Source organism: Martes martes (genome assembly GCF_963455335.1).
Source record: "Martes martes genome assembly, chromosome: 13".
NCBI classification, from domain to species: Eukaryota; Metazoa; Chordata; class Mammalia; order Carnivora; family Mustelidae; genus Martes; species Martes martes.
In genome coordinates, this window is record NC_137901.1 from 62647281 (window position 1) to 62789285 (window position 142005).

General features: G+C 46.9%; 6 protein-coding genes across 14 annotated transcripts in view; 4 read left to right on the forward strand and 2 right to left on the reverse strand.

Moving 5' to 3' along the window:
• The first annotated feature begins 54794 nt into the window (after window positions 1–54794).
• CLDN5 (claudin 5) lies at window positions 54795–56738 on the forward strand. The gene has a single exon (XM_080821938.1). It carries the CDS (start codon window positions 55438–55440, stop codon window positions 56092–56094), a length of 657 nt encoding a protein of 218 aa, XP_080678064.1. The 5' UTR covers window positions 54795–55437; the 3' UTR covers window positions 56095–56738.
• A 2436-nt stretch (window positions 56739–59174) lies between these two features.
• On the reverse strand, window positions 59175–91868 carry CDC45 (cell division cycle 45). The gene is made up of 19 exons (XM_080822192.1): window positions 91393–91868; window positions 91210–91269; window positions 90347–90439; window positions 89104–89241; window positions 87987–88133; window positions 81577–81632; window positions 80157–80205; window positions 78763–78824; window positions 76845–76895; window positions 75355–75474; window positions 74360–74491; window positions 74010–74108; window positions 73250–73411; window positions 67336–67474; window positions 67169–67252; window positions 65701–65819; window positions 63157–63233; window positions 60895–60961; window positions 59175–59301 (listed from the first exon to the last, which is right to left on the reverse strand). The coding sequence occupies exons 1-18, from the start codon at window positions 91441–91443 to the stop codon at window positions 60897–60899; spliced, it is 1704 nt and encodes a 567-aa protein (XP_080678318.1). The 5' UTR covers window positions 91444–91868; the 3' UTR covers window positions 59175–59301; window positions 60895–60896.
• Window positions 91869–92193: 325 nt separating this feature from the next.
• On the forward strand, window positions 92194–119028 carry UFD1 (ubiquitin recognition factor in ER associated degradation 1). 2 transcript variants are annotated; one of them, XM_080821469.1, is made up of 12 exons: window positions 92194–92324; window positions 96201–96333; window positions 96707–96739; window positions 99627–99748; window positions 103075–103205; window positions 105553–105625; window positions 110611–110679; window positions 111500–111565; window positions 111806–111853; window positions 112621–112709; window positions 113824–113905; window positions 118031–119028. In XM_080821469.1, exons 1-12 carry the CDS (start codon window positions 92322–92324, stop codon window positions 118103–118105), a joined length of 924 nt encoding a protein of 307 aa, XP_080677595.1. In that variant the 5' UTR covers window positions 92194–92321; the 3' UTR covers window positions 118106–119028. The 2 variants fall into 2 exon arrangements, with proteins under 2 accessions (XP_080677595.1, XP_080677596.1); XM_080821470.1 differs by having other exon boundaries at window positions 92209–92324; window positions 96201–96307.
• Window positions 119029–120773: 1745 nt separating this feature from the next.
• On the forward strand, window positions 120774–125304 carry LOC308354536 (synaptic plasticity regulator PANTS). 6 transcript variants are annotated; one of them, XM_080822031.1, is made up of 3 exons: window positions 120774–120819; window positions 120968–121135; window positions 124458–125304. In XM_080822031.1, exons 1-3 carry the CDS (start codon window positions 120796–120798, stop codon window positions 124584–124586), a joined length of 321 nt encoding a protein of 106 aa, XP_080678157.1. In that variant the 5' UTR covers window positions 120774–120795; the 3' UTR covers window positions 124587–125304. The 6 variants fall into 6 exon arrangements, 5 of the variants coding, with proteins under 5 accessions (XP_080678157.1, XP_080678156.1, XP_080678155.1 ...); XM_080822030.1 differs by lacking the exon at window positions 124458–125304 and having other exon boundaries at window positions 120968–122399; XR_013967872.1 differs by lacking the exon at window positions 120774–120819 and having other exon boundaries at window positions 120884–121520; window positions 124458–124523.
• A 3658-nt stretch (window positions 125305–128962) lies between these two features.
• On the reverse strand, window positions 128963–133244 carry MRPL40 (mitochondrial ribosomal protein L40). Its single transcript, XM_080822034.1, has 4 exons — window positions 132367–133244; window positions 131933–132016; window positions 130241–130399; window positions 128963–129411 (listed from the first exon to the last, which is right to left on the reverse strand). Exons 1-4 carry the CDS (start codon window positions 132417–132419, stop codon window positions 129087–129089), a joined length of 621 nt encoding a protein of 206 aa, XP_080678160.1. The 5' UTR covers window positions 132420–133244; the 3' UTR covers window positions 128963–129086.
• A 206-nt stretch (window positions 133245–133450) lies between these two features.
• Window positions 133451–142005, forward strand: part of HIRA (histone cell cycle regulator) — an 82227-nt gene continuing 73672 nt past the window's right edge. For all 3 annotated transcript variants that reach the window (XM_080822036.1, XM_080822035.1, XM_080822037.1), the window contains exon 1: window positions 133451–133589. In XM_080822036.1, coding sequence (XP_080678162.1) covers window positions 133553–133589 — 37 coding nt within the window. In that variant the 5' untranslated portion in view covers window positions 133451–133552. The remainder of the gene's footprint in view (window positions 133590–142005) is intronic.

Consider the following 142005-nt stretch of genomic DNA (forward strand, 5'->3'; position numbering starts at 1 on the left):
TCCCACAAATCACAACTGAGTTCCTGCACTCCCGTCTCCGATCTTCAAGGCAGCTAAGCCACCAGACACTACATACTGAGGTCCTGGTTTCCCAAGCTGTGGTCCATGAAGTAGCCCCAGGGAGAAATCCAGGGCAATGTTAGCACTTACCTTTGTTTTCTTTTCTCAGGGATCACAGCTCTGTCCTACCTGCTGTTAAATGTCTGAAAATATCTGATTCATGAATTTTGTCAAGGTTTCCAGTTGCTTTGGGTGGCAGAATACATGTACTGCAGTTACTCCCTCCTGTTGACTTGACTTCAGTATGGCCCCCAACAAGACAGCCCAGTCATTCACCTGTGCTTGATCAGTTTCATGCCAGACACTGCCCCAGAAAGCCATGTGTCCAGCCCTGAGAGTGGCTCTCACTAAAAGGGTGCTGTCTTTCCAAAATGCTGCTCCATTGGGGAGGCATCCTTTGCTGATGGCTCTCTAAAAGTCTGATATAAGAGGGATGAAGGAGGGTGGCAACGCCCAGGCTCAAATTCTGTGACCTGACCTACTCAAAAAAGTTCCAGGGGCGCCTGGGTGGCTCAGTTGGTTGGGAGTCCAACTCTTGATCTCAGCTCACTCAGGTTTTGATTCCAGGATCACGAGTTCAAGCCCCACCTTGGGTTCCATGCTGGGCATGGAACCTGCTTTAAAAATAAATAAATAAAAATTAAAAATAAAAGCTCCAAAGAATAAATTATGAAGAATGGTTTTCACTATTCAAAATAGATGTCAATAGAATCATGTCAGTCATTTGAATGCAATTGAGTCTGGGGGCTCATTTTATTATAGTTTTAACAATTTAAATCTTAAGCCTAACTTTTTTACACACTGTATAAAACCAAGGATAGGTAAATAAAATAAAATTTGTTATCATGGAAGATTGGGGGAACTGAATGCCAATTGTAGAGGAATGTCTAAATAAATGATATATTAACCCAACAGATTATCATACAGCTATTAAAAATAAATAAAGTGACATTAAAACATTTGTTTATGAGCAAAGCAGAGCAGAGAGCACCTAAATTTTCCACGTATGGTGATTACAACAATTAAAATATGGGTCAATAAGAGAAAAGACTAGAAGAAAGTCTGGAGAGATGAAGGTAGCTATTTTGCTATGATGGGGGGAATATGAGTGACATAACCTTTTTTCATTCTTTTCAGGTGCTGTAATAAACTTTATTAAAAAGGTTTTAGAAAAACTACCTAATGTCTAGTCATCAGCCCTATTCAAACTTAACAATCATAATAGGAAAGAACCAGGAAGTGACCCACCGTTCTTCACAAGGGTAAGAGCAAAGCCCTTCTTGGCAGACTTCCTGTGTACCCAGCGGGGCAAAGCCTGTGTTGCCCACGGCTTCAGGGGGAGCTGGAATGCACAGCAGATGCATTAGGAGTGAAGAGTTGTAAAAGTATTGGTCAGACCCCCCACAACATAACACACATATTTTCTCCTTGTAAATGCCAATTTTTTTAAAAGTGAAAATTTACACTGCTGTGGAGTTGGAAGTTTGCCATTTGAAGGCTACAGATCTTTACTGTGGACAAGCCTGTGGGAATAGCAGTTAACAGTTGGGTGATGTCACCAAGTCACATAGAGCATTCACGCTGGGCCACTCTCTTGTTCAAGAGATCTTGAGAGAATATGCCTATATTGTGACCACAGTCACCAAATTGCTGAAAAGAATCCTGAGGAAAACCAGGTATGTGAACACCATGCTTGGGTCATGGTCAGGGATACCTGCAGCATCATCTTGGGCTTGCTCTTGCTATTGAGGTGATTCCATCAGGCTCTTTGCACACACCTGACATGCATGAGAAGCAATGCACTTTACTTTCTGCTCTGCTTCCTAAAGCATGTGTGAAAAGAGAAGGGCAGGAGCCAGGACCACTCAGCCTCTGTGAGCCTCCCCTTCCTGCTGCATGAAAGGAAGGGATGTGCTGCCACTCCCCTGCGCTACGTGGCCCCTTCCATGAGGTCTGTTCATCGTGCACATCTCCAGGGGTTCGTCTGACTCAACCCCAGCTTCCGGCCCCTGGCCCACTGTGCTGCCCTAGGAGACCCAGGGAAGGGGCGTGGATTGCAAAGTTTGCAGATTTCAGGCAGTCTGATCCTCACTAGTAGTGACAGTGGTGATGATACCAGCTAGCGTTTATTATAGCACTCATCTTTGCAAGACCTAAGTCATTTACATACATTTGTTTGTTTAAATTTCACAACCACAGTAGAATGATATCATTTTCTGCATTTTAGAATTGGGGAAACTGATGCACAGAGTGCTTAAGTTTACTGAAATTGTTTTTCACCCAATCAGAAATTTTGGAGAGATTGGAACCCTCCTGGACTACTGGTGGGAATGTAAAATATTTCAACTGCTGTGGAAAATAGCTTGGTGGTTCCTCAAAAAGTCAAACACAGAATTTACCACATGACCCAGCAATTCTGCTCCTAGGTGTACATGCAAAAGAACTGAAAGTAAGGACTCAAACAAATGCTTGTACCCCAATATTCATAGCAGCATTATTTGCAATAACCAAAAGGTGGAAATAACTAAAGTGTCCATCAGTAGATACATGGATTAACAAAATAGATCTCAAAGATAAATCTAATGCCCAGTGTCACAAATTTGATCACAAGTGTTCGGCTGGGGCTGTGAATGTGGAGGCTGAGGGGCACTGGGAAACTTTTTAAGGTAATGGGAATGTTGCAGATTTTGATGGTGTTGGTGGTTACAATGACCAGTTCATTGAAAACAAATGCATTTTATTGTATGTGAATTGTACTTCAATAAATCTGATCTGAAATTGTTTTAAAAATCAGAAATTTAGGTAAATGTATTCTTTTCCTTTGGAGCAGGGATTATCCTAGAGAAGGTCATGGACTTGAACTAGTCACAAAGCTTTACAGTCACATGCATTTCTACTTCCTGAACCTATTACTTGATGAGTTTAAGGTTTAAAAAACACATATATGTGGTTCTAAATCTGTGAGCTTTGTCTTACATCCCATTCACTAAAATAAGTTCAATCATATTCTTGAAGTTACCAAAATTTCATTTCTTGGATAATGGTTATTTTAGATTTTACCAAGTGACCATACATTGGGATTATTGCATTGTAGCCAGCAATGTAAGGGGACAAATGCAGCATCTTGCTTTAGGATGCACACAGCCTCTGCTTATACGAACACTCTTATGTTTAACACTCATCTTCAAACACATTGAAATTTTGCTCTGACTTGGGTGTGTTTCAGAAAGTGTGGATGGGAGCCACAAAGCATTGGCTAGGGCCACAGAGCCTGTTGGTGGCAGTGCCAGGATACACACTGCCCCTGGCTCTCAGGGGGCACAGGAGGCCACTCCTGCGAAGACTCCCCTTCATCACTCAGACTAGAAGTCTAGGACTGCACTACCCAGCCCTTTGGTTTTCTTAATACTATTTCCAGGTCATTTATTTGCCATTCCCAGTCTGAATGGCACCTTTTTTAGTGTAATCAATTATAGATTGATCACAAGTTTTGGTTTCTGTTAAGAAGCAGATGCACATCATGAAAAATTCAAGTGTCTCTCCTACTCCACCTATCCCCCATCACCAGGGGCAACTGCGGGTCTTTACAAGATTGTGTGCACTGGCTGACATTGACAAGTGCATAGATAAATAGATCCTTTAAAAACAGTAGCAATCCTTATGTACCATTCTGCGACTCCATTCTTTTTTTTATATAAACTGTGGTTATTTTAGAAACTTCAGGGTGGGGGGGCACCTGGGTGACTCAGTCAGTTATATGTCTGCCTTTGGCTCAGGTCATGAGCAGAGAGCCCAATGCGGGGCTTGATCCCAGTACCCTGGGATCATGACCTGAGCCGAAGGCAGAGGTCTTAACCCACTGAGCCACCCAGGCTCCCCCATGTTTTTGTACAAAGAAAGATGGAATGCAGGAAACAGTTAGGAATTCATCTTTAACACTGTGTTACAGGAAAAGTTCTCTAACTAGTTAGGCCATAGATCCTTTTCCTCTACTCTGCCTCAAAGAGCCCTTTAGAAAAAGGAGGTCTGTTCCTACTGCAGGTATGTGAACCACTGTATTCCTCAGCCTGAAGAGTCTAGTGCTGGAAAGAAGTAGGGAGCCAATACCATGCTGGTGGTTTTGTGTAGGTATACTACCATATTTCATCAACTCTGTGGCGCATCTCTACAGAAGGAAACATGGTGCCCATTACCCCAGTCACACCTTTCACCAAAGCACATTGTGATCTCAGAAATGTTCACATGGATGTCTAGTGCTACATCATTATGATTTTAATTTGCATTTCTCTTATAACTAGAGATATTAAACATCTTTTCATGTGCTCATTAGCCACTGGTGTATCTTCTGTAAAACATCTGCTCAAATCTTTTAATTCATAATGAAGTTCCATTTGTCTTCTGACTTTTGTGTTGCAAGTTCCTTACATAATCTGCCTAAAAGCCTTTTGTCAAATATACAGTTTTTGGCCCACCTTTTCCTTAGGAGTGCTTTTAAAAGAAGTTTTTCATTTTGATAAAGTTCAACTAATCATTTGTTTTTCCCTTATGGTTTACGTTTTTTCATTTCCTAAGAAATCTGCCAAGGTGGCAAATATCTTCTTCCATGTGTTGTTCTTCAAGTTTTTCAATGTGAACTTTGGCATTTAGGTTTACAATCCATTTCAGGTTAATTTTTGTATTTTATCAGAAAAGGATCAAGGTTCATTTCTTCCCATGTGGATACCCAACAGTTCCAGCACAAATTGTTGGGAAAAAACTATCCTTTCCCCCACTGAATTCCTTTGGCAACTTTGTCAAAATCAATTGACTATATATCTGTGCATTTATTTCTGGACTCTCTTCTGTTTCACTGATGTATATGTCTACCTTTATGCTGTACCAAATGTCTTGATGAGAAGTGAGTTTTGAAGTAAGATAGTGTAAGTTGTACAACTTTGTTTTTCATCTTCAAAATTATTTCTATTTTAAAAATTTGGCTTCAGTTCTTTGCATTTCCATATACATTTTAAGATTTTATTTATTTATTTGACAGACAGAGATCATAAATAGGCAGAGAGGCAGGCGGGGGCGGGGGGAAGCAGGCTCCCTGCTGAGCAGAGAGCCCGATGTGGGGCTTGATCTCAGGACCCTGCGATCTGACCTGAGCCGAAGGCAGAAGATTTAACCCACTGAGCCACCCAGGTGCCTCCATACACATTTTAGAATGAACTTAACATTTTTTACATAAAAGCTGCTGGGATTTTTATTTTGGATTGCATTGAATCTATATATTAATAGGAAGGATTTGGAAATTTAGCAATATTAAGTCTTCTGATTCATGAACTTGTCATATATTCCCATTTATTTATGTATTTTTAAATTTCTCTCAGGAATGTTTTATAATTTGTAGTTTACCTCTCTTATATACATTGTTATATTTCTCCCTTAATGTTTTGTGGGTTTTGATGGTATTGTAAATGGTATTTCTTAAAATTTCAAACTTCAATTGCTTATTGCCAGCATTTGAAGAAACTTACTGATTCTTAGATGTTAATTCTGTATCCTGTGATTACGCTATATTTACTTATTAGTTCTAGTAGATTTTTTGGTAGAGTCCCTAGAGTTTTCATGGTACCCGATCATGTCCTATTTAAGATGGACATGTTGTCATGTGAATAAATATATTTTCACTTCTTTCCAGTTTATATGATTTTCTTTTTCTTGCCTTATTTAGCTGGCTAGGATTGCCACTAAAATGTTGAATAAAAGAGCAAGAAAAGACATCCTTGTCTTGTTACTGACTTCAGGAGGAAGTGCTCCTTCTGTCCTATGATATTAGGTCTAGGTTTTTAGCATTTGCCCTGTATAAGGTTATGGAAATTCTCTTCACGTCTTAGTTTGCTGAGACATTTTGTTTTGTTTTGAATTATGAACAGGCTTTGGGTTCTGTCAATGCCCTTTCTTTTCTTTTTTTTTTTTTTTGCCAACTATTGAGATGATGACTTTTTTTTTGTCTGTTAATATAGTAAATTATATTGATTTTTAAATGTTAAGTCAGTCTTGCATTACTGGGATAAACTCTACTTGTCCATGGTTTATTGTCTCTTTTATGTGTTGCTGGATTCAATTGGCTTCTTATATTTGAAAGAATTTTAATGCCTATTTACTGAGAGATACCAGTCTGTAGATTTCTTCCAATATCTTTACCAGTTTTTGGCATTAGGGTGATGCTGGCTTCATAGAATGAGTTGAGAAATATTCCCTCCTCCTTTGTTCTCTCAAAGATTTTGTGTAAGATTGGCACCATTTCTTCCATAAATGTTGGGTAAAACTTACTATTGAAGCCACAAGGGTTTGGAGTTTTCTTTGTGGGAAGGTTTTTTTAATACAAATTTAATTTCCTTAGTTCATGTAGGACTACTCAGATTATCTCTTTCCTCTTGAGTCTATTTTGGTAATTGGAGTATTTAAGGTAGTTTATTTTATCCAAGTTTTTGTATAGGTTGTTTATAATGTTCTCCTATTTCCCTTTTAATGTTTGTGGCATCTTTTTTTCCTGTGTCATTGCCTATACTGGTAACTTGTGTTTCTTTTTTCTTAATCAATCTAACTAGAGCTTTATCAGTCGTATTGCTCTTTTAAAGAACCAGCTATTGATTTCCTTGATTTTTACCTAGTTTGTTTTGTTTCATTGATTTTGGTTCTTTACTATTTTCTTCTATTTTGGGTTTAATTTGCTCTTCTCTTTCTCTCTCTTTTTAAGCTTCTTAAAATGTGAGGCTTAGATCATGGTTCCTAAGAGCTTTCTTTCTGTGGTGCCTGGGTGGCTCAGTGGGTTAAAGCCTCTGCCTTCAGCTAAGGTCATATTGGGCTCTCTGCTCAGTGGGGAGCCTGCTTCCCCCTCTCTCTCTGCCTGCCTCTCTGCCTACTTGTGATGTCTGTCAAATAAATAAATAAAATCTTTTTAAAAAAGACCTTTCTTTCTACCCAATACAAAAGTTTAAAGATAAGTTTCCCTCTAAATACTGCTTTAGCTGCACAAATTTTATGTTTTCATCATCATTGAACTCAAAATATCTTCTAATTTACTTTGTGACTTCTTTAACTTATGGGTTATTTGAAAATATATTAATTCATAGATATTTAGGGTTTGATGTCCTTCTGTTATTGATCTCTAATTTTTGTTGTGGTCAGAGAACATACTATGCCAATTAGGTCAAACTATTTGATATGGTTGCTCAGGTATTCTGTATTCTGTATCCTTAAACTGGTTTTCTCCCTACCTGTTCTTTCATTTACTGAAAGTGTTGAAATCTAACCACAAGTGTGCATTTATCTACTCATCCTTTTAGTTTTGTCAGTTTTTGCTTCATGTATTTTGAAGCTCTGTACTGGGTATATATAGAATAATTATGTCTTCTTGGTGAGTTGATCCCTTTATCAGTATGAAATCTCTCTCTTCTCTAGAAAGGGTCCTTGATCTGAAATTTACTTTGTCAGATATTAATATAGCCACTCCAGTATTCCTATAATTCACATCTGCATGATCTTACTCCATCACTTTACCTTTTTCAGTATTTTTTAAAGTGTAAACTCCAGTGGCATTAAGTATATATATATTCAGGCTGTTGGACAACTGTCACCACCGTCCATATCCAGAAGTTTTTCATCTTCCCAAACTGAAACTCTGTACCCTTTAAACAATAAATCCCCATCCCTTCTTCCCCCAGCCCCTGTCAACCACCATTCCACTTCTCTCTCTATGAATTTGATTACTCTAGTTCACTTAGCATAATGCCTTCAAGGTTCATCCATGTTGCAGCATGTGTCAGAATTTCCTTCCTTTTTTATGGCTGAATTCCATCATATGTATAAACCACATTTTGTTCATCCATTCATCTGCTGATGGATATTTGGGTTGTTTCCACCTTTTGGCTATTGTAAGTGATGCTGCTATTAATGTGTGTATGAGTATCTATTTGAGTCCCGCTTTCAATTCTTTTTAGTACGTACCTAAGCGTGGAATGGTTTGGTCATATGGTAATCCTATGTCTGAATTTTCAAGGAACTGCAAACTGTTTTCCACTGCTGCACCGCGTTACATTTCCACCAGCAATGCACAAGGGTTCCAATTTCTCCACATCTTCTGACCACTTGTTATTCTTGGTTACGATAGTAGCCATTCTAAAGGGGTGTGAGGTGATACCTCATCATAGTTTTGATTTGCATTTCCCTAGTGACTAGTGATGTTGAGCATTTTTCCATGTGCTTATTGGTGACTTGTATGTCTTCTTCGGAGGGATGCCTATCCAAGTACTTTATCTATTTTTCAATTGGGCTGCTTGTTTTTTTGTTGTTGAGTAACTTTTTTTTTCTAACATTTTATCTAGGTTTTGCTGACTGAGAGATGTTTTATTTTGAGCATCAGAAGCTGAAAGAAAAAAATGATGTCATATTTAAAGCCACATTTTTTTCTTCCATTCAGCACAATTTTGAACAATTATTGACATTCCACTGAAGTGACTCAATGTGTAGAAATACGAGTTACATTCCACTCCATCATTCATGTAAGAATCCAGATCTAGCAATGTGGCAGAATACAACTTGTGCACAACCTAAAAACAAAGTCTGTTTCTTCCTATCCTACTAGAACATTAGCATTCCTCAAATTAATGATATTCATGACTTAGACCACACTTTCTTATAAATATGTGGCACCAACTCTCATAGTAAATGAACAGTTATAAGATCAAGCTACCGCTCTTCCTCTCTGTTTCAAAACCATGAAAGGAAATGGAAAAGAGGAAAACCCCTCAGAGTTTCTGAGCTCATGATGGTGTCCCAGACCAGCACAGGAAGGAAATGACCATGGGGACACCTGTGCAGTGGCTAGAGCCAGGCTTGACTTTTTTGGATGTCATACAAACAGCACACACACCCACTTAGGGTGTGTGTCACACAGCAAGCTGGGCACCATCTCACTGGGCCTGCAGAATATGGGAATTAGCAGTTCATCTTTCCCTTAGGCTTTCCTTCTAGAAGCCTCATTTTGGATACAAACTGAAATACTTAAGGATGGCATATCTGTGGTTTGCTTCTGATTAATCCAGGGGTAAAGACAGGAGGCTGGATGACACAGGATGGGTATGAATTGGGACCTGTTAGGGCTGGGGCTGGGTCATGGACAGTCAATATGCTATTCTGCCTGTGGATACATTTACATTTTTCTGTAACAAAGTTTTTTTTTTTAAAGATTTTATTTATTTATTTGACAGAGAGAGATCACAGTAGACAGAGAGGCAGGCAGAGAGAGAGGGAGAGAGGGAAGCAGGCTCCCAGCTGAGCAGAGAGCCCGATGAGGGACTCGATCCCAGGACCCTGAGATCATGACCTGAGCCGAAGGCAGCAGCTTAACCCACTGAGCCACCCAGGTGCCCCACAAAGTTGTTTTTAAAAGAAGCTTCCTCTCTTTTACCCTCCTTGGAGGAAATATCAAAATATTTCTAAATATCCGGAAGTTAATAATGCTCTCTAGATAAAAACTAAAGAGTGATCATCTCAGCAGAAATGACCCAACCCTAATCTAGCTTAACTCAGCCAGATGTCTTACAAATGAACTCTATATATTTGTTCACTTGATGTGCATTTCTTGGGAAACTACACTGTACCAGGTCCTCTTCTGTCACTGAAGAGCAGCGGGGAGCAGGTGTCCTATGGGTGGTGGGTAGTGGGGAGCACAAAATGTAGGCAGAGCTGAAAGCAGGACTGAGTGAGGGTGGTCCCTGGTGCCTAGGTGTTCTGTGAGGCCACAGTGTGGCCGGGCCAGGCTGGGCTGGGTGGGTGAACTTGCAGGCCCTGGACAGACTGTGGCTTGCATCTAAGAGACATGGACATCTGCCTTTACACAGGCCTGACTAATCACTAACTACATCGTAACCACAGTTTATTATTTTCCCAAGGGATAAAGAGGGACCCCACCCAACTGGGACCTTGGAGCTCTAGGTAGAAGACAGGACAAATCTAGCTCTGGCCCTCTCCATATAGCCTGGTAGCCAATAGATGCCAAGCAACCAACCCAAGGAAGGCAATGACACAGGCCATCCTTGGGGTACTCCTACACAGGTTCATAGCCTCTGAGAAGCCCCATGGGGCAGAGGCTGATTCTCAGGGCCCCCTTTCTCCTGGACTCCAGTAACGTCAGAACAGCTAAATGCATGAAGGAGCCAAACAGTCCTCTTAGTGACAGAAACCTGAGGCCCAGTGAGACCAGGGACTCTTCCAATGGGGCCCTGACTTTCCACACTCATTCTAGAGCTGTTCACTTCTTCCACTAGATGCTTACTATGTACCTACTGATCACCAGGCCCTGTGCTAGAAACTCAGAAAGGAGCAGTGAGTGGGGGACAAGGCCCATTCCAGATAGCAGGGAGAGTCCATGCAAAGGCCCTGAGGCAGGAATACACTAGTTTTCTGGAGATAAAGGAGGCCAGTAGGTGTGGAGGAGCGGCAGGTCACATAGGCTATGGTCACTATCACTGAGGAGGCCACAGAAGGTGGTGTGTGCAGAGGCAGCAAGATCTGTACAGTTATGTCTTTATATGTTTTATCTTGAATACAACTGGAAAGCAAGTCCTTTGACAACAGATCTGTCTGACCCTGCTAATATTTCCAACAGGGCTTCCCAAACACCGCACCTGACATGTCAGGGAATCAGGGTTCTCAGTACATTCTGAAGCCAATTACCAAAACTAAGGTGCCTGGGAACTTCCAAGCACATTAAACAGGTTTCTTCAAGGTGTTAAGGAGAAAGTGCCTGAAATAAGATAATTCACCCTAAGATGTGAGTGAATGAAAATGAATGTCAAAACCTCCAGAAAAGCTTAAGAGAGCAAACACAATCAAAAAAATCTCTTGAATCCTGGTCTCCCTTCTGTGGAACCAACAAACACAACACCCCACACTAAGAAGCTTCTAGCAACAACTCACACCCTCCTGAAATCATACTACACAACCTGCATCTGATCAGAATGAATTGACCAGGGGCCCACAGCACCAAGCCCTGGGGGCATTCCTGAGAACCGCGTTCTAAATTTTCAAACTGAATACCTTTATGACATGTGAATAGTCACTCTTTTCCCCACTGGTCACCTGGAAAACTCAACCAACAGCACAAGCAGGGGTGAAGCTTGTGACAGCAATGCAGAAGGGTCCTGAGATGCTCACCCACGAGGGTGAAGTTAGGTGAAGTCTGACCTGGGAGGCCTTCTGGGCCCAATACCCACCATCCCATCATCCAAAAGCTACTGTAGAAGCAGAGACCAGGGCTCTATCCTTGGCATGAGCCCCTGAGCAGGTTGCTTTATCCCATGGTTACACTGCAGGGGATGCTCTGTAGTGTGTCCCCAAATTTAAGGGACCAAGAACAGAGTTGTCCATGAAGCTTCAGAGGAGAGCAAGCAGGGCCTGTGACAGCTGACCCAGGGTGCTGGGGGTGACACAGAAGAAGGGGAATTTCTCAGACTGCTGTTAAGTTAGGTGCATCCTTAGACTCGAACTGTTAAGAATTAATATCGGTATCACATAAGATAAAGAACTGTTACAGCTCACTAAAAAAAGGAGAGTAATCCCAAAGAAAAATAGGCAAAAGATATTTTTCTAATAAAAATTGACTGCAGCCAGTGAACATTTTGAAAGATGCTTAAATAGATGGAATGTAAATGAAAGTATCAATAAAATGAGCTTTTTCACCCAACAGATTAGGAAAAAACTCAGAAAGGTAAAATCCAACGCTGATTAAAGTACATGTGTGTTGGGGCGGGGAGGGGAACAGGCCTGCTGGGGCGATCAGGCAACATCTGTTAAAACTCTGTAATGTGCATCCTCTTTGACCCAGTGATTCTACCTGGAGGATTCCGGCCTACCAAAATACTCCCAAATACACACAAATGAATACATGCCCTCAAAGACCTTCACTGCAGCACTGTTTTTAATAGCAGGAAATCTATAGACAACCTAAGTGTCCTTCAACAGAGGAATAATTAAGTAAATAATGATGCATCTGTATAATAAGATACCACACAGACATAAGAGAAAAAGTGGAAGGAATATGTTAACAGCAATGCCTTCTAGAAGACAGGGTTTTAGAAGGAGACTATAATACAGAAAAATCAGGGAAAAAAAACTTCGAAGCAAACAAGCTGCTGATGGGTAAATAGGTAAAATAAAGGTAAAATAGGAAGCCATGTGTGCCCAGACATATGTACGATGTATAACTGTACAGGGTCTGTAAGGGTATGTATCTGGAGGCCCTTCCTGTGGTTTAACATTTTCATGACAAGGAAGGGAAAATACCCAAGCTGGGCTAGAGTTGGCCACTCCTGTCCTGTCCTGGTTTCCTGCCACTGGGGCCTCTTCCCAAGCAGCTTTGGCTCCCAGGACCACGCACACAGAGTCACCAGCTTCTTCCCTCTGCCACATCTGGGCCCTGAATTCCAACTCCATGTGACCAACTGCCTTAGCAATATCTCCTTCCACCTACACCAGACCAAATGCAGGACTTCTCCTCACGTCAGGTCTTCTCTTCTAGTGTCCCATCTCAGCATATGACAGCCTGCCACCATCACACTGACCCTCCCCCTCCCTGACCCGCATCAGCTTAGACTCTAGCTGGTAGGACACCCTTTGTCCCTACCTCCACCCCCACCATAGACAGCCTCAGTGTCTCACCTGCGCGTCAGATCCTGCCTTCCACTCACCCTCTGTGTTGCAGCCAAAATGGCGTCTGAGAAGGGGAGGTGGAGCCACAGCTGTGGAGCTTCGGCTCTTCACTGGCTATCCGTCACTCCCAGGACCAAGGGCAATTCCTTAAGCAGGCCAAGCAACATGCCCCGGCCCACCTCCCAGCCACAACTCCCTCCCTCTGGGCTCCATCACCCTGACTTGCCTCACATCCCCGTCCAGTCCCGTCTTCTAGAACTTTCTTCTTTCTCCTTGGCATTTGATTGGTTCCTAGTCATGCCTCAGACCTCGGTTTGGTCGATCCTTCTGTGAAGGAATCCTCCCTCCCCTTAGCGGTTTCCACTATTCAAGGTTTTCCTAATACCCCCATCTCTGTGCTTCAAAGAATGCCTTTCTGTTTGCTATTCAGTATTTGTGTGCTGTTAGATTCACATCTGTCCCCCATCGGCTTTGAGCACCACAAAAGCAAAGAATTCTCACTGTACCCAAACATCTAGCACAGCATTTGCACCAAAACCAGGGTGCAATGAGTACTGTATGGACCAAACATCTACACAAGTGTCCGCATACTGCACATATTTTTCAACTTTTTAGCTTGGAACTTTCAAATACCTACAAAAGCAGAGAGAAGAATATAGGAATCGCCATGTGGCCACCATCCAGCTTCGCTAACCATCAACGTGCTGCGACTTCCCTCTCCACTCCTCACACCTTTTTGCTTCTTTGCTCCTTCTTCTTGTCCTACTCATAAAACATCGACACTTTTACCCATGCTCCCGCACGTAGAGCAGCCCCATGAACCTGCTCGGGGCACACATGGTGAGCGGCCACCACGAGGTACAATGGGAGCACCACGCAGGGCTGTTTGCTTCCCACACGCTCAGTTTCTCAAGCAGCAGATGCCGGACCCCTCGGAAGGGCCGCCTCGTACCTCAGGTGGAAAAGTTATTTGGCTGTGAGCCGAGTATCTCCCAGTGCGCTGTCACACCCCTTCCCGGCCCGAACAAACACAAAGAGACGCGTCCCATCGAGTCACCTACTTGGCTGAACTGTGCACCTGGTCGCCCTCGGAGAAGCTTCCTTCACGGGTATTTTTCTTCCCCACACAAAGCATGCCTACGAAGTAAACTGAGAATGACAAAAACAGGAAAGTCCGATCTCACCGAGAATGAGGAGCCAAGGCCTGCCTGATAATGGGGCCCAAACTCCTAACGCAGATCCCAAAGAAAACAAACGATGCCATGGTTTCTGTGTCCACTTCCAAGCTAAGAAATACACTGGGGAGAATAAATCACGGTTTGACAGATAGGAACTGCTAGCACTTACTGATCATATAATGAACAGGGACAAATATGTTTATCCTCAACGGTCACAAATAATTTCACAGCTGTTAGTTTTGGCAGCTGTCACTTCGGAGGCAGTACGGGCTCATGGCACACACCTTCATCATCATCAGCTCAGGCGAAAATCCCATATGCCAAAGGCATGCCATTGTCTGAAAGAAAAAGAGGCCTAAATAACAAAAATTTTTAAAAAAGATTTTATTTATTTGAGAGAGATCATGAGTGGGAGAGGGGCAGAGGGGCAGAGAGATGCAGACTCTCCACTGGGCGGGGCCTGCCACTAGGCTCCATCCCACGACCACAGGATCATGATCTGAGCTGAAGGCAGGAGCTTAACCGACTGAGCCACCCAGGTGCTGCAGTAACAAGATTTTTTTAATAGTCAATATTTAAAAGCACGTGAAAGTGGTTTTAAGTGTTTTTTTAAGTCCAATAATAAATTCAGAGTTGTGGGCTGCCTGGGTGGCTCAGTCGGTTAAGCATCTGCCTTCAGCTTGGGTCATGATCTCAGGATCCTGGAAGCGAGTCCCACATGGGCTCCCTACTCAGTGGGGAGCTTGCTTCTCCCTCTCCCTCTGCCTGCTGCTCCCCCTGCTAGTGCTCTCTATCTGCGTCAAATAAATAAACAAAATCTTTTTAAAAAAATAAAAATAAGGGGTGCCTGGGTGGCTCAGTTGGTTAAGGGTCTGCCTTCAGCTCAGGTCATGATCTTGGAGTCCCAGAATCGAGTCCCACATCAGGCTCCCTGCTTGCCGGGGAGTCTGTTTCTCCCTCTGACTTTCCCCCTCTAATCTCTTTCTCTCTCTCGCTCATTCTCTCCCTCTCAAATAAAGTCTTCAAGAAAATAAAAAAATAAAAAAAAATTAATTCAGAGATGTATTAGCACCAACACTTTATCCACTTACCAATCCAGACTACATGGCTGCATCCCACTGAATCCGTTGGCCAGATGTATTGAGCAGGACACTACCCAGAACACCGCAAAGAAGCCCAGTTTAACAGCGTCTGTGCCCTGCCACCACCTCCCACCCCCACTATGCCCGTCCCAGCTGACCTCCAACCCTTCCACTCCCTCAACACCCTGCTCTGTCTAAGTGTTGCCCCAGACCCCACGTGCCCAGCTGCCCCTGGGCTCCATCTCTGCCACCATTATACTTTAGAGTCTGGAAGGCCAGACACTGGGGCAAGTGACAGCCACATGATCAGAGAGGATAATGAAGGCAGGTGGCCCTCAGGCTTCCCAGATTAAGCCGGTAGCTGAGAAACTCAGAGGTGTTCAAGTCACGGGATCTTGTTTTTCAGAAAAAAAATAAAAAAACAAAACGGAATTTCAGAAAGTTATCTTCTATGCATATACCAAATGTTTGTTAGTTTTCACACTAACACCATTCTTTGAACCGACCACGAGGCCCACCTTGAGATGCCAGTTCCACTGTGTTTCCCTCCCATGGGCAGAGGCCAATGCTACTTACTGCCTCAGTTTCAGCAAACCCAAAGCTGCACAATTTGTGCACACCCTCAAGTCCTCCAGCAAACTCTCATTTGAGTTGAGGAAAAAAGCTGCCCTTATTTAGCTTGAACAACAAAGATGGGTAAGAAGGTGTACAAAGATCTTGCAAAAAAACCCAAAACAATATTGGCTATTGAATTACCACTGTTTCTAATAAGATCTCAAAGACAAATCACATCAGGAGAGATATGCCTAGTGGTCAAGAGCTGAGGTTCTAGGCCCAACATCCTGAGTTCAATAGTTCTCACTGACCAAATGCCTTGGATAAGTTACCCCACCTCCTTCCACCTCACTCTATTACTCTATCTTACTTCGACCTTATTCTACCATACTCCAACTGTACTCCGCCTCACTCTATCTCATTCCAACCTTATTGTAACCTTTCTCCACTTCACTCCAGCCTTGCTCCATCTCGCTCTGACTTACTCTACCCTACTCCAACCTTATTCTGCCTTACTCCGCTTTACTCTCTAACCCTATTGTATACCCTACTCCACCTTACTCTAACCCTACTGTATACCCTACTCCACCTTACTCTAACCTTACTGTATATCCTACTCCACCTTACTCTAACTTTACTGTATACTCTACTCCACCTTGCTCCAACCTGACTCTACCTCATTTCAACATTACTATACCTCACTCCGTCCTCATTCCACTTCCTACCAACCCCACTCCAAACTTACTCCACCTCACTCCAGCCTTACTCCACTTTACTCCACCTCAACCCCAACTTTAATCCACCTTGCTCCAACCTTCCTCCACCTCAACTCCAACATTACTCCATCTTAATCCAACCTTATTCCACCTCTCTCCACCTTACTTCAACCTTATTCCACTTCACTCCAACCTTAAGAACCTCACTCCAACCTTATTCCAACTTACTCCACCTTACTCTGCCTCACTCTAACCTTACTGTAACCTTGCTCCTCCTGTTCCAACCTTACTCTGACCTTACTCCACCTCACTCCAATCTTACTGTAAGCTTACTCCAACTTTACTCCACCTCACTCCAACCTTACTCCAACTTTACTGTCAGTAAAAATGGTGGTAATGATCACCACTAGCTCATGAGGACATTGTGAAGATTACATGAGAAAATACATATGAAGCATCCATGTCCATATGACCCCGGGACAACCCAAGTTTGAACTGCATAGGTCCATTTACACACAGATTTTTTCAATAAATGTAGGAAAGTACTGTAAATGTATTTTCTCTTTCTTATGCTTTTTAAAAAATGTTTATTTATTTGAGAGAGAGAGAGAGAGCGAGAATGAGCAGCGGGGGCAGGGGAAGAGGGAGAAGCAGATTCCCTGGTGAGCAGGGAGCTTGATGTGGGGCTCGATCCTTAGACTCCGGGATCATGACCTGCACTGAAGGCAGACCCTTAACCCAGGTACCCCTTCCTTATGCTTTTCTTAACATTTTCATTTTGCTAGCTTATTTTAAAAATACAGTATATAATACATATGACATACAAAACATGTGTTAATTATTCATGTTGTCAGTATGGCTTCCAGTCAACAGTAGGCTATTAGTGGTTACGTTTTGGGAGAGTCTGAAGTTATACGCAGATCTTCAACTATGGGGGAGTTGGTGTCCCTACCCCCTGCATTGTTAAAGGGTCAACTGCACTATGTTTATAAGCACTCAGTAAATACTAACCACTATTTCATTAGCCTTTGAAGATTTTAAACTTGGTTTAAAATTATAAATAAAAACTCCAACTTTAATTATAAATTAACATAGGAAAAATTATTATTGCTACTCCATTTTCAACATCACATTGATGTGTACTTACACTGACGTGACCAGAGGTTTGAAATACTTCTGGGACACACCTCAGATAGTCAAGGAAAAGGAAAAGTCCTTCAGATAACTGTGTAGTCTCTAACAGGGTACCTAATCTCTTTATGCCTTTATTTTCTCAACTATAAAGCAGAACAACAATTAGCCTACTTTGAAGAGTGGTGATAAAAGTCAATAGTCTCCTCCTAGGCACCTAGCAAATACATGATCCTTGGAAAACACTCAATATATTTTGAGAGGAAGGCAGGCCCCTGGAAGAGCTCCACAGGCCCAGAGTCCTCCCAGTAGACCTCTACGATCTTAGTTCCACGTAGCTAAACTCAAAGTCAGCTCCTCCACACTACAAAAATGGAGGCACACAGGTGATCACCAGCAGTTATGACACAAGGCAAGAGCTTAAAGATCACCCAGTCCCAAACCATCCTTTTAAAGGTGGCCTTGCCAATACCATTCAGATATAGACCAGCACTCAGTTTCTCCTGGGGGCCAGCCTCCATCTTGCCCTGCAACTGGGGGGAATCTTGTTCACTCTGGGCTCATCTGCCTCTTTTCTGGGAGCTAAATGTGGATCATAGCCAAAACTGCACCTCTAGGTGTGCCCTCTCTTTTGAACTTAGTCTGTATGTATTTCCTGTGTATTTTACACTGTAGCAGGCCAGCTGTTTCCTGGGCACCTAGAACACTGGAAACTGCTAACTACATATCTGTCAAGTGAATCACCCCAATATCATGAGGTGGGTACTAACATCCCCATGTGGTATATGAGAAGACAAGCTTAGCGAGGTTAACTGAACTGCCATTCCACTAAGCTAGTAAACTGCCATTAGGTATCTCTAGTCCTCCTTCCCTGGGCTTCATGTGCCACCCCCAACCTCCAGTTCCCACTCCACTGGCCCCATACCAGTCTTCTCCCCCTGCATGCCCCACCATGCCCAGCTTCAGCCCCCACTCTAACTCACCAGCACTTCCTGCAACAGCCCCTCCCCACAAGCTTCTCCCTTTACAGCTGTTCTCCACAATGCACCCAGGGCAAGCCATCCCAAGAGAATCTGAACAAGCCCTCCTCGGCATGAGGCCATGTGATGGCTTGCCAGTCTACAGAGAATAAAACTCAAGCTTTACCTCCCATCTCACATTCCAGCACCTAGATAAACTATTTTATCTAGTTTTATGTTCCAGCATCTGCGTAAAGTGCTCTAAGCATATCACAGATGGCCCGGCCTTTCCACCCATGCATCTTCTGTACCTTGGATGTCCACACTGCTTAGGAACTCCTGTTTCCCTGAACTGCAGGCCTCCCTCCTTGAAGAAGCCCTCCCTGCCCTCACCCCCACCCCAGGCTCTGGTAGGGACACTTGTAATGCTCTACACCACAAGGATAAAGATATAGTCAGCTAGTTATACGTCCATCTTCTCAACTACGAGCACCTAGAAGGCAGAGACTAGTTTTTTGTTTTTCAGGTTTTTAAAAATCTTGGATGCTGAGTGCCTGGCAAAAGGTCTGCACTTGGTAGAAACTCAGATATCTTAATGACTCATTCCTCCCTGGTTTTCCAAACCGTGGAGTTATCCTACAGTAGGCTGTAACAGGGAGCCACTGAAGCCTGTCAATTACTATCTTCAAAATCTCCCTGATATCCTGCTTCTGTCTCCATCCCCACTGCGCTCCCAGGCTCAGGCCCTCATTACTCCCAGGACTATGAGATTAACTTCCTTCCTCCAACATCCCCTTTGTATAATTACAATTCCTGTCTAGTTCCTGCCAGAATTACTTTACTGAAACACACATCTGATGTCAGTTCCATGCGCAAAGACATTCTGTAGTCCTCCACCTCCCCAGGCCTGCAGAGGCTTTAAAGGCCCTCCACAAGTTTTCCCCACTTCTCCCCTTGCAGCCCACCTACTGACTCCCCACCAACTCAGCACTTACCTTACAGCTATCCCAGAACTCTCTAGACACATCGACAGCCTGCCTATGCAGGCTGTCAGGCATCCCCCCCTACACCAGGAGCACCCCACTCGTCCTTCAAGGCTCAGTTCAGAGGTAACCTCCTGGGTGAAACCTGCTCTAGCTCTTCCCCTCCCACGCTTAACTCACACGAGGCCTCCACCCTGTCTTCTACTGCATTTTCAACATTACTCATGTCACCACAAATTCCGGGTTATTCCATCCCTCACGGGATCTCTGCAGGTGAGCCAGGCCAGGTTTGACATCCAAAGCAAGCGCGTGCATGAGTCAGTCAAGTGGCCGTCCCGTTTCCTTCAATTTAATAACTTGCGATGTTGAAGAGCGGCGCACCCTCCTCATTTTAACAATGGGAATAAAGAGCTCAGGAATATGACGTGCCTGGCCCAAAGCCACGGTGCCGGTGTCGGGAAGAGCTGGGCCCTAGACCCTCTGATCACAAGTCTTATTTACCAACAGTTAAACGACGGAGGGCGGTGAGAAACCGCGGACTGCTTAGGAGCGGTCCCTAGCTGTTCCGCACGGAGGCCACTGGCGCTCGTGGAGACTCAAGTCCGCCCATTTGCGGCTCCCTCGCCGCGGAGCCCGGTGTTCCGTTCTGACACTCGACTGCCTGGAACTAGTCTCTGCCAGAACTTGGGGGAAAACTGCCGTCTACTGTCCCGCACCCACAAGGACAAACCCCTGCAGAGCTCACCGCGCGACAACACCCCATCTGGGGATACCTCCAGTCCCTGGCCGCGCCCCGCGCGCATGCGCTGCTCGCAGCCACCCGCCGCGCGTCCGTGCACGCGCCGCCACGCACGCCTTGCGCATGCGCAACGGCCGCTCTGGCACGAGCCCTGGGCTCTGCGGCGGCGGCCTCTTGGCTTGTTCGACCGACGTCGTCGGGAAGTGACCCCTGGTTCGGGAAATACCGGGGTTCCAGGAAGCGGGAGAGGCCGGCGCGGTCGCTGTGCCCTCCTCCTCTACCCGGCAGGGGAAGGCTGTGGATCTGCGGGGGTGGGGCAGGGGAGGGCGCCCTAAGCGCCCGCCGGATTGGGGTACTGGACAGAGGGCGGGAGGTGAGCGTGCTGCGGAGCGGGAAGTGGGCCGAGCTCCTGGGGGTCACGGTGCTCGGGGCTCCTCCTCCATCGCCGCCGCCAAAGCAGAGACAAGCTGAGATTTGTACCTTCTGGCGGAAACTTCGGCTTTGCCTCTACCACGTGGAAGGCAGCACAGGTGGCGCCTGGCATGGTGCACTTGAGCCAGACTCCCTGACTCTGATTGCAGCTCTGTGGCTCACTAGCCCTGAGAGCTTGGCCCGTCTACCTTATCTCTTCTGTGCCTCAGTTTCCTCAGCTGAGAAAAGGGGATAGGGATCGAATTCACAGGGTAGGTTATTGTAAAGATCAAGTGAATTCGTAAAAGAGAAAGAGTGGTGCCTAGCAAGCACTATATGAGCGTGTGGGTGTTATTATTACTGTTTTTTATTAGAGTTGTGTGTAACAGGATGTTTAATGGACCTTTTCCTGTTACCCTAGAATTTATGAGTCAGGGCACAAAGATGACCCAGAGGTGTTTAGCATCCCACACAGTAAAGACAATACCGGACATATAAGCAGAATTTATTAAAGGGCTGTAGAACCAGACCTACCAGAAGAGAGTATAGGGGAGTTTGGGGAAAGTGATGGGAATATTCTGTATCTTGATTGTCGTGGTAGATTTTGTAGAAATGTAAACCTAAAAAGGGTGAGTGTTACTTATGCAAATTAAACATCAATAAACCTGAAGAAAATTAATTTTTTGAAAGACCCATTTAGAAAACGAAAGGCAAGCTACAGACTCAGAAGAAATCAAAACAAAAATCAATGGATTCTATACAGAAGACATGAAGAACTCACTCAACCCTGTAATAAAACTACAAATAGAACAGATATGCCAACAAAGAATTTGTACAGATGGAAAACACATGAAGGATCATTAGGGAAACACAAAGGCACAGTGAGACACCACTCACTAAATCTCTACACATCTATTCAAATGCCCACAATTTAAAAAGACTGGGAACACCAAGTGTTGCTGAGGTTTTTGAGCAACAAGAATTCTAGTACATTGTTGGTAAGAGTGCAAAATGTTACAATCAATTTGGAAACATTTTAGTGGTTTCTTATAAAGTTGCCATACATTTAACCATTCAAACCAGCAAAAATCCTACCCCTCCTTTACCCAATAGAGATGAAAACATCCACGCTAGACTTGTACTAAGCTCTTCACAGAAGCAATATTATTACTGAAAAGCTAGAAACAACCTAAATGTTATCAATTAGTGAATACGTAAGCAAATTGTGAGAGATCCACACAATGGGATATTCTTCAAAAACATGACTACTGATACATGCAAGAACATGGATGAGTCTGAAATTTGATAGGCTAGGTGGAAGATGCCAGACACCAAAAGGCTACATACCTTCATTATCAATGAAGTTCCAAAGACAAAACTATAGTGACAGAAAGCAGAGCAGCTATTAGGTGTTGTGAACCGGGAGAGAATTCTCTACAAAGGAATGCAAGGTGAACTCTGCGGGTGATGGGAATGTTCTATATCATAATTGTGGTGGATACAGGACTTCTTTCCTCAAAACTCGTTGAATTATATTCTTAAAATGGGTGGACTTTGTTACAAAGTATACCTGAATTTTTTAAAAAGCCAGTTAGTGTTGGCCAGAGAGGAAACTACAACCAGTGGGCCCTTTAGGTAGAGAGATCTTTACTCTTTTCCCTACTTCATTCTCCATGACCCAATATCAGAGAAGCAAGATCCTAAGGAGAGGGGGGGAGATGGGTAATCAAGAGATAACCACATCCCACCCTTCCTCTTAAGGTCCTAAAGTCATAAACCCAGCTGGCAATGAGGGTGGGCAAAGGTTTAACTTGTATTTGAGATTGAACTGGCTGGACTTTGAATAATTGCTAGGCATTGGGAAGTTATACTTTCTGCCCAAAATATGATTAAGAGGCAATGTGGGAAATTTGACAAGGATTGATTGAAGGCAACAACTAAAGAAAGCAATTTTATATACCTCCTGTGATGGGATAGTTCAACCATTTGATTGCACATGTTGTTAATAAACCTACAGAACATATAATGTGTGACTCATGTTAACGGTATTGTTAAACCAGATTCACCGGAGTAGATTTTAAAGGTCTAATTGGCTTTATTAAATGATTCATTAATTGAGCAGCATCTCATCGAACAAGTAGAGGGACTCCAAAGGGCCACAGAAAGGGAAAGGTTTTTAAAGTCAGGACAAGGAAGTCATAAACAGAAAAAAGGATTATTTTGAGTGAGGTCACCTTCCTTTAGGGAAAATAGGGTCTTAGTTGGATAACCTCATCTTCCTTTGGGGAATGCATAGAGTCCAAGGGACTGGTTTCCTTATTGGTACTGACCAGAAAATTCCTGATAGACTAGTTAAGACTAAGACTAGTCCTCTTTGGGGGGAAGTTGAAACTGCAATTAGATTAGGTATTTAAGTCTGGGTTTGGTGACATGGTCTAGCATAAGTGACTCTATTTTAGGCCTGTAGTTCTCTTTTTAATGGTATTTTTCAAGTGTATGTAGCTGCTATTGCTGTTAATAAAATACAAAATCACTTAAAATATTACTGAACTCATATCTTTGTCATTATGTATTTTCTTTTTTGTTTTGTTTTATGTATTTTGTTTTGTTTTGTTTTTAAGATTTTATTTATTCACTTGACAGAGAGAGACACAGGGAGAGAGGGAACACAAGCAGGGGGAGTGGGAGAGAGAGAAGCAGGCTCCCCACTGAGCAGGGAGCCTGATGGAGGGCTTGATCCCAGGACTCTGGGACCACGACCCGAGCCGAAGGCAGAGGCTCAAGGACTGAGCCACCCAATTGCCCCGTCATTATGTATTTTCTTGATCAGCAGGTACTGAAAGTGTAACTGCTATAACAGGGAGCACCCTCCCAAATGTTGTCTGTAAAAAAGAGTTCTTGTCTTTGGGAGCACTGGTACATGAGAACCATCATAGTCTTTTGGGAACAAGAATGGGAATGGATCCTGCAGGGGATTGGAGATGTCAAGCTGGAGAGAAGAACCAGGAGAGTGCCATGTTCTGGACATTACAAGTGAAGAGCTTTTCAAGAAATCAGGAGTTTGGGAGTCTGATTCTGAGCGCAGTCTGACCTGCTGTGCTACCTGTGGGCCCTAGACAGGCTGACCAGTCACTGTGGCTGTCCGGCTGTATTCCCTGTACCTAGAACACTGGAACGTTCTTAGTAAATATTTCCAAGTAAATAAACCCTTAAAGGTCATGAGGTGGGTACTGCCATCCCCATTTCATGAGTGAGGAGACAAGCTCACTAGGGTTAAGAGATTGTACTTAATGAGTAAATAGTAGACTTGGGGGTGGAGTTGAACCTAGGCCTCTTGAACACAAGAGCCCAAGTTCATAACTACGGTGCTAGAGGCCTCTGAAACATGCAAGGTAACCAAGATGAGAGGCACACAGGAGTGTGGCTGATGCTGTGGTGTTGAACGAGGATATGATTAATGCAGAAATGGTAGGGGCCCAGGGCAGTGGGAGGGTGCCCTTAGAGGCAGACTCCTAGTGGGAAGCCATGTGGCCAGGAGACAGAAAAGGGCCATCACCTGGGCCACACACAAGCTTGGAGAGGTATGCACCTATCAGTGTTCCTGGGCCAACCAGCAGCAGCAGGCCGGGCCCTACAAGAACTCTAAAGGTACATCAAGGCTGTATACCCATCCATCAAACACAGAAGCTTGATCCTTCTGTACACCCAAAGGCCCACTTTCCAGCCAGTCTTTGGCCTCCCTGAAGTCCATGTGGCTAGGTTTCCTACTTGGAGGCCACTGTGAGACCCCACAGATGAGCACACACCCCACTTCTCTAATGCAGTGAAAAAGTTGGCCATGACTTTGGGTGTGCTTACCCATAACGGTTTGCAGAACGTTTACTCTAAATGTCCCAGGGATGCTCTTTGAGTAATACAGGTGACCTTTGAGCAACACAGGTTTCAACTGCGTGGGTCCATTTAAACATTTTTTACAGTGCGGTGCAGTAAATGTATTTTCTCTTCCTTAGCAATTTCTTCATAACATTTCTTTTGTCTCACTTTACTGTAAGAATGCAGTATATGATACGTATAACATACACAATATGTGTCTATCAACTGTGTTCTCAGGAAGACTTCCAGTCAACAGTAAGCTGTTAGTAGTTAAGTTTTGGGGGGAGTCAAAATTATATGTGGATTTTCAACTGCATGGGGGTCAGTACCCCTAACCCCAGCCTTGTTCAGAGTTCACTGCATTTAAGAAGCAAAAATAAGCAATTATAAAAATATGTTTTTGCATCCACTTCCTTTGCTAATTCCCCAGAACATGGGCCACCAAAATGGATTTATTTTCTGAAATTTAAAACTTTTAAAATGAAGCCTTCAAAATCGAATACAGTGAAGACTAAAAACCTTGAATCTGAGGGCACCCCTTTTTTGCCTTCAATTTTCTATGGCTTCCCCATTCCTCTTTGTCTTGGATGCTCTTCTGCTCCCTCCACCTTCAGAAGGCAGCCCTTCAGGCGTGTTTCTCCTCTCTTACTGCTCAGATGAAGCTCCCTCTGTCTTAGTGAAGGCAGTGATGTTGGAAGCTGCAGCCAGGCCCCGCCGCCACACTTCCAGATCACCCACCACTCGGAATACCCTGCTCTTTCCCATCATTAGGAAAGACTCATGCCAGACTCATTGTTAGAAAAGACCTTGTGGCCAGCGCTGGGCTTCTCTTTTGGGTGGGCAGCAGCAAGTTTGGTGCTGAGAGCTCTCTCTGCATTAGTTAGTTTCAATCACTCTTTTGTGTGGTCTTTGGGTTCAGTTTCCCAAAGACCTAACATGGCAGGCAGAAGCTCAGAAGTCAGACCCCCAAGCTTCCCTTCCCTGAGGTGTACAATCAAACAGTACTCCCGGTACTACTGTGAAGGGCCTCAGCAATGGAATGAAGGTTATAATCAGCTGACCTTAAATGAGAGTGCTCATCCTGGATGGTTTAGGGCGCAATGGAATCACAAGAACCCCTAGAAGCAGCAGCAGGGGGCAGAAGTTTGAGTGTTGAAGGGGGACAGAATATGCCATCCCAAAATGGGTCACTTTGGTGTGTGGATTCTTTTGAGCTGAAGTCAGTCAAGACCTAGTAGACTCAAAAAAAACTGTGACCTCGCTCTTAATTACTTAAAAGAACTTAGATGGGAGCCTGGCCCAGAAAGAGAGCTATTACCAGAGATAACTTTTTATCTGAAAGATTGATTTGCTTGGCAGGGCACACATCTAATTACCAAATGTCTGCTCTTTGTACAGTGCTGCAAATTACCCTCCTCTGTTTCGCAGCCAGGCCCCTATCCCATTCTTTAGCTCACGGTGGCAAATAAGCCTCAACCATGCAACTTGCCCTTGAGTCTCATGCTTTTGGAGGCCTGTATGTATGAAATTAAGTTGGTTTTTGTTCTGTGAATCTGTCTTATATCCTCTTAATTAGTAGACCAGCCAATGAACCTAGAACGGAAAAAGGGAAAAATTTCCCAGCTCTACAGAGTACACACTGTTTGCAAATGTCCTACATCTTTATGCAACCTTCCACTTATGATATGAAGGTTGTAGCTGGTCACCTGGATTCCAGAACTTGTCACCATTTGTTTTATTGTGGCTCCGGAGGATATGTTGATACCCTTCTGTTAATTTTACTTACATCCCTTGCCATTGTAGTAACAGTCTATTTTATGTAGGTTTGTGGAAACTCATTTCCACTCTTTAGTTTAGCAAACACTGGGTTAAGCGTGTGGTGTTTTGTGGGGCCTCGTGGCTATAGAGATGAGCAGTCATATTCTCATGGACTCACGGAGGGGCAGAATAGCAAGTGGCCAAGAGTGATGGCCTGGTTAGATCCCTCCTGTGCCAGTCCCTGGCCCAGTGATGTGCCACTGTGTCTTCCTCTCAGTGGGTGTACTGATGGCTGCACGCAAGGGTTAGAGTCTGTGATATTGAGTTATACAGGTGACCTTTGACACAGGTTTGAACTGCATGGGTCCATTTAAACATTTTTTACAGTGCAAAATTTTTTACAGACCAAATATTTATTTGGTCTTTGTCCTGCTCCTGGTACAGAGCTCCTAAGGCTGTTGGAATTTCATAAATGAGAAGAGTACTAAAGGTGTCTTTTCTTATGTTATTGAGTTGACTTTTGGAAGCACTAGGGTTGGGAGCTGGTTGCCAGGGGAACCAAGCTTGTAATTAGAGGTTTGGAAATTTCAGCTCTATGCCCCTGACCTCTGGGTAGGGGACTGGGGCTAGAGACTGAGTTCAGTCACCAATAGGCAATAATTTCATCATTTATGTCTACGAAATAAAGCTACCACAAAACCCCTGAAAGACAGGATTCAATAAGCTTTGGGGTTGGTGAACAAAAGGAGATTTGGGGAACATGGTGTGTTCAGAGCGCATGGAAACTCCACACCCTTCCCCTAGACCTTGTTCTGTGCATCTCTTCCATCTAGCTGTTCCTGATTTATATCCTTTTATATTAAACTGGTAATCTAGTAAGTATAATGTTTCTTTGAGTTCAGCGAGCCTCTCCAGTGAAATTATCAAACCTCAGGAGGGGGTCATGGGAAGTTCTGATTTATAGCCAGTGGGTCAAGAAGCACAGGTGACAACCTGGACTTGGGATTGGCATCTAAGGCGGGGGCAGTCTTACAGGACTGAGCCCCCAGCCTGTGGAATCTGATGCTATCCCCAGGTAGATAGTGTCAGAATTGAGTTAAATTGTAGGACACCCAGGAGAATTGCTTAGTGGTGGGGAAAGTCCTACATGTCAAAATTGGGAGCAGAATCAGAGAATCATATAGATCCATCACTTGGAACAGTGCCTGGCACACAGCAGTGCAAGGTGAGTATGCTGGTGGCTATTGTCATCAGTAAGTCACTAGCCAGTCAGCTCAGATGGGTTTTGGCATTGTGCTGATGACACCCTGGACACACCTGTAGGTCCATATGGCAGGTAGGTAAAGAAGTAGAAGGTAGAAGATGCCAACCACAACTGGCCAAGAACTGAGGAAGAGTCAGAGCTGGTTCTCACCATCCTCAAAGCCAAGGCTGAGAGCAGAAAAAATAACACCAACATAAACATGAATTCTTTTCAAAAAGCAGCCGGCTGGCTCAGTCAGCAGAGCCTATGACTCTTGATCTCAGAGTCATGCATTCAAGATCCACACTGGGCGCGTAGCCTACCTTAAACACACACACACACACACACACACACACACACACACACACACACTGTGGAGGGGTGGTGTAGTGCCTGGCTGGCTCAGTTAGAAGAGCATGCAACTCTTGACCTCAGGATCTTGAGAGTTCAAGCCCCATGTTGGGTGTAGAAATTACTTAAATAAACTATAATTTTTTAACAAGATTTTATTTATTTATTTGAGAGAGAGAGAGTGTGTGTGAGAGAGAGCATGAGTGGGGGGCAGGTGCAGAGGGAGAGGGAGAAGCTGACTCCCTGCTGAGCAGGGAGCCCAATGTGGGACTTGATCCCAGGACCCTGGGACCATGACCTGAGCTGAAGGCACTGAACTGACTGAGCCACCCAAGTCCCTAAATAAATAAAAAAAATTTTTTTAGAGTTTAATTCTTTAAAAAGAAAAAAAAAGATAGTGTTTGCCTTGGGGACTGGAAGGTGTCAGGGACTTCTAGGTGGGGTCATATATGATGATGCCTGTAGGGTTCCCCCAGCTTCCCTGAGCTCATTTCAGGAGGCCTGTAAAGCAAGAGTCAATCTTGGTCTGAGTGGGAAGCCACGTTATGTCACTGCACCTTCCTGCCCCTTAAAGTAGGAATGCTCCTCTGCCTTCCTTCATCTAGAGCTTGCCTGGCTGCTAGGCTCAGCTCACGTTCTGTTTCTTCTCTGCTACAGGGATTCTGCCTGACTTCTCATGGCACTGTGGGAAACCCCAAATACTCAATCCTCAAGTCTGTTGCTTACCTCCTCAGAGCATAGCATCATCCCGGCTGAGGGGTTTCAGAAGGCTCTGGGCCCAGTCGCATCTTCCATCAATCCCTCCCTCCCCATCTCTGCTCCTGAGTAGACCGCTGACTCCATCAAAAAGAGAAGCTTTTTGACGTTTCTGTTTGGAGGTGTTTCCCACGCTAGCACAGGATGTTTGGGAAGGGAGAAATACCTCCACCGTGGAAAGGACAGCGAGTCTCTGGCATTTGCTTTGGACCGGAGGGCTTTGGGCTGGACAGTCTAGATAACCTTCACCCTGAAAACAGCCCTGCAGAGCAAGGGCACTGGGGGAACCACATCCCTCCACTGTGCAGGGGAACGGCTGTCATCGCCCATCCCTTCCCCAGAAGCAGCCATCCCTGCTTGGCTCCCCAGCATATCCTGTCAGGTGGCCCCCTGCCCAGGCCTCTCAAACAGTTGGCTGGTGAATCCATGGTGTAAGCTAAGCCAACTGCCCATGACAGCTTCCAGGCGAAGTTTGTTTTTGATTTCATGCTTGTGTTTTTAAGCCCCAAAAGACTACTCTTTCTGGGAAGGATTGGGTCACAGTGTGACCTTGGGTTGGCCCTTTGCAGCATCCGTGACTCCAGGTCGTAACTCAGGCTTCCTTGGATTACAGCCTTCTCCTCAACTTGTTGGTGCACTGTTGCCAGCACCTTCTTCTCTGGAGGGATGCAGTGAGGGCATGGTCCACGCTAAAGGAGAGGAGCCCTACTTTGGGGCACTCTGCTCCAGGTGCCAGGCTGCACAGTGTAGCCACAGCTACTGGCCAAGAGGTGGTGGGAAGGACTGGGCAGCTGGGGTACCAAGAAGCCAAGCCCGGGTTGTTGGCCAGTAGCCCCCTCCTACTGATTTCCCTGTTGCTTTTGTTTTCATCTGTTTTATTATAAAGATCACAGTTGCATTTGAAAAAGAAAGTTCAAACTATAAAGAAAAAAGTCAAACTTGCTCTGTCTCACTCCAGTCCCTCCCTGAAGTCCACCTCCCTTCAGCATTTCTGTTTCCAGTTCTTACTATGGTTACCTCCCTAACTCTACCATGTACACCCATGTCTTCATTTCTCAACTGTAGACAGTTTCTCTTGGCCGCGATCTATGAAAAAAAATGTGAAATGAACACATTTACATGACCTCTGCTTATTATTACTTTTCATTCTTCAAATCCAGTGCTGCCAAAGGGTCCACTGAGTACCTGCCAAAAATGCAAACTCCCAGGCCCCTGGAGAAAATTATTTGAGTGTGTGATGGGACCTAGGAATGTGCATTTTTATCGTCATCATCTCTACTTAATTCTTCTGTACATTACAGCTTGAGAACCATCATTCTAATGCTACCTCTATAACTAAAAACATCTCGCCAATTGGGATGCTTTTGTCTATCAGATACCCAACTAAGGAGTGACATCTGCAAAAATGGAGAAGCAAGGAACTCTCCACTCCACTCCATTGTAAAACAATGAAAACATGGGCAGAAAATTTCAGAATCAACTTTTTTTTTTACTTCAGAACATTAACCAAAGGCTTGCAGCAACCTGGGAAAAACTTATTCCAGAAAAATGACTGATGGGATGAATAAGTCACAGGGATGAAAGGTACAGCATAGGGAATACAGTCAATGGTGTTGTAATAGTGCTGTTTGGTGACAGATGGTCACTACACTTGTGATCACAGCATAACATACAGAGAAGTTGAATCACTATGTTGTGCCCCTGGGACTAATGTAACACTGTGTGTTAACTATACTTCAATGAGGGGCACCTGGGTGGCTCAGTCGGTTAGACATCTGTCTTTGGCTCAGTTCATGATTCCAGGTTCCCGGGATTAGAGCCCCACATTGGATTCCCTGCTCAACAGAAAGCAGGGAGCCTGCTTCTCCCTCTGCCCCTCCCCCTGCTTGTGTTCTCTCTCGCATTCACGTTCTCTCAAAATCTTTAAAAAATTAAAAAAAATTCTTCTGTGAAAAAAACCTTAAATTAGAAATGTAAAGTGTTATATATCAAAAAGAAAAAAGGCTGATTCTGCTAAAAAATCAAGACTGAACTCTTCCCAAATTTGATGAATTTTAGTTAGTAATCAAGAAATGTCTAACAGAGAAAAGCCCAGGGTCAGATGATTCCTCTAATGAATTCTATCAAATGTTTAAAGAAAAATTAACATCAATCCAAAAAATAGAAGAGGGAACACTTCCTAACTCATTCTATGAAGTTGTGTTATCCTGACACCAAAGACAAAGACACCACAAGAAAAATACAGATTGGTACTTCTTATGAACGTAGATGCAAAAATCCTCAACAAAATACTAGCAAACTGAATCCAACAGCATATTAAAATGGATTACACACCACAAACAAGTGGGATTCATCCCAGCAATTCAAATTTGGTTTAACATACAAAAACCAGTCAATACAATATACCAAGGGGGGGAAACACAGGATCATCTCAATAGACTCAGAGAAAACATTTACAAAGCCAAATACCCTTCCATGACAAAAACATGTAACAAACCAGGACAAGAAGGGAAACTTCTCAATCTGATAAGGGGTATCTATGAAAAACCCAGAGCTAACATTATATTTAATAGTGAAAGACTAAACACTTTTCCCCTAAGATCAGGAGTAAGACAAGGATGTCCACTCTCCTACTTCTGTTTATATTTTCAGATGACATTATCTTGTATATAGAACATCCTAAGAAGCTTAAAAATTTTTTTTTTCTGTAAAGTTGTGGGATACAAGATCAATATACAAAATCAGTTACACTTTAATACACTAGCAATGAGCAATCTGAAAGTGAAATTAAGAAAACAATTTCACACTGTTGGTGGGAATGCAAGCTGGTGCAGCCACTCTGGAAAATAGCATGGAGGTTCCTCAAAAAGTTGAAAGTTGAAAATAGAGCTACCCTATGACCCAGCAATTGCTCTACTGGGTATTTACCCTAAAGATACAAATGTAGTGATCTGAAGGGGCACGTGCACCTGAATGTTCATAGTAGCAATGTCCACAATAGCCAAAGTGTGGAAAGAACCTAGATATCCATCAACAGGTGAATGGATAAAGAAGATGTGGTGTGTGTATATATATATATATATATATATATATATATATATATATAGTGCAGCCATCAAAAGAAATGAAATCTTGCCATTTGTGACAATGTAGATGGAACAAGAGGGTATTATGCTTAGCAAAATAAGTCAATTGGAGAAGGACAATTATCATATGATCTCCCTGATATGAGGAAGTTGAGAGGCAACATGGGAGTGTGGGGGGGGTAGGAAAAGAATAAATGAAACAAGATGGGATTGGGAGGGACACAAACCATAAGAGACTCTTAATCTCACAAAACAAACTGAGGGTTGCTGGGGGGAGGGGTGTAGGGAGGTAGGGAGAGGGTGGTGGGGTTATGGACATTGGGGAAGGTATGTGCTATGGTGAGTGCTGTGAAGTGTGTAAACCTGGCAATTCACAGACCTGTACCCCTGGGGCTAATAATACATTATATGTTAATTAAAAAATAAAAAATTATTAAAAAAGAAAGAAAGAAAATAATTCCAGGGATGCTTTACCTTTGGCTCAGGTCATGATCCCAGGGTCCTAGGATTGAGACCCACATTAGACCCCTTGCTCAGTGGGGAGCCTGCTTCTCCCTCTGCTTGCCACTCCCCCTGCCTGGGTTCTCCCTCTCTCTTTCTCTGACAAATAAATAAATAAAATCTTTTTTTTTTTAAAAGAAAACAATTCCGTTTACAATAGTGTTGAAAAGAACAAAAATACTTAGGAATGAATTTAACCAAAAAAGTGCAAGTATTATATACTGAAAAGTATAAAATGTTGTTGAAAGAAAATGGAAAGATCTGTGTTCATGGACTAGAAGACAATATCAAGATGGCAGTACTCTCCAAATTGATCTTGAGATTCAGTGCACTCCTATCCAAACTCTGCCTTAAAAAAAAAAAAAAAAGGCTGATTCTAAAAATTCATTCGGAATTTTCAAGGGATACACAAAAGCCAAAACAATCTTGAACAATGTTAGAAGACTCACACTTTGTGATTCCAAAACTTAATACAAAACTACAGTAATCAAGGCTGTGCGGTACTGGCATTTAGACATATAGACCAATGGAACAGAGTTGAAAATACAAAAATAGATCCATACATTTATGGTCAATTGGTTTTTGACAAGGCTTGCAATGGGGGAAAGAAGAGACTTTTTAACAAGTGATGCTGAAACAACTGGATATCCACATACCAAAGGATGAACTTGGACCCCACCTCATACCATATATGCAAATTAACTAAAAATAGACTACATACCTAATGTAAGAGCTAAAAACAAAAAACCCTTGGATGAAAACATGGGTGAAAATCTGTGTGTTAGACAATAGCTTCTTAGATATGACACCAAAAACACAATCAAAGCAATCAAAGAAAAAAAAAACATAAATTGCACTTCACCAAAATTAAAAGCTTTTGTGCACTAAAAGACATTGTCTGAGGCACCTGACTATCTCAGTCAGTGGAGCATGCAACTCTTAATATCGGGGTTGTGAGTTCGAGCCCTATGTTGGGTGTAGAGATTACTTAAAAATTTTTTTTTTCTAATCTTAAAAGAAAAACAAAGGGCATTATCAAAAAAAGGTAAAAGGACAACTCACAAAATAGGAAAAAATATTTCTAAATCCTCTATCTGGTAAGTATTGAGTATATAGAATATATAAAGTACTCTTACAACTCAGAAAAAAAAAAAAGACAACTCAATTTTAAAATGGGGAAGGGATTTGAACTGATGGTTCTCCAAAGAAGATATACATATGGCCAATAAGCACATGAAAAGATGCTCAATATCATCAGTCATCAGGGAAATGCAAGTCAAAGCCATGAGATACCACTTCACACACCTGACTGGGTTTAATAAAAAAGTAATGACAGTAACAAGAGTTGGTGAGGACGTGGAGCAATTGAATACATAGCTGGTGAGAGTGCCAAATGGTACAGATGCTATGGAAAAGTTTAGCAGTTCCTTAAAAAGTTAAACATATAAGTACCATACAGCCCAACAATTTCTCGTCTAGTTATTTGAGAGAAACGAAAATCTATGTCCACACAAAAAACTTGTACATAAATGTTCATAGTAGTTTTATTAAAAATAGCTTAAAAGTGTAAATAAACCAAATGTCCCTCAAAGATGAATGGGTAACAAAATGCAGTATAGTAGTTAGTTCTCCATTATCTGTGGTTTCAGTTACCATGGTCACGTGCAGTCTGGAAACAATAGTGTCAGAAGGTTAGTAGTAGCCTAACGTTACATCACAACGCCTACGTCATTCACTTCACTTCATCTCGTCACATAGGCATTTTCTCATCTCACATCATCACAAGAAGATAAACGGTGAGCCTAGTCCAATATTTGGAAAGAGAGACCACATTCACATAACCTTTATTATAGTATATTGTTAGAATTGTTATATTATTAGTTACTGTTGTTAATCTCTCACTGCACCTAATTTATAAATTAAACTCTATCATAGGTAGGTAGGTATGTAGAGGAAGAAACATAGTATATATAGGATTCGGTATTTTCCACAGTTTCAGGCATCCACAGGGGGTCTGGGAACATATCCCCCCTGAGAAGGGAGAACTGTATATCCATATGGTAGACTGTTTTTCAGCCATAAAAAGAAATAAAGTACTGACAGGCTACAATGTGGATGAACCTAGAAAAACACGATGCTAAGTGAAAGAAGCCAGACACCAAAGGCCACATATTAAATGATACCACTTACATGAAATGTCCATAACTGACTAATTCATAGAGATTGCAAGTAGATTAGTGACTTTACCATATTTCATGTTGTCAAGGTTTCCAATGTTTGCCTTTGTTCTCTCATTAGCTGGCTTCCATCAGAGACTTCCCGATTGGCTGTACAGTCATTGCAATGGCTGGCATGAATTTCCCTCATGATCTTGCTGGTCTGCTGCTCCCAAGGGCTTGCATCCATGTGGGAGGGTGGCTGTGGGGTGCAGGGGTCCTGTCCACGGCCAAGCTGTTCTGTAAGATGTGTGGTGGGGGCTACTGGAGGGTGCTATGCCCCACATCATCCAAGCCCAGAGAATCTTACTTTCTTTTTGCCTTTCTTAAAAAAAAATTTTTGCTTTTTTATTGTGAAAGATAACCTTCAACATAAACAGCTTCACAAATTATTAGAAAGTGAACATTCATATAGTCGCTCCCCAGCTATCACCGCAGGGTCTCCATATGTCCTTCTACTCACCTTTCTCCAAAAGTAAAGACTATCCTCACTTTCATGGTAACTGTTTCTTTGTTCCTTATAGTTTCACCACATGTGTATGTATTCCTATACAATGTGGTTTAATTCTGCCTGCTTTTAAATTTATAGAAGTAAAATCTGGTTATCTATCCCAGCAGAGCAAATTCCCCAAACCTCAGGGACCTGAAACAAGGACAATTCTATTATTTTCTTTCAAGAGCTTGTGCTTGTTGGGCTCAGGGTGGGCGATTCCTGCTCAAGGCCTTGTATATGGTCATGGGGGCAGGGGGCACCTTTGGAGCTCCTCTGCTCTGTCTCTGGTAGTCAATGCTAGCTGTTGGCTGGACCATCCACACGTGGCCTCTTTGTCCAGTCTAAGCTTGCTCACTACAAAGTGCCTGGGCTCCAAGAAGGGGCTGCTGAAGGGGACTGGGAGGGAGCTGTATAACCCTTTAGGACCTAGCCTGGAAGTCATACAGCATCATTCTTGTTGTGTCCCTCCCAGATCCTAGGGGAAGAAATACAGACCCCCATGTTACAATGGCAAGGCCTGGGGGAGGGAAATCAACAGCCTATAAGAAGATCATGTTCATGTACACGCATGTGCATAGTGGTATATTGCAATAGCCAAAAGATGGAGGCAACCCAAGTGTCCATTGACGGATGAATGGATGAACATAATAGAGTCCCTCTCTACACTGGAATATTATCCATCTGTAAAGAGGAAGGAAATTCTGACATGGGCTATAGCATGGATGAACCTTGGAGACATTATGCTACGTGAACTAAGCCAGTCACAAAAGGCCAAATACTGTCAGACTCCATGTATATGAGGGACCTGGAGTAGTCATATTCATAGAGACAGAAGATAGGGCGTTGGGGCTAGGGGAAGGAATGGGGAGTCATTGTTTAATAGGTATAGAGTTTCGGTTTGAGAAGATGAAAAAGTCTGGAAATGGATGGTGGTGATGGTGGTGAATGCACTTAACTTTGCTGAAATGCACACCCCAAAATTTTAGATGGTAAATTTTATGTGTTTTTTTACCACAATATTTAAAAAAATTAACCTAAATTTTAAAAAGAAGAGAATGTATAAACAATGTCTTTGGATAGCTCTGCGTTTATGGCATCTTTGGAAAATACAATCTGCTACCAAATCATACAACTTATAGTTTGGGGGTCTTTTATCTCTTACTCGCCATTGCCACAAGTCGAGTGTTTCTAGGTTTTCAGGGCTGCGTACTGTTCCCCCAGGTGGATATGCCACCATATTTATCCCTCCTATGGATGGACATCTAGGGGCACTCCAGTGTGGGGCTAATAAAAACAATGTTGCTAAGGACATTCCTGTGCTTTTACCCCAGTGCCCGTGGGCACTTGTTTCTCTGCTCACGGGATAGATGCTCACTCAACTTTTTGAGAGAACAGCAAACTCTCTTCTGAAGTGGTTGTATCAGCTCACACCCCCATCAAGTGTGTGAGAGCGCCTGTTTCTTCACCTCCTCTCTGACACCCCAAGCAGTCCAGGAGACATTTAACTGACCCCGCATGTTTTTTTGTTTTGTTTGTTTGTTTGTTTGTTTGATTTCCTGGCAACTGCTCAGGGGCAGGTTGGCATTTGCACAGGTGCAGACCTGCATCCTCCCAGGCCACAGCCCACTTGGAGAGGCCCTCCCAGGACAAAGTGGCTCCCAGAGATACACCTGGAAGCCGCAGCCCTCTCTCCCGGCTCATGGATCCTCGTCTGCCCACAGGGTTCATACTTACCTCCATTGCAGTTAATCCCTCCATCTGATCCTATCTCCTTCCTGTTTTCCAAAAATTCTTCAAAGTCTCTCAAAATTTCTGGTCCAATGATGGAATTTTAAATTATTTTCCATGGGTTTGTTTATCAGCCCTCAATATGGTTAGAGTTGTGCACAATGAGATATTCTGTAATGGGAGAGAGGGGAGTCTGTGGGTGGGTTCTGGCTGCTGTCTTGAACCCCATCCTCAGCCCGGGGTCTCTGACTCACTCTTGCCTCTCAGGTCCCGAGCTTGGTGAGCCCTAAAAGCCCACAATGAACTGGGGGCAGTCCCTGCCCCCTGGAAATAAGAGGCCTGCTGAGTTTGTGTCCACCCAGCTGAAAGACTACATTTCACCTTTCCTGGCATCTAGATGTGGCCATGCGACTACTGTGGAATGGCAGCTTCTGGAAAGGGGGAACCTCGATTTTGCTCCTTTGAGCTCTCTTCCAAGGACCACCCAGGCCAAGCCCAGGACACTGGTTCTTTCATTGTTCTACTGCCGTTTCCCCTAGCCCATCCTGCTGGTGTTTGTCACTTTTTTGTCCCAGGGTCTCCCCTCTTCCAGAAAGCCTGTTCCCCTCTCCACCCTGGAGAACTCCTACTCATTCCTCTAAACCCATGTAGAGGGCAACTTTTCTCTACAACCTCCCAGCCTCTCAAACAGGTGGCTGGTCTCCTCGGCCTAGCACTTCTGCACCCACTGTCACTCTGTCTATGGTGTCTGGAATGAAAGCAGGAGAAGTCATAGTCTGAGTTCAGCCAGCATGTGCTGCAGGGATCAGGCCCAGCCGAGGTCAATCTCCAGCTCTACCTCTTTGGTGGGAGTGTGAAGAGAAAGGGGGTGTCTCCAGGGGGCAAGCAAGGGCAGATAAGGGATGAATTTGCATGCTCCAGGCCCTGCTAGTCTCCCTGGGAAGGCAGGCAAGAGGGCAGGCTGGGAGGCACCATATCCTCTCTAGTCCTGGGAAGGCGGCAGTCTGGGAGAGTGTCCCCATGTCCTTGGCATGGTCAGCCTGGCCCTGGATGTCCAGTTCTGACTCACTCCTTGTTTGGGCAAAATGCTGGCCTAGATGCCAAGTCCTAAGAGCTTGACAAAGGCAAGGGGAGTAACGAGATAGGATCTGAGAGCCAGCTCCTGGGAACAGTGTGGGTACCCAGCCTGTGTTTACAGCTGCTTCCTGCTCTGGCTCTCTGTCTGGTGAAGTGGGTGCGGCCACCGTCTGAGGAGGTGGGGGGATCCTCTCCCAGCCCTTCGGGTGGACCCTGCATACCAGTCCTGAGTGTATGAAACAATCACAGGGCAGCAGGGACAATAGCATGAGAGCTGGTAGCGGGTAAACGGGTTGAAACATTCTAAGGTTTTGGTGTTGGTGGGAGGAGAACAGAGATATTAATGTTGGAGGTTATTTGATTTAGAAGGTGACCTCTGAAATAGGCAAGGAAGGTCCATTTGCAAACAAGCACAAGGGAAAAATACAAAAACAATCCAAAAGAAGACAGAAAGGAGGAGTAGAGAGGGGGATCTGGACATAAGTTGTTACAAATAAATCCAAATATACCTGTAATCACAAAAAATGTAAAAGGACCTAATGCTCCAGATAGAGAAAAAGATTGCCACATTATACAAAAAACAATCCAGTTTTCTGCAATTATAGGAGACCCTCCTGAAACATAAATGTAATATTGAAGGTCAAGGGAGAGAAAGATACACCATGCAAAGACTAGCCAAGAGTGAACTTGAGCTGTGTCGGTATCAGATGAAATGCAATTTAAGGCAGCAAAGCCCAAAGTTGATTTGTTGGGAATACAAATATAAAGCCAAGCTTCTGGTAATATTAACAAGAAAAAGAAAAAGCGCAAATAACAACAACAACAACAACAACAACACACAGTAGAAAAGAAAAGGAGACTTAGGGGCACCTGGGTGGCTCAGTTGGTTAAGCAACTGCCTTTGTCTCAGGTCATGATCCCAGTGTCCTGGGATCAAGCCCTGCATCAGGCTCGCTGCTCAGTGGGAAGCCTGCTTCTCCCTCTCTCTGTCAAATAAATAAATAAAATCTTTTTAAAAAAAAGGAAGAAAGAAAAAGAAAGGAAGGAAGGAAGAAAGAAAGAAAGAGAAGGAGACTTAACCACAAATGCTCCCACAAGTAAACAGAAATATAAGGAGCTATTTGTCAAGTGTATGGAAACAAATTTGAAAACATGAACTGAGTAATTTCTTGGAAAATAGTTTTCCAGAATGGAATCCAAAAGAAATAAAAAACCCGATTTGTCTTACAATTAATGAAATGTAATCAGTAAGTTAAAAACTACCCCTTGTGCCTCAGTCATTAGGCGTCTGTCTTCAGCTGGGGTTATGATCCTGGGGTCCTGGGATTGAGCCCTGCTTGTCAGGAAGCCTGCTCCTCCATCTCCTGCTCCCCCAGCTTGTATTCCCTCTCTTGCTGTCTCTCTCTTTATCAAATAAATAAATTAAATCTTTATAAATAAATAAATAAAAAATACTCCTCTTCCCTAAATGTTTCTGTAGCTTTACATGCAAATTCTAACTTTCAAGAAACAGATCATTTTAATCTTGTACAAACTATTTCAGAGAATAGAAAAATAAGAAATGTTTTCAACTTATTTTTATAAGGTGAATATAGCCCTAGTATACAAACTTAGCAAGAAAAGGACAAGGAAAAAAATTAATGGTAAACCTGAGCCACCTAGGTGCTGCACAATGAGGACTTCTCTAGATGAGCTACTGGACATCCTAACCAGGGGCATAAAATAAGATAAGGAAATAAAAGGGACTGGATTTACCAAGATAATTACAGGGGCACCTGAGTGGCTCAGCTGGCTAAGTGTCCAGCTCATGATGTCAGCTCAGGTCATGATCTCCTGAGCTGACATCATGAGCTGGACACTTAGCCAGCTGAGCCACTCAGGTGCCCCTGTAATTATCTTGGCTGTGAAATCGAGCCCCGTGTCTTGTGCCCAGCAGAGCCTGCTTAAGATTCTCTCTCTCTCCCTCTGCCCCTTCCCCCACCCTGCCTGCACACACACTCTCTCTTTCAAAAACAAAACCAAAAAAGAAGAAAAACACAAAACTTATTTGTAGATGTGATTATAGGGAAACCCAAAAACATCTGCAAGTAAGTTGTTGGAATTAATTAAGTTTGCTGGATTAGAGGCAAAATTCTTTTGCATTTCTATATATTGGCAAAAATCTCCTAGAAAATACAATTTTAAAAAGATACAATCTAAAATAGTGGCAAAAATATTTAAAAATCCAGAAATGAGGGTACCTGGGTGGCTCAGTTGGTCAAGCATCCAACTCTTGATTTTGGCTCAGATCATGATCTCAGGGCTGTGGGATCAAGCTCCGTGCTCAGCTCAGAGTCTGCTTGTCCCTGTCCCTCTGCTCCTCCCCCCACTCACACATGCTCTCTCTCTCTCTCTCTCAAATAAATATATAAAAATATTGGGGTGCCTGGGTGGCTCAGTCATTAAGCATCTGCCTTTGGCTCAGGTCATGATCCCAGGGTCCTTGGATGAAGGCCCGCCTTAGGTTCCTTGCTCAGCAGAAAGCCTGCTTCTCCCTCTCCCTCTGCTTGTGTTCCCTCTCTCACTGTCTCTCTCTCTGCCAAATATAAATAAATAAATAAATAAATCCTTAAAAATCTTTAAAAAATAATAAAGAATCCAGGAATGAATCTAGTAAAAAAAAATTGTAACCCTAAAATGTAGGCACTTATTATGGGCCATTACTGCTCTAAGCACTTTAATCCATGAGCTGATTCAATCCTTACCATATCCCAAGAGGAAGCTGTCCTTACCTTTCCACCTTGTAGCTGAGTGAACTGGTACACCCACCTAGCATGCAGTTACCTAGTGGGAGGATTTAGGTGCAGACAGCCCAGCCACAGAACCTGGGCTCTAGCCATGGGCTTCCCTGCCTCTTGTTGGTATTCATTGCCTCAGTGTACACATAGTACACATGGATCCTAGAAAATTTAACAGGAGAGACAAAATTAAAGAAAATAAAACCACCTCTGTTGATTACCTTGTTACCCTGTTCGTGTACATTCCCTCGGCTTCCATCCCAGTTCGTTCCTATATGGTGTGGGTCACTCCAACTCTGGAGCCCACAACCCTTTCTCAGACCCCAGGCAGACTTCATCCTAAATTCTCTCAAGTCTGATCATTGTACAGTGAGATTCTGGAGGGGGCGGGGGGTGGGTAAGACTTTTTCTTTGGCTTGGTGTTTCTTTAAATAAACGAATTCAAAATCAGAGATTTTCTCCCCTGTGCCACTATAAGACATACGCAAAGATGCTTCCCAGGTCAGGCCACTTGTTGTGGCAGAGTCACACTTGCCAGTGACCCCCAGCTACCCGGTATCTTTTGGCAGAGAAAGAGAGCTCTCCCCATGGCCTCTTCTCTTTGATGGTGCTGTGAGTGTGCTAGGTGTTGTCAGAGGGCCTCCCATTACCTCCAGGGAAGTGAGCCAGCCTTGAGTGTCTTCTGTTGCTATGTTGGGGGTTGGGAGACACCAGATGTGTGTCACCTTCTCCTGGCTGGTGGGGGACTTAGAGTCTCTTACCATTATGTTGCTCTTCCAGCTCTGGAGCCCCAAACCAGTTCACTTTCTTCTTACCACCTTTCAGAGTTCTTCTTTGAGTGACTCTTGAATTATTTCCATGGTTTGTCATTGTACTTGGTGGAAAGGAGTAGGGAGAGATGAGTCTATGCCATCTTGTTCAGACCTAAAGAATCCTTTTACTTTGACCTATTTGTGTCTTTCTATTTAGAATGAATTTCTTGTAGGCAGGCATATAGTTGGATGTGGCTTTTTAAATCCAATCAGACAATCTCTGTCTTTTAATTGGGACATTTAGACCATTAATATTTAATGTGATTATTAAGATGGTTGGGTTTAAATCTATCACCTTGCTATTTTTTTTATTCATCTCATCTCTTACTTGTTCTCCTTTTCCTAATATTTTTGTCTTTTTGGGTTAAGTATCTTTTAAGATTCCATTTTATCTCCTTTGCTTATTAACTATATCTCTTTGTTCTGTTTCATTTTTTTAGTGGTTGCTTTTTTATTTCTAGTAGAGATTTTTAACTTATCACATGATATCATATGATTTCACATACACTTTATAGACCTTACAATAATATATTCAGCTTGTATAGTGACAGATGGTAGCTACACTTGTGGGGGGCATAGCACAATATACAGACTTGTCAAATCAGTACACAGTACCCCTGAAACTAATGTAACATTGTATGTCAACTATACTTTAATCATCATCATCCTCATCATCATCATAAGTGCTCAGCCTTTGTGCAAATATTACCATCCATTTTACCAGTCCATCCTCACAATACATTGTTATAAATTTTGTGTTAAAAAATTAAGTATTTTAAAAGAGGTTTTAAAAATAATTTAAAATTTGTTAAATTGACTCCCATATTTACCATTTCTGGAGCTCTTTATTCTTCTGTGTATGTTCTCATTCCCATCTGGTATCATTTACCTTGTGCCTAAAGGACTTCCTTTAATATCTTTTGTAGTGCTGGTCTGTTGGTGATGGATTCTGTCAGTTCTTCTATGCTTGAAAAAAAAAATCTTCATTTTGTTTTTAAAAAATTTTTATTTTGAACCAATTACAGATTCATTAGAACTTACAAGTATAGGGGCGCCTGAGTGGCTCAGTGGGTTAAAGCCTCTGCCTTCAGCTCAGGTCATGATCCCAGGGTCCTGGGATCGAGCTCCGCATCAGGCTCTCTGCTCTGCAGGGAGCCTGCTTCCTCCTCTCTCTCTGCCTTCCTCTCTGCCTACTTGTGATCTCTGTCTGTCAAATAAATAAATAAAATCTTAAAAAAAAAAAAGAACTTACAAGTATAGTATAAAAATGTCCTATGTACCCTTCACCCAGTTGTCCTCAGTGATTACATTTTGCATAATTATAGTGCAATATCAAAATCAGGAATTTGACATTAGGGGCACCTGAGTGGCTCAATGGCTAAGCGTTTGCCTTCAGCTCAGGTCACAATCCCAGGGTCCTGGGATTGAGTCCTGCATTGGGGTTCTCTGCTCAGTGGGGAGCCTCTCCCACTCCCCCTGCTTGTGTTCCCTCTTTTGTTGTCTCTTTGTCAAATAAGTAAATAAAAATTTTTTTAAAGGAATCTGACACTGGTACAATGTGTGTGTCTAATTCTATATCACTAGGTATACACGATGTGTATATGTAATTCTACACATGTAATTTCTCAAACATGTAGATTCATGTAACCACTGCTATAATCAAATATAGACTACTCCACCACCATGAAGATCTGCCTTGTACTATCCCTTTATAGCCATATCCACCTTCTTCCTCTGTCACAATTCCTAACCCCTAGGAAACACAAATCTGTTTCTATCTCCACAATTCTGTCATTTTATAGAAATGGAATCATAGAGTATGTAGCCAATTGGTATTGGCTTTCTTCACTTAATACCCTTGAGATCCATCCAAGTCCTTCCAAGTTACTGTGTATTTCAGTGGTTCATTTGGTCTCTTTTTATTGCTGAGTACTGTTCCATACTATGGATGTGCCACAGTTTGTTTAACCACAAACCTATTAAGGGACATTTGGGTTATTTCCAGTTTGAGGCTATTACAAACAAAGCTGCTATGGACAATCATGTACAGGTTTTCATGCACTCATAAAATTTTATTTCTCTGTAATTAATGCCCAGAAGTGCAATTGCTGGACTATATGATAGTATGTGTCTAGTGTTTTAGGAAACTGCCAAACTGTTTGCCAGGGTGGCTGTATCATTTTACATTCCCACCAGCAATGTATCAGAGATTCAGATTCTCTACATCCTCACTAGCATTTGGTGTTGTCATTATTTTTTTATTTTGGCTGCTTTCTTTCTTTCTTTCCTTCTTTCTTTTAAGTTTTTTTGTTCATTTTTGGGGGGAGGGACAGAGGGAAAGGGAGAGGGAGAGAATCTCAAGCAGACTCCCCGCCGAGTGTGGAGTCCAATGTGGGGCTCAATCTCACCACCCTGAGATCATGACCTGAGCTGAAACCAAGAGTGGGATGCTCAACTGACTAAGCCATCCAGGTGTCCTTATTTTGGCTGTTTTAATAAATGTAATGATATCTCATCCTTAAATATGTGATGATCATGCCGTCCTTAAAATATTGATTTTAATTTCTCTAATGGATAGTGATTTGAACATCTTTTCATTTGCTCACTTGCCATCTTTTTGATGAAATATTTCTACATGGTTTTGCCCCATTTCTAATTGGATTGCTTGTTTTTTTAAATACTGAATTTTTAGAGTTCGTCCATGTTATGGGTATTAGTCTTTTGTTAAATATGTGGAATGCAAATATTTTCTCCCAGCATGTAGCTTGTTTTTTCATTCTTTTAAAAGTATCTCATGAAGAAAAAATTAACTTTGGTAAAGTTAATTGATCAATTTCTCCATTTATGAGCATGCTTTTTGTATCATGGCTATGTTTCAAAGACTTTCTCCTGAGTTACCTTCTAAAAGTTCTTTGGTTTTACATTTTACAATTAAAACAAGATTCATTTTGATATTTTTTTAATACTGTGAGGTTTAGATTAAGGGTTTTATTCCCCTATTGATATCCAATTGTTTTAGCATATTGTTGAAAAGATTATCCTTCCTCCATTGCATTGCTTTTTGTTTTATTGTGGTAAAACTTATATCACATAAAACTTCTTGTTTTAACAATGTTTGCATTTCAGTGATATTAAGTACACTCACGTTTTTTAAAAAAAATTTTATTTATTTACTTGAGAGAGAGAGAGAGAGCATGAGAGGCGAGAGGGTCAGAGGGAGAAGCAGACTGCCTGCTGAGCAGGGACCCCAATGCGGGACTCAATCCCAGGACTCCAGGATCATGACCCAAGCTGAAGACAGTCGCTTAACCAACTGAGCTACCCAGGAGCCCTACATTCACATTTTTGACAACCATCACCACCATCCATCTCCAGAACTTTTCATCTTCCCAAACTGAAACTTTGTCCCCATTAAACCACAACTCTCCATTCCCTCCTCCCCCAGCCCATGGCAACCACCATTCTACTTTGTCTCTATGAATTTGATTATTCTAGGTACCTCATGTTAATGGAATCATACAATATTTTTCCTTGCGTGTCTAGCTTGGTTCACTTAACATAATAACCTCAAGGTCCATCCATGTTGTAGCATGTGTCAGAATTTCCTTCCATTTAAAAAACTGTACTATATTATTTAAATATAATACTCTATTTTATGGATAAACAACTTTTGTTTGTTTATCCACTCATCCATTGGTGGACATTTGGGTTATCTCCACCTTTTGGCTGTTGTAAATAATGCTGCTATGAGTATTAGTGTACAAATATCTGTTCAAGGCTCTTCTTTCAATTCTTTTGGGCCATTACTTTTGCATGCTTGTCAAAAATCAGTTGACTGTACTTACTCGTGTGAGGCTGTTTCTGGGTTCTCTATTCTGTTCCATTGAACAATGTCTCTGTCCCCTAATAAGCAATACATTAACATCTATATAGTAAGTCTTGAAATGAAATAGAGTGATTCTTCCCACTTTATTCTTATTTTTCAGATTTTTAAAGCTATTTTAGTTTCTTTTCCTTTCAGGTTTTAGAAGAATCTTGTCTATAGCCATAAGAAATCTTGCTGAGATTTTGAAGGGAATTGCACTATAAACATCTTTATCACATAGAGCCTTCCCACCCACGAATGCAGAATGCCTCTCCATTTATTTAGATCTTTGATTCTTTTCATCTGTGCTTTGCAGTTTCTAGCATACAACTTTTGTACATATTTTATTAGATTTACATCTAGGTATTTCTTTTTTTTGAGTGCAAATGATGTTGTATTTTTAATTTTGGTTTTCACAGCTTCATTGCTAGTATTATAGATATGGAAATTGATTTTTTGTACCTTGATCTTAAATCTCTGTATCTTGCTGAATTCATTAATTAGTTCTAAGGCCTTTTAAAAAAGATTCCATGATAAAGAAGATGTGGTATATATATATATATATATATATATATATATATATATATATGAATATTTATATTTATGAATATATATATTCATTTTGAGATTATATTTTGAGATATATATTTGTGTGTGTATACACATACACACACATACACATACACAATGGAATACTATGCAGCCATCAAAAGAAACGAAATCTTGGCATTTGCAACGATATGGATGGAAATAGAGGATGTTATGCTGAGCAAAATAAGTCAATCAGAGAAAGACAATTATTATATGATCTCTCTGACATGAGGAATCTGAGAGGCAGGGCAGGGGGTTGTGGGGGGTAGGGAAGGAAAAAATGAGACACGATGGGATCTGAAGGGAGACAAACCATAAGAGACTCTTAATGTCACGAAACAAACGGAGGGTTGCTGTGGGGGTGGAAGGGTAGGGAGAGGGAGTTGGGTTATGGACATTGGGGAGGGTATGGGCTATGGTAAGTGCTGTGAAATGTGTAAGCTTGACGATTCACAGAACTGTACCCCTGGGGCAAATAATACATTACATATTAATTTAAAAAACCCCACCCAACTAAACTAACTCCAAATTCTAAACACAAAGAAACTATGTGAATTAATAAACACTTATTGTTGTTCTAAATAAATAAAAAAGATTCCATGAAATTACTGTATTGACAATTACATCAAGAGCAAAAAGGGACAGTTTTTCCCCCAGCTTTATTGAGATATAATTGACATATAACACTGTATGTAGAATTTTAAGGTGTATAACATAATGATTTGATACATACATTGCAAAATGATTACCACAATAAACTGCCTTAACACATCCATGCCTCACATAGTTACAATTTTTTTGTGCGATGAGAACTTTTAAGACCTTCTCTCTTAGAAACTTACAAATACACAAAACAATGTTTCTTAACCTTAGTGACCATGTTGTACAATACATCCCCCAAACCTATTTAGCTTGCAACTGGATAGGGACAATTTTAGTTCTTCTTTTCTGATCTGTATCTCTTCTATTTTTTCCAGCACTATATTCAACAAGAGTGGTGAAAGCGGAGTTCTTGCATTGTCTCATCTTTGTAGTAAGTTTTGAAATCAGTTTGGAGTCCTTCAACTTTGTTCTTTTTTCAAGATCATTCTGGCTATTTTGGATGATTTGCATTTCACTATGAATTTGGGGGCCATCTTGTCAATTCTGCTATCTGGGATTTTGATAGGGGTTTCGTTGAATCTGTAGATCAATTTAGGGAGTGTTGTCATTTTAAAATTGTAAGTGTTGTGATCTATGAACATGAAATATCTTTCCTTTTATTTAGGTCTTCTTTAATTTCTTCCAACAATGTTTGTAGTTTTCAGAATGTAAGTTCGTCACTTCTTTTGTTAAATTCGTAATTATTTTATTTAAGTATCTTATTCTTTTCTACACCATTGCAAATTGAATCATTTTTTAAACTTCCACATTGTTCATTGCTAGTGTATAGAAATACAGTTGTTTTTGTATTTTGATTTTGTACCCTGTATCCTTGATAAACTTGTTTGTTAATTCTAATAATTTTTTAGTGGCTTCTTTAGAATTTCCTATATACATACCATGTCATCTACAAATAGTGATAGTTTTACTTCTTCCTTTCCAGTCTTGGCCTTCTAATTTTTACTTGCCTCATTGCCTAGCTTGGAATCCCCCATACAATATTAAATAGAAGTTGTGAGGATAAACATCTTTGTTTTATTCCTGATCCCAGGGGGGAAAGTATTCATTCTTTCATCATTAATATGATATTAGCTGTGGGTTTTTCACAGATGCCCTTTATCAGAGGGAGGAGTAGCCCTTTCATTCCTAGCTTGCTATGTGTTTTTATGAAGAAAGTATATTAGATTTGGTAAAAGCTTTTTCTGTGTCTATTGAGATGATCATATTGTTATTGTCTTGATTCTATTGATACGGTATACTACATTAATTGATTTTCAGACATTAAACCAATTTTACATTCCTGGAATAAATCCCATTTGGATTTGGTCATGTTGTATAGTATGTATGTGTATATATATATATATACATATAATATATATAATATTATGTATACATATAATATATATATACACATACATATATACACACATACATGTTACTGGGTTTAGTTTTGACTCTGGAGCAGGGCAATGCTGGTGTCATAGAGTAACTTAGGAAGTTTTCTCACCTCTTCTGCTTTTTGGTAAAGTTTGAGATTGTTTGGCATTAGTTCTTTAAATATTTGGTGGAATTTACTAGTGAGTCCATCTGGTCCAGTACTCCTCATTGTTGGCAGTTTTCGGTTTGTTTTTTACTAACTCAACCCCTTGTTACAGATTTATTCAGATTTCCTATTTCTTCTTGAGTCAGGTTTGGTAGTTTGTGTTTCTAGAAATCGTCTGTTTCACCTAGTTATCTACTTTCTTGGCAGACAATTGTTCATAGTGCTCCCTTATAATCAGTTTCTATTTCTGTAAGGTCATTCATTAGTGGTATCTCATCTTTCTTTCCTGATTTTAGTAATTTGAGTCTTCTCCCATTTTCTAGGTCAATTTGAGTAAAGTTTTGTTAATTTTATTAACTTCAAAGAATCACCTTTTGTTTTCACTTAATTTTGAGGTTTTTTGTTTGCTTGTTTCTTTTTTATGGCCCAGGATATGGTCTGTCTTGGAGTAGGTTCTCTGGGCACTTGAAAAGAATGTGTATTCTGCTTCGTTGGATAGTGCTATATGAATGTTCTTCTATCTTCCTGATTCTCTGTCCAGTTGTTCTATCAATTGTTGAGAGAGGAGTATTGAAACTTCAACTATAATTGTCAATTTATGTAATTCTCCACTCAGTTTTATCAGTTTCACATTACTTTCCAGCTCTTTTGTTTGGTGTATATGCATTTGTGATTGTTATGTCTTCGTGACGGATTGACCCTTTTTATGACTAGATAATGTTTTCTTCTGTTCCTAGTAATTTTCTTAGGAAGTCTACTTTATGTGACATTAATACAGCCACTCTGCTTACTACGTCTTAATACTTAGTGCATCTTTTTCAACCTACACATGGCATTGTATTTGAAGTGATTTAATTTTAAGTATCATATATTTAGGTTATATATTTTTGTCTACTCTACCAATATCTGTTGTTTGTTATTAGACCATATACATCTAAAATAATGTAATTATTGATATGGTAAAGCTTAAGTCTGCCACTTGATTTTTGTTTCTGTTTGTACTCTCTCTTTTTTTTCCTCTGTTTATTTTTTCCTGCCTTCCTGTGGTTTACTTAAACATCTTTTCTAATTCCATTTTGAATTACCTATAGTAGTTTTGAGTGTATCTTTTTGTATAGCTTTTTAATGGTTGATCTAGGATTACATTGAATACACATAACTCATCAAAGTCTACTGGTGTCAATATTTACCAGTTAGAATGAAGTGTAGAAACCTACCTCCCTTTATGTCCCTTTACCCTCCCCCAGTTATAGTATAATTATCTTAGATATGTCCTCTACATAGACTGAGAACCACTTTAGGGAGTGCAATAATTTTTGCTTCAAGCATCAAATATAACTTAGCAAACTCAAGAGGAGAAGCACTCTGTTATATTCATCAGGATTTTGTTTACCATGTTCTTCTTTCTTGCTATTTCAGGACTCCTCCTTTTATCATTTCCTTTCTGCTTAAAGAACATCCTTTAGCCATTCTTTTAGGGTACCTCTGCTGGTGATAAATTTCTTAGTTTTCCCTCATCTGAGGATATATTTATTTTCCTTGTATTCTTGAAGAATCTATTCAGATATAGAATTTTGTGTTGACATTTTTTCTTCCAACGCTTAAAAAAAGAAGTGCTACTTCCTCTGTTTTCCATGGTTTCTGATGAGAAATTTTGTAATTTGATTTGTTTTTTCCCTATAGGTGAGGTGTCCTTTTTCTCTGCTTCTTCACAGTATTTTTCTTTGACTTTAGTTTTCAGAAAATTAATTATGATGGGTCTTGGTGTCAGTTTCTTTGGATTTATCCTGTTTGGGATTCAGGCAACATCTTGAATCTGCAGGATTTTTGGTTTTTGCTTTGTCTGCTAAATTTAGGAAATTTTCAGTTTTTAATTCTTTGAATACTTTTTTTTTAATCCTTGCCCTCTTTCTTTTCCTTTTGGGACTACAATAACACGGATGTTAAATCTTTAGTTATCATATTACATTTCCCCAAGGCTTTGTTTTTTTTTTTAATTTTTCCACATTCTCTCTCTTGTTCAGATGAAATAATCCTCTTGTTCTATCTTCAAATTTATTTATTCTTTCCTCTATCCCCTCCATTTTGCTGTTGAGCAGAACTCTAATCTGTTTAGTCCCATCCATCTTTGTCAGAATGGAAGCCCTCCTTGGCATGAGGAAAAGTAGAAGAAAACTGTAAAAAAAAAATTTAATTTTTATCTTCTTTATACAGAAGGGCTTTTTAACAGCTAAAAATAAAGATAGAAGTCACATAGGGAAAGCCTTAATAGATTCAAATACTCAAAAGTTCCAATTTTTATGACATCCTGAAAAAAATCAGTAATAGATTAAATAGCAAATGGCAAAAGGTGTGTGCCATACACATGACAGCAGTTAATGTTTCTAACATACAAAGTGAGAAAAACAGCAATGCTCTATATTTATGCAGGTACACAGACAATTCACCAAAGAGGAAATAAAATTAGACAATATAAATTGAAAATAAATTTTAACTACATTACTGTTCAGAGAAATGAGAGTCAAAGATACTATTTTCTACCTACTCAAGAAGAATAGTTTTAAAACTGTGAATATCCAGTGCTGGTGACAGGCAATGAAAACACATACTCAGATAAGAGGTCTCTGTGATACAACTTCCTGGATGTGAGCTGAAATTCTTTGAGGAATTTTTCCTGAGGAAATCATCCAAAATACCAAGGCTTACTTTGGTAGCAGTGTTATTGATAACAGAAAAATCATCTTTTATCAAAGTTTGTCTTGAAGGATGGTTGTATAATTAAGCATCATCATTAATGTTAATTCATCATTCACCTTGAGCCAGGGAATGCTATCTACTAAGTTCCTTAATAACCCTTTGTTGTTAAGTCCATTATCATCCCCATTTTACAGAACCTCAGAATACATTGCCCTAGTCACATCCCACCCCTGTGAATGGTAGAGATAGATTCCATTTTGCCTCCATCCAACCCCTGAGGCCATCTTCCAGGCAATTAGAAACAATAGTAATTATGAGGGTGTTTTGTTTTGTTTTGTTTTGTTTAAGTAGGCTCCGTGCCCAGTGTGGAGCCCAGTGAGGGGCTCAGACCCACCACCCTGAGATCTAAACCTGAGCTGAGATCAAGAGTCAAAGGCTCAAATTACTGAGTCGCCCAGGTGTCCCCATGAGAGTGTTTTTAAGTGTAGACATGTTTATAATATGATGCTAAATGAAAAAATAGAATCTAGAATCTTAAGTGGAAAGAACCTAAAATTGTTGCAAAGTGCAGCATGCAGAGAAGGAAATAATCAGAGAAGGAAGGGGGTTAGAGAGAGAAGGTGGACAGAAAGGCCATGGAACCAAGGCAGATATGAGGGGTGAGGAGTGGGAGTGGGGTGGAAGGCCACTTTTTGCCCCTGAGGACACTCAGGGTTGGCTGACCTCCTCCAGACTCCCAAAGGGGTCCTGGATTATGCAGAGACTACCATCTGTTATAGTCCTTGAAGGTACAAGGGACCTACAAGACCCTAGGTCTCTGTCAACCAGAGCTCCATGCCCCTCACTCCTCTACCCGCTGGAGAAGTTTAAGGTACAATGTCTTCCAATTTGGACAAACAGCCAGTGGCACCTGCTCTGAGGATTGAAGTCAGATGAGCTGCAAAGGTCAAGGAAGTCAGAGAGAACATCTCAGGACCCCATAGTGTGCTCAGGAATGGCAGTAGAGGGCCAGGGATGGGTGATAGCCTCCCCTCCAAACTTGCAGCCTCCATTGTGGAGGGTTTTGTTACCAATGCGGAAACTAAGGCAAGGAGAGGTCAATTCACTAGTCTGAATTGTGAATTCACTGGCTGTTTGTCAAAGGGTGTTTTGCATATCATCGCAAGCCCCTGTCCCCCTTCTAGGCCCCCAGAGCAAGGCCAAGTGATCTGAGGATTCATGCTACCTCTGGGCAGCTAACAAGAAAGGGCACCGGTGGGGGAGTTCTGTGATCAGAGACTCCACAAACTTCTGCTCCACTGGAGGAAAACATCCTTAACTGTTTTGAAGCCAAAAGATAGAAGGAACGTTGTTTTTCATTTCCTCTGAAATGAAATTGGCTACTAGGAGCTTCCCTAGGAATCTGGAGCCTAAATTTAGATTGTCCTTGGAAGGTCACTGGATCACCCTGGCACAGGGTCAGTCGGCAGCTGCTCAAGATAAACTTGGCTTTTCTGCTGATTCAGGCCTTTCCCTCACACAATTAATGAGATCCTGCCGCACTTCCCCTGGGAAAGCAGAACAATAGCGGCAGATGAGCAGGTGGCCTTGGCTGGCGTGTTGGCCTGGGAGCCCCTCTCCAGAGATCAAGGAGTCATGACCCTGCCTAGCCCTAGACCCCTCTGACCTCACCGGCAGGCCCTTGCCCACTGTCTTGTCCCAACCTCATGAAGCTTCATGGGTCCCCCACTCACCGTGCCCCTTCCCACCTCTGGACTCTTGAACGGAACTTCTTTCCTAGATCTTGGCTGGACTCTTACCTCCTTAGAGAGGGCTCTATCCCTCTGCATTGACACTGCCATCTCTCTACCCCATGGCCAAGGACACACCTGAAAGGGCCCTACCCAATTACCTGTTGAGGGAAGGAGCTTGCTGGGTGTGTCCTCCACCCAGAGACAGAGCTCAGTGCGAAGCAGGTGGTCAGGAGACCATCATGAGTAGAAGGGAGGGCAGGCACATCTCGTGCCCCTCCTAGGTCTGGGCTGGGCCTCTCCGAGGGGGCTCTGGTTCCATGGCAGGCCTGGGCCACAACCAACACAGTTGTGTTGGGACAGAAATCTGATGAGGATAAGTGGAAACTGAGGCCTTTCCATCAAGTCCCCAAAATACTGTGAAGCTGTCTGCAAAGAGATGGAGGCTCACTGGGGCCACCCTGGGGTGCTAGGCTGGGGGTGAGCCCTGGGATAGGCCCAAGGTGGTAGAGAGGGAGGGGCAGGTAGGCAGGCAAAGGGGGAGATCCTCATGCTGTCTGCAGCTCCAAGCTGGCTAGAAGGGGTGGCATGGCCAGAGGTCAGCCATGAATCACAGGAAGCCCCTCTCCAGAGAGAGATGCATAAAGAGGGCCCCTGTGAGGAAGCTCAATCCTGGGTAGTGATGGGGAAATCCAGTAAGTGGACAGACACTTCCAACTTGGGCCTCAGGGAGCAAGGCTGGGAGACAGGGGCAGAAAGGCATCCAAGAGCAACTGATCTCAGCAGGACAACTTACAAGAGCAGCCTCCACCTGAGGGACACACTGCAGGCCTAAGAGGCCATGAGAGAGAGCCAGACCAGCCTGAGGGCCCAAAGAAAGGCAAGTCTGGATAGAGCACGGAGAGTGTGCTCTTGGACTGGTCAGGCCCAAGGCAGACAGGCAGGCATGCAGGCGGACATCACCCTGGGCAGCTCCCAGGACCCAGCACTTTGTCCATGGGCAGTGTGAGCCATGATGTGGGTTTCGGGCAGAAGGGCCTCAGGAGAGGGGCCTGCCAGAATGGCCAACCTGCCCTGAGGAGAACAGCCTGAGTGGGCAAGGATGGGGCCCAGCTGGCCTGAGGAGGCTACAGGAGTCATCCCAGGAAAAGAGCAGTGTGGAGTGTGGTGGGAGACCTTGGGCAAGGTCCCTGGACTTGGGCCAGGAGGGAGTAATATTGGGAGGGTGGGGTGCATGGTACAGCTGAGCTCCCTGGAGTGGACAGGAGGAGGCAAAATCGGGAAAGTGGAGGGAGAATGGCCGAGGAGTTTGCAGCAGGAGGGAAGCAGTGAAGGGATGGCTGGGAAGAGCCAGTGGCCCACAGAACCCTAACCCGTGCAGGGACCAAGGAGACTGGAGGGTGAGGAAATCGGTAAAACTTCCTCCCTCCCCCCGACCTTCACACTCACGGACCAGCAAACTTGCCTTGGGTGCTTCCCCATGTGGGATGAACAGGGTATTGGCCTTATCTCAGAGCCATATGCAGAGGGAGAAGGAATCAGGTCCCAGGAAGGACAGATTTAGCAAAACTCCTAGACTGTGGCTGACCTCAATGTCCAGGCTTTCTCTGTGGAGGGCCCTGTCCAGCTGAGCCAAGCACCCTGGACAAGAAGAAAGAACCAGGGTCCCAGCCACCTCAGTCCAAGACTGAGTACAGACTTTGCTAGAAACAAAAGAGCTGATGGGGAGTGGGGAGGGAGCTGCCAGAACAGGGCTGGTGCCCCCATGGGGTTCTGGGCTGCAGGGTCTAGTCCCCCCACCTGAGTCTCAGGGGGGCCCAATGTCCATCCCAGCGGGCCTTTCGAGAAACGGCTGGGCCATTGTGCAGAAGAATGCCCGGAAATCCCGAGCCTCCCGCCTCTAGCGAGGATGGGGGCTCTTCCTCCTGGCCAGGAAACTCCAAGTTGGCTTCCGGAGGGTGGCCTGGGGCCTGGGGTGCCAGGGCACCTCCACCGGTGGGAGGGCAGAGCACAGCACCTCTGTGTCCCTTTGTGTTTCTCCTCTCTGAGGGCTCGGGTAGGCCCCCAAACCTGGGGCCACGGGCTGCTCCTAGGAGGACAGCCTGCTTGTAGAGTGACTGGAGAACACTGGGGACTTCCCGAAGTGGTGTTGCCTGAGCTGGGCCTCAAAGGATGGGGGATGGGAAGCATCTCAGGAAGAGGAGCGACCAGTGCAGAGGTTGAGAGGTCTGGGAAGTCCCGGCGGCAGGGGCAGAGTGAGGGTCTCCGGAGGTGGTGGTAAGATCCCTGTTCCACCTGCTTCCTGTTGGGGCCTCAGGCCCCAGCTAGGCGGCGACCCGCTGGGCACTGGCGCTGGTCTGGACCTGGGGCTGGAGGTTCCAGCCTGACCCAAACAGCCGACCCCTTAGTCTCTGGGAGACACAATGCCAGGACTGAGGGGGAAACCGCGCAGTAAGGGCGTGGTGAAAGGGTCAGGGATGGGATTGGACGCCAGGGCGAGATTCCTGTAGTAATAGGCCGAGCTGCGCTTGGCTAACCCAGGAAAAGGGGCCCAAGAGTCCCTCACGCAAACCTCTGCGCGACGGTGATGGTGGGGCCTCCCGCAGACCTTGGCCAGGCAAGAGCGAAGCTGGCCTGGGCGGTAGAGACCTTCACTCACTCCGGGAGGTAGCGGGGGAAGCTGGTACAGTCATGAGGCTCCTGAAATGGAGAGGCTGGGACACAGGGAGGTGGCCCGGGGAGCGCGCGCTCAGCAACCCCCAGTCAGTCCGGAACGAGCTCTGGACAACAACGGGTGAAGGGCTCGGGGGCGGCGGCCGGGCGGGGAGCTGTCCTGGCGCCCTCCGCTAGCCCCCAAGGGCAGTGGTTTCCCTAACTCCAGCTGCCGGGGGCGCCTGTGATTGGCTAAGGGCCGACGGCCGGCGCGCGGATTGGCTGCTTGGGGACCAGGGGCCGGGCCGCGGGGCAGAGTCCGCCCCCGAACCTTCAAATGGGAAGCCCCCCACAGGCACCCGCAGACCCGAGGCTGTGCGGCAGACTCTCCCGGACCGCGGATAGGAGGCGGTGAGCCGAGCGCCCGGGCGCAGAGGCACCAGGGCCGGTTCAGGGCGCCAAGCCGCTCCACCGAGGCACCGCCGCGGCCCGCCCGGAGGCCCGGGGGCCGTCGGGCGCCCGTCTCGCCTCCAGCCATGGGGTCGGCGGCGCTGGAGATCCTCGGCCTGGTGCTGTGCCTGGTGGGCTGGGTAGGCCTGATCCTGGCGTGCGGGCTCCCCATGTGGCAGGTGACTGCCTTCCTGGACCACAACATCGTGACGGCGCAGACTACCTGGAAGGGGCTGTGGATGTCGTGCGTGGTGCAGAGCACCGGGCACATGCAGTGCAAGGTGTACGACTCGGTGCTGGCACTGAGCACCGAGGTGCAGGCGGCGCGGGCACTCACCGTGGGCGCGGTGCTGCTGGCGCTCGTCGCGCTCTTCGTGACCCTGGCGGGCGCGCAGTGCACCACCTGCGTGGCCCCCGGGCCGGCCAAGGCGCGGGTGGCCCTCACGGGCGGCGCGCTCTACGCGCTCTGCGGGCTGCTGGCGCTCGTGCCGCTTTGCTGGTTCGCCAACATCGTGGTCCGCGAGTTCTACGACCCGGCGGTGCCCATGTCGCAGAAGTACGAGCTGGGCGCGGCGCTGTACATCGGCTGGGCGGCTTCCGCGCTGCTCATGTGTGGCGGCGGCCTCGTGTGCTGCGGTGCATGGGTCTGCGCCGGCCGCCCAGACTTCAGCTTCCCGGTCAAGTACTCCGCGTCGCGGCGGCCCACGGCCACCGGCGACTATGACAAGAAGAACTACGTTTGAGGGCGCCGGACTCGGCGGGGCCCCTCGCACGAGCTGAACGACTGGCTAGGGGAGCCCCGCATGGACGGCATCCGAGGCGAGGCCGCCCCGCGCGGTCTCCGCGGAATGGCCGGCTCTGCGCCTGGACGTGGCATACCGACCGACCGAGACCCTGCTCCCGCCCGCAGCCTGTTCTCTCCAATAGCAACTAGCCGGGTCCTGGGCCGCGCCCTGCTCTGAACAGGAGCCACACACTTGAGAGGACTTGTTCGGTTTCTTTTTCTGTGCGCAGAGCTTACTCCGATGTGGGTGGGGCGCGGGTCCCTTTGGCTGAGTGGACAATGGACTGAAATGCCAGTTCCCTCCCGGACCTTCAGGGTCTTGGATGCCGTCATCCTTACCAGCAGCTCCTGCGGATTCCAGCAGGGCAGAGCCCAGGGACCCCAGCCTGGGCTGCCGGAGGGATGTATACAACTGGCATCTCCCACGACAGCGGGGGCCTGAGCCGAGGGGGACTAAAAGACTTGGCCTGGACCTCCCTGCCTCACCCCGGCAGCTCCCCAGGAGATGCTTATAGGCACCAGATCCTGAGTGTGGAGCTGGGGCCCTGCCCTCCTTTGCAGCTTGTGGGGAGGGTAAGAATTTGCTTAGTAAATGGTTTGAATACCCTCCCTCCTGTGTCCTGTTCTCTGTCCAGTCACCACTCATGCCCAGCAGCCCCCTTCATCCACCCGCCCACCAACTGCTCCCTGAAAGGCCTTTTCTGAGACCTCCCAGCACTGCCCCTGTGTTCCAGAAGATACGTGGCCTGACCCATCTCTCTCTGCCACCCAGGCACCTTCCTACTGGGTGGGAAGCACAGCTACAGTCTTCTGCAACCCAGGAAGGGGAAGATCTGTAGTCAGAAGAGCCTGGGGAGAGGACGATGCCAGGAGAGGATGCAGGTTGGAAACCCACCCCCCACCCCCCAGCCAGTGTGGAGTCTTTGGATGCAGGAAGAGTCGAGGGTGGGCTGCCAGGCTGCTGGTTTTAAGAGGCTGGTTCCATGCCCACAGGTTGGGTGTTTTCCCACTGCCCTCTCAGGGCTTGCCAATCTGTGAATCGCACCAAATGGCCAGACAGCTGTAAAGCACTGACTGGGCCCTTCCGGCCAATAGTGCAGCAGGAACAGGGGCGAATCCGGGATGTGTGCTGGGCTCCACCGGAGCTAGCGGCAAGACCGCAAGCACGTTGCTATGGGAAGGAGGCACTTGTGCAGGTTGCTTAGAGTGCCCGGGCAGGGTTCCAGCCCCTTGCTCCTGGCTCTTCTGCCAGTCTGAGCACAGCTCTGTGCAGGGCCTGTGCTCATCCTGCTGGCCTGGCGGCCAGCCTAGACTTGTGCTGATCATTAGCACCACTTCTGTGCCAGCCCCTGCTGGAAGCGCCCTGTGTAACCTTCCTCCTGTGAGTGGCGCCCCCAGGGAACCAGTGCTGGCCTGGGCCTGTAGGGAAGAGCTCCAAGCCCAGCCAGGAGGGCTTGGCATCTGCCCCCAAACCTGGCCTTGAGGGCCCTGCCCAGAAATGCTTGGGCCAAATCCAGTGGCAAGGAGTCACCCAGGCCTGGCCAGGCTCCCCACGGTGAGGAAGGGGAAGAGCCCGAACACTGCCCTGAATCCCAGGAGTTGCAGCAGAGCCAGGGAGCTGGACTTCAAGGGAGGCCAAACTATCTGGTAGCCTGAGCTCCTTGCAGTGGGATGAGCTGCAGCAGGATGGGTCTCACTGCCCAGAGGCCCTCAGCCGCCCCTCATGGCAGCCCCCCTTGGGCCTGTGCAACAAGGCCCACAAACGGTCCTCAAGTGCAAAAGTGTGTGATCCTGGGGCCTTGGTGGGGCTGCTGGAACAAAGGTCCTGGGGCCAGCCAGGCTAGTGTTTGGACAGGAGCACAGACCCAAGGCTGCATCCCACACAAGCCCAGAGGTCTCCAATTCCTTCAGGTCCTGGGAATCAGCAGGATTCTGAAGGGAAGCTGTACAGTCCCAATGATGCAAATGCTCAAGGTGGGCAGCTTAAGGGCCCGGGGAGTCCGGCTGATGCTGCCTGACTCATGTCAGGAAGGCCAGGAGCACATTCCATTTGCCAGAGGTCAGGCAAGAGGAGCTGGCCTCCAATGTAGCCAACCCCTCTGTGCCCACTACCCCTTCCCAAGGGCCAACCTGTGACCTGTCTCCACCAATCTGTCGCCTCAGTTGCAGGCCACGATTTCTGGGCTTTTTACCAGCTTAAAGCCTACCCAAACCACTCTGCCTCCTCCTGCCTAAGGCCCCAGGTGCAACACCCAAGTGGCCATGTCACTCCAGCCTGCCTGCCTCGCCAGCACCCTTCCCCCAGGCAGAGTAGCCAGATGGCCTCTGCCACTTATGTGAACAGCTCCCTCCTCCCCAAAGGGCAGGAATGGCATCCTCTTTGCCTCCAGATCCCCTCAACCCTCACAGGGGCTCTGGGGACGTGTCAGAGAGTGGATCCAGCTGATGGCACAGCTCCCCTGAGAACTCTTGCTATTTGGAAGACTCTGAAAGTTGCCGTGGTTCTGTCCAGTTTGAACCTTCTATGACCAGGATGTGGTGAAGCTATCTCTGTCCGGGGCCCATCAGCCACGAAGGGTGGGGACCTTGCACTTGTTATCTGCCCAACTGTCCCATTAGCCTGGGGGGGACCATGTGCCTTTGGGGATGGTGGGGGGTGAGGCACTGGGACAGGAGATGCGGAAGGGTCAGATGATGGCCGTGAGGTAGGGCCTGGGAGGCAGGCACAGTCAGGAGGGTGGGCCTGAGCAGCTACCAGGGCCAGGAGGACAGGAAGAGGTGGTGGGAGGGCAGAGCCAGCCCCCGGCTGGCATGGCTGGGCAGTGGTTGGTGTAGGAGCTGTGTGGAGCTCTGGCGCTGAGCTGCCCAGCCTCCATTCACTGCTCTCCAGGGAGCCTGGAGGCCATCCCCCATGCTGATTTACTGCTGGGCCTCGAGGTCTCCCAGGCACAGGATAAGGCTCCTCTGTACCCACAGAAAGCTCAGGACAAAAACAAGTGCTGGCCCTATGACCACAGCCCAGACTGAGGCACCAAAACTAAAATGAACATTTTATTCCATTAAAAACCAGCTGTCCCTGCATCTAAAACTATGTCCATAACTTAGAGTCTAAATAAAATCCAGTTAATATAAATAAGGAGGAGGTCGTGTCTGTAGAGATCAAACTCTAGAGAAGAAAGAAAAGAAAAAATAAGTATATTTTCAACAATTCTGATGGCCCTATGAATTAAACAAACGGCCCAGGCCTTCCCTCTGTCCTGATGGGCTTGCTTCTGGGTAGCCTCCACCACTCACAGGGGAGAGAGGTGGTGAGCCTAGGAGGAGAGCCACCCGAGAGCCACAGAGGTGCCCACCGGCCTCACTTCACCCCTCCAGCTGGGTCCAGGTTGTCACGTGCTTGAGAACCCCTCAGGGCCTCATGGCCCTTTACCACCCTATCACCCTTGCAGACCCTGCCTCAGCCCCAGAGGGCCCTCACAAGACTTCTCCCCCTGCCCGGCTGGCCCACCCTGCACCCAGTCTTGGTGACAGGACACCCAGCAATGCTGGTGTCATCACTAAGCAGCCCGCAGGGAAGGGCAAGGCCACAGACACCAGCCGCCTGCCAGAGAGCCCCTGCCAGTAACCTTTGACATGGGTCATAAACTTACACCCTGCCCCCATCCTAAGGCTTGGCTCTCATTGTCCATGGGGTGTTGGCCCCCTTTCAGTTGAGGAAACAGCCAGAGCCCAGTTAGGTACCCAGCACACCTTGCTAAAGACCCAATGGGTCTGAGCCCAAAGCCCCACCCCAAGCCCTATACACTCTTGCAGACCCTGAAAGAGGGACTGTGGGTCCCTGAGGTCCCCTCTACCGTCCTCAGCAGAGTCCACTGAGACCCCAGCAGGGGAAGGGTATCTGCCCCCCACAGCTTCCAGCTCACAGGGAATGGTAGGGGAGCGGGAGGGGACCCTCTACATCAGGGCCTTGACAGGCCTGTCTGCCTCAGCGGTGAGTCCAGCCCGGGGCTCAGGGAGAGGCAGGTCTGGGCGTGGGCATCTGCAGTTTGGGGGGCCCTGGGCTGAGAAGTGGGCCCTAGGGACAGAGCAGCTGCCTGGCCCGTTTGCTAAGAGGTCCTTCAAGAAAGAGCTGGCATGTGTGGCACTGGGAAGAGCCCTGGCTGGGGAGCATCATCATGGACTGCCTAATGACAGCCTCACATTCATGCAAGGCCCACAGAGACAACATTTCCTAGTTATCAGCTGTGCGGCTGCCAACAGCTTTGTTTTCGCCTATGTCAAGCACGCAAGAGCCTGGGTAGAAGCCTCTGTGGGCCCTAGCCCAGGGCCTGATCTAAGGCTACAAAGGGCAGCAAGCACGAGGAGGCTCCCCACCCCTAAGGGTCGCCTTCTCTCCCAGCAGTGCTAGGAGGCCTGCATGTCCCCCAGTGATGCCCAGCCCATGGTGCGGTCAGGAGAGGGTAAATGCCAGCTCTTGCTGAAGGGGTCCCAGGAGCTTAATGAAATTAGTTCCCTCAGTAATATCTCATTGTGACACTGCCACCAGCCCAGGGACAGACACCCTTGGGAAAAAGGCGTTGCCCCCATATCTCCTCAGGAACGCTGCTTGGGTCTGAAACACAAGAAGAAGCCTTGGCTTGAGGAGGGAAAAAGGAGGGAATGGGGGGGCTCTCTTTACACTTCAACAGGGCCGGCTGTGCGGCAGGACTCCCCCCTCCACCAGAACGCTCCAGCATCCCACCCCTCCCCCACATCTCACCCTCAGGACAGGAGGGAAACAAGCGCATCCAGAAACTTGCTCCGATCCTCGGCTTTCAGTTCAATTACTGAAGTAATGAAAGAAAAACAGCTCGTGAGGGGGAGGAGTAGGGCTGAGAGTGAGGCGCCATAGGAAAAACAAGGCAGGGTATATTAACTCCCTCTTTCCGGTTATCCAAGATGGGAACCACCCTCTGGCGCATTCCAAAATGTACTCAGCCCCTTAGTGGCCTGGAATATTCTGAGCTCAGAGGTTGTATTTCTCTGTCCTCTGTATTTAGTCCTCAGAAATGGCTGGTTGCCCTGTTGGTGAGGCTGGCTGGGGTTACAGTCTGTGGGGAGAGCCCTCCAGGCTGCTAGGGGACCAGCAGTGGCAGCCAATGGAGAGGACACAGGGATGTGATGGTTTAGAACAGATCCGGGCAGAGATAGGCCTTCCTGCCCTGCTGGACACAGTTCCCTGCCCCATCGTGGGTTGCAGGAGGCCCTGAGGTCCGGCAGGAGGCTAGCCTGCAGCTTTGCTCTGGTCAGTCTCTCTGCTTCAGTATCCTATTCTGTAGAAGGGAAACACGACACGAACTGCCCCCATTTCTGGGGGCCCTCATCGAACAGCGCAAAACCAGGCCAGCCTGGTCCTATGAGCCACTTGTGTCACGGGCCATGGCTCCAGCAAACCCAGGCCCAGCCCACCCAGGAGGGTGCTTGCTTGCCCTCTGCTATGCAGTCCCCTCTCCCCCCAGCTCTCCTCCCCCACGGGAAGCCAAGCGATTGCCAGCCCACAAATTCTCCCTGTGAGACGCTGGGACATCCTGCAGGCCAGCCAGTACCAGCTTCTCCCACATCTCGGGCATGAAGTAGGAATGGAGGTGTTGCCGCAGGGGTGAACCCACCCAACACAGAGCTGCAGCCTGAGTGGACCTGGCATAAAGGAGCAGCTCTAGATGCCGAGGCAGCTGGGGTGAACATGGGGTTTCTGACGCCAGGGGCTCATTTAACAGTTCGGCCGATGTGACGTAAGAAACTGTCCTTTCTGACAGGTGGGAGTTATGGGCCAAGGTATATTCTCCTGAAATTCATGTGCAGAAGGCCTAACCCCCAGCACCTCAGGCAGTACATGCTGGATTTGGAGATGAGGCTTTTGAAGATCTTTAAACAAAATCGCAGGGATGGGCCCTAATCCAATCTGACTGGGGTTCTTATAAGAAGAGATTAGGACACAGACACAGAGGGACAACCATGGGAGAACACAGCCAGAAGACGGCCATCTATAAGCTAAGGAGAGGCCTCAGGCCTCAGAAGAATCAGCCCCTGTGTACACCTTGATCTTGGACTTCAAGCCTCCAGACGGTGAGAAATAGATTTCTATTGTTTAAAACCCCTAATCTATGGTATGTCGTTAGGGCAGCCTAAGCACACTGATACAAAGTGGTGACGGGTCTTAAAAATCTATCAGCTGGGGCACCTGGCTGGCTAAGTCGTGAAGTGTCTGCCTTGGGCTCATGTCATGATCCCAGGGTCCTAGGATCGAGCCCCGCATCGGGCTCCCTGCTGGGCAGGAAGCCTGCTTCTCCCTCTCCCACTCCCTCTGCTTGTGTTCCCTCTCCTGCTGTGTCTTTCTCTGTCAAATAAATAAAATCTTAAAAAAAAAAAAAACTATCAGCTAGAAGAAAAAGCATATGTGGCCCCATATAACCCATGTTCCACAATGGGCTATGGAGAAGCTATGGGGTGTCGTGGGGAGCACTGGCCAGCCTGCACAGCCACCACCTGGACTGGGCTCTTCCATTCCCTGGACTCATGCAACATTAGGTCAGGGCCAGTGCCCAGATGGTCACACAGGACCACATGGCAGCCTGACGCAGGACCCTTCACGACCACACAGACAGGAGCTGCTGGCCTGCAGTGGTGACCCACAGCCTTGGAGGGAAAGGTGACCCTGACTCGTGAGGCTGGCCCAGAGGGCTCTAGTGACAGTCCTCCAGACTCCTTGGGGAAGTGTTCTCAAGGGCTAGACTATAAGGTCAAAACCAGGCCCACGGCTCTATGGACAACACCTGTTCCCCCTGGCTGCCCATCAGGGCCCAGAGAGGAGGCACAGGGCCCTACGCATCCCAGAGCTCCCTGAGCTGCCTGAAGCAGCCAGGCCCAGGGCTGCCTCCAGGAAAGTGAGAGTGGTGCTGACATGGTATTTCTGGCAATGCCAGATTCTCTGGTTCAAGGCCAGCACTGACCTTGTAAGGGCCCCAGTGCCCCAGACTCTTACCTGAGAGGTCGAAATGGTTGTGTAGCGTCCGGGAGTTGGTGCTCTCCGCTGCCTTCTCAAATGCCCGCCCAAAAAAGCTGTAGACACATAAGAGGGATGTTGGGGGCCCTCCCACTATGAGGAACCTTCCTAAATTGCTGGGACAGACAACAGGAGTTGGCCCAGACTCCTCCCTGGCTGCCAGTTCTGCCTGTTGGGCTGCTGAGTACGAAGGTGTGGGCCAGGAAGATGGCCAGGAGCACACACCCACCCCAGGGGGCTCAGGGCTGTGCAGGCAGTAAGGGCTGGCCATGGAGGGAGAGCATCATGGGGAAAGGACTCTTGCGCTGGCTATAATCAGGGAGGATGGGCAGAGGAGGGGCGTGTGCTCCCAGCCCCCACATTCCCCACATTAACTCTCACACGGGACTGAGCACAGCAGGCAGAGCTAACCACGGATTGGCATAGCCACGTAGAGCAATAAATCGATGGCTAGATAGAGGACGCAGATGGCTGTGGTGGCCCGTGGGGAAAGGGCTTGCTGGCTGCCTTGAGAACCCAGCACAAGAGCCCCTGGCCAGCTCCGCCCGGTGTGACTATGAATCCAAGACCCACGGCGTGGCTTTGGAAAGCAGCCCAGAAACATGCAAGCACTTATCTTAAAAAAAGTCCATTGTCTCTCCCAACTTGCTACTAAATGGCCTTTGCAGACACAGAAGGAGGTCAAAGCTCACAAGAGCAGGGCTAGGGCTGATCCGGATCCAAGACCAGTGTATTCCACAGCAGAGGCCAGTAAGAGCTAACTGGGAAAACTGAGAGGCACAGGACACTGAGTGGTCCTTGGCTCCCCAAGCCACCGCACCAGGGAGTTGGATGGGGGTGTCTTGCTGCCAGCTGTCAGTATTTTACCAAGGTCACCTCTTGGGATGTGCTGGGGAGCACCAGGCCTGGGGTACTGACTCTGCCAAGGAGACAAAGACCCCCAAGGATGGTGACATTAGCCTCTGGGATAAGTCACAAGGCCACAGAGCATGACGGGAGCCGCAGCGAGAACTAAGGAACCCCCAGGGTTCAGCCTGTAGGCCAATACCAGTTGTGGATAGGAGAGGGCAGGAGAAAACCTGACCTTGCTACAGAAGGATGCAAAGAACCCAGGCCAGCAGACGCAGGGGAAACATTGAGAAGACAGTGAGAAAAGCTTCTCAAAAGCACAAGAAGATGAGCCTACACATTCACAAACCCACCGGTACGTTGTCTATAACAAAAAGTCGGAAACAGCCTGAACATCCAATAGGCGATGACAGGTAAACTGTCATCCACTTAACAGGCTTCCTATGGTTAGAAATCACTTTTGTAAAAATGTGCACAGAGGGCTGATGCTTGGCGAGAAAACAAAACAGAACTACACCACTGACGGAAATCCAAAATGTTTCCTAGATGCTAAATAAAGGCTGAGGGAGGACAAGCAGCCACAACCCCATGGTCTGAGTAACTAAGCAGTTGTGTTAGCTTCTGCTGGGGCTGGAGCTGGACCCTCTACCCGCCGCCCAAACCATGGGGGGGCACAAGTGAGCTCAGATTCCAGCGGGGTAGCAAGCTCTGGCAGGCAGGTCGTCTGGGGGTGTACATCCCCCACACACCACTGAACAGTTTCTGCTATTCCAGCTCTTATAACTGAACTTTTAAATGTGTTTGGCAGGGATGCCTGGGTGCCTCCGTCGGTTGAGTGTCTGCCTTCGGCTCAGGTCATGACCCCAGGGTCCTGGGATCGAGTCCCACATCAGGCTCCCTGCTCAGCGGGGAGTCTGCTTCTCCCACTCCCTACGTGCCTCCTCCAGCTTGTACTCTCTCTCTCTCTCTCACTCACTCTGTGTCTCAAACAAATAAATAGAATCTTTAAAAAATAAAAAATTTTTAAAAAATGTGTTCGTCAAATGCCTGGATTTGGGATTCACTGAGCAGTGAATCTGACTCACCCGGGTGGGGCTGGGGATGGGAGACACTGCCCAGCTCTCCTCAAGGGTTAGCGTGAGGCCCAAACAACACTCTTGGTGAATGATCATTCATGAGGGTTTTGAAGGCGTCACACAGAGCTGCTCTCAAGGAACTTTGCCGGTGTAGCCTAATTTCTGGGGTGGGTGACCTGAAACCTCTCAGATTTTCAGTATAAGCTGCTCCTCAGAGAAAAGGGTTGAGGACCAGGGAGGGCTGGGGTTCCCACCCAAGACCACACAGAGCTGGGACACGTAATCACACCTCACTGTAGGTGTGTAGCCTCTCCTGGGGGTGGTCTGACGTTGGTCCTCCTCGGGGAGCCAGACACTGCTGCCTGGGAGGGAGGCTTGAACAAACTAGAAGCATTCCAAAGTCCAGTCAAGGGGTAAGGTAGAAGTTCAATGGCTAACTCTGCAGCCCACACAGCTAAACCCCCAAGTCCTGCCACATGATGGAAGAGGCTGTCCTCACTTTGGCACTGAGGGCAAAGATCCCCTAACTCCGCAGAGCCCCCAGGCCAGTGACACCCCTGGGGTTCCCAATGCCCAGGAGACGCAAACCCCGGCTCACTTCTTTCTGTCAGAGCTGTCGGTCTCTGGGGGGATGCCCACCACAGTCACAGTGCCCTGCTCCACACTTAGGGGCGCAGCCATCACCAAGGGCAGCAGCTTGCAACGCCGGTTCTTTGTCTGCAGAGGCAAAGTGCACCCTTAATCACAGCCTCACGGATCGCTCCACTCAGCGCCTAGGAGCCCTAACAGGGCCAGCCATCCACTCCCCAAAAGCCTCCAGGGGCTTTCTCTCACCAGAGAGTCTCAAGTCCCCATGCAGCCACCTCCCACGCTTTGATACCCTATTCCCTGCCTCCTTCTGTGCCAACACCCCTTGGCAGTTCCCTCCCTCACCTCCTTTAGGTCCTGACCCAGTTGTCACCTCCTCCCGGAGGCCTTCCCAACCAACACCCCTCTCATCCTGCTTCAGCTTGTCTATGGTGTGCGCCACCATCTGACACTGCACAAAATCTTTCCTCATTTGTCCCCTCTGCCAGCATGTATACTCCCTTGACACGGAGACTCAAGTGTTTCCTTCACTGCTGTACCCACTGCACCCACATGCTACAACAAAGGTGACCAGCTATCTTGGTCTGTCCAGGACTGAAGGGGCATCCCAGGGCATGAACCAGGATAGTTGTTTATCCTATGACATCAGAGCCTGGCTGGTGAGGGTTGCTCAAGAAATGTCTGAGGGGTGCCGGGGTGGCTCAGTTGGTTAAGCATCTGCCTTCAGCTCAGGTCATGATCCCAGAGTCCTGGGATCAGCCCTGTGTCTGGCTGCCTGCTCAGCGGGCAGTCTGTTTCTACTTCTGCTCCTCCCCGCCACTCATGCTCTCTCTCTCAAATAAAGAAATAAATAACACCTTAAAAAAAAGTTTGATAAGTGATGGGTCCTGTGGAAAAATTTGCCCATTTTCCAGATGAGGAAACTGAGGCTCAGAGATCAAATAATTGACCTCGTGTCACCCAACTGGTAAAGGAGGAGGTTGAAATTTGAACAGAGCCTAGAGGACTCTCGAGCTCGTGTTTTGTCCCTAGTCCATCTTTTGTTATCATTTGATTGTCTTCACATAATCATCAGCTTATCGTTTTATAGGTCAGTTTGGCCATAGGAGATGTCAACCTCCTATTAAACATTTTGTTTAAAGTAGCCCGCAGAGTAAACCTTCACTCAGGAAGCGGAGTGAGGCTCTGATGTTAGCTGGGCCACGGGAGAGGGGTGTCCCTGGCCGAGAAAAGAAGGGTGTTAGGTCATACAGAAGATGGAACCACACATGGGAAAGGGAAAGCCAGGCCAGAAAACAAACTTTTGCTGGGAAGCAAGTCTGTGCTACTGCCAACTTCATCTTTCCTTGATCTGGCAGAGCTGAACATAGCCCTAGCCCCACACCCTCCACGAGGTCCCTTTGTACTTGTCCCGGGGACGGGGAGGTCCAAGTGTTCTGAGTCGCTACCTTCTGGCATCCACCCACCCAGCTCCTCACCGAAAACACGAAGGACTTGAGCAGGTGTCTGCTGAGCAGGGTCAGGGATGCCGGTTTGGAAAACAGCACAATGTCCGGAGTGCCCTGCACAGGGAGGACACAGAGATAGTCAGAGTGGGCTGTTGGTAGGCATGTGCTGGGACCCATCTGTCCACGGGAAGCCTGACCTCCATGAGGGAGCAGTAGAGGAAGGGCCCCTGGGAGATGACAAGGTTGGTGCAGAGGCAGCTGGCAATGGTCTGCTGCGTGGCTCGCAGCTGCTTCTTGGCGAGTTCCAGGCCATGGTAGAGCTTGTCCAGGTTACTCCTGTAACGCGGCAGACACACAACTTTGGCACACAAACAGAACACTTGGTTCCTAAGAGGGTGGGCGGGGATGAGTTTCACTCTTTTCCTCCTGCCTTCCCTAGCATATGAAAGGAAGGATTAGGGGTTCCTGGATGGCTCAGTGTCTGACTCTTGGTTTTGGTTGTGAGACTGAGCCCCACACTGGGCTCCATCCTGGGCATGAAGCCTGCTGAAGATTTTCTCTGCTTCTCCCTCTGCCCAACCACCCTGCCCCCCCAGCCCCGCTCATGTTCTCTCTCTCTCTCTAGAAAGAAAGAAAAAGGAAGGAAGGAAGGAAAGAAAGATTAAAACATGTATAAACCCACAGTGACCAATATAAAAGGTAGAAAGGGGTTCTTGGCATCAGAAGACAGGGAACTGAAAGCCAACAGAGGGAAGACACTAACCAGGAGGTTCTGGAAAGTGCCCGGAGGACTTTGACAGAGGTGGGGCCAGGGTAAGGACCAAATGGAGGACCAGTGCCCCCCCACCTGATGGGTGGATTTTTATCCTTCTCCCCCAGAAAGGAGGGTTCTTCTCTAAATACATTAAAATGAACTCTCTGTGGAGAAGTGTATCCAGAAGTTAAGAGCCCCAAAGTGTCATAATGACACCCTACCCACCAAGACGAAGCAATGCCTTATAGCCAGCAGGCTATGCCAAAGACCCGGGGCCTCACCAGGCTTCTACAGCCACCCTCTTGAAAGTGAGGACCACCAGATATTTCGGAAATGCCTGTGCCCTAAATAAATGACCCTAGAAGAAATACATGATTTGGAGAACAAAAGAAAACTTAAAATGAACTCTAATTAATATCTTCAAAGAGACTGGACAACTAAGAAATTAAAAAATCACTAACAGGATGCCATGAAAAAGGAACAATCAGAAACTGGAAGTATTTGTGGAAAGTAAAGTGACTGCAAAAAAATTAAAAACTCACTCAAAGACTAGAGAATAAAGTCAAGAAGCTTCCTTCACATTGATAAAAAGACAGACATGGAAAACATACGGCACAAGTCAGAGGCAGAGCATTGTTCCAGGAAGCCAGGAAAGAAAGAATTAAAAATGTATGTGATGTATGTATGTGTGGGAGGAGTAGTAAAGAAATAGAACAAAAACATTCCTAAGCTGAAAAATCCAGGACTTTGGCTGGAAAGGGCTCGCCTAAGAACCCAGTATGATCCATGAAGCAAGATCCACCTTAGGCACGTCATGATGAAATCACAGAACACTGAAAAGAAAAGAAAAGAATCCCTCAAGCTTCTTTTGGTGGGATGGGAGTGCATTTACAAAGAAACAAGAACCAAGAAGGCTCCACTTTCAATTAGCAATACTTGCTCCTAGAAGACAGGGGAGCAATGGAATCCACATTCACCTGGAAATTACCTTCAGCATTGAATTGTAAATAAGCTATACCAGGAACCAGAGGAGAGAAGAATGAAGATATTGTCAGATATGCAAGAACTAGAATGTTTACTGCACATGTGCTGTCTTTAAAAGTTACTTGAGAATTGTGCTCTAAAATGAGTGAAAAAACCAAAGATAAGGATCCTAAGAAACACTGGCTCTAACCCACGGCACAGTCACGAGCCAACAGTGGTGGCAGCAAACAGCAGGCCTAGAGAGCTGCAGGTCCAGGCTGGTGTCAGAAGACAGAACCCCAGGCCTTCCTGGACAAAAAGGATTCAGGGAATATCTCCTGGAAGGAGAACTGGGGAAAACAGGATATGATAAAGAAAGCAATTAAGAGGGGCACCTGGGTGGCTCAGTGGGTTAAGCCTCTGCCTTCGGCTCAGGTCATGATCTCAGGGTCCTGGGATCGAGCCCCACATCGGGCTCTCTGCTCAGTGGGGAGCCTGCTTCTCCCTCTCTCTCTACCTGCTGCTCTGCCTACTTGTGATTCTATCTCTCTCTCTGTCAAATACATAAATTAAAATCTTTAAAAAAAAATTAAAGAAAGCAATTAAGGGGCGCCTGGGTGGCTCAGTGGGTTAAAGCCTCTTCCTTTGGCTCAGGTCATGGTCTCAGGGTCCTGGGATTGAGCCCCACATCGGGCTCTCTGCTCAGCAGGGAGCCTGCTTCCACCTCTCTCTCTGCCTGCCTCTCTGCCTACTTGTGATTTCTGTCTGTCAAATAAATAAAGAAAATCTTTAAAAAAAAAAAAAAAAAGCAATTAAGCTCTCCAGGAAAAAAGAAAGAGCGGTACCAGAAAGTAATGTAATCACTGCATGAGGGACTCCGTTATATTTTATTAGCACAATGACGTAATACTATTGATTTTCATCGTCTAGAATCTACCTATAGCCAAGGGTGAGACGACTTGCATTCTATTCTGTAACCCAAGATTAAGTGTTATTAATCCTGAAAAGGTAAAAGGATAAATTTTACAAAGCGAAAGTTATGGGGAAAGAGAAAAGTAAGAATGCTAATATCCTCTTCTTACAAAGTAGGGAGACAAGAGACAATGGTTATAGAACAAGATATAGGCGTGTTACAGTTACAAAGGAGCTACAAATAGTGGCATAACTGTACCCACAGGAGGGGAAAGCAGCACAAAAGAGGAATAAATGTCCTCTCATAGCAAGAAGTCAGTAGACAATGTCTAAAAATGCTCCATCAACTCTGGGATGAGGACAGCAACAGTTGATACTATGGTTATGGCATTTCCTCAAATTTCTAGATAAACATACATAGAGCAACCACTTTGTAAACCAAAAATCTAGGACTCACAACAAAACAAGAGAATAAAGGAACACTACAGACCTCAAAATAAATATAAGCAGGGGGAATAGACCATTAACTGGCCACAAGACTGTTGTATTGCTGGAGTCAGTGTGGAAGGGAGCAGGGAAGTAGCAAGACCCAAGAATGATGAAAATTCCAGGCAACTGGGGAACAGCAGGCCAAAGCGAGAGTTTTGCCTTGTCCAAGAACAGGTGAGTGCAAGGAGCTGTGGTGAAGTGCAAGGGGCTATGGTAAAGACTAGGGGGGCCAGAGTGGTCTAGCTCTGGAGTCAGAGCTGCTTTCCACATGAGGAGAAAGTGCTGAGAATGGAATCAAAATTGAGTAAGATAGAGACAATATAAAAAGAGAAAAAGAAGGTATAGATAAAAATGCACAGGGATAGTAATGGAAGTTCGAGCAGCTAGATTGGAAAGGAGGAAGTAAAACCATTTCTATGTGCAGATAACAAAATCTTGTATATATGAAATCCTAAGGAATACACTAAAACACCATTAGAGCTATTACACAAATTCAGTAATGCTGCAGGGTACGAGATCAATCTGCAAAGATCAACTATATTTCTATGCAATAGCAATGACCAGGCAAAAATTAAGACAGCAAGTCCATTTACAATAGCATCAAAAAGAATAAAAAATTTAAGAATAAATTTAACACAGAAGTACAAGAAGAATTCATTCTCTGAAAACTACAAAACATTGTTGAGAGAAATTAAAGAGGATCTGAGTTAATGGGAAAATATTCCATGTTCATGGACTAGAAGACCTAGTATTGTTACGACAGCAATACTCCCCAAATTTATCTATAGGTTCAATGCAATCTGACTTCTTTGCAGAAATTAACAAGCTGATCCTAAAATGCATATGGAAATTCAAGGAACACAGATTAATCAAAACTTACTGTAAAGTGATAGTAATCAAAACTGTGTGGTATTACCACAAGGGTAGATATACTGATTGATGGAACAGAATTGAGAGTCTGGAAATAAATTCCCACACTTAAAATTTTCAACATGGTGCCAAAATGATTCCATGGGGGAAAGAAGTCTTTTCAACAAATGGTGTTAGAACAATTTGGATGTCCACACGTGAAAGAATTAAGTTGAATCCGTTCCTTGCACCCGACACAAAAATACACCTCAACTGAATCATATCTAATGTAAAGGCCCAAATTATAAAACTCTTAAATGGTTTCTTAGATATGACATCAAAACCATAAGAAACAAAAGAAAAAAGATAACTTGAACATGATTAAGATTAAAAACGTGGGCTTTGAAGAACAGCATCAAGAAAGTTGAAAAGATAACCCACAGGATGGGTGGAACTATTTGCAAATCATAGGTTCGATAAGCGATTTGTATTTAGAATATGTGAAGCAATTCTTATAACTCAGTAATAAAAAGACAACTCAATTTAAAAATGGACAAAGGGCTTGAAAAGACAATTCTCCAAATGAGCCCTACAAATGGCCAATAAGTACCTGAAAAGCTACTTAACATCATTAGCCATGAGGGAAACACAGATGAAAACCACAAGATCCCACTTTACAGCCCTTCATACCACTTCACACCAGGATAGCTGTCAATGAAAAAAACTGACAATAACAAGTGTTGTCAAGGATGTGGAGAAATCCAAACTCTCATACACTGTTGAAGGGAATGTAAAATGATGCAGTCACTTTGGAAAACAGTCTCGTTATTATTCAAAAGCTTAAACAGACTCATCATATGACCCAGCAATTAACCGTATACCCAAGAGCAGTGAAAATAAATGTCCACACAATGTATCTATGTGTATTTCTGGCAGCAGTATTCGTAACAGTCAAAAGGTAGAAACTACCAGATGTCTGTCAACTGATCAAATGATGAATGAAGTATGGTATGTACAGACAAGAGTCTTATTTGCAGTAAAAAGGAAAGAAATTCCTTCATATTATAACATGGATGAACCTTGAGAACATTAGTCTGAGGGAAAGGAGCCTCAAATTTATGATTATAAAGGACCGTGTATTGTCCATTTATATTCCATTTATATGATATATCCAAAATAGGAAATCTGTTAAGACAGAAAGTTGATATGTGGTTGCCTGGGGCTGGGAGATATGGAGGACTTAGGAGGCGACAGCTAAGGGGAACAGGGTCTTTTTCTGAGACAATGAAAATGTTCTAAAGTTAGGCAGTGGTGGTATTTCACAACTTTGTAAACATACTAAAAGCCATTGAACTGAACACTTTAAATGGGCGAATTATATAGTGCATGAATTATAGCTTAGTAAAGCTGCTTTAAAAAAGTATGCTAGAGAACAGGGCCAGGAAACCTTAGAAAGCAGACCCTTACGTTTTTTTAACACTGCACAAAAGCAACAGAAGTGGCAGTTCTCTCATGTTAGAAAAGCTGTCTAAATCATGCCTCTTCTGAAGAAGTCAAGGAAGTGAAATTCACACAAAAAAACGAGCAACAGACAGGGACCAAGGTCAAATCCTCTCAAAGTTACTATCAGAAAAAAGGAGCAGAACAGCATCCCTATCGACAACGAAAGTGCTCTAGAAAGATATGTTCCCAAAAGGTCAACATTGTATTGTTCTATTTCAAAGCAAGCTAAGAGATGTTTAAAAAATAAAATAAAATAAGACATATCAGGAAATGAGATAAGAAAAAATCAGAAATAAAAGGAAAATAACTGATGAATGAAAATCATAAAAATCACAAGATTGAATAAATACCACAAATAATGTCTGAAGAGGGAAAAGGAGGTGAAAACAAAAAAAAAAATTTTAAATCAAAAGGAGATTAAAAGGATTCAAGAGGAAATGACACATACTGAAGATAGATGGGAAATGTGTCACATGCACCCCTAGTTCTGGTAGACTGTGATTCAGTTTCTGCAGAACACAGTCACCACTACACCCTGGGGTCCCTGTGACCTGCCTCCCTGAAGAGTGTTAGGTTGAGGGCCAGAGGTAGTCTGTGGGGAGAGTGGAGGGGGGACAGTGCCCCATAGTCACACCCACTACCTGGAGAGACTGTCCAGAGCCTGGATGAAGTTATCTGTCCCCAAGCTGTCCTTCTCGGGGCTCTCCATCAGCGACATGGTGGCAAAGACCACATCACTGGCCAGGAACTTATGCTTGAAGCCAAAGTGAATGCTGAAAGTCTGCACGCGCATGTCCTTCATCCTGCAGTAGGAGAAAGCAACATGGCTGTCATCCCTGGTGTGCGTGTGGGAGTACTGAGTTGTGGGTGAGCTCTCACTGCCAGGCCAGGCCAGCAGATGTACTACTGTCCCTCCCTGGCCTCTGCTAATGCTCATGGCAAGACCATTCTAGTCCTGGAATGCAGGGGGTCAGAAGACCTGACATCCCAGTCCTGTAACCCAGGGCACCGAGTGCCTTGTCCAAAGCTGTTTCACTGGTTGGGGGACAGAGCAGGGATGTGCGTGGCCCCCTCCTACATCCAAGGTTGCTAGGAGTAGCCACAGAACTCTCTAGGCAGAGCTTGTCTGAACTTGGCCCCAGTGGGCCCTTCCCAGGGCCATTTCCTATGTTCAGTGAGGGCTAGACCAGGTCAAACTAGAGCTCTGTACCTTGGCCCCAGGATTTAAGGACCTGGACTTCTCTAGCCCTGGACCTACTTTTAACCCAAAGAGAACTCAAAACTCCGGGAAAGGCTAAACAGGTCACACGCATATTGTGCCATCATGTTTTTGCATTATCTTAGGAATGTGGTTATAGCTGAAGCCTGAAGGAAGGTTAATACAGAAAAACATGTGTTTACCCAAATTTATTTGCAGACTCTTCAATCATCTCCCGCAAATTCTCCTTCAAGGAGATGTCCATGGACTGGAACTTCTGCTTCACCTGTTTCAAGGGGAGGCTAGAAAGATGATGAGCATTGGTCATATAAGCGACCTGACTTCAGATGGGAGATCATTAGACACCAGAGGACAGAAAGCACCCTGTGAGGGGTCCCAGAACGTGCAAACAAGGGATGATATTCAGATGATATCCGGGTGAGGTGCTTCCGGTATAAATAGGCAGCCCCTGGATGTCGGTCACAATGAAAGGGAAAGAACTTTCCCTTGGGGGCTGAGGGGCGGGGGCCTCTGGGCCAAGGTGGTCACTCACCCCACGTCGGCGAGGAACTCCTGGAGCCGCTTCTGCCCGTGCACAGACCAGAGCTTGAACCTGGCTGCGGTGTAGCACGTGTTACACAGGCTGTCATGGAGGGACCAGTGCTGGTAGAGCGCCAGGCAGAGGCTGGGGCAGTCAAGGAGTCTGTGGCTTTGGCTGCACATGGCCCCACCCATCCCGGGAGAGCCTGTCTGCACAGCCCATTGCTACATGGGCAACCTGGCGCTCTTTGAACTTCTTGGCTTAGCCTGACCCATATAGAGAGCGTATAAGGGGCTGGGCACACACCATTATCACCCTTGGACTGACAGGGAAACTGAGGCACAGGCATTCTGACAGTCTGTGTCCTGTGGTGACAGAGAGAGTCCTTGTGGCCACACAGGGCAGTCCAGGCTGTCATCCCATCTGCTCCCTGTGCTACACCTAGCTCGGGCCTCCCCCACACCTGTCTCTCTGCTGGGACCCCCTTTCTCACCCTTCTTCTTAAACATGCTCTTTACAGCTGGTGGGGCTGTGAGTGAGGCTGTGTGTGAGGACGATCCTGTCTGCCCACACGCCTCTCATGCCCTCCTCCAAGGGCCTCAGCAGGATGCCAGTCATGCTGACGCTCTGACATATGCCAAAGCACCAGTGTTGCTGAGTGGCTTGGCAAGAGTCTGTGCTCATTGCTAAACCACCCATGCTGCACAGGTGGGCCCTGCAAGGCACCTGTCCACACGCACCAGGCCCACAACGAGCCCTAAAGAAATAGATGATGCTGCCAAACACAGCATTTCAGAGCCAAAGGTACCCAGAAGCACCAGGACAGTGGCCACTTCCTGGTCCCTGATGCTCTGCCTGACCTGGAGAGCACCCCAGGGCCCCTCTCTCCTGGCAGGACAATCCACGCCTGCCACTCTGCAGCCCCAACCACACCACCCACAGGCTGGGCCCACAGACATGACACAACCAGTGGTGTGGAGCTGAGTGAGCCTGAGCTGCAAGGATACTCATACTCGAAGGAGATCCGCGTACAGTCCACAGAAAGGGCGTTCTCCTCGTCCTCATTCCGGTGGTTGTGCCGGGACACGTGGCGCTGCAGGATGCCGACGTCGGTCACGTACTTCATCCTGGAAAGAAAGCCCCGCCAGCCGCCTGGGTGGGCGCCTTCCTCTCACACACGGCCAGGCCACGCGGCTTCCCTTCTTCCCTTGGGGGGGCCCCCCCCCCAGGCTCGGGCGCTGGCCCACCGCACGGGCTGTTCCTGCCAGTACTGATGGAGCTCCGCCACCACTGTGGAGAAGCCAAGTGTGGCTCCAGCACCAGGGTCTGGCGGCCGTGGCTGTGAGGAGACTGGGAGAGGTGTGCTCTGGCTGGGCTCCTGTCCCCCTTCCACTGTCCTCTGGGTGGTGGCTGTCTGGCCCTTACTTTTTTGAGGCCTCCTGAGGGTGGGCACGGTGAGGCCACAACCTTGTCCACCAGCCACAGTCAAGTGGATGGACACATAGTGTCAGTAATCCCAGCAGAGGGTGTGGATCCCGCATAGGAAGTGCTCCTGAGTACAGCAGGGGAAGGCAGACCCCAGTCCAGGTCCCTCTGCTGGTGGCTACTGAGCAGGACACTGACAGCGGAGCCTCACCAGAGGGGCTGCCACAGGTAAGGGACAGTGCCTGGAAGTGCACGTGCCCCATGCCATCCTGAACACAAAAGGGGAAGCAAGGTCCAGCAAGGGGTCCAGGCCTGAGACTCAGAACCCTCCTGGTCCCTGGGCTATACCGCAGGACTCTGGTGGGCAGAGTGGGGTGGGAGAGGCAGGAAAAGGGGGCACAGGGATCTCTGCAAAATGCATAAGGGGTCCAGTATGCACAAAAGCTGTGCCACGTGATAGGCAAAGGTGCCCTTGGACAAAGTTAGGGTATGGGACCCTGTTGATTCCCTTGGAGTTCCCATTTGATGGCCACCAGAATGGGGATGAGAGTGGGTGCCAGTACCCCATGCCTCCCTGGTGTCTACATTCTGGGGTAGCCCTTTAGCTTTCCATCAGGAGGGATGGGGAGCACCAAAGCCTGCCCACCAAGAGGCAAAAGAGGACTCAGCTCCATGCCAGTCCTCCTGGAAGTCCTTGCCAGCCTTCTCCATGTCTTTGAGATCACATCCACCCTTCCTGGCAGGATTCCTGGGGCCCTCACCTCCTCCTCCCAGCTCCCCCCTACAAGGACATAAGGAGAGCAGGGAGACTGAGCTCCTTCCCTCACCTCTGGCTCCATCTGCTGGGCTCCCCAAGGGTGGACACAGCATCCACACCAGGCCACACACCACTCCACCACAGGTCCTAGTCCTAAGCCCTTCCTCAGTGAGGAAGATCCAGGACCAAGGCCCGCTCCCTCCTCCACAGGGCTCTGCCACCCAACTTCCCACTGCCACATGGGGCTGCAGGCAGGCCAGGCCCAAGACCACAGCACAGGCCAAACTCAGACAGTCTGAGGGAGCACATCCTTACTGGGTGATCTTGTCTTGTACCCACTGGTCTGTTAGTCCAACGATGGCCCACCTGGAAGAGAAGAGGGCAACAAAGCTCACAGGAGTGTCCTGCCAACATGGCCTGGCCCGGGCCCACCATCAGAGAGGCAGTCTCTCCTCTGCAGGGTAGAAAGGTTATGGGGCCAACTCAGAGCTCCCGGCCCAGTGTCACTGCCATGGGAGCTTTGGGGACCCAGAAGGAAGATCTCCCAGGGCAAGGACGGCAGGCCTGACACTGTCTCTGTGTCCTGGCTGACCCCACCACTCTCTACTCTCATCCTGCTGGAGTGGAACTACAGCAGACACCGCATTCAGGTGCTAGTGGATCCTGGCGCATCGTTCCCCCTCCTAGCCCCTTGTGCCACCCGCCCCCTATGCAATATACCCTGTAGGATAGCAGACCCTCAACACGCCCATGTCTCCCTGTCTTAAAATGGTGGGACATGGAGCAATAGCATTTAGGCCTCCTAAGAGCATTCCAAGGTCCTGTCTCTTAGCTCATCTTTTGTGGATGAGATGATCAAGGAGACCCAGGTTGGCCTGACCTCCCCAGGGTCATGCCCAGCCCCTGGCAAGAGGGTCTAGGACCTCAGGTGTGTACCCTCGGTCAGTCTCCAGGCTGCATCCTTCAACACCCTCCTCTGGGGTGAGAGCCGAGAACAACCAGAGATGCTGGGTATAGGTAAGGGAGGGGACGCCCTGAAAGGTTCACCTGGGGGCAGGGTGTCTAAGCACCCTATCTCAGTACAGCAAGCATCTCTTCAGAAGGTCCTCTTCAAAAAAAGTCCACCCTGCTATGTCTTCCCTGGCCTACCCTTCCTCCTTCCAACCTTTCCACACATGCATTTCATATCAGGTTATTTTGCTTTTGTCCTTGTGCTGTTTCTGGGGTTTTCTGGAGGCATTTCACAGGGCCATATTCTGACATCAGTGCTCAACTGGGGTGCTTGTCGTGAGTGGGCTGTCAAGGGTACTCCTGAGCATACAGCAGGTGCTCACCAAAGACTCCGCAGTGCTGACACGGCAGTCACACACTGTGGCTACAGGGCACGGTAGAGGGCTCCCACCTGACCTTGCTGCAAGATCTCTTGATTTACAAGCTGGCCCCTGTGCCGAGGTATGGGATTGTCAGTCCACACCATGGACGAGGACCTGAGGCAAAGAGAAGTGAGCCAAGTGTCTGGATTACAGCTGGTCACCAGCTCAGGGTGATGACACAGCAACTCTGGGCTTCGGTGTGGCCAGTGCCTTGGTCCTGCCCCAGACCTTGGCTGTCCTAAAACCCTGATTCAGCAAAGACCATTATAGTCCCCACTATGGGCTCAGGGCCAGGAAGGGCCTCCCCTCCTCATCTCATGGAGGAGAAAACCAGGACCCGAGCAGAGGGCTGAGGGGGGTGGAGCAGGCCAGATCCAGACTGTCTTTGCTCAGACTCTGGGTTTAGTTTCTAAGCCAACCTAAGTTGTGTTGAGCACTCGTGCTTATGGCCTGTGTCGCAAACTCAGAGGTGGGCTGGATTCCACTGCACATTAGGGATGCAAACATGTCTAGCAAGGCCTGTTTTGTTCAAATTCCATGCTCCTTCTGTTACCCAAATTGACCAGGCATCAAGGCTGAGTGATAGGGTGGGAAAGGCAGAGCTGTAGTCAGGCCCCACCCTTGACCCTCTGTATCCAACAGTGTCCCCTCCATTTCCCCCAGAACTTTGTAGGCAGGCAAGAGTCTCAGGAAGAAAAGCAGGTCCGTGAAAATTCCCGGCAAGGGGCTGTGTCTGATATTACTGGTGGGAAACCGCACAGAGATGTCTTCCTCCAGACCCTGTTCTCACTGTGGGAGGACAGCTGCTTGGAGAGAAGGAAGCCCCCCACACAGCACTCGTCTTGGTGGGGCCCACCTACCACAGCATATCGTTCAAGTCCTTGGACATCATCCACGCCAAGTCGAACATCACCATGGCTGACTGCAAGAAAGAAAGAAGCCTGAGATCCAAGGCAGCTGTGCTCAAAAGAAGGGTACACATTGGGGCTGGGCTGCACACCTGGGCTAGACCTGAGCTATCTAGGGTCCCAGCCAAGCCCCTGAAGATTGAAGGTCTTCCCAGCTAGGGAAGGAAGCGTGGGTGGATTCTTTGTCAAACTAAGGGAAGAAGACAGAGTAACTCAAGTGACTTACGGGGGGTCCTCTGTTAATTCACCATTCCTGTGTGCTCATGTTGTCATGCAAGGGAGAAGATCTGGGTACAGCACCGTGCTGGGCCTCTACACATCTCACTGGTGCCTTGGTGATACCCGGGGAGGCACTGAAGCCCCCATGGGTTGGGGCCCATGTCCACAAATTCTTCCTGGAAGGCTGGCAGCCTTAAACACACACACATACTACCAGGAAGGCTGGGTGAGGCAGGGCCTTTGTTACCGTTACCTGGACATTAAAGAGGGAGGGTGCCTCAGGACCTCTGTGGGGAGATCTTTCTAACAGGGCTGTCTGCAGACAGAAGTATCTGCTCCCCGTGAGCAGAGTCTGGGTTTTGGTGGGAGACAACAAGAGGCATCAGTGTCCAACCAGAAGACTTTGAAGTCCCATTAGCTGTGACACTGGGCTGCCCACCAGAATTTCCAAGGGAATGGTTCACACATCTGAAAGGAGCTAGGCCTCTGCCTCCCCACCCACCTCACCCACTGCTTAGAATTTTCCATGTCTTTGGGCAGAGCCAAGAAGGCAAAAGACGATCCTTCAAAGGACAATGGGACCTTGACAGGAAAAGGGATACTAGAAATACTGTGATCAGAGTTCAAGTTCCCAGGGCCAAATGTTAAAACTGAACACAAGATATTTTACTGGAAACTTATTTTCGAGGGCTCCTTAAAGCCCTGGGCTCTGCTCAACACTTCCAGAGTCAACACAGTACATTTTCCATGTGAAATTCTGTTCTGTAACATACACAGTGACAGGCCTCTGAAATTCTCAAGGTTTCTCTTCTTAGAGACTGAAAGACTTGTTCTGTATTTTGATGATCAACAAATAAGAGCAGCTGTCCTAGGGGCACCTATTAGTGTGTAGGACCAACCTAAGAACTGCCTCGGAAATGAAGGCAGTACTCTTCCTTTTACAGAGAAGAAGATTAAGCCTCAGAGGGGCTGCCCCATCTGCCCTAGGGCACACAGCAGAAGTTGTGGAGTGCAGGTTTAAACCAGGCTTTTGTGGCTTTAAAACCTATGCTCATTCCTCCTCATGTTTTAGGACACTGAGCCCTAGAATCAGAACTCTATGGTGAAGTACACCCATCCATACGTACCGACGTCCCGTGATATTCATACTGTTCGTAGTCAAAGAGGATATCTCTTCTGTAACGACATAAAATGGAGGCCCTCAGCAGGAAGCGGAGCAAGGAAGACCAACATGTGGAAAATGCTGAAACTTGATAGTATTCGGAGAAACACTGATTAAGTCAGCCACTTACGGACCCTTTCACAGGGTGTACATGTACAGGGCAGGGAAGGGAGTGACACTGACATAAAAGGCTTGTGGCAACAAAAAATGTAAAATGGGGATAGACTAGTCCCAGAATCCCACTTCTAAGAAATTATCCTAACACAACAGTTCAAAGGAACAAGCAAACAGCACCGTGTGCCCAAGGCTGTTCATCGTCTCCCTACTTGTGGCATAATACTGGAATTAACCTCCATTTCAAAAAAAGAAGGGGGCTGGCCAAGTTAAGTACAGTGCATATTATAAAAGCTGCTTGGAACTACCAAAAATGGTTATATTAAGTGAAAAAAATGCAAAATGGTGAGCATATTATGATCATATAAAATATGCACAACTATGGCTACCCCAGGAAGATTGACCCAAAGTCAGAATCTCTTCCGATCAGTCAATAGGATTCTATTCATTCTTCTTTCCTTATGCTCCCCAAAATGGTTTTTCATTGTCCTTCCACGAGGGGGTGGCTGAGCACAATACTTGTTTACAAATCAAGGACTGGATCTAGCAAGGAATTCTCAGCTCAACAGTATGCCTACACGGGCTATAGTCACCTTTCCAGTTTTGTTTTTTTTTTTATTTTAGAGCATTTCACTTTTTTTTTTTTTAAAGATTTTATTTATTCATTTGAGAAAGAGTAAGCAGGAGGGAGAGGCAGAGAGAATCTGAAGCAGGCTCCACACTGAGCGCAGAGCCCAATGTGGCGCTTGATCCATGACTGTGAGATCATGACCTGAGCTGAAACCAAGAGTAGGCTGCTGAACCGACTGAGCCACCCCTGCGTCCCTAGAGCCCTTCACTTTTTAAAATTGACAATATGGAGAGGAATTAGGAATAATTCGGTTTCCTTTGCACACGCTTTTTTTCTATGAAAACCTTTACACAATTAGCATCTATCTCATTTAGAAAGAACTTAACAAATAAAAGTACATCTGGAAAATTACAAAAATAAAAGACAAGGGGCTATTTCCCCTAACAGCATGTATCTGGGAGACCTCTGGGCCCAGTCCTGCCACTCATGAGACCGCAAGGTGATACAGAGGAGACCCAGAGCTCTTCTCCTATGCAGGGGCCACATGCTCACTCCTGGAGCCACCGACCCAGAATTTCTAAACTAAATGAACTGTTCTCAAATGGGAAAAAAAATGTATCCAGGCCCCATGGAAAACACAAGTATTCCACAGGGATTATGGGCTCCGTGGCACAGCGTACTGCTTCAAATGTATACTCACCTTTGGGCCTCCCACTCTCTTCGCTGCCTCCTCTTCATGGTTCGTGCCACTATCTCCTGATGCGGGGACAAAGAGAACAAAGGGCTGAACAAAGAAGCCAGGAATTTATCCCTGTAGCCCAAGAAGGTTCTGATGAGGCACAAGCCACCAGGCATGGGCCCCCATCCCCGAGGGAAAACATGGGTCATTCATTCCCATGTCCTGAGCTCAGGCTGGTCCTGGAGGAGGGAGAAACTGAGATGGGGAATAGCCAGGACTCCTCTGGCCCACTGGCACTGAGGATACCAGATTGTGGACAGGAGCAGATGCTTCTCCAGTGCCTGGTCCCGCTACACTGGCCATGCGCTCCGTCTGTCCATTCTAACCTTCAATTGTCCCCACCACTGTGTGATCCAGGATAAGTGCATCACCACTTCATACTGGCTTCCCCACCAGATTAATAAGCACTAATGTTTCCTATATCCTTCCACGTGCCAGCCACTCTTCTAATTTGATAGACATGATCCCTTTAGTTCCTACAGCAAAGGCATGAGGTTGCATGGCAGGTTTACAAATCTATGGTCTCAAGGCTCCTGCTTCCAGAAAGATGGAAATTTTCTATCTAATTTTCCCTATATGTCTGAAATATAAATATATCTGAAAACCCTGTCGATATATATATAAAGCAAACAAAAGACTCTGGAAGGTGGAGAGGAAGGCCAACAAGCTGGGGGTCCTAGGACCTAAGGAGTGAGGTACAGATGAGTTCCCCAGGTTTTTGTATGGGCTTATATATCCCAGACTTGAAGCTGAAGAAGCCGGCAATCTGGAAACACCAACAGGCACAGAGGAAAAAGTCCCCAACAAAAGCCAAGGACCCAGAGGAGCAGCCTGGAAAGACAGAAAACTTTGAGACAATAACCAGCCCACTCAAGCCACCACACCAAAAACACTGTGGCCCCACCCCTATCCAGCCAGCAAAGATCAAGCGGGAGCCTAGACTGCCACCCTGATAAACATCTCCCACCTGTAACACCTCCACCTTTCACTTGCAACACCTCCCAACATGCTCACTGTGGTGGTTCAGAGGAGCCAAATAGTGAGCCTGGAACTTCCTTACCCAGTGGTAACAAAGAGCAACTCCTCTCACGGCTAACAGAGGTTAAGTGGGAAACCTTGACATTCTACCTCCACCTGGCTATAAAGGGATCATGCTGCCTGCCCCCTGCTTTGCCAGAGTGATGTCAGAGAAAGCAGATAAAATGGAAGGCTTAAATTAGACCCAGGATCTCAAAACATAATATAAAAATGTCCAGGTTTCATGTGAAAAGCACTCATCACACTAGGAACCAGGAATATCTCAAACTGAACACACAAAAAAAGAAACCCATAAATGCCAACACCAAGATGACAAAGATGTTAGAAGTATCTGACAAAGATTTTAAAGCAGCCACTACAAAAATTCTTTAATGGGCAATTAGAAACGTAGCTGAAACACATAAAAAAAAAAAAAAAACAGGAAGCTTTTACAAATAAGTAGAAAAATAGAGAAGAACCAAAGAGAAATTTACAACTGCAAAGTATAATAACTGAAATAGAAACTCAGTGGTTGGGCTCAAGAGCAGAATGGAGGAACAGAGGAAAGAACCAGCAGGTACAATGATAAAAATTATCCAGTCTGATCAAAAGAGGAAAACAGACTGGAAAAACAAACCAACAGAACCTCACTAACATGTGAACCTACAACAAAAGACCTACACTTCATGTTATTGGTGTCCTGGAAGAAGAGGAGAAAGGGGATTGGCTGAAAACCCACTTGAAGAAATAATGGCTGAAAAATGAAGAAATATGGCTCAAAATTTGGCAAGAGACATAAACCTACAGATTTAAGAAGCTGACTGAGTCCCAATAGGTTAAACCCAAAGAAATCCACACCAAGACACATTGTAATTAAACTTCTGACCATTAGAGCCCCCAATTTTTTTTAAATCTCAGAAACAACAAAAGGAAAATGACATTTTACCTATAGGATAAAACAGTTTGAATGGCAGCAGATTTCTCCCCAGAAACCATGGAGGCTGGAAGAAGGAGCATAACTTTCAAGAGCTGACAGAAAAGAACTGCTAACCCTGAATCACACACACAGTGAAAATATCTTTCAGGAACGAAGAGAAAAAAATTAAGAAAGTCTCAGAAAAAGGAAAACTAAGAGAATTTACTGCCAGCAGATTGCCTCTAAAAAAAAAAAAGAAAAAAATATGGTTAAGGGCATTTCTATAAACAGAAAGAAAATGAGAAAAGAAAAAACCCTGGAACGTCAGAATGGAAGAAAGAACATGCTGAGTAGAAACTAGGTAAATACAATAGGCTTCCCTCATCCACTTGAGTTTTATAATCACGCTCTGTTGTTGAAGCAAAATTTATCCCACTGGGATAGCCCATGTGGATCTAAATGTACACAGAGGCTATTTTTTTTTTTTAGAAATTTAACATTATAAATAGAGGACAGTAAGGGAAGTAAAGGAATCTAAGATTTCTACATTTATAGCCTGTTTTCTCTAAATCTCTTTGAGCATGAACCTTTATAAATAAAAATATTTTTGAAAATATATCTTGGATACAAGTATATTTACAAATCATGAGGATTTAATTATATCTGAAGTATTCTCAAAAGTGTTTGGGTGCCGGGGTGGCTCAGTTGGTTAAACATCTACCTTAGGCTCAGGTCATGATCTCAGGGTCCTGGGATGGAGCCCCACACTGGGGGTCTCTGCTCTGTGGGAAGTCTGCTTCCCCCTCTCACTCTCCCTTTGTGCTCTCTCTCTCTCTCTCTCTCAAATAAATAAATAAAATCCTTTAAAAAGAAGTGTTAATTTTTATTAAAATTAGGTATGTAAGCCTAAACTTGAAAGAGAACAAATACAAATTTAGAGCAGCAAGTAAAATACTCCATGAACAAGTGATAAATACTAAAAATTTGGACTGGTTTCCAAAGTCATTCAAAATAAAACAGAAAAAAAGAGATGGGATCCCAGTTTAGGTTAAAAGACAATTAAGAGAATAGCTAGTTACAACTGTGTCAACTCTGGCTGGATGATTCAGACACAAAAACAGCTATAAAATCTACTTTGGGAGGGGCGCCTGGGTAGATCAGTGGGTTAAGCCTTTGCCTTCAGCTCAGGTCATGATCCCAGGGTCCTGGGATCAAGCCCCACATCGGGCTCCCTGCTCCGGGGCAGGGGGGGGCTTTGGGGGGGGGGGGCTTCCTCCTCTCTCTCTGCCTGTCTCTCTGCCTACTTGTGATCTATCTGTCAAATAAATAAATAAAATCTTTTTAAAAAAATCTACTTTGGGGGCAATTAAAGAAATTGGAATATGGGTTGAATAGATAACATTACTAATTTCTTATGTATGATAATGGTACTGTGTTTATAGAAGAGAATGTTCTTAGGAGATGAATATGGAAGAATTTGTCAGGGAGCATCATGGTGTCCGCACCTCATTCTCAAATGAACCAGGCTAAAAAAAAAGCATATATAGAAAGAAGGCAAACTGGCAAAAGTGGAAAATGTGAAAAATTGCTGAATCCAGATGAAAGGTATATGGGTATTCACTGTACTATCTTTTTAACTGTTGTACACGTTAGAAAAATATCAAAACAAAAACTTTGGAAAACAGTATGGAGGTTCCTCAAAAGTTAAAAATAGAGCCACCCTATGATCCAGCAACTGCTCTACTGGGTATTTATCCAAAGGATACAGACACAGTGATTCAAAGGTGCACGTGCACCCCAATGTTTATAGCAGCAATGTCCACAGCAGCCATAATGTGCAAAGAACCCAGATGTCCATCAACAGATAAATGGATAAAGATGATGTGACATATATATATATATATATATATGTACATACACAATGGAATTATTATTCAAAGTGAAATCTTGCCATTTTGCAATGACGTGGATGGAACTAGAGGGCATAATGCTAAGCGAAATCAGTCAAAGACAAATGCCATACAAGTTCACTTATATGTGGAATTTAAGAAATAAAACAGATGAACATAGGAGAAGGAAAGAAAAAATAAAATAAGATGAAAATAGAGTGGAAGACAAACCATAAGAGACATGGATATCTAGGAAATAAACTGAGGTTTGCTGGAGGGGAGGTGGGTGGGGGGATGGGTAACTGGGTGATGGGCATTAAGGAGGGTACTTGAAGCAATGAACACTGGGTGTTATATGCAAATGATGAATCGCTAAATTCTACCCCTGAAACTAATAATACAGTATATGTCCACTAAATTGAATTTAAATAAGGAATTAAAAAAACACTAAAATTATAAAACTTCTAAAAGAAATAAAAAAGCCAATAGTAAATTATGTATATCATTATGAGTATCATAGAAAGCATTCACAAACTCAGATTCCAAATAGATGCACTAAGAAAGTTAATGGACGTTCTGACAGGTTCTGACATTAGGAACCATCAACATTCTCTTTAACGCCAAAGCCACTGGTCAGTTCTGCTTGCCTGTCCCCTCCGCAGAGCCCTTGTATCTGTGGACACGGTACACTGAATGCTGGAAGATCCTAGGGATTTCCCTGGCTCCTTCCTTCCTCATTCAGGTCAAGTGTCCATGTCCACCTTCATGAAAGCAGCCCATTCCCTGTCCAGCCCCTTATCTTGTTTTAGTTTTTCTCAAGCAACACAGCTCTCCCCCTGAAACCATCCTTGAACCGTGTTCATTTATACATTCCATATGTCTCCCCCACTGCAAAGGAAGCTTTGTGAAGACAGGCACTTTGTTCTCCCCGGGGGACCCTAGAGCCTAACTGATACCTGGCACATATTAGGTGCTGATATACTTATTAGTCAGGATGTAGAATTCCAAGACTCTAATCTGCAGAACGTGAATGTTCCCAGGGAAAAATCCCACCAGATATTGATATGTGGGGCCCGATGGAAAGCAACTCATTAATACAGAAAAGAATGCTATAAATAAAGGAGCATCAGATCACAAAAAAAGAGCTCTTAGAAATCAAAGCTTAGAAGATGAAGACCAGAAGTTGGCCAGAGAGTGGAACAGATAAAGAGTTGGTCAAGAAGAAAGAGAATCTAAGAATATGGCTGAGGTCCCTGTTCAGACCACCCAAAACTCTACAGAAGGGACTGGTCAAAGGTGGGGAAGGCAAGGAGAAAACATTCCTACCTTTGCAGGACATGACCTCTAGATGGACAGAATGTCCCGAATGTCCCCAAAATGGCTCAAAAGAGCTTTGCTCAAGCACCTTATTAGGAATTGTCAGGCCAAGGATGAAGGGAAGAGCCCAAACATTTCAGAGGCAAGTTTCAGCAGGCACACCAAGGATTGGGAGCCAAAGGGCCTCAGCTTCTTCCATAAGACTTGAAAACTAGAATAAAACATGGCCCAAGGCACCTGGATGGCTCAGTGGGTTAACGCCTCTGCCTTCGGCTCAGGTCATGATCTCAGGGTCCTGGGATGGAGCCCCGCATCGGGCTCTCTGCTCAGCAGGAAGCCTGCTTCCCTCCCTCTCTCTGCCTGCAGCTCTACCTACTTGTGATCTCTCTCTCTCTCTGTCAAATAAATAAATAATATCTTAAAAAAAATAATAAAATAAAACATGGCCCTCCTGTTAAAGGAATAACCACCTGCCATCTTTAGTTTCCCAGGTAGCAGAAGCCACCACATCGGGTAGGCTACTTCTGTTGGCCAGGCCCCAGATCAGGTAAGCGCCTCAGACCCAAAACTCACGAGGCTCAAACTACTCTTATCTTTGCATGCAAGGGGCTTACCCTGGAGTGACCACTGGGGACTGAGCCTAGCTGAGAGCCACAGACCCATGCTGTTCCTCATGGTGACTGCAGAGAGCAAGTCTTGAGAAAATGAGGAAGAGAGGTGATGTTTATGCTATTTATTATTTTTCTTTTTGACTTTTTTGGTAGATTTTATTTTTTATTTGAGAGAGAAAGCAAGGGGAGGAGCAGAGTGGAAGGAGAGGGAGAGAGAATCTTGAGCAGACTCTGCATTGCGTGTGGAGCCCGACATGGGGCTTGACCTCAAGACCCTGAGGTCATGACCTGAGCCAAAACCAAGAGTAGAACACTTAACTGGCTGAGCCACCAAGCCACCCCTCTGTATCACTTTTTTAAAAAGTATGTTCTCTAAGCAAAGAGCTGAGCCATTCTAAGTTTCATCTCATATGATGAAATTCTACTGTATGGACAAGGATGTCAAAGGTCAGAGAAGTTCAGTAACCTGCCTGAGGCCACATAGCCAGGGGATGGCAGAGCTCAGGGTCAAGACCCATGCCTGCTGAGTCCCAGCTAACCTTGGGCCCCGCAGGCTCCAGTCTGAGCTCTGACCTCTGGGAATGGCAAGTTCCTCAAGACTATGGGAAGCCCCAAACTCACCTCTTCCAACCGTGTGCGCTTCTCAGAAGGCTCTGACCCACTGTCACTTTCACTTCCTGAATGCTCTTCACCCTCTTCTTCATCCCTAAAGATATCATCATAGGCAGGAACTTCAAGGTCATCATCTTGTTTAATGAGTAGTTTGATCTAAGGTTAAAACAAAAAGCAATCAAGGCTCTCCTCTCTCATTGACAGAAAATTCTCCGTCACATGTTTTTCTCCTGGAGAATCTTATTTCCCAATGAGCTGACTTGTTCAGTTTTCTGTACAAAGAGTCCCCTGTTTGAGAGAAGAATTTCCGACTTCTCAAGCATTTTCCTGTTTTCATTTCCACTCCCTGAGGCACTGGAGTTGTACCACACAATACAAAAAAATTCCAAAGATTTAAAACTATCCCCAGTCATTGAAGTCTGAGAAAAAAGCTCCCTCTTACGCCACACACTAACCAAACAAAATGAATACCCTCCAACTTGGACTCTGACAGAAAACCTGAAGATGTGTGACACTTCGGTGCATACAACTGCTGTCTCTAGAAGCAGGGCCAAGCTGATTTTGCTTCGAGAGAGAACTTCAGGGCCAACAGTTTGATAACAAGGCTAGGGGTTGGGGGGGGTCAACTCAGAGAATGGTTAGGTGGCCGCCCTGTGCCAGGCTCCATGCTTGCTGCTGGGGCTCAAAGAGGAAGCACAGCACAGCCATTTTAGGCTAACAGTGGCCTCTTATGCTATCATCTTCTGGTCCTCACACCACCCTTTGACTGGACAGAGAAAGTGCTAGTCCCACTTGTAGGGCTAATGTCTCTAGATCTTTTTATTCAATGAGGTCAGCTGGGCCTGAGCTTGGAGGGCAGGCTCAGTGCAGACTTCTGGTCCCTACACTTCAAAGGTGAAGTGAATTCCAAAATGCATTCTGAGCACGTCCAAGGCTTAGGCGCCAAGTTTCTCACCAGAGAAAAGCAAGACCAGGTTCTTGCCCCTCAGTCTGTTCCAACTCCTGTAGCAGAGATGGATACGTGCCTTGCTTAGATCACCAGATGTGATGTTGTCCATAGTATAAGAGGTACAGAAAGACGGACAGGAGAACTCAGGGAAGACATGTGCCCCAAAGGTCAAGTTACCTGGGCATCATTGTACACATTCACGACATTGACTGGTCTGTGGGTGTCACACACAAAAAATATGGCATCTTCGTCAGGCTGGAGGATATCCAACAGGTCTACGTTAGCGCCACAGTTTATGAGGATAAAATAATGGAACTGGAAAGAAGAGAGAGGAGAGGACATTGTGAAGTAAGTGCCTTGAGGAGGTTCTTCACTTCAGCCTACTAGGCCCCTAAGTCCTTCTTCTAAGACACATCAAGCCCCTGGCACTGGGCAAGGCCTGGACGGTGAGAGGCTCCAAAAATGGCAAGGATTGGTCTATGTTAGTGCTTTAATATACTCCACATGCTATTTCATTTCCACGATGACACCACAAGACAGGCCCCATGGCTAGCCCTGTGACTGTCTCTGCTTCGCAGAGCAGCACGTGGAGGCTGAGCATGACCCAGTTTCATGCACAGGACCAAGAAGTTGACGAGCAACAGACCAAGACTTCAAAGGCATAACAGAGCCTCTGCAGATCTCAGTCACCCTACCGGACTGTGCTGCCTCTCTGTACTAACAACATCATACAGGTCTAAATTTGTAGCAAGTCTTGGGCAGCCCATACTCAACGGGCACATAATATTAAATTAAGTCTTATTACGTCCTATCACTATAGAGAATCCCTTCCTTATAAACACCAAGTTGGCACCAGTATGCTCCTTCCGTGATGACAGGAGCTCCAGGCAAGGATTTATCTCTGCTAGACAGTCCAAAATGTGGCCACAGACCCCAAAGACCCTCTTCCCTACCACAGCCCTACCCTGTGGGATCTAAAATGTCCCATCTTTCAGTATAGCCCCATGCAGAGGTACCAGGAGAAGGGAGAAGATATATTCCTGGATTAACATGTGGAAGCTGGAATACTTTTTCTCGGAGAGAGAATGTAAACTAGTGGTGTAGTGTAACATAATTTTAACTAGGCCATATAAAAAACTAACTGCTAAGCTCTAAGCACCTTACAATGAAAATGTCTGCAACACAAATTCAAAGGCAGAGGGTGTCCGCCGTCACTATTTTTTTTTTTTTTGGTTGTCAATTTTGTCTCTATAACTTGAGGATAAGTCAAGTATAGCTCATTTTTTCCTTCCATGTTGTCTAATATAGCTGATAGTTAAATATACATACAATCTATCGTGGACATAGAAAGAATGCTACGTAGTAAGAAATTGCAACTGAGTAAAATAAGACTAATTATTCCAAAATACTTCTTCCATACCTGTTCTTTATGCTCAAGAAATGCAGTTTCAAGTTCTTGCCACCCAGAAACTGGAACCAGGGTATACTGCACGTGATCGCACTGGAACAGGGCCTGAGAGATATTAATTTCAAACCTATCAAATTTAGGACATCTACAATTAACTTTGAAAAGCACTTAAAAAAAAGATGGATTGAGAAATGAATGACATGTGATAAAGTAAGAATGGGAAAATGTTAATGGGGAAAACTAGGTTATGGGGATATGACTGTTTACTGTATCATTCTATCAACTTTGCCTAATTTTTGAAAATTACCAAAGGAAAACATTGGGGGCAAAGTTGATCTTATTTCTAGATCTTCTGAGAAGCAGTGCCTCACCCAAGGGCCTGAGCAAAGGTCATGTAAACATTGGATTATATTCAAAATAGAACCAATGATCTTCCCTAATAGACGAAGGAATCTGAATTTCTGGTATTGTGTATGAAACCACGGTGTCCTCAGTTGTCACTGAGTCCTCTGTCTGAAACCCCACATTTGGGAAGACACGCGGGGTCTAAGGGTCTCTCCAATGCAACCATTTTTTTGTCCCACGTTATTGCAAAATACTAACTAGTATTCCTGCCTTTTGCCGAATCCTTCTCTAACCCACCCAATACTCCTGCCAGCGACGAGTGCCCATCCCTAGGTTTCCTTTGCTCCAGCCCCTATGGTAGCCTGAGCTCTCATCATGGGGGCTGGGGAGAAGAGAGGTTCCCTACTCTGCTCCTCACCTCCAGCCCCGACTTCCAGCCCACCCGACACCCAACTCCTCCGGGGGCACCGCCTGCATCCTCACCTTTCGCCCCGGCCCTTCCCTTCCCTTCCAAAGTACGCAAGGCTCACCTGGAGGATCTTGCAAGCGCACAAAGCGTCCACGTCCGAAGCCACGAAGAGAAGGACCCTCTGTCGGGAGAAGAGCGCAGTTGAACGCAGAGACCGGAACACGGGCCCCTGGTACCCTCCCACGGCCGCTCCCTCTCATCCCTTCCCCCCGACAAGGCCACGAGGTCCAAGAAAAGAGGTCACCTGGCTCTGGACCACCTCGTAGAACTCCTTGCGGAAATCGGACACGAACATGGCCACGGCGGCCGGACACCGAGAGTTAGTGCAGAAACTCTTGAGAGTTGCCGCGGTGGTCAAGACTCCCGCCAAATCAGGACTCGTCCGATTGGCCCAGGATCCAACCAGTCGCTACTTAGTTCTCTGCCTTTCCCTCTTTCTCATTGGGTCATATTGGAGGCGGGCACTAGCACTCCGCCATTCAGGTTGGGAAAGTCAGGCCCGCTCCTAAAGAAGCGTCATCCACAGGCAGGACGCAAGCACGGTTGCCCACTTCAATCCTGACTCCCATTTACCCACAAATCTGACGCTTGGTGGACATCTTTAGTTTGGGAAGAGAAGCTTATTGCCTCCCGCTGGGAACTCCAGGAAAAAGAAACCTCGCCATAAATTAAATCCACTTATACATCGAACGGAGTCGTCAGTTTACGACTTCAAAAAGCTCTCGGCGTAGTTCAAAGGCTGATGTGTAGCTTACTTCCGCCAGCATCCTCGATGGCTGCAGCAAAAGCCGGGAGGTCTACGTGCATTCTGGGTAGTGTAGTCGACAAGGAGAGCGGACCTCACTAAATTCGTCTAGAGGGGAGTACTATAAAAATGTAATTTAAAATAATGATAAAAATTACCCTAGAGCGGACAAAAACTAGGAATTGGTATTTTAGTACATACTCCAGAGAACTTTTAGACCCTAGCGCCTTCCCCGGCTTCTTTTCATTTGCACCCGACCCCTGTCCTCCTCATCTCCCCCCGGGTCTCAGGTCCGGCACTTCCGGTGAGCCTCCCAGGGCGTCCGAGCGGAAGCGGCGGCAGCGGCTGCTGCTAGCAGAGAGGGTCGGCGGGCTCTCATCGTAACGTTCTCTGGGCGAAGCGGCATCTTCGAGGCAGGGGTGTCCACCATGGTGAGCGCGACCTGGCGGGGGCTGGGAGCTGGGGCTGGCGGCTGGAGCCAGGGGCCGAGGCTGAGTCCGGCAGGGCTGACAGGACGGCCGCGGAGATGCCGAGTCACCCCGGCCGGGGAAGAGCCGGACCCTTGACCACGAACGGCCTTGGCTCGTCTTCGCTGGTCCCGGACACAGTTCGAATTTCCTCTCAGTTGGACTTAAACTCTTTTAGGGTGAAACGGGATTTTCCACGTTTGGGTCCACCCACGGGTCTCACAAGTGCTAGGCATGTAACAGGTTTCCATAACACCAAATTAATGGAAAAGTTGCTGGGGGTGAGGAGCCGAGTCGGGGGACCCCCCAGGGAGAATGCTTGGGGGCCATTCCCATGGGCGGGAACACTCAGCCCTTGCCCCAGTTCTCCTCCAGAGCGGTACTTCTGGGTCATGCCTCGGTTGTAATGACGCCTTTGGCTATTTAAGCGATTCAGAAAAGGTAACAGTAGTAGCTAGTTTTTGCTGGCGCTCTTTTACACAGTTTTTAACACCCACAATCCCTTATTACTCTTCATCCCATTTAATCCCTACAGTGCCTTTGGAGGTAAGGATGATTATCATCATTTTAACTGTGAAAACACCCAAGGTTTAAAAAAAATAGTTTAGATCAGGGAAGTGGGAGTGGAAATTTGAAGCCAAGTGTGTCTGGCCGCAAGATTAGTCCTGTTGCCATTGTACGGCATTGCCTCAATGTCACTTGTTTATTTTAGCAAAAAGTAGTAATGGTTATTAGGTTTTATCCGAAGTATGTTATTGTTGAATCATGCTTCCATTCTCAAGTTCATCCACTTAAACACGTTGAATACGTGAGAGGTCTAGGCAATATGCTAGGCATTGGAATTGTAAAGGAAGGTCCTAAAGGAAAATAGACTTGGGGTTGGGAGCAGCAGGGAGGGGCAGAAGGTCAGGTTCATGGGTGGATTGAAGGCAAGTTGTTAGGGGTGTTAAATACTTTGTGGGGGGTTTCTAATTTAAGAAGGAATGAAAGCAAAGAGAAAAAATGGCTTAGATGGGGTGGTGTAGTGAAAGGCTACGGGAAGCCCCCACTGGTCTACCTTCACATTTGTTACGCTTCTGGCCAAGACTGTGGAACAGAGTTCTGCTTAAAAGAAGAGATAAACCCTTGAAAACTACTATGCTAAAGCTCCCAGGGATTGAAGAGCCATTTGAGATTTTAAGCAGGAACATACCGTGTTTGTATTTCAGGAAGATCACAGATTCATCTTGCTAATTTTGGAATTGCTAGTAATAGACCTAATCAGTAGATGGCTTTCCCTCTACTTAATGCGTATTTGTTATCCAGTCAAGAAATAGTTGTTCAGGGGCGCCTGGGTGGCTCAGTGGGTTGAAGCCTCTGCCTTCGGCTCAGGTCATGATCCCAGGGTCCTGGGATCGAGCCCCACATCGGGCTCTCTGCTCCGCGGGGAGCCTGCTTTCTCCTCTCTCTCTGCCTGCCTCTCTGCCTACTTGTGATCTGTCAAATAAATAAATAAAATCTTTAAAAAAAAAATAAAAAAAAAAATAAAAAAAAAAAAAAAAAAAAAAGAAATAGTTGTTCAGGGGCGCCTGGGTGGCTCAGTGAGTTAAAGCCTCTGCCTTCAGCTCAGGTCATGATCTCAGGGTCCTGGGATCAAGCCCCACATTGGGCTCTCTGCTCAGCAGGGAGCCTGCTTCCCCCCTCTCTCTGCCTGCCTCTCTGACTACTTGTGATCTCTCTCTCTCTCTCTCTCTCAAATAAATAAGTAAAAATTAAAAAAAAAAAGGGAAATAGTTCATTATGAGATATTCTTTAAAACTTGTAAAAAAACACATAAATTTACCATCTTAACCATTTTTAATCATAGATTCTGTAATGTCAAGTATATTCACATTGTTGTGTATTGGGTGTCCAGAATTTTTTCATCCTGTAAAACCGAAACTCTGTACCCATTAAACAACAGTTCACCCACTTCCCCTCACCTGTTCCCTGGCAACCAACATTTTACTTTTTGTCTCTATAAATTTGACAGCTCTAGGGACCTCATATAAGTGAAATCAAATAATATTTGTCTTTTTGTGACTGTTTTTTTTCACTGAGCGCAATGTCCTCAAGTTTCATCCATGTTGTAGTATGTGATAAGATTTTCCTCCCTTTTAAAGGCTGAATAATATTCCATTGTGTGTGGGTAGACCACATTTTTTTTTAAAGAATTTATTTATTTATTTGACAGAGAGAGATCACAAGTAGGCAGAGAGGCAGGCAGAGAGAGAGAGAGAGAGAGGAGGAAGCAGGCTCCCCACTGAGCAGAGATCCCGATGCGGGACTTGATCCCAGGACCCTAAGATCATGACCTGAGCCGAAGGCAGAGGCTTAACCCACTGAGCCACCCAGGTGCCCCTAGACCACATTTTTTTAGCCTTTCGTCTGTTGATGGACACTTGGATTGTTTCCACCTCTTAGCTATTAGGAATAGTGCTGCTATGAACATTCGAACATGAGACAAATATCTTTTCAAGAGCCTGCTTTCAGTTCTTTTGGATATGTAGCCTGTTGTGTAATTTTACATTAGTGGGGGTTGGGAGGAGGGCCATCATGGTAATTGCAATACTTTGAGAAGACTTCAGATTGCTGTATAACACGTTTTCTAAGCCTCAACATAATCCGCTTGTTAAGACCTGGGATAGTACCTTTTTGGTGGCACCATGTCTTGAGTTATTAACATGAGGGCGTACCACAGTATAACAACATGAGAGCACCTCGGAGGGGCACCAGTCCAAACCCTGGGCAAAGCAGGGAAGGTTCCTGGAGCAAGGAAAGGATGGTCATGGAAGCCAGGGGAAGGAGGGCAAACACCTCGTGCCTGCTCTTCCTGTTGTCTGGAATATTGTTCCCTGTTTTTGTTTTTGTTTGTTTGTTTTTGCCTGGCTCCCTCCTGATATTCAAGTCTCTGCAGAGTCCCTTCCTGACCACCCACTTAAAATAGCAGTCCCAGGCACCTGGGTGCCTCAGTTGGTTAAGCATCTGCCTTCAGGTCTGAGTCCCATGTTCGGCTCCCTGCTCCACGGGAAGTCTGCTCTTCCCTCTCCCTCTTTCATTCCTCCAGCTAGTGCTCTGCTCTCTCCCTCACTCTCTCAAAGAAATAAATAAAATCTTAAAAAAAAAAAATAGCATTCCCAGGAGCTCTCTGTCCCTTACCCCGTCTTGCCCTCAGAGCATTGATCAGCACCAGACAGGGCAGGCATTTTCTCTTATTTGTTTCCCTTGTCTTAAATGCCAGCTCCTCTAGGGTGGATGTTGTACCTGTTTTGTCAATGAGCGAACAGCCTAGATTGATGTTCTGCTAGTGATTAGATCAGAGCCTAGCAGATAGTGGGCACTCAAATTTAAAAAAATAGATTTTTTTTTTTTTAATTGATGAAGAGGGAAAGTGTTCCAGTTGGAGGTGTGGCAGGTGTAGGAGATTGTGGACCATAGTAACGGACCATAGTAACGAGTCCCTGAGGTACATGTGAGGTCTGGCCTGGATCCTTGGGTGAGGGGCGAGAGACTGAGAAAGGTTAATGACAGGCTTGACATGGCCAATTGTATATTTTAGTAAGATTGAACCTTCTAAAAGCAGTGGAATCGAGACGGGAGGGACGAGACTGGGCAGGGCCGAATATGTAGAAACAGATCTGAGATTCCCATGTTCCGGGGAAGTAAGTGCTTCCAGCAGACTGCTGTGCTCCATCAGGATTTTGGTGCATCTTGTTCTTTCAGAACATTCCGCCACATTAACTGCCCTGACTTGTTTGGGCTTTCGACGTGAAGAAATGTACCTTTGTTCTGTTCTAACTCCGTCTCTTTCCTTCCTTGTAGTTCTCCTTCAACATGTTTGACCACCCGATTCCCCGGGTCTTCCAGAACCGCTTCTCCACACAGTACCGCTGCTTCTCCGTGTCCATGCTTGCAGGGCCTAATGACAGGTCAGATGTGGAGAAAGGAGGGAAGAGTATGTGCTCGTTTTTATTTTGAATAGTAACCTTTCCTGCCCTCAACCTGCAGTGCTTATAGTCTTCAGTAGCCCTTGTTTTGCATGTGTAACCAGAAGCTAGTTACAGCGAAACTCTTACTTGCCCTAGACTTGCTAAGGGGGGCCTAAGGTGGGAGGGAGAGTCCTGATTATGATTAGATTTATGGCTAATAGCAGTTGGGTTCCCCACCATGAGTTACAGCTAGTAAAATTCCTCATGAAAGACCATCATGAAATGCTGGCTACCTCACAAGTATCATATAGTATGTTTTAAAGATACGACAGAAACTAAATTTTAGCTTTTCTTCTGCCTTTTTATTTTCTTAATGTTTTTAAAATATTCTTTCCACAGTAATTATGCCGCCCTCAGCTCTCGATCAACTCAGTAAGTATTTTCTCCATGGCTGGGGAACCGAGGTCGTTTTAAGTGTGTACATCAGAAACTTGGCACATGCTCTTCAGTATGTCCGGACATAGGCGACCTTCGTCATTTCTGGTTGGGAATTGTCTGTGGAGGGTGCACACTGGACCAGAGAGCTGGGCCTACAGATGCCCTGGCAAGGCGGTGGCCAGCTGTCCAAGGGCCAGCAAGTACTCATTCTAGGTTCCTCCCCTGTGAAGGGGGTTCTACTCTTGTGACACCCCCCACTCCCCCCACAACACACATATACACCTTATTCAGATCCCATCAGGACTAAAGGAAAGTTCGAGCACCAGTGCTTTTTTTCCACCTTGCTGAGGCATCACCCTGATGCTATTGGCTGGGTTCACTAGGTTTTTTCCTAAAGGAGGCAGTGGGCTCCCAGGAGGGTGCTGTGCAGCAGACTTCTCATCTTCTCATCTCTCCCCCAGCTTCAGGCCTGAATTCCTAGCCCTGTCTGCCCCTCTGCATTGAAGAGCACATAAAAAACTGAGCTATTGTCTGCTACCCCAGAAGCTGCCACTCTCATCGGGTCCTTTCTCTCATAGTAGGAGTGAGAAAGTCCCATGGGTGTGAGAGCAGCTATACTTCCTCTTTCCTCAACCCTTCATCCCGTGAGAACAATCCATGGAGACCTCATGCCCCCCAGCCATGGGCGCAATCAGTTCCTTTTGAGATTCAGTGGTGTTTTTGGTGTGAATTTCTCTTTCTGAGGCAGGAGACGGTGGAGGCCACCAGAGGGCAGGTCCACACTCAGTGTCTGGTATAGTGGGTGAGGGGGCAGCACCATTGAGAAGGGGTGTGGGTCTGGTACCATTCCAGCTTGGGCTTTGTACCTGGCCTGTAGACTAGTGACTTGGCCTCTGAACTTCAGTATTCTCATCTTTAAACAGGGACACACAGCAGCCACCTGTGAAAGCCTCTGTATGGCAGGAGTTCCTCCTCCCAAGAGGGTGCCTAGTGGGAGGTGTGTAAATAGCCCAAGCCCATGTGACACCAGTCAAGGCAGAAGGTCACCTTTAGCCAGCAGGGCTAAACCAGGGCTGGCAGCGGCAGTGGCCACACCTGGTAGAGACCTGTAATTCTGGCCTCTGCACGGCCAGGGGGTTAACAGACCCATGGGGTTCATAGCCCCATCATAGAAATGGAAACAAGGCCCCCCCAGAGAGCCTGCCTTTCCATTTGAGCTGAGCCAGGCACTGAGTGCCAGGTGTAACCCTTGGTACAGGTGTCTGAGAAGAGACTCGGATTGGGACAGGGGGCTTAGATCAGCGTTTGGATCTCTTAAGTCATAGAAGAAATTTTGTCCAAATGAAATCTTACAGAGAGTCTTCATTTATAAAAGGGTCACTGCTCAGTTTGGAGGAGGTGAGATGGGCAGAGGGCTCAGGAGCCCCAACGCACTTCTCTAAATCAGAAAATGTGGTGTAAAAACCACCAGACTGAGGAGCACAGGGGTTTCTTCCAACCACAAGAATCTCGGCTCCTTGGCTGGAGCCTGATCTGCTTCACAACCCTGACTGACCACTGTTCTTCACGACTCTCAGCTGACAGTTGCACTGGGGACAGAAGCCCTGGCCTCTGGGCCCTTGGCCACTGTACTCCAGCCTCCAAGTCACCCTTGGTGATGGGGCGAGAACACCCACGCCCGCTGCTGCCACTTCTGGAGGCTCTTCTCCCCCATCTCTGGCTTCTTGCCCAAGCTTCTTAGTTGACCTGCATCACCCTAATTTTCAGGGAGATCCGAGGTGGAGTCTGCCATACCTCCTGCCACTGAATGGAGTTTTTGTGGCCACATCTGCTTAAGCTGACAGGCTAAAGTGAGCTTCAGTGGTTAAGCCTCATACCTGGGCCGGCAGCTGGGGTTGAATCCCAGCGCTGTCGCTCCTGGGCTTCTTGCTGACTGGACATGTTAATTCCCCATAGATAAAAGGAGTAACGGTCGTTCTTACCTCACTGGTCTGGAAAGAGTAATCGAGAGCCTGGAATGTAGCAAACACTTGTAACTTGTCACTGCATCAGTCTGTGCCAAACCCATCCCCAGATCCCTGACTCTTTTGGGTCTCCTGCTTCTCACTGCCTGCACCTCTTGCCCTCCTGGGTTTGCCTGCCTCTGGCTGTCCGTACAGCCTGGTCTCGGGATCACTAGAGTGAGGGGACGTACTGTGTCGTGACCTTGCTGAGAGCCCACCTTGACGAATGCTCCCACCCAGCCTAGTGTCTGGCCCAGCCTCCCTCTCCTCCTGACGACACTCACCCTGTCCCTGTGCCCCGGTCTCCCCCTGATGGCCAGCCATTCACAAACTGGCTGGGCTCCCCTTCCTTCCATGTGTTTGTTCAGGCTGCTTCCTCTCTGGCCTTCCCTCCCCAGCTGGCCTGCCCAGGACTCACCTGGAGGCCTGACTGCAGGAGTGCTGCCTCCCCCAGGCCACCCTTCCCACTGCACTGCAGCATCTCGGTGCACGTGTTTCTTTCCTACCCACCTTTCTAACTAGAAACCTCTGCATGTGGGGATTTTGTCCAACATGTGGTTGGCAATTAAATTATTTACGAACACATGAGTTACCATATTACTTTTTAAAATTGGGATTTCTGAAAGCCTCGAACATAAGCCAGCACTGTGTCCCCAGGTGACCAAACGTTCCTGAACTCTGGGCCAGGTGACATGCATGGGAGGAGTGTGGGCAGGCACCCAGGGGCCTGAGCGCCTTGTGGGTCTGCCTGCTCTGGGGAGCTAGGCCCTGTGGAGCCATGAGGGGCACCCAGGGAGGCTGATTTTCAGAGAAGCACCTTTGGGGAATAGAACTTCTCCCTCAAAGAAGCTGTGCCTCAGCCTCTCTCTCCTTTTCAGGCCGACTTAACATTACCTACCCCATGCTGTTCAAACTGACCAACAAGAACTCCGACCGCATGACACACTGTGGTGTGCTGGAGTTCGTGGCCGACGAGGGCATCTGCTACCTCCCACACTGGGTGAGTGGGGCCGTGCCGGTCTCTGAGAATCTATGGGTCTATCTCAGGATTGGGGCCCCATAGGAGGCCAGCCCCCAGCGTGTGTCAGGACTACAAGGATGGGATGCAGAGCAAGGCTTTGTGTGCTGGGTGGGGGGTGGCCTTTTCTTTGACAGTTGATCAGCCGATAGCCCAGAAACCGCAGCCATGCTCTTTACCTGCCATTTCCTGGGTAAGGCTTTTGTAAAAATAATAGAGTGGAAGTATTTTTGAAGTGGTCTGAGTACCGAGTTCTACGTTTTAATATATCTGCTCCCACTTCTACTAATTTCTCCCCAGTTCTGTCACGTGTGGGTATGTACATGCTCGTGTGCTTCCATGCTTGTCTGTAACTGAGTCCTTCCAGAGCGTATCACTTCCTTGCCATAGAAACAAAGCCTCTCTTTTTTGCCTTCAGACTTTCTCTTGAGCCTGGATTCTTCCTGAGTGCTAGGCCCGGCCAGCCCCTTCCCTACCAGAAACCCTACGCTCCCATCTCACTTGCTGCCTTACCTCTCCTATATTGTTTTCCTAGCCTTAGTCCCCCAGGAAGCTCTTATTCATGCCTCAAAGCCCAGACTCAACTTGCTTCCCTGTTCACTTGCTCTCCCAGCACTTGCCGCTCAAAACCTTGCCTTGTTGTCCTGTGGGTTTACAGGTGCCCCTCATGGGCATGAGGCCTTGTCCTACTCATCAGATAGAGTGCTGTAGGTGGCTGAATTGTTGGGCACTGACAACTTCCCTGGGTCATTCTCGATCCTCAGAGCCCCTATGTGACTCTTACGAAGAGGTAAAAGAGGAGACAGTAACCCGGGGAAAACCATACAGATATAGGGTTTGGGTGGCCCCTTGTCCAGGCTCTCAGACTGTTTTGGATCAGAAAACTGGTCGGATCCCTTTTGTTGAGGAATATTGTATCCTCTGGGAGGCTTCTTTAGATAACGTGGACCTGCTTCTATCTGGGCTGGTCTTCCAGCTCTTGGCCAGAGTGGGTGGTTGGCCTGGGGTTCCCCTTTGTAGCCTCCGTCCCACCTGGAGCTCCCAGGTTTCTTCAGGGCAAGTCAGCCTGGAACAGATGCTGGACTTTCTTCTAGCACCTGAGGCCTCATCTATTGGCCTAGACCAAGATCCTGCCCAGGACACTGGGAGCGTGTGGATGGATGCCTACTGCGAGGTCCCTGTCATACTGCCTGTGCCCCATGGTGACCAGTGCCTTCCAGGGGCTTGTGCACACAAGGAGCAGGCCAGCCCTGGAGCAAGCCTCCTCCCTGCCGTTGGGGTCTTCCGTCAACTACTTCCGCCTCAAAGTCCTGTCTGAGCCTGCTGATTCAACCACAAGCAGGGGACCCAGGCTCCTGCCTTTCCTCCTTGAGCTGCCAATGGCTGTGTCCTTCCTCCAGCCATGGGTTAACCTCTGTCTTCAATGGCAGATTTCCCAAGAAAATCCCTAAGGGATTTGGGCTGCAACAGACTGACTGCCAGTCCTTACAGCACTTCCCAGGAAAATGTCCCTCTCCAAGGTCACCGAACGTCCCAGTTACCAGGTCCGTTGCCTCTCCAGCCTGGTGAGCACCCTTCCAACGAGAGTGTGTGGAGACCTCAGCAGGCTCATCTGCAGGGCCCTACTCATTCTCCAGCTTTGCTCATGACCTCTGCCCACCTTGGCCCTGGCCTTCCTTCCTCTTATGTGCATCTTGTCCTTGGACCTTTAGAGTCACCTCCTAACTACCTCTGTGGAGCCTCTGTGGTCAGCAGTGCTGTTTGACAGTGCCATCTGGGTTAAGTGTTCTTGAGGGGATAAGATGCCCGGGACCAGCTCCAGGGGGGCAGTGACTGAGGAACCAAGGTCAACTGACCTGATCACTGTTGAAGCCAGGGGTGGGGGTGTGGATGCTGGCTCATGCAGTTCTGCATTTTTTTTTTTTTTAAATCTACAACCCACTGTGGGGCTCGAACTTACAACGTGTGGATCAAAGAGTCTCATGCCCTACTGACTGAGCAAGGGAGACATCCTCCCTGTTCTCTGCTTTTATGTGTTTGAAGTTCTCTGTAAGAAACTCTAAGGGGCGCCTGGGTGGCTTAGTCGGTTAGGAGGTCAACTCTTGGTTTCAGCTCAGGTCATGATCTCAGGGTCGTAGGATTGAGCCCCACGTCAGGCTCTGTGCTCACACACAGCCTGCTTGAGATTCTCTCTCCCTTTCCCCTTGCCCTTACCCCTGCTCAAACTCATATGTGCACACGTGTTCTCTCTCTCTCTCTCTCTCTCTCTCAAAAAAATCTTGGGAAAAAAAAAAAAACAACTCTAAGATAAAAAAGGCAAAAAAACCATTCCAAGACATGCAGGGTTTCTCATTTCTGGCCTACCCGCATTGACCCCCCAAGTGTCAGCCTGGTTGTGGTGTCTTGATTTCCTGCCCACCAGGTACTCACAGGCCTATGTTCTCTCTCCACCTTGTTCCTCAGCCAGCATCCACCACACAGGACAATTACATAGAGGTGTGGTGTTGTCTTGTCAGTTGTTTTTTTTTTTTTTTTTTTTTTTTTTAAGATTTATTTATTTATTTATTTGTCAGAGAGAGAGAGAGGAGCGAGAGTGAGCACAAGCAGACAGAGTGGCAGGCAGAGGGAGAAGCAGGCTCCCTGCCAAGCAAGGAGCCCGATGTGGGACTCGATCCCAGGACGCTGGGATCATGACCCGAGCCGAAGGCAGCTGCTTAACCAACTGAGCCACCCAGGCGTCCCTGTCTTGTCAGTTTTATATGACCCCCTGTAGCAGACGCCTTTGAAGGCTCGTCACTACCCTGTGCCCTAGCTAGGGGGCCATTCCATGTGAGGTGAGCCCACTGGATGTCATCACTGTCCTGCCTCCATTGCAGCCGTTTACCCCAAGGCCTTGTAAGTTGGGTGTGGGATAGCTCAAGGGGTAGGGGTGGTGAGCTTCCATGGGGAAATACTTTGCTTGTAAGAGACCTAGCACTGGTAGCTGTCCCTTCTAGGTGACCCTTCCAGAGGACCATCTTTTTTCAGAGGCTGGCAGAGACACCCACACTGACAGCGGCAGCCTCCTGGTAGCACCCCAAGGCCTTCCTTTCGTGTCCTTGACTTGTGTCCTGGCTTACTTTGTCCTCTTTCCTAATGTCAAATTACGGTTAAATTACCTGTCCTCAAGTCCTCATCTCAGACTCCTCTTCCAGCGACCCAAGAATGAGGCCACCTGAATGTCGGACTTGGGCCTGCCGTATGTGTGGTTAGACGGCGCTGATGCTGGCCATTTCCAAGAGCCTCATGTAGCCTTCTACTTCCTTTAGATGATGCAGAATTTGCTGTTGGAAGAAGGGGGCTTGGTTCAGGTGGAGAGTGTCAACCTTCAAGTGGCCACGTACTCCAAATTCCAGCCTCAGAGCCCTGACTTCCTGGACATCACCAACCCCAAAGCAGTGTATCCTTTTGCGATAAGAAGGGTTCTTCTGGACAAAGGAGGGGTGTGCCAGCAGTCTATAAACAGCGAGCTCTTTGATGACCGTGTGCCTGCTTTGAGGACCACACATTTGTTTGTGATTGAAGTTGTGGTAGGTAGAAGGGTATTTGGCCAGCATGTCCACCCCGGCCTGGCCCTGGACAATCGTGCCAGGAGCTCTACGGGCGGGCCTCTTCCAGACACTTCTTTGAGGGCAAAATGGAGCCCTTCCTCCAGGTGGACTAGGGTACTTGGCACAAAGCTCAGTGTGCTCTGGTGGAAGGAGGCTGGCTGGTCTCCCTCCAGGCCCTACCCCGGTGGGCCCCCGGTGCCCCAGCTCAGCCATGAGCACTTCTCAGCCTCACCTTTTACCCAGGGTTAGCACTTTGCACTCCAAACCAGTGGGAGCATTGACAGAGTACATTTTCTGTCAGCAAGAAGAAAGAAAAGATTATAGGTTTTAGTGGTTTTTGGTATAGTCTCTGAACATAAGCCAGACATGTGTGTTGATAATGAAAGGAGTAACCGGTGTGGGCAAGGAGCATGCTGTGAGTCGTCTATGGTCTAGCCCTCTGGCTTGGAGGCCCCACCTTGGCTTATTCATATCATGTTACAGAGCGGTCACTCCGCTGCCTGTTTTTAAAAGGCTTGAAAAAAACACAATTTAACAATACAGATAGGTAGACAGTTAAAAAAAAAAGTCTCTTTCCACCGCCTCCCCCCGGTTGCACATCCCTGTCCCCACCGCAAAACCAGGAGCGAGCCTGCTGCTGGCCACGTCCTGGATGTGGGTGCACTGTGGTTGTCTTCTGCTGACCGTGTCTATGGACAAACCTGTCAGGTCCCCTATGACAGGGCCCTGGACATGGTGGGGGTCTGGGGAGCTGTGCTCACTGGCACTCACTGTTGAATGCTTCCAGACTTACAGGCAGGATGACATCCTGTGGCAAGATCTGCTTTCCCGGGTACCTCAGAGCTCTGCCTTGGATGTACTCACCTGCCTGGCAGGGCCCAGAACTGTCTGCCTCCGTGACTGCAGCCCCTTACAGTTTTTCTCTGGATTTTCATGTGTGTTGTGGTATAGACTTACCACACGGTTTTCAGAGGCTCTTTCTAGAGCCTTGTGGTTAACTTTTTAGCCCATAGAGAAAGAGTGTCCCCTTTGTCAGCTGAGAGGCAGTGTGGTGCTCCCCGGGCTGGCTGACAGGATAGAGACACTCATAGTAAAAGCCAGACTCAGCCCAGAGGCTGAGGGCACACAGAGATGTGAGGCAGAGGCCAGCTCCGCCCCCGGAGGCCCAGAGGGCTGGCTCTGACAGCTCAGTGCCTCTCACCTCACAGGGCCACCGGGGGAGTTAGGGCAGGGCACCCCAACAGCGTGACATTTTATGCAAGGGGACAAAGACAGTATGCACAGAATACCCTTTACACAAAGCTGTTCTCGTCTTGGAAGGCTGTCCGAGTAAGAAACAGGGTGAGAGGAAGAGTAGGGATTCTCGTCAGGCTGGGTCTTGTACCCTCCGTGAGACTCTCAGAGCCTCACGTGCTGTGCCATGTCCCAGTGCTGGGTTCTGGAGCCACAGTGTATGTGTGACCGTTCTATTTAAAATAATCCTCCGAATTGATGAGGATGATGTGGTAAAAATTTCCGTGTGAATAGGCATTACTCCCTCGCCTGGGCATTTGGATTATTCAGTTTCTAAGACATTATTATTAATTATTATTAGAAAGTTTATAGGTTACTTTTTCCTTCCTAATTTTTATTTTTTTTAGTTTTCCTCTTTAAACATACCCCTAAAGTTGGGTTACCGCCCAAAAGATAGAAACAGCGAAAGTGTCAAAGAGAACATCTTTGATTTTTGAGGGGGCTTGTTTATCATACACTCTGTCTTTTTTTCTTCCGTGCTCCCATGGGATTTTTAAGATCAACTTGTTCAGGTATAGTTTACATACAGTAAAATGCACAGTTTGATGGGTTGACGAATGGGAACACTTGTATACCCGGAACGTTTCCATCTTTCCAAGAGGTCCTCTGTGCCCTTGCCTGCCCATCCTCACCCGACTCCAGCCCTGGGAACTTCCCACTGCCTCCTGGCCCTCAGAGAGCTGCCTTTCTTGAGGGAACACTTTGTGGCAGGTTCTTTCCCTCAGTGGCGTTTGCGAAATTCATCCGTGCTACGAGCTTACCCTTCCATAATTATTGCTGAGTCATATCCCACTCTCTGTGTGGTAGAAATTAATGACGGTGATTATCTAAACCCCTCATGGAACTTGTTTCAGATTTGAGGTACCCGTGTTGCCATGTTACCTTGACAGTGTTTGCCTGCAGATTAGAAAATGCCTTGAGAAACTTCGCTTGTCTGACCACGGGGGACGTGATTGCCATCAACTACAATGAGAAGGTGAGTGTCTCCACCATGCGGCCAGCAGGGCCTGGAGTCCCGGTCAGCAGAGGTCACAGCCAATGAGGACCAACAGTGTCCATTCTGGGGTTTGAATGGGGTTTCTTTTTAGGCGGAGTATGCCTGGCTTTTATCATGATGGCTGCCTGCTCTTTGCTTGTTTAAGTCCCCATGGGTTCATGTTTACAGTCCTGTAGTAATTCATTCATCAGCTCTGTTTCGAGAATTGATTGATTGCATTTTCAGGTGCCTGAGCTTCACGTTATTAATCATGTGTCTGCGTCCCATGGTGCCAACAGTGTTGACTGTGTCTCTGTTAGGAAGCTCTTCACTGTACCCATAATCTGAGCTAATCCCTTTGCTGGTCTGGGGACACAGAAACAAAGCAGCCTGGGTCCTCGTCCTTGTGATTTGAGGAGATGGCCCTACAATGTGCCCTAAGTCCTGTGGGGCCCAGGGAAAGCAGAGCCTGGCTCTGCCTACAGACAGTGTCGCCTGAGGTCACCTCTCTTTCTCATGGGAGCACATGTCCTCTTCCTCCTGTTTTCTTCAGCCCTGGTTTTCCCTTGGAAGCTCCCCTGGGACATGAATCTTTTGGGTCTGAATACCGTATGTGTTTGTCTGCGATTCAGTGCTTCCTAGCTCTCTAGATCTAGACAATGTCGCCGTAAAGTAAAATGCCGTCTCTCATCCTCCCGTTTCTCATTTGTGTCCTGTATAAGCGACACAAAATTCAAGACGCTATCCACGTCCCCATTATCTGTGGCAACAAGCGGAGGAGAGCTGTCATAGTTGGTAAGCCTGCCCCTTCCCCATCTTGCCACAGGCATGGAGCACAGCCATGTGGACACCCTCACCCGCTGTGACAGTGGATGGTGACCCTCATGGAGTTGCTGCCAGAGCAGACCTCCTGGTGCTCCGGAGTGACCACAGCCCCCGCTCGGCTTTCCCCAAGGCCAGCTCCCTGCCCCTTCACACATTCTCCCGTCCCATCGGGGACTCGGGCTCTCACAACCGAGAACAGGTTCCTGTGGTTCAGCCACATGCTCCCTCCATGTCAATGTAGGGATCCAGAGTGTTCTCAGTTTCCTTCTGTTTGAGGTATCTGTTGCTGAGAATCCTTATTTTTCGGTTTTGTGGGTTTTGAATCACACTTTGATGTTTTCTCGTAAACTAAGAAATAATCTTGTTCCCTTTAGCTAGTGGGTAACAATTTAGGTGCTCTCTACCTTAACTGAATACTTGAAGCTTTCATAATTAATTATGGGCCACTTTAATGTAAACATTCTTAATATGAAGGTAGTAATGCTAAATATAACCCAAATTGATGATAAAGGAGAATACTGAAATTTTTGCACGAAGAGGGAAGGTGAGTGGCATAGAAATGAAATGTATGTTTGGACCTCTACTTAATGGAAGTAGGGAAGGGTGGATACTCTAAAGGGCCTTTCTGATAAAACCCAATTTACTTTAGGATAAAGTAGATTGTGACTGCCTTGTTGTTCTTGCTAAGAACATAGGAGGTTTTTAAGAATCTCTCTCAGTGTTGTCCTGTGTGCAGATGACCATGCCAGTGCATCAGTGAGCGATCTGAACTGGAGGCTTTCACATTAAAGTAAGGCCTTTAAAGGGGCTTAAACAGATCCAGAGGTGGATGTTGTCCTCATCCCAGGAGAAGGAACCCAGATACTCTCTGGGAGAAGCAGCCCCCGTTTAGTTAAGCCCTCAGGATTACTGTCGATGGAGCAAGCCAACAGGAATTCATAATAAAACCACCAGATGCCCAAGCAGAGACAAGAAACGCAGACATAGACCCTTAGCGAAATCAGTATTGGCATTTTTGATTTTTGTTGTCTTTTGTGGGTTTTGTGCTTTTTTTGGAAGATTTTATTTATCTGAGGGAGATCATGAACTGGGAGGGGGCGAAAGGGCAGAGGGAAAGGGAGAACCCACTGAGCAGGGAGCCAGATATGGGGCTCGATCCCAGAACCCTGAGATTATGACCTGAGCCAAAGGCAGACGCTTAACCAACTGAGCCACCCAGGCAACCCAGTATTGGCATTTTCAGATGCAAACATCAAGTTATTATGTATAAAATGTTCAAAATTTTTGTAAATGGGATCATAAAATTTAGCAATCAGCAAAAGACTACCAAAAATAACTGGGCAGATTTGAAAAAACAGTCAAAGACTTAAATAACAGCTGATAGAGAATTCATGATATGAAAGCTAAATCTGCAGAAGGGCCTTAGAACTCTACACAGAGAGTCAAAGCCATGAGCACAGGGGAAACGAGTGCTGGGGATCCTGAGAAAGTCACACATACTCAGTGAAAATGCCAGCAGGAGAGGACGGAGGAGTGTCGCTGTTATGAAGAGGCAGTAAGGGAAATTGCTTTAGAGCTGGCCTTCACCCCACATTTACAGGGAGTATAGTGTATATCCCACAGGGTGAGTTGCAGACACCGAATAGGATAGGGAGAGGTAGGCAGAGAGAAGGTACTTAAAAAGAACGGTAGCCATTACAGCCTAAAATAACAGAAAACATTTGACCCTTGCAGAATATGGGGTTAGGCCGCCCAGCCCCGCACAGTGAAAAATCTGTGCATAACTTCACACTCCCCAAAACTTCACTACTAATAGCCTACTGTAGACCGGGAGCCTTACCATAAACAGGAACAGCCAAATAACACATGTAGTGTAGGGTATGTGTGTCATAAACTGGGCTGTTGCAGTAGAGTAAGCCAGAGGAAAGAAAATGTTACTAAGTGTCACAAGTGAGAAAAAACGGGTTTAAGGCACTGGACTGTGAAAACTCCCCAGGTAAGTGGACCAGTGCATTTCAAACCCATTGTTCAAGGATCGACTATATCTCCAAAGGAGGACGGAAAGGAACTGTCACCAGTCATCTTCATCTTGAAAGAATGAAAGCAAAATCAAAATACTTCCAGATTAACAAAATCCAAGAGAGTTTATTTACCTGTAGAACTTGAAAAGCATGAGCTTCAGGAGTAAGCAGTATCCTAGAAGGAAAGACCAGTGTGCCAAAAGACGGCGAACAAATAAACTAGCAAATACGAAGTAAATCTTGGTGAACATCCTACATAAAGCAGTAATAATATTTAACATGTGAGCCTGAAACAAGGACATCCCAAATACTGGAAAAGAAGAACGAAAGTGTTCTCTATTTGCACTCCAAGAGAATATTCAATCAATAAAAATAACTAGAAACTCTCCGTACGTGTTGAATGTTTAAAAACAGTTTAAGGGGCGCCTGGGTGGCTCAGTGGGTTAAAGCCTCTGCCTTCAGCTCAGGTCATGATCCCAGGGTCCTGGGATGGAGCCCCATGTCGGGCTCTCTGCTCAGAAGAGAGCCTGCTTCCCTTCCTCTCTCTCTGCCTGCCTCTCTGCCTACTTGTGATCTCTGTCTGACTTGTGATCTCTGTTAAATAAATAAAATTAAAAAAAAAAAAACAGTTTAGAATGACTGTTTTAGGGTGCCTGGGTGGCTCAGTGGGTTAAAGCCTCTGCCTTCAGCTCAGGTCATGATCCCAGGGTCCTGGGATCAAGTCCCGCATCAGGCTCTCTGCTCGGCAGGGAGCCTGCTTCCTCCTCTCTCTCTGCCTGTCTCTCTGCCTACTTGTGATCTCTGTCTGTCAGATAAATAAATAAAATCTTTAAAAATAAATAAATAAATAAATAAATAATAAAATGACTGTTTTAGAGGCAACATGACCACACAAAAATCTAAAAAAAGTCACAAGAATTTCTCTTTACCGCATGCAATGTAGTCTAGTATTTCTGTTGTGCTCCTTGCAAGATTTTTCTTTCCCAGCTCTAGTTATGACACATTTGCCTTTATGGCTCACTAATCAGCTGTGACCTTCAGTTTGAAAGCACGACTGTAACAAAATGAGAACTTGTGGCCCCAGCGTTGATGGATATCTTGGCAGTGTTGGTGGTGGTGTAGAAAGGATGGCCAAACCGGAGGAGTCAGCCTGGGTATTGAGTGGAGAAACTGGGTTATATCCACACAGTGGCATGCATGCCTTGCTGCTTATCTTCAATAAATAATGAGGACACTTTATTTTTTAAAAAGGTTTTCACTTGTCAGAGAGAGAGAGAGCATGCACAAGCAGTGGGGGAGGGGCAGAGGGAGAAGTAGTCTTCCCGCTGAGCAAGGAGCCCGACCTGGGACTCAGTCACTGGACCCTAGGATCGTGACCTGAGCCAAAGGCAGACGCTTAACTGGCTGAGCCACCCAGGGGCCCCATGAGGAAATTTTAGAAAACAGACTGGGGACACAAAGCCCTCTCACTTCATTAATGTTTAGGGTTTTTTTAATGGTGGGACTCTCCAGATTGTTCTTTAGAAAAGCAAGACATACCCTAGGTAAAAAACCAAAAACAATGCGGGAAAAAGCAGATTCCGCCACTTTCAGCTCTTGCCCTTCAGGGCTTTTTTATGTTTGTTACATACTTGAGATCGACTCGGACACACAGCAGTGTGACTGGTCTTTAAATTTATTTTCCTGTTGGCTGCATAGTATTCCACTGGTGATTAATTTCTTTATATATGAACAAATAACACTCATTTAACTGATTTATTGGTACGTATTTTGAGCACACACTATCATTAGTCATATTGGAGAGAGCCGTCTCAGAATTTTTTCTTGGGCTGTTTAGCTAATTATTTACTCAGAATAAATTCCTAGACGTGAGCTTCCTGGGATAAAGGTTGTGTCTTCTGCAATTTGATGCATAACTACCCTGCCTGATTTGAACCACTTATAGGGAACAGCCTCTGTTGAGTGATGGAAAGGCATCCAAGCAGGCAGCCGGCCCCCTCGTCACAACAAGAGGTGGCGGCTGGGGGAGGGTGTCATGAGGTGAACAGCATGTCCGCAGGAGTTAGGCAGGGAGCCGCAGTAACGTGAGTGGGGACAGCCCACGAAACCACGCACCTGATTTTTGTGTTTTGCCCACAGATCTATGAGCTGCGGGTGATGGAGACGAAGCCTGACAAGGCTGTGTCCATCATTGAGTGTGACATGAACGTGAGTACCTCTGCTGCCTGCAGTATGCTTGGGCCGGGGGAAGATGGGCAGTCAGTGCCCCACCAGGGTGTCATGCAGCCCTTGGGACTGTGTGGGCGACAGAGGCAGAGGTGATACCAGAACACTGGGAGGAGGCTGCGGACCTGGTGGCCCACCTGCAGCCAAGCGAGGTGGCAAAGCTGTAGACAGTTCTGAGGTGCCCACACTCACCAGCACTGTAGATATGCCGTAGCGTGGATATTTTGGAAAGCCAAGGAAGCTTATTCAGCTCCTGTGTAGGAAGCAGCTACTGGTACCCACAGCAGCATGGTGGGTCTCCAGGGAACACTGCCGACCAAGAGGGGACAATCCCAAAATGTTATATTCTCTCTGGTTCCATTTGTTAGCTACGTTCTTGAAATCAGCCGGACTTTAGAAATGGAAGACATGGTGGTTGCCAGGCGTCAGGAGCAGGCCAGGAGAGAGGCAGATGTGGTTAAAATGGGACAACTCGAGAGGTCCCTTTGAGGTCGGAACGATCCAGTGTCTCAACTGTGGCAATGGAGACACTGACCTATACTCGTGATAAAACTGTGAGAACTTAAGTGGGAAATCTGAATGGGAGGGCAGGACGGTGCCACTATTGCCATCCAGGTGGTGATCCTCTGTGATTTTATAAAATATTACCATGGGGGAGATCTGGGCAAAGTATACAGGGGCAGCTTTCTGTCGCATTGCTACCACATGTGAACCTATGGTTGTCTCAAGTGAAAACACAAACGCTAAGGAAGCCTCAGTGCCCCCATATCTCAAAATTGTACTCTTCCCTTTGGGACCACAGGTGGACTTCGATGCCCCACTGGGCTATAAGGAGCCCGAAAGACAAGTCCAACATGAGGAGTCTACTGTAAGTCTTTTGTCCGGCGTCCCTCCGCAGCCCTGGCACTGTTTGCCCTCTTCAGTGACGGGGCTTCTGTGGGAGGGCGTCCCGTGTGTGTTGTGGCAACAGACACGTTGCGATTGGCCTCTGCTGATGCTGACACGGCCACGTGCCCTGCTCCTAGGGGACAGCATGTCCCAGCTGTTGGGGGTGCAGGGATAGCAGTAGCAATGAGAGGCTCATCACCCGTTTTTCTGTCCCCGTCAGGAGGGCGAAGCTGACCACAGCGGCTATGCCGGAGAGCTGGGCTTCCGTGTGAGTACCAGGCCACAGTTTCACTTTCTGTGCTCCTGCCGTGCCATCTGGGGTCCTCCGCAGGGATGCGGTTTCTGTGCACACACGTATCTGGTGCTTTCTCGGTGACATGGTCCTTCACATCCACTTTGTTCTGGAATCCTCCAAACAATTCTATAAGGCAGGCCCCAGTTTTTCTTCTTTTTGAAGATTTCTAACCTACCAAAAAGTTAAAATAGGACACATATACACCCTTCTCTTATATTCACCAGAGGGGACCACATTCTGCTTTATCTCTGAGAACATGACTCTTTGAAAGGAAGTTGCAGCGTGACCTCCCGGCACTGCGGCCAGCCAGGCTCCCTGGGAAGCAGGTGGAGATAACCAGGGCGCTGGCACCAGGGTATTGGGAGGCGGCAGAGGAGTCAGGCCTGGAAAGCGGAGCTGAGCTGTGTGTGGCAGCTGCAACAGAGGCCTTAGCCCACCCTAAAGGCCCCGAACTGGGTGGTCCCACAGAGGCTGGGGCCAGAACCTTCAACCTGTCCTTAGCTACTGGCTGCCCGTGTAGGGTGGCTGTGTTTGAGCAGTAGGCTCCTTTCATCTCAGCAATCCCCTGAGGGGCTGGTGGAAAGTTCTTGGCCTACGGTACTCCAACAACTGGGGAGTGAGGGCTTCAGTCCCTAAGGGTTCTGGGCAGCACCTCCCCCACACATCCCGGCAGCAGTCTCTGGCCACAGGATGTGTGTGTGCTCACCAGCTCTTTCGCACTCTCCTGCTCCCTCATCTAGGCCTTCTCTGGCTCCGGGAATAGACTGGACGGGAAGAAGAAAGGTGTAGAACCCAGCCCCTCCCCAGTCAAGCCTGGAGACATCAAAAGGTGGGTCTTTTGTCATCCTCCAGGGAGGCTCTGTGCCAGGTTCCTGGGCCGGGGCTGCCTCACTCAAGCTCCGGAGACAAAGCCTGGACCAAGGAGGCTGGCAGTGTGGATGACTGGGCCCTGCCTGCTCTCCTCAGTGGGCCAGAGCACCACCTGAGCCCGTGTTTCCCGGCTGGGGTTCAGTGGGGAGGAGATCGGTGCCCTGCCTCATCCACCAAGCCTCTCCCACTGTGGTCCAGCCTCCGCCCACCTCCGAGTGGTACCTGATCAGCTTGCCCTGCTGTTTCAGGTCTTTCTGGTTCCTGTTTAGTCATCTCTCTATTTTCCTTTTTTGTGACTTCCAATAATTGATCAAGTCCCATTATGTCAACTTCCCTCGAACAGGAGGCCAGAGCTGCGTTAATGTGTTTTTTGTCATTTGGCTCAGGGACTCTCAGAGCAGGTTTCCTGCTCTGGCGGCTGTCATGGAGGTGATGGGGATGACATATGTCACCTGTCTACCTCGTGTATTAGAGCAGAAGGAGAATGGTGGGTGTGTGGTTTTTTGGTGTGTTTTGTTTTGTTTTTTTTTAAGATTTTTATTTGTTTATTTGAGAGAGAGAGAACACAAGCTGGGTGGAGAGGGAGAAGAAGCAGGCTCCCCGCTGAACAGAAAGCACAACATGGGGCTCGATCCCAGGACCTTGGGATCGTGACCTAAGCTAAAGGCAGATGCCCAACCCACTGAGCCAGCGAGGCTCCCCTGGAAGTGTGGGTTTTTACCCAGTCTCTTAAGAGAGCACAAAGAGTTTAATGAGAATATAGCCCTTGCAGGGTCTGTGAGACTAGAAAACAGAGATGGTAAGGGCCCCCCAAGCCTCCACAGCAGGCCATGCATCGGGTTCACAGGCCTCTGCCCCAGTTGCCTTCTGGTTACTTCAGAAAGGAGGCTGGGAAGCACCAGAGGGAGGGCTGGCCAAGGCCAGAATGGGTACAGTGCTATAGCCCAGAGTGAGTTGCCAGGATGACACTTGCCTCTTTCTGCTTGATTTTCTCTCGATGGTCAGGAATGAACTTCAATTCTTTTCTCCCACAACTAACATTTTTCCATTTTTTTCCTTCCTCTCCTTCACAGAGGAATTCCCAATTATGAATTTAAACTGGGTAAGATCACTTTCATCAGAAATTCACGTCCACTGGTCAAAAAGGTTGAAGAGGTGAGTTTATTTCACTGGTAATGAGAAGTTTGGTTTGTTAGCGATGACTGAAAAGTTCTTCCCATTCTGAATGAGGCCATTTCTGTCATATCCGCTCCCCCCCGCCCCACCCCGTGCCTGGGGCTCCCCTCTCCCTGGTACCCAATTGTCCTGTTAAGGCTGTGTTAGGGGTGTGCACAGGCCATAGCTCTGGTGACACTTGGTAGTGGTGATCAGCGTCATACCAGCTCACAGAGTTCTGACCCAAGTGCCAGGCCCCATGCTGGTGCTTTGTCTTAACTGTTTAATCCCCAGCACCATCCCTTGAGGCGGCTGCTCTGACTGTCCACATTTTTACAGATTTGAGCATGAAGGTGTGTGGAGGTGAGGGCACCCAGGCCACAGAGATAAGCTCCTGACCACTACATGGCCACCTCTGTGCCACCACCCTCTAGACATGGCCTCCCCTGGCCCAGAAGTTCCCTGTTACAGGAAGGGAAGGCTGCAGATTGGGGCAGGTGTTGGCAAAGGGTACATTCCCAACTTGTGGGCACTTCTTCTGAGTGTTGGAAACCAGCTCAGAAAACCCAGCACAGCCTACTGCAGATGCCCCACACCACCCAGCAGCCATGGCCATTGTGCTGTGTATTTCTAGAATACCAGCACTTTAGATCCACCACTCTCCTGGTTCCTCTTCTCAAAGTCTCAGTCTCTTGGGCATCTAGGGTAAGCTAGAGGGCAGATGTTCTGTGAGTCTGTTCGGGGTGGGCGGCTAAACAGGACCAGTCACTGGCTAGCTCCTGCCTGCTGGGCCATCACCAGCCTCTTGACCACTGAACTCTTCCCCTCTATCTGGGGGGTGACTGGGGAACGTCCAGGCTCAGGGGAACAAGTGTGGTCCTCAATGAGACCTCAGCCTCTGATTCCTCCTTGAGTGCCTTTCCAGGCCTTTGTCAGCTACAGGCTGGGGCTTGCTACCTCAGGCCTAGAGGCCTCAGCAGGGGCTTCCTGCAGACTGACTTGTGACCTGACTGTGGGGGATGAGGGGAAGGGAGGCCAAGGCTGGCAGGCATAGCTGGAGCTGTTTAATCCATAAGTCCAGTCCAGAAGGAATGCATGGCTGACGATGGGATTGAAGGCACACGCTTAGCTCTACCCCATACTGAACCCCCACTAAAGCTGTGGCACAAGGTAATAAGGTAATAAAGACATTGATGAGAAGAGGAGGCAACTGCTACAAAACTTTGAAAGCCCCAGAACAGAAGGACAAGAGGTAACAGACCACAGGCCATAGGAAGCTGCATCCTGAGCTGCCTGTGGAGAAAGCCAAAAGGCCGATTGGTTTAGATAGTAGAGCCTGAAAGGTACCTCTGGAAATGGGGAGCTAAGGACGGAATGGGAATGTGTGTCACAAAGAACTTAGAACTGCAGCACCCCTCCCCACAGTGGGGCTGTACCTGCCTGACCCCAGGAGAAGACTGGAGGCTCATCTTCTGGAAGAGGCATTATGGCAGGTCCCTAGATTGGGGCCATCAACACAGTGGATAGCAGGACAGAATTAAAAGAATGAGTGACAGTTTGCATCCTGAATTGTTGTTGCCCTTGGTGTCCTTCCCTTGCTTGCCTCCCACGCTGGCTGCCAGGGTTGCTCATTGCAGTTGGAGGAGCTTTCTCTGGACAGTCTGGCAACCCCTGAGGAATGTCCCAGCCAGCTTCCCCCAGTGTGGAGACTGCAGTCAGAAAGTTTTTACTTTCTTTTTTTTTTAGCACTTTTTTTTAAAAAGATTTTTTTTTTTAATTTATTCGACTGACAGAGATCACAAGTAGGCAGAGAGGCAGGCAGAGAGAGAGAGAAGAGGAAGCAGGCTCCCCACTGAGCAGAGAGCCCAATGCGGGGCTCGATCCCAGGACCCTAGGATCATGACCTGAGCTGAAGGTAGAGGCTTTAACCCACTGAGCTACCCAGGCGCCCCTAGAAAGTTTTTACTTTCTGAAGAGTTCTGAAAAGAGATTGGAGAAACCAAAGGGTCAGGAACCATCAGGAAAATAATTTCCCCCAATACAAAGGCATGAGTTTGCAGCCAGGAGGAACTTCTGAGTATCCAGCCCATGAATGAAAATAGCCCCCTATCCAGGCAAAGATCTAAAGCTTCCAGAAGGAGAAAAGAGGTTATACCACTGATTAAGAACAGGATCATTTTAGTGCAGGATACAGGAAGCTAGGAGATAATGGAGTAGCTTCTCCAAAATTCTGAGAGGAAACTTTTCCGAAACATTCTGTACCCAGCTCTTACAGGCTGGATTGTGTTCCCCCAAATCCTTTGTTGAAGCTCTAACCCCCAGCACCTCAGTATGTGATCTGTATTTGGAGATAAGGCCTTTACAGAGGCAATTAAGTTAAAATGAGGCCAGTAGAGTGGCCCCTAACCCAGTCTGACTCTTCCTATAAAAAGAGGAAAGTTGGATGTGCAGAGGAAAGACCATGCGAGAACATCACAAGAAGGCAGCCATCTGCAAGCCAAAGAGCGAGGCCTCAGAAGAAACCAGCCCTGTCAGCACCTTGATCTTAGGCTTCCATTCTCCAGAACTATGAAAAACTAAATGTCTCTTGTCTCAGCCGCCCAGTCTGTGGTATTCTGTTACGGCAGCCCTAGCATGGTAACACCAGTCAACCTGTCAGGGAAAATGAGAGGAGAAAAAGCAATTTTCAGCCATGTAGGATCTCACAAAAGGATATTCCTGAAGCACCCTTTCTCAGGAAGCGTTTGGAGGATGTACCCTACTAAAATGAGGGAATAAAGTAGAAATAAGAAAGACCTAGATCCAGGAAACAGGGAGCCCTGAAGCCGTTCACAGCACCAAGAGGACGGCCAGTCAGGCAGGGCAGCCTTTTGTCCCCACAGAGTTACACCTTCAAACAGACACAACCAACAGGATGCCTGCTGTGATGGAATGTATGCAGAAGAGAGAAATCGGACACAGAGACAGCGGGACAAAAAGAAGGGTCTCCAGGAAAGGAAGACTGAATGGCTCAGCTATGACTCAGATGTACATGGTCGCCACCACATAAAGCCATGTGCAAGGCCCTGCCAGCGATGCACTCCTGTGTGGGGGAGAGACAGGGCAGGTCCAGGGCTGTGTATCAGGGAGTACAAAATCCTCTCCTTCCATAGAAAATGCCTCTCACTGACTAGCAGTATAAGCTCCTTAAAGGTACCTGCTATTCTCAGTTGCAAAAAAACAGGCCCTGTTGCTGTTGGTGGGAAAATAGCTTAATAGAATGTTTCTGAGGGCCTGTTAGTGACCGTATTATTGAGAGCCTTAAAAATACGTGCAACACCCCCCACCCCCAAAAAAAGAAAGAAAAAATTTAATTGTGCAGGCCTTTTATGGTAGAATAACACTTCCAAGAAAAAAATCAGAGTTGTGTGCAAACACATGAAGCTGCTCACCACAGCAGTTTAAAATACCCCAACCTGGAAGTAATATCCAGTGGTGAAAGCCTGCCTCTCCCGGATGATGGAATTCTCTGTAGCCTTTAGAGCGATGAAGAAATTCATCGACTTGAGACTGGGGAAGTATGGGAATAATTTACATAAGCATATATAGTAAAGTGACCGGAAATATTTTTTTTTAAATTTTATTTATTTATCTGTCAGAGAGAGAGTGGGAGAGAGAGTGAGCAAGCATAGGCAGAGGGAGAAGCAGGCTCCCTGCCAAGCAAGGAGCCCGATGTGGGACTCGATCCCAGGACACTGGGATCATGACCCGAGCTGAAGGCAGCTGCTTAACCAACTGAGCCACCCAGGCATCCCGTGACCGGAAATATTTTTGAGTGGTGGAGTTATCGATGATTTTTCTTTTGGGGGTGTGTTTTGCATTTTTTACATTTTGAAAATGCGGTGCTTCTGTAGAAGGGTGTACATTTAACCTGAGAATAAAGGATGTGGTCAAGGCATAGTTGTAATTCTCTGGTTTCGTTTCTCAATTCAGTAGATTATGATTTCTATTTCAAAGCCATTATTCAAAGTATTATGAATAACAGGGAAGTAAGGGACATGGGTGGCTGACACATGAGTCAACAAAATGTGTTTATTCTAAGCCTCCAAGGAGTTTCTGAAAATAGTATTTTATCTTCACACTCAGGATGAAGCTGGAGGCAGATTCGTCGCTTTCTCTGGAGAAGGACAGTCGTTGCGTAAAAAGGGAAGAAAGCCATAAGTTGGGACTCTTGGCTGACTGGAAAATAAAATAATCAATTGCAACATAATGGCTTTTAGTTACTGGCTCTGATGGGGATGAGAATGTTGCAGAAGATGCTCTGTCACTTTAGGTTTTGTTTAGAGTTACCTAAGAATTACTGCGTGTGACCTGGAAGTGGAACAGTCAGACTCGGTAGATGATTTGGGGAAGGAGAAACCTCACTCTGAGGTCTAACAGGCAGCCTACTCCTCACCCCTTCTTGCTTTCAGCCCTTGAGGGGTTGCTCCCACTGCCTTAGCCAAAGCAGAGTTCCCTAATTCCTGATGGAAGTCAGTGGAGGGGATTGAACTGCTCTAACTTGAGGTGTTGTTTCTCTTTTTTTCACTTATTCTTTGTTTTTCCAGGTCGATAGCTTAGAGCATTGCCTTTGGCCTAGAAAAAAAGTGGCTTAAATAGATATGTGCTCTATAAATAGTGGTTATCCCATTACTCTGGCTGCAATTGTATGAGGAAGGGTGTTTCTATTTTTATTTTACATCTTGATATTCTCCCCCCTCAAAGAACCATTCTTCAGAAGGCAGATTCCTGATCTGAATACATTTCATCTTGTAATTTGATTTCATATGGAAATAATTAGCCCCTTAATGAATCTGTTCTACAGTAAAACAGCTTCATGATGAAGCACAAATATGAATATTAGGATAAATAAGTGCTAAAGATAAAGTCCTCTTTCTCCTTCCCTACCCCCCACTCCCAGTTTTAATGTATTAAATTATCCAAGGTTCTGCTGGCCTACCTTTTTTATTAGCATTAATTTGGTCTCGGATCACTTTCTATAATGTGAGTTCTTTTGACATGTTAATCTAATTTATCTCTTTTGTTCCTTGAAAAGAATTTTGCATCAAGAATTTCAAATAAAAACAGGCAATGATTAAACCTGGATTGCCTCTAAATGTTTGATTAGGTATCAACATGGGTTGTTTGGGCCACCAACCAGGAGTTGGAAGAAGACTTGCTTGCAGGTGTCCCTTGTTTCATCCTGTCATTAGAAAAGAGCTCCTCTGGGAGGCTTCTGGAGAATGTATGGAGAGATAAGGCTCTCTGACCCCTGCGTTGGGGATGGTCAGCCTGAACAGGGTCTCCTGTAGGAGGACTCCTGCTTGAAGGTAGGGGGGTCCGTCTCTGGATAGAACTCCCTCAACACTCAAGAGAGGATGTTCCCTTCAGGATGGTGGCCCAGGGTCCACCCACATGTCATCAGATCAAGAGCATAGGTGATTATCATGAAGATGAGAGCTGGGTTATGGCTCAAAGGGTCACCACTGATGATGGACAAGGTTTCAACAGGCATGAAGCACTGCTGTGACTTCCCTGACCATCCCCTTAAGGGGTCTCTGTTTCACTAGCAGAGGTAGAAGCTGCCCCCCCCCCGGCCGTGGGTAGGCAGCCTCCATTTGCAGGATCACATAGGCTAATGTGTCATTTGATGCATAATGAATTTTATAGTAAGACGCTGATTGGCCACTGGCCTTGGGTTTTTGTCTTCCCTAAGCAACATCTTCTGTGTAAGCAATGAAAACACTCTTGGTCCTTGCTTGAGCCACACTTTCCTGCCTGGGCCAGCGGTGGACCCTGTTGGTGAGCTTCTGGTAACAGGGGAGGGGTCACCCAGAGCAAAAATCCTGGTCATTACTGCTGCACCCTGGCCTGCAGCCTTCTCTGTCTTCAAGCTTGGTCTGTGAGCCAGCTTGGCAGGACCCCTGGTTAAATTGCAGCTTTCTGGCCCACCTTCAGGGAGTCTGACCCAGTCTGGATACTGGGGTGGGCCCGGCAACCTCATTGTAAGGGCCTCCCCCGCGGAGGATTAAGTTTGTGGAAGTTGGAGAACCCCTGCGTAGGTACTGCAGGGCTCCTCCGCAGATCACCAGCCTCTTTGCTTTTATTGCCTCTTGTCACCTCCTTTTTATAAAGTTTCCATGTCTTCCCACGCCTCAGAGTAGCCCTCACTCCTAATCAGACATGCAAGGCGCCCCACACTTAGCAAGGTTCTCCCCTCTAGTCCGTGTCACACACAGCCTCCACGCCTTTGACCAGCTCACCACTGTGCTCAGAACACCCTTCGCTCGCCTCCACTACCAGCCTGCGTTCCCTCGGGAGATCATCCGGCGCCCTAGAACCCCAACTCCCAACAGGTCACAGCGGGCCACCCTCACCGAGTCCGCTGCATCCACAGACTTGACAGCTTTGCCACACGGAGCCGATGCTCAGTATGTACTTATGAAAACGAACCCTATCTTTTGAGATTTAATAAAACCGCTGAAAACCGGCGTGGACCCCGTGGTTTCACAAATAGCTAACAAGGTGGCTGTGCATCCCGGGAGGCCTGCCAGGCACCAGAGGAAGGGCCACTGTCATCCCTCCGGCCTCGCAGCCCGCTCGCCGCCGGGTTTTCTACCCCCCGGCAAGCCCCCGCCCGCTCCGCCCCGTGGCCATCCTGAGCACCTCCTCTGCTCGTCACCGCCCCTCGGCTGTTATTGGCGGCTCAGCCCGGAAGTCTTGTTTATTGGCGCGTGTCAAGGAGGTGGGGGAGGAGTCCAGCATCACAGCGCAGAGTTCATTGGTTCCTATCCGTCTATCACACGGTACGGCTTGTCTTCAATCTTCATTGGCTAGCGAGCTCAGAGGCGGGGTTCCGCAGTCGCCCGGACATGGCTGACCGTGGAGGCTGGCGGGTGAGTGCTAGGGGCGCCCGGGACGTGCAGGGACCTCCTTGGGCCGGACGACCGGATTACCCGAGGCTTCTCCCAAGGAAGGGGCGGGATGGAGGTCCCTAGGCGGGTAGTGCAGCGGCCTCTGGCTCAGGCGTGCTTCTCGCTGCAGCCGCCGCGCCCCTGCGAAGTCTACCGCGCGGAGTGGAAGCTCTGCCGCAGCGCCAGACACTTCCTGCACCACTACTACGTCCACGGCGAATGGCCCGCCTGCGAGCAGTGGTGGCGCGACCTGGCCAGCTGCCGGGAGTGGGAGGAGCGCCGGAGCGCGGAGGCCCAGGTGCACTGGGGAGCTGGGGGTGGCGCTGGGCCGTGGGTGCATTGCCCCGGCGTCGGAGTGCACGGACCACACCCTCCCCACGTTCCAGGCTCGGGGGCGCTGGAGAGGAGTACTGTCTGGGTCCCCCCTTTGGTTGTGCTTCCTTTCTTTTGAGAAATAACAAATATTAGTATATCAACGGGGGTTTCAGACACTGAAGAACAAAGAAAGGAAGAGAATGTAGAGTGGTTTGGAGAGAGAGGAGGGATCCCCTAACAGCATTAATGTCCTCAGCAGGCCTGCAGAGGAGTTGATATTACTGAGGCCTGAAAGACCGGGAACCAGCCTTAACAGCCTTCACCCAGCCCAGGGCGGGGCGCATCTGAGGAGCACAAAGAAGGATCAGGTGCTTGGAGTAGAAGCACGGTGGTCTATAGAGGGGTAGGGGATGAGGCTAGAGAGGTACCAGGGACCTGGTGGGCCTTAAAGATGGGTTTACAGATCATGGGAAGCATGATCTGATTTATATCTTGAAAAGATCAGTCTGAGGGCCCTGGGTAGCTCAGTTGGTTAAGCGTCTGACTGTTGACATCAGCTCAGGTATTGATCTCGGGGTCAGGAGTTTAAGCCCAGCACTGGGCACCAGGTTAGGCATGGAGCCTACTTAAAAAGAGGGGCGGGGCAGGGAGTGCCTGAGTGGCTCAGTTGGTTGGGTGACAGACTCTTGATTTAGGCTCAGGTTGTGATCTCTGGATTGTGGAATCAGGCTCCGCACTGGTCAGGGAGCATGCTTGGGTGTCTCTCTCGCGCCCTCTCTTTCTTTCTCTCTCCCCTGTCACCCCTCCCTCCCCTTCCCTCTCTTTAAAAAAAAAAAAAAAAAAAAAAAAAGTGTGTGTATATATATATCTATATACACACACACACACACACATATACAGGTATAGATATTTATCAGTCTGACTGCCAGGGTGGGAGAGTGTATTATGGAGGGCCAAAGAGACCAGTGAGGAGGTGGTTCTGGTTTTCTGTTCATTCAGCAAATATTTATCATGTTGGGAGCTCTTAAAGATAGAGGAGTGATGAGGGGCACCTGGGTGGCTCAGTGGGTTAAAGCCTCTGCCTTCAGCTCAGGTCATGATCCCAGGGTCCTGAGATCGAGCCCCACATCGGGCTCTCTGCTCAGCGGGAAGCCTGCTTCCTCCTCTCTCTCTGCCTGCTTCTCTGCCTACTTGTGATCTCTGTCTGTCAAATAAATAAATAAAATCTTAAAAAAAAAAAAAAGATAGAGGAGTAATGAGAACAGAGCCCCTGCCCTTCTGGCACTTTCATTCCAGTCTAGAATAGGTAGTGGTGCCTTGGAACTATTTTGGATGGGGACATGAAGAGAAGCTTGAGGGTGCAGTGCTCATGGTGAAGGGGGAAGAAGATCCAGCAGGGCTGGCAGCTGTTTCAGCATGGTTAAATGTATGTGATTATTGAAACAGACAAACAGATGTGGAAACCAAGCTTCTGTATAAAAGAAAATGATGACAGGTCTAGTATAAGTGGAAATCAAAAAATTGGGAACGATAGCTTGTAGTCTATATGGCAAGAAATTAATAACTTTTTTAGGGAGAGCTCAGTAAGAGCTTTTCTTATCACAAAAATGGGGATGATTTCAGGATAGAAAAGTGGGGAGAGGGGGTGCCTGGGTGGCTCAGTCATTTAAGCATCTGCCTTCAGCTCAGGTCATGATCCTAGGGTCCTGAGATGGAGCTCCGTGTCAGGCTCCCTGCTGAGCAGTCTCCCTAATTCTCCCCTGCCCCTCCCCCTGCTCCTGCTTTCTCTCTCTCCCTCTCTCTCTCAAATAAGTAAGTTTTTTTTTTAAATCTTTTTAAAAAATGGACAAAAGGCACAAAGAAGGAATTCACTCAAAAAGAAAATTAAATGACTTGGTATACACGGTCAAATGACAAGTGATTTCTGCCCAGTGAAATGTCAGAAGTGTTGATAAGGGTTTGGAGAGTCAGGGGCCCTTGTGCAGTGTTGGTGGAGTGTTGACTTATCCTGATTATCTGTCAAAAGGATACCTTTTGACCTCCTTATTTTACTTCTGGAAGTCCATCCTTGGGAAGTAACTGGGTAACAGTGCATTTAAAACTTCAAAATATCTGGGGTGCCTAGGCAGCTCAGTCAGTTAAGTGTCTGCAGTAGCTCAGGTCATGATCCCAGGCAGGATTCCTGGGATCAAGCCCCACGTAGGGCTCTCTGCTCAGCGGGGAGTCTGCTTCTCCCTCTCCCTCTGCTTGATGCTCCCCCTACTTGTGTGTTCTCTCTGTCAAATAAATAAATAAAATCTTTTTTAAAAAAGTTCAAAATACCTGCTGCATCACTATGATAGTACAAACACTGAAAGCATCTTAAATGCTGCTAGTAGACGTGTAATCAAGTAACTTCCTCCACACAGTGGGGTACAACTTAGCCATTAAAAAAAATAGATAGCAATCTATCTGGGCAGGGAAAGGTACCTGTAGTATACCTAGTAATAAACCATGGAAGTACACTAGGCAGTAGATTATTCCATCTTTAGGGAAACACTATTAGCACTAAAATTTGGGTCTAAAATTGTGTTGGGGAAGCTGTTAGTTTCACCACAGGGACAGAGGTCTGGGAGTTTTTCATATCCTGTGCATTTCTGATTGCTTTTTAAGTAAGAACAAAAACATTCTGTTTAAGACCGTAGAGCTTGTGCAAAGACAGACAGTGAGATAGAGAAGGTGAAATTATATCTGTAAAAAGGCCAACATAGTGCTTGGCACCTACCAAGTGCACCTTTCATGGTTATAAGGTACTGCCCCGTGTTTATTTTGGGAAGAGAGTAATAGAGAAAAGCCCGCTGGTTGAGTGGTACCTATTGTCTTTTGTCTGGATTCCTCCTCCCCTGTCCAGAGCTCCCTGGGCATGTCTCTCTTACCTCATTCTCCCCACGGAGGCCACTATTTCAGACTCTTGTCTCTCCTCTCAGCTTGGCTTCATGCTGGTCTCAGCAGGTAAATCTGCAGGTAAATCAGCAGGTCGAACTGAAGGCATCAAGTCCTGAGGCCCAGAAGAAGACATTTTAAACTTTACTCAAATGATGGTGATCTGTACAATAGTTTTCACAGTAGCTTAGGAGAAGGAATGATCTAGATCTTTGTGTTTCAGTATGGAATAATCGCTAAGGTTTATTAGGTAGAAGCAGCCAAGTTCTGGAGTGGTATGTGCCTTACGCTTTGTTTTTCCAGCTTGTTCGGAAGGGGGCTGAGGAGAAGGGAGTTATAGGGGCGACGTGAGCCAGAAGTGACCGGGGGTCTCCTTTGCACAGCGGTCCCTCTGTGAGAGCGAGCGTGCAAGAGTCCAGGCTACACGGAAGCACGCCCTGGTGTGGGCCCTGAGGCAGAGCCCTCCTGCAGACTGGCACCTCCCTCTACCACAGGAGGAGAAAGACCAGTGATGAGCACTCCGGAACGGCTTCCTCTCATCTGTTTCAAGTGGGGCTGTCGCAGGACCCTAAGGACAGTGACCGGCTCAGTCTAGTGGGTCCCTGAATTTTCCACTCGGCTTAGAACACAGAGCCCGGGGTCTCCAGCACTCCTTGCCCACCCCCGCTGCTGCCTTGCTCGGGCAGACAATCTCGCCCACCGCACAGCTCCCAGGATGCTAAACACCACCACAGATCCCAGTGAGCAGCCAGGTCAGGCCAGTTCATGCTCCACTCCCAGGGACAGCAGCATTCTCAGGTAAACTCTTGAGCAGTAGACCTGACCCAAGTGGACACATGGCGGGGGGGGGCTCCTAATGAGGTAACTAAATGGTCGTGCTGTGGGGAACACCTTTCCTGGTCTTGGCTTGGTGACAGTGTGCATTGCCAGCCCCTGGTGCTTACACGGAGTTATTAGCCCACTCACTAAGTTCATCTGCGGCATTGCTCTTCGTAGGAGATAGGCCTCTTGGTTTTTAAGAAACGAACACAGCTACAGAATACACAGTCTCTCATTAAACGGGATTATAGACTCTTGGCTCAAGAAACCCAAGCCCAGGGTGCATGGGATTTTAGTCTCCTTCCTTTAAAATTTCCCTTGGTCGGTTTTAGAAACTGTAAATTATCTCAAATGCCATTTCACACATGTGATTTCAAACAGACTGAAAATTAAATCCACAATTTAATAGTTGAGATTGTTAGATTTAGCATCTGACATTATTGTGCTCAGAGAGTATGGGAATTTTGTGTACTTACACCCCTGTAGGTGTTTTTAAAATATATGCATGTGAGCCAACAAGAACTCGAGTATTTGAAGAGGTCTTTTTATCACTAACGAAATGATTTAGCATCTCGTGGCTGCAGAGCAGGCCCTGTGGCATGGTGCCAAGGGTGAGGCTGGCTGTGTGCTCCGCAGCCTCTCTGCTTCTTCCTGGCCAAGCTGCCACTTTAGTACCCTCCTCACGACTGGGCCCCAACCTGGCCACACGCAGTAGGTCAGACATCTTTTAACTCATTTTGGGGGGCAAAATAATCCCATCACTTCAGAAAGGCACAAATTAAAAATTAGATTTTGCCCTGTCATCCTGTATTATCCCGAGTCCCTGTGACTGCACATACCTGTAAATTTTGGGGGATCTGCACATAGGGCCCCAATAACCTCTCCCTGTGTATGTACCTAAGAGCGGTAGGGGTGTGTGCACACAAGTCCCCAGTGATCCTTCCTTGTGACTCTGTGTACCAGGGTATGTGTTTGGGGGGGGGGGCTTACACATAGGTCCCCAGTAGCCTCTCCCTGTGTGTGTGTGTGTGTGTACCCGTTGAGTGGTAGGGGCGTTTGCACACAGGCCCCCAACGGTCCTTCCCTGTGACTGCATGTACCTGTGAGTGGTGGGGGGTGTGCATATAGGAGCCCAGGAGCAGAGGGGTGAGTATAAAGAAGAGCCTATCTCAGGGTGGGTGTCTTGATATCTGAGTCAGCCAGGGTATCTGCCTTGTGTCTGTGGCTACTTTCTGGAGCATTTCCAGCCAAGGAGGAGAGTGGGAAGGCTGCTGGGGAGCTACAGGCATTCTCTTCACTCTGAAACACTGGAAGGGACATTGGAATTTTGCAATCTGCATATGATCCCTTGGGATTCCTGGGGGCGGGGAGTGGTGCTGCAGTGGCAGCCGGCACAGCAGTCCTGAGGGCTCACCACAAGGGATCCACATTCTCTATGTGCTTATTTAGGGCTGGAGTCTGCCGGCCACTGAATGCTCTCTCTGTGAGGAAGTCTTACTGACAGGTAATCATTGCTGCACAGAATGTTCCTACGTCTGCTCCTGTTTTAACTTTTAACTCCCAACATCTGAGCACCTGCTACACTGCCCGGTGGGGCCTTCGGCTCTGGGATTGCACTCTTGAAATGGGCAAGTTGCCTTCAAAGAGTTCCAGTTGAGCTTAGGGGCCTGACATAAACATTTAAACATCATTAAATAAGTCTAAAACAATGGTAAGTGCTGTGAAGAAAATGGGCAGTGAGAAGATAGAGCAGCTCTCAATTTTTTTGCCTGAAACCCGTAACAAGTTTTATGATCTTGTACATACTTTATATACTGCATATATGGTTGAAATAAGCCTCACAAAACAGTCCTTATCTGTACAAGGTGTGATACACTGACATTTGCAGTTCTGTGCCACTGAAAAGAAACTGCTGTATGTGCAGCAGCTTGGGTGAAGCTCAAATAAATTATACTGAGCTAAAAAATCTTAAATGGGTTTATATGACATAGTTGAATTTATGTAACATTGGTGAGATGATGTAATAATAGGGATGGAGAATGGCTAATGGTGCCAAGGGTTAGGGATGGAAGGAGGGTGTGGATGTGGCTAGGGTACGTAAGGAGATCCTGTGGTAATGGAACCTTGACTCCTACAGAGCTGCATGTGTGATGGAATTGTGCAATGCTAGACATACACACAGATGAGTGCAGACACAGTGGGAAACCTGGATGCATTCTGGGCTCTGCCTATGTCAGTCTCTTTCTTACACACTGTATGTGGTGTGTAAGATGTTAACACTTGGGGAGGCTGGGAGAACCACACACAGCCCCTCCTTGCATCTTTATTTCCAGCTTCCTGTAAATCTGTAACTACTTCAAAATAAAAGGTTATAACTGCTGGCCCTGACCCCATGAATTGATTATATAACCTAATGGATGAAACCTATTGTTTGAAAAGCACTACAACAAAGCACCTGCAGGGGCGCCTGGGTGGCTCAGTCAGTTAAGCATCTGCCTTCAGCTCAGGTCCTGATTCCAGGGTCCTGGGATCGAGTCCTACATTGGGCTCCTTGCTCAGCAGGGAGCCTGCTTCTCCTGCCTGCCACTCCCGCTGCTTGTGCTCTGACAAATAAAACAAAACAAGAAAAACAAAAACCAACAGGGAGGTGGGGAAGGCCTCAGCATCTAAGTCCAGACCTGGATGAAGAGGCCTGAGCCTTACAGGGGAAGCAGCCCACAGTCCACAGGGAACAACTGGGTGCCATGTGCTGATGGGGGGAAGGTGGATGGGGGTCTGTAAGGTGTGATCATGGGTGGTGAGTAGCCAAATGCCTGCCCTGGCTTGTGCTTTACAGAGCCCTCTGGTTGCTGTGCAGAGGAGTCAGGGGAGGGGGTAAGGGGAGGGCGGGGTGGGGGGGAAGTGGCTACATGGAGGGATCAGTTGGCTGCTGCAGTGGAATAGACAAAAGGTGGCAGTGGTGTGGACCTTAAGGGAGCAGTGAGGTTGTGAAAAGTGGCCATATTCAGTGTTTGTCTCAAAGACAGAACTAATGAACTTAGAATCCTTAGGCAATGTTTTTATCCAGTAAAAATGTTTAGTAAGTTTTTAAACCAAAAGTGAACCCCATACCAGAAGAAAACAATCTGAATTCTTCCTCAAATGAAATGTTTTCTTGGTTTATCTGCACTAAGGCGGTGAAAAACCCAAACCCTTTCTGAGGTAGCAATGCAAGTCACTAGGAGAAATGGCTCTATTGGCTCACTGGACCTTCACTATTTCTGGCTGAATTGTGTTGTTCCTCATCCCCCACCCTCTGCCACCAAATTCCTGTGTTGAAGCTCTAACCACTAGTATCTCTAAATGGGACTGTTTAGAGATAGGGTACTTAAGGAGGTAATTAATTTAAAAGGAGGTCATAATACTGGGCCGTAATCCAACCTGACTAGTATCCTTATTACATGAGACAGGCAGAGAGGGAGGACCCTACGAGGACCCAGGCAGAAGGTGGCTTTCTGCAAGCAAAGGAGAACAGCTTCAGGAAAAACCAGTCCTGCCAACACCTTGATCTTGGGAATTCTGGCCTCAAGAGCTATGAGAAACAAATTTCTGTGGTTTAAGCCCCTGGTCTGTGGTACTTTGCTCTTGCAGCCCTGGCACACTAACACATTCACTATTCCAGACTAACACTTGAATCAAGAGTCGGGTGCTATGCCCTCCTAGGGAGCACAGCAACTTTAAGTAGTGGGTGCCAGACTTGCTCCACTCTCTTCCACTTCTTTCCCCAGCTTAAAACCCAAAGCTGGCCCTGCCAGAGATGTGGGGAAGGTCCCGTGTTCCATTTCCCCAGTGGGAAGGCCCAGCCTCTCCTGTCTGCACAGGTACACAGACAACGCACAGCACACAGTCTGCACATCCTTCTCTGCTCTTGAGGTACCTAACTGCCTCTTGCTGGTGGTGTCTACCCCACACAACTGGAATCTTCTTTTTTACTGGGGAGCAGCAGTAAATGTCTTGGTCATTCTCTCCCCAGTACCAGACAAGGGCACCATCCATCAGTCTTCAGGTCAATTAATTTTGACTCAAGCATAAGACAGAGACACTTGATTAAACGTATTTATTCATAGCATGCCTGGTTCTGTGACAAGCAAGCTTGAGCCCTCATCCTCCTGGCTCTAAAGGGCAGAGTATTCTGCGGGCAGGTGCCTGCGGCTCTACCTCCTAAACTCCACCTGTGTGTATACCTTGGTGATATCATGGTACCTGCCTTCAGGGGGCTGGTAGTTAGAGACTGGTGGCGTGTAATCTGGTCCTTCTCTTTCAAAGGGGAACAGACTGAGGTCCCGCTTGGTGGCCTCCGCATGTAGCTCTGGGGACATGAGTTGCAGCTCCTGCAGAGCTTCCTGCTGGGACTTGAGCATGGTCCTGATGGCATCCCTCTCCTTCTCATGCTCTTGATGCTTGTACAGGGACCACTTCTTCAGAAGCAGAGCTCTCCGCTCACTCTCCTCAAAGGGAAGCTCCACAGGAGGCCGCTGTCTGGGAACACACAAATCCAAAGGTGTAAAGCTGGGAAGCACCGATCTCACTGGCCAGGTGGGCTGGGTGACTGCCTACGACCAAAACATCCCCACTGCCAGACAGAGATGGGACTTGGGGGAAAACATGGAAGTTAGGGATAAATTAAATAACGGAATGATGATGTGGTAGCGGATGCAACTGATGCTGGAAGCCAGTGCCATTTGCTTTACATGGATACAAGAAATAGTGAGGCTCTAAGAAGACTGGCAGCCCTTCCCTTACCCCAGGCTGAGACTACCTTTGGTGAGTGTGGAAATGTTAAGTGGTGTCATGAAATGGACACCCAAGTCCCAAGGAGCCCAGATCACCAACAGAATACCAAAAAAGCCACCTGCTCTGTCCCACCTGTATGGCAAGCTGTTACTTTATAAATGGTACACGCTTTTTACAAGGCAGCAACCCAGCCAGGCCTGTCACAACACATCCCAACTGTGAGCATTTGTACCATAAAGCTAGAGGCTAAGGGGTTTCTACCATCAAGATGAGGCAAGGGCTGCAGACCCAAGGCTCAAGTTACCAGTCACAGCTAAAACTCAGCTTGCAAAAAAGCAACAACATGAACTGGCTTATCAAACAGTTATTCTGAGTTTCCTTCCCATGTCAGCCATTCAGGAGCACCACCCAGGAATGCTTTCGCCACCTCCCACAAAACAGTCAAGGAGAAGAGGACTCAGACTGGGACCTAGTCAGCCCACGCCCACTCACCTCACGGGTGTGAAATGCAGATACAACTACCTGAAGATGATGGAACTCTGTCCTGAGAACCTCGGCCCTAGAGAACTCTTACCTTGCTTTATCCAAGAGCCTCACAGGTGTAATAAAATCTTCAATGGGAATTAGCTCCTGGCTAGCTTTCTCCAGTCGTCTGATCCTCTTTTTCAGACGGTCCTTTACTGCTTGGTCTTTTTTAGGATCTACCTTTTTCTTCTTTCGCAGAGGTTCTGCTCTAATGGATAAAGCAAACATTAGACATTTTCCTCTTCAGTCTCGCAAACCTGCTGAGAGACACGGTGCTAGGTGAGGTGCCCGGAACTTGCACTGTGCTCTCCACCGGGGAAGGAACTATACGTGGGTCTAACTTCCTGAGCTGAGTGTGAAAGGGGACGGCCTCCAACCCAGGGTCCTTGTCAGAACTGCGTGGGCACTGGCAACCCAGGAAGGGCTAGGAAAACTTCATGGGCCATCAGGGTATAAATTAAAAATAAGTACTCATCTTTCATGTTGGGTTCGGGTGTGTCTTGGGATTGCAATGGAAACTAAAAATACCAAACTGATGAATTAGAAAATCATTACTCACATTTTAAATGGATTTGTGGTTTTTTTTAAAAGATTTTATTTATTTGAGATAAAGAGTGAGAGAGACAGCATGAGCAAGGGGGAGGGAGAAGGACAAGCAGACTCCCCTCTGAGCAAGGAGCCCAGTGCAATGCAGGGCTTAATCCCAGGACCCTGCGACCATGACCTGAGCTGAAGGCAGATCCTTGACCAACTGAGCTACCCAGGCAACCCTGGATTTGTGATTTGTAAAAGTCATTTGGTAATAAAAGTGACTGGTAGGTCTCTCTTTACTTTTTGGGATTTCTTAACAAATTTTGCATCCTAGAGCATTCACAAAAGTCCAATGTACACTCAGGAACAGATCTTCTATGGAGATAATATACTATTAAAAATAAGTAAATCCTCTATGTCCCCTGGGTGGCTCAGTAGGTTAACCGTCTGCCTTCCACTCAGGTCATGATCCCCAGGTTCTGGGCTCCAGCCTCACAGCCAGCCAGGGGGCCCTCCCTGCTCAGTAGGGTGTCTGCTTCTCCCTCTTCCTCAGCCCCTCCCCTGGTTTGGGCTCACTCTCTGTCTCAAACAAATAAATAAAATCTTAAGAAAGAAAATAAGTAAATCTTCTAGCATCAAGACTGAGCCTTGTGAATCAAGTCCCTAGAAAGCATCCAGACTCCTAGGTGGAAAAGTTAATCCTCATGCCTCCCTAGTCCTCTCTGGGAAATCAGATATCTATGCTGTGTCTTTTAAAACGTACAACAATCCCTTTAAAACTAATTTCTATTTAAAACCATTTTTATATTTAATTTTTGTTTTCTGATTACAGGCAGCAGTATTCCACATGCAGAATGCTGAAAAACAGAAAAGCATCTACCTATATTTAGCCAAGAGGGGCACCTAGGTGGCTCAGTCGTTAAGCGTCTGCCTTCAGCTCAGGTCATGATCCCAGGGTCCTGGGATTGAGCCCAGCATTAGGCTCCCTGGTCAGGGGAAGCCCCTCCCTCTCTCACTCCCCCTGCTTGTGTTCCCGCTCTCGCTGTCTCTCTCTGTCAAATAAACAAAATCTTTTAAAAATAGTAAATTTAACCAAGATATTTTGCAGGCGAGTAATTTTGCAAACCAAATGTCCTGTAGTCTTGTTCTGTTCATATGCACATCAGTCTCCTGCAGACACCCCCAAAGGGTCGGGCCCAGGGTAGTTTACCTCATGGGAATTAGTTCCCAGAAGGACAATAAAGAAGCTCGCTGGTGGGTATCTCTAATCTGTGTCTGCCACGTTCCCAGGAGCCTGAAAAAGACAAAAGGATATATAAATATCTTGATTCTCCTCATTAAACAGGAAAAGAGCAAAAAAATTATGCTACCCTTAAAACCTGGGGCCCTGGTAACTGCTGGATGTGACAAGTCAACGTGGGAGACTTGCCAAAATCCCCCGTTCACACCAGAGAGCACTTGGGCAGAGTCCCTGCTCGCCACGGTCCTTGGATTTTCTTTTCTTTTTTTTTTTTTCCCCCTTGGATTTTCATCTACAGGAAGAGGCGCGATCAGCTAGCTCCTCCCTCAGATAAAGTGGTCAAGGGCGGTCGGCGAGAGAGCACAGGCTAGAGACCCCACGACCCTGCCGGGGTCCGCACTCACCAACTCCGTGAGCGCAGAGCGCAAGCGGAAACCCCCAGCGCCGCGAGTGCCATCACCCCTCTGGCAGTCAACCCGCTGCTTCCGGGCGCGCGCCCCTTGGCGGTCCGGCCCGCAGTGCCCCTCTCAAAGTTCCGGCCTTCTCGTCGCTCCGCATTCCCGCGTTCCGGCTACTGAGGGCTGGGCTGAACCTGGACCGCCCCCGACGTGGCCCCGCCCCGCACGCCCCGGCAGCGCGCGGGCACGCCCCGAGCTTCTTGCACCTAGTTCTGCGTCCTCACTTCCGTGTCTGCGGGTCGCTGCGAGCTCTTCGCTGCTGAGAGTGCAACTCCATCAGCGGTTGCGCTAGCTAGTTGGCTTGTGTCCCTGCGAGAGCTGAGACCCCGCAGTGCAGCCAGAGTGGCCGAGAGGGCGTCTTTCCGGGTACAAGTGCCTACGTCTCTGTAAATGGTCCCGATCTCCCTAAACGCACTCGTCTCGGTCTCCCCAGCGACCACCCCCCGTCCCAACCCTCAGGGCTAGCTCCCTCCCGGCATTCGTCCGAACTCCGAGGCCCCGGCCACTGCCGGCCACAGCATCCCGGCTCCGGCACGTGGCCTGGCGCTCGCGAGATGCTCAACAAACGCGTATTGATGAATGACGGAAGCTAGCTAATTAGTCGGACTCGGCACCAGCGAGGTAGAGCTGGTGAGAGGGCCGTTCACGCCATCCCGACCCTTCCTGGCTTCGCCGGCCCGGACTGCAACTCGAGGCCCAGCTCGCCAGACGCCCTCCTGGTCGAGCCCCTTGTCTGCGACCGCGCCCCGGGCGGGCTCCAAGTGGGGTCACACTGCCCTGCCCCTGCCCGCGAAGAAGCCCGGGCGGCCCCGTCCGCGTGGGGTGCGGTTTCCCGCCGGGGCGATTTGGCAGGTGCGCGCCGTGACTTCCGGCGTTGCCCGGGAGCCGCCGGAGGAGGAGCGGCGCAGGGGATGCGGCTGTGGCGGCGGCGGCGGCGGCCGAGCGCGGGGGGCGGCTGTGGCGGCGGAGGGGGGCGCGGGCCGGCAATGGAGAGGCGGCGCTGAGGGCGCGGGGCGGGCGGCGGCCGGAGGGCGGCGCGGGAGGAAGCAGCAGCGGTGGCTCCATGGCCCGGGCGCGCTGAGGGACGCGGCTCTCGCCTCAGCCCGGCGGCGGCGGCGGCGGCGGCCGAACAATGAAGCTCCTGAAGCCGACCTGGGTCAACCACAATGGTGAGTGCGCGCAGGGTTCGCGAAAGGCCGAGCAGCGGGTCGAGACGGGGTCTGGAGCGGGGTCGGAGCAGCGCGCAGGCCCTGCGCTCCTCGCCCCCGACGCGCCCGGTGCCCAAACTGCGGGGTCGGCGGGAGCGGACTTTGCCCTCCTCCCGAGGAAGCCGGCGAGCATGGGCACGTGCTCCGCTTGTCCTCAGCGAATCCGCCCTCACTCCTGGCACTTGCTCTGAGCCCTCGGTCGCCCACCCGTGGTCCGTGGAGGAGCCGCGGCCTGCCTCCGGGGAGCGTCCCTGGGCGCCAGCCAGCTCCTGCCACTCGTCTACAGCAGCCAGGATGTGCTCAGATGGTCCAGTGTGTGAAACTGGGGCCCAGTCCCCTCTGTGGCTTTTCAGTGGCGGGGTGAACATCTGCAATCTGCATGTCTTTGCCCAGCTGGTGGGACTGTTACCGCTCCTGCCAGAAGCCTGAATCTGGTGACAGTGCCCCCATTTGGGGGACTATGGCTTGGTCCCCCAGCTGAACGAACCACGTTTATGCTGAGCTGAGACATCAGGGTGGCTTGCGTTGGGGCCTGTAGGGCAAGGGGTGATCTAGGATAGGGCCTTCCTTAACCCTGTGGCGGTAGTCCCAAAGCGCACCCTGGGGGAACAGACTCTCCTAGTTCTCTGGTTGAGTGCAGATGAGCCCCCAAAACTGGTAGAGCAGTTTGTCATAATTGTGCTCTGTTGGCACAAGTGCTGCAGGAGTTGGTCTTTGTTCCCCGGAGAGGTGAGGGGGGAGAGACCCCCATCCTCTTGCTGACAGCACTAAGCCCAAGGAGAACTCCTCCAGCCTAGGGCCTGTATCCCTGATTCCAGCCTGTCTGTGCTGACAGGAAAAGGGTCACCCTGATTCTGTCTTGTTCCTCATATCTGCTTTGCAAGGCGACTAGAGGGAGCTAGTGTTTTCTTTGAGAGCAAGTAAGGCCCCTTTTTTATACATGTGGAGCTTTTTAGTTTTGAACTTAATCCCATGATGCTGTCCACTACCACAACTGAATTGAACATCTGTGTTCTTTCAGTCAGAAGTATTTTCTCCTTCTGTCTTCTTATATGACCTCTCTCTCATTTTTCAGGGTCCAGATGAGGTCACCTTTTTTGTTGTTGTTGACATTCCTCCTGTTTTATTCCACTAGATGTGCCCAATCCCTGTGTGTGTACTTTCCATATGCTCTCTCAGGGCAGGGGACTGCCACATTCCCCTCTGTATTCCCTACCACATTCAGCAGTACCTTCTCACAAAGGGTATATGGTAAACATTGGTTGCAACAGGTAAGCTGAGGTTTCCGTAATTTACAAAGACACAACTAGACTTACTATGCATGAAAGCAAAAGTGGTGAACTTTAGTTGGATTTTTCCAAGTGCTGATCTCCAAGAGCATTCCCTGATGTGTAGTTTGTAGATCTTTCCCTGGAGAATTGGGCAAATGTTCAGTGATTATAAATTATGGTGCTCGTGAGTCAGGAAGGGAAAAATTTTGCTGTGTAAGTGAAGATCTAAAGGAATTTTTGTTTTAAAATGCTTTGTCTGGATTATTTATTTATTTATTTTTAAAAGATTTTATTTATTTATTTACGTATTTATTTGACAGAGAGATCACAAGTAGGCAGAGAGGCCGGCAGAGGGAGAGGAGGAAGCAGGTTCCCTGCTGAGCAGAGGCCTGATACGGGGCTCCATCCCAGGACCCTGAGATCATGACCTGAGCCGAAGGCAGAGGCTTAACACACTGAGCCACCCAGGTGTCCCTGAATCATTTTTTAAAAGATTTATTTATTTTATTTAGAGCAGGAGTTAGGGCAAGCTGGGGTAGGTGGGCAGCCAGAGGGAGAGAGGATCCTCCAGCAGACTCCCTGCTGAGCACAGAGCCCAAGAAGGGGCTTGATCCCAGGACCCCAAAATCACCCCATAGATCAATTTTTGTGTACTATCTACCCTTCTTTAGTCTTTCTTCTATCTCTTGACATATAATTTCTAACTCTGTGATAATAGGACACAAGTTTTATGCTATGTAAGCATTAAGTGTGTCAAGATGCTTAAGCGATTATCTAGGTACAAATGAGCGAGAGTCTGCAATCAGGCCAGCAGCCAAACATTCCAACCTGGCAGAGTGGACAGAGCACTGAGCCCTGGCCTCTTGTTGCTGCAGTCTCTCCCTCCATGGTCCTAGAATGGAATAGGATGATAATTTGCTCTGGTTTCTTCACAGTACAGTTGTGATCTCTGGTTGCAAAGGTAGACACAAAAATGCTCCCCAGGCTATAAAGTGCTTTAGAAATCTAAGAGGTAGTAATAAAAAAAATTGAAACTCTGGCAGGATAGGAGTTAACTTTCCTTTCTTTTAAAATCTCCTGAAATTGGTCTGTCTCTTCAAGTGTTCAGAAGGACTGTCAGGGTAAATTACCACTGTCCTGAAGGACATGATAATAATCTGGATCACTACTGAGTTGTCTTTTAAAGACTGGTAAATAGTGGGAGCTGTTGGGAGCAGGGGCTGCTTAGCCAGAAACCAGAGTTGTGGGTGGTGGCCAGTAAAATCATGCTTACTTTGGACTAACAAACCCAAAAGACCATGGTGCTGTGGAGAGTGCATCATTGCACTTCCTGGCTTCCTGACTCTGCATTCATATCTCCTGACTCGTTCTGTGGCTTGAATATACTTTTTCTGGTATCTGGGAGTCCAAAGAGGGAAGGAGCAGAGAGCCCAGTATTTTCCCTGTGGTAGCAGTGTCCATTCAGTCATAGTGGAGAGGACAGCTAGAATAAAGCAGGTTAAAGGCAAAGGAAGAAATATCTGTTGGGATGTAAGCATACTTTCAGTCTCCATTTTCCTGGCTAATAATAGTGGTAAGACCTTTCCTCTAAGGAAGGGTTTCTCAACGTTAGCGCTATTGACATTTTGAACCACCTAATTGTTGTGGGGACCATACTGTGTGTTGTAGGATGTTAGCATCCCTGGCCTTAACCCATCGGGATATCAGTACCACCACCCACACACACTGTGTCACAGCTGTGACAACCAAATAGACCATCATAGTAATGGACTCCAGGTCTGCTGCATCGTCCATCAGAGGGTCCTGCATAGAGGGGCACTCAGTGAATTCATCCATTCAACAAATATTGAGTACAGATTGTGTGCCAGGGGCTGAGTGCTGGAAATATACCAGTGAACCAAATGTAGCAGAGCCCCCGTGGCCAGAATCAGCCCCAGTTGAGAATCACTGCTCTAAGGTGATCCCGTAAGTTAACAAATTTTGAATTTGTTGTATCACAGTGAAATGAGCCTTGAACATGGAATCAAACTGGATTCAAGATGCTATCATATATTAGCTGTAAATTCTTAGGCTTGTGATTCCACTTCTAGGTAAAGTTGAGGAAATATAAAGATTTGTTCCTGTGTTTTCACCCTGTACCCAAATATAAGAAGGCTATCTGAAGATATACAATAAGAGCTGATAATATTTATCATGTATATGGAAGTATGTGCCAGCCACTGTTAACACGTACACCTATTTTACTCTGTGTTCTTAGATACAATATTTCTTATATATTTGATTTTATTTTGGGCTTGGAGTTTCTTTTCTAAGTTAGGTTATAGCCACATATTGGTCAGAAAGTGGATGATTGGGTTTTTGGTTGTAGAAAAATGTAATTTATATGTTTAGAAAACTTCACTGAGACTCGTGGTTCTTCCCATCCCCGGGCCTTTGCTCCTGAGAGTTTCTGGAAGTCTTCACTCCTGGGCAGTGTTCATGCTCAGCTCTTCATGGAAGCCCATTCTAACCAAAAGAGACAGAACTGAAAGAATTCTTGTCCTCCCTTGGCCTCTGGCTCACACTTTGATGGCATTGTTGTATAAAGGCATTTGGCAAATTTTCGGTACTGGGGTAATTTGTCAGTTAATCACATTTGCTTTATGATGTGTGTTTTTCCTCCTGCCCTATAATTGGATTATATTTTCCCCTACCCTGTGTCCTTCCAGAAGGGATTTCAAGACATCGTTCTGAGACGTACACCGATGAAAATAAATAAGTACTCTTGAAGGGGAAATGCAGGCAGGGTGGTAGAATAATGAAGTCAGCAGCGGGTGTGGAAAGGCCCTGCACAGCTGCTAGAGGGGCACTGCAGACCTATCTCTGAGAACAGGCTGGGAGGATCCTAATAGTGATATTTTATGATTGCAGTGGTCATTAAGATAAGCCTTGCAGTGTGTCTACATCAAGGGTTCTCAAACTGGCCAATGTCTGGAAACACATTTTGTTTTCACAACTGAAGGGGGCCACTACTGGCAGCTAGTAGGTAAAGGGCAGGACTGCTGCTGAACACTGCAGCACATGGGACATCCCCTCACAATAAAGAATCATCTGACCCAAAAGGCCAGTGGTGCTGAGGTTGAGAAACCCTGCTGTATGTAAGAACATCTTTATCGTTATTTGCCTTTTCATTTATTTGTCTCATGGTTCCAACTAGATTATAAACTTCTTGAGGACGAGAATTAGTGCTGTTTATTTGGGAGTCAGATAGTCTTGTTCTTGAATCTCCGTGCTCTGCTGCTCACCAAATATGTGTTACAGGAGGTTTGTTTTTCTTTTTAATCTCATTTCCTGATTTGTTAAATGAAGCCAGTAATACCTGCTGCATCTGCTACCTTTGAAGGCTCAGGGAATCTGAGCTCTCTCCATGCTGTCTCTCACTGAGTGAGGCCTGAAGACAGTAGGTTGATTGTAAAAAAATAATAATAACAACCAGAATGCGTCTGAAGATTCAGAAGAAAACGGGTGGGATTTTGCCTTAGATAATACACATGTGGATCTTTCACTTATTTATGGACAAAACTTTGAACCCTTTTGGAGAGAAGGTCTGTGCTGATCATAGGTAAATAAAGCTACCCTTTTGTGTGTAGGTGGGAGAGGACCTATAGACCACATTCTAGAATACAGGGCAGGTGGAAACCAGGGCTACACAAGTGAGCCAGTATAGCCCTAGGGATAAGTGTCTGGTTTGTGGGTGTACTCTGGGGCTGAGCCTTGATGGGAAGTGGATTGTGGTAGTAGAGAAGGTGCTGCCACTGTGGAAGTGTGTGAAGCAAGGGCCTAGGGAGGGTTGGGAGCATTTTAGGAAAGGGAGTAGATGATACAAACAGCAGGTGTTTTAGAACACCTCTGGCAAAAGGAAAACCCATTTAGGTCAAAACTTGTTGTTTTTGATATTAACCCAGCTAGGACAGACCAACTCACAGGGACGTTGCCCCGGTCAGAGCCACCGTAATGAGGGACAGATAGAAGAGGCAGTGAGCCTCATTTGAGGGCCAGGAATAGACCATCATAGGAATGGACTCCAGGTCTGCTGCATCGTCTGTCAGATCAGAGGGTCCTGCATAGAAAGGCACTCAGTGAATTCATCCATTCAACAAATAATGAGTACAGATTGTGTGCCAGGGGCTGAATGCTAGAAATGTAGCAGTGAACGAAGTAGCATAGCAGGATCTTTTGAGGAGCAGCATGTGATGCATTCAAGCCAGTAAGACTGGGAGAGCTGTCTGCTGGGGGTGTCCTGTCCAAGCGGACAGGGAGATGGAGGAAGGAAGAATTATTGGGGAGTGCTGGAAGCAGGGCCAGACAGGAAGAAGTTGAGCTGTAGTGCAGTGCAGCAGAAGCTGCTGCCCACCCTGTCAGGGGCTCTGCAGCTAGTCCTTATGAGTTTCCCGGAATTGGGGTGAAGAACCAGGGCTTTCTAATGCCACATCTACAATCATTGGGTGCAGGCTGTCCTGGGGAGGGGACCTGACCTTAGTCAAAGCAGTTCTTCCACTAAGGGTAGGTCCTCTGTGGAGAAGACCTCAGCTGGAAGTTTACACAGGCTGCCAACACTCCCACAGTTGGGGGCAGGAGCTTCATTCCTGGAGGGAGGGGAACTGGCCTGGTACCACAGCATCCGTGACAGGCGTGGTGGAGGTGAGGAAGGCAGCTGTCTGAGGGAGGAGCATTACAGGCAGAGAGAACAGCCAGAACTTGCCTGGCGGGTTTGAGGAATAGTACCAATATCTTGTGATTGGAGTGAGGCTGGAGCAGCAGATGGGCAAGAGCACTAAGCGGTGAGGCTGGAGAGAGCTGTGGACGGACTGGGAGGACCTTTTGGCTGCTGGACTTCTGTTCCTAGTGCCACGTGAGCAGAGGAGTAATGGTGTTCTGATGTGACTGCTAAAGATCTTCCTGACTTCTGCACTGGGACTAGGATGGGTTTGGGGGCAAGGGAGAGAGCTGGGAGACCCATTAAAAGGCAGTCACAGTGATCCAGGTAAGAGATGACTGGTTTGGACCAGGGTGGTGATGGAGGTAATAGTGCTGATGAGAAATGACTGGGCTCTATGTGAGTGTACACATATTATTTTTTTAGATGTAACTTACATATGTTATTTTATACAATAATTGTATATTATAATTACATAAAAATATGTAAATTATAGACATATTTAAGTATAATTTACATAGCAAAATGCACAGTTTGTATACAATTTAATGAATTTCAGCAAACAGATACACTCTCTTATTGATTCCCAACTCAAAATACAACCGTTTGCACCTCTCTAGGAAGTGTGAGTTACAGACATACTGTGAAGGTAGAGTCACCAGGGTAGAATGTGGGGTATAAGATGGGGTGGCTCCCAGGTGAAGGGCAGGGTTGTTGTCCACTGAGATCAGCAAGAGAATAGAGTAGACGGAGCAGAAGAGCCAGGATTCAATTAGACGAAGTTGCCTAAATGAGGCCATCACACAGGGCTTCCCCCAGTGTCCCATTTGATAAATGGCTTCTTCACCTTCTCCCTTTTGAAAACACTAGAACTCCATGCTAGAGCTATTGTTAAGGAATAGGACAAACATCTACATTTTGGCCAGAGACAATTGCCATATATAATTATACTAGGATACATCTGTCTAATGGTGTATGAGTGGATCTGGATAATGGAGCATTTTGTGATTAGGAACTTAAAATTATTTCTCATATTATAGGAATACCTGTTCAATTTAGGGAAAATTAGAAAATGCTAAAACTTTCTTTATATGGCCTTTGAGACCATTTGGAAAAAAATAAATGGATAACTTGGTGCTTTTAAAAACACACACACACATTTTGTTTAGTGTACATACCACAATGTAAAAGTATCTACATTCTTTAAGACCTTAGCCAAATCCCTAATACCGTAGCACATTCAGTGTTTTTATTGTATAGCCTCCCTTCAGACTTCACATTGCACATATAACTGGAATAGGTAAAATGTTGCTTTGTATTTTCTACTTAAATAAGACTCTAGGTTATTTTCTCCACCCCCCCCTTTTTAAATTGAGGTATAATACATAGCATTAATGTTTCAAGTGTACAACATAATGATTCCATATTTGTATATATCACAAAATAATCACCATAGTAAGTCTAGTTAACATCTGTCACTGTACATAGTTACAGATTTTCTTTTTCTTGAGAGGAAAGCTTTTAAAATTTACTCTCAGCAACTTTCAAGTATGGGATACAGTATTATTAACTGTAGTGTTATTTTCTTAATTGTTAAACAGCTAACAGATTCCCTGCCCCCATAGAAATGTTTTTAATTGCTCTTAGTTTTTGAGTGGAGCTGTATAGAAGAGATGATGATGTTTGGAGAAATCCATTTTGCAGATAACTTTTAAAGAATATCTCTGTTCTGTAAAAGTAAAGGGGAAGAGACGCCAGGGTGGCTTAGTCATTTAAGCTGTTGCCTTCGGCTCAGGTCATGATCCCGGGGTTCTGGGATCAAGTCCCATGTTGGGCTCTTTGCTCAGCGGAGAGCCTGCTTCTCTCTCTGCCTCTTTCTGCCACTCTGCCTGCTTGTGATCTCTCTCCCTCTCTCTCCCTCTGACAAATAAATAAATAAAATCTTTTTTTTTTTTTAAAGTATGAAGAGGGCACCTGGGTGGCTCAGTGGGTTAAAGCCTCTGCCTTCAGCTCAGGTCATGATCCCAGGGTCTTGGGATCGAGCCCCGCATCAGGCTCTCTGCTCAGCAGGGAGCCTGCTTCCTCCTCTCTCTCTGCCTACTTGTGATCTCTGTCAAATGAATAAATAAAATATTTTTTTTTTAAAAAGTATGAAGAAATAGTGACTGTTACCAAAACTTTCTAGGTTACACATGGGCAAATGCTGCAAGAGAAGTGATTAAGATTCATAAATGATATACCTGTGGCTTTCTTTTACTTTAGTTTGTGGCAGCACACACATGCACATACACGCACGCACACACAGAACAAAACAAAACAAAATGGTTGCATGATTGCTACAGCTTCCTTCCTGTGCTGTGTTTTGTATCTCTTAGCCACCTTATATCTATGAGATGTCATCCTGGTAGGG

Coding starts and splice junctions, on each gene's coding strand:
- CLDN5 (XM_080821938.1), top strand. CDS start 55,438: ATGGGGTCGGCGGCGCTGGAGATCCTCGGCCTGGTGCTGTGCCTGGTG.
- CDC45 (XM_080822192.1), bottom strand. CDS start 91,443: ATGTTCGTGTCCGATTTCCGCAAGGAGTTCTACGAGGTGGTCCAGAGC. Junction 91,270..91,392: donor ACGAGGTGGTCCAGAGCCAG/GTGACCTCTTTT, acceptor TTCTCCCGACAG/AGGGTCCTTCTCTTCGTGGC. Junction 73,412..74,009: donor GAGTCTGCAAATAAATTTGG/GTAAACACATGT, acceptor CTCCTACTGCAG/GATGAAGGACATGCGCGTGC.
- UFD1 (XM_080821469.1), top strand. Junction 99,749..103,074: donor TCTGCTACCTCCCACACTGG/GTGAGTGGGGCC, acceptor TACTTCCTTTAG/ATGATGCAGAATTTGCTGTT. Junction 110,680..111,499: donor TCATTGAGTGTGACATGAAC/GTGAGTACCTCT, acceptor TTGGGACCACAG/GTGGACTTCGATGCCCCACT.
- LOC308354536 (XM_080822029.1), top strand. CDS start 120,908: ATGGAGGTCCCTAGGCGGGTAGTGCAGCGGCCTCTGGCTCAGGCGTGC. Junction 121,136..124,457: donor GCCGGAGCGCGGAGGCCCAG/GTGCACTGGGGA, acceptor TCCTTTGCACAG/CGGTCCCTCTGTGAGAGCGA.
- MRPL40 (XM_080822034.1), bottom strand. CDS start 132,419: ATGGCACTCGCGGCGCTGGGGGTTTCCGCTTGCGCTCTGCGCTCACGG. Junction 132,017..132,366: donor GCTCTGCGCTCACGGAGTTG/GTGAGTGCGGAC, acceptor TGTCTTTTTCAG/GCTCCTGGGAACGTGGCAGA. Junction 130,400..131,932: donor TGGGAACTAATTCCCATGAG/GTAAACTACCCT, acceptor TTTATCCATTAG/AGCAGAACCTCTGCGAAAGA.